Consider the following 139,791-nt stretch of genomic DNA (forward strand, 5'->3'; position numbering starts at 1 on the left):
CCTTTTGGTAATAGTCTGGGTCCCTTGGGACAGGGCTGTCCCCTGTGAGGTGAAGAGGCCCCTCAGGAGAGTCATCCCAGGGTCTGCTGGAGGTCGAATGTCCCCTTTATTGATCTGAGTTGCTTTAGGCTTCAGAAGCTGTAACAGTCAACAGCCGCTTTATTGCAGAGACAGTGAGCAGACAAATGAGGGAAGACGGGACCAGAGACAGCAGGAACCAGGAGAGACTGTGGCTCAGTCATCGCTTTGCAGACGAACGGGGAGGGGTACAGGGTGTGCAAAGGAGCGTGACCATCACTGCAGTGTGTGACGGCCCAAGATGTCTCCATAAGGTGCCGGCTGATGTAGCTCAGCCGTGCAGTACTCAACTAGCATGTGCAACACTCTGTGAGTTCGATCCCCAGCACCACAAAAACCAACCGAGTGCTACCTGAGCAGAGACCCGAAGGAAGCCAGCCAGGCAGCCAGATGCCAGAGGAGAAGAGCATCCCAGCCCGGGGGAGCAGAGTACAAATGTAGAAGTGTGCCTGGCATGTTCAGAGAGGACCCAGGAGGCCCAAGTGCGTGGATAAGGGGAAAGGATGGGAGGAGTACGCCATTCCCCCTGCGCTGTGAGAGGTCAGGTGGCACGGGGCTGTCTGGCCCACAGACAGGGGCTCGGCTTCCGCACTGAGACAGAAACCAGTTTTGAGCAGAGCAGTAATGTGATCTGTCGAAGGGCTTAGCAGATCCCTCTGGCTTCTGTGTTGAGAACAGTTGGCAGTGAGGCAGGACGAAAGTAGGGGGCAGCTGGGCGGCCATTGGGGTGGCCTAGGTAAAGTACGGTGCACTCTGACCCAGTGGGAGTGTGAGCAGTGATCTCTTCAGGCGTATGCTGAAGGGTAAGAGAACAGTGGAGTCAAAGAGGACGCGGATCTTTTGGCCCAGTGTCTGAAGAGTGAAGTCCTCTGGGCTTAGAATAACAGGAACCTGGGAGGAACCTGCTCGAGGGTTTGGATTACAAACACATTCGCTCCTAAGTGAAGACATCAGACTGGTTCTGTAAATAAGATTGGAGGGAGTTGCAGGCAGAAGAAGGGGCTAGAAACGGTATTTGACAGACCTGATGACCCTGTGAAATGGGAGGGAGAGGAAAGACCTGACGAAAACAGAGTCTGGCAGGAGCCCCTGAGTTCTGACCAGAAAACACAGTCACTTCTTATCTCCAGAGTAGGTTGGCTCTTCCACCCACTCTTCCCCTTTAGGGGAACCAAAAGAACTTGGGGATGAACAAGCATGCTGTGGATTCTAGGGGCTCTGGATCATAAAGTGAGGTACCACCAAGGAACTCTGGGACAGCCTTCCGCTTTGGGTCTTCAGCCCTCGTCCACTCAGCCACTCAGCGCTCCCCTGTTCTCCTGTTCTGTAGCCCCAACCAGGAAGCTGACCATGTGTTTTCTCCCTTTAGTTACACAGATATCATTGACGTTGTCCAGGCCCTGCAGACTCACCCAGACCCAAATGTCAAGTCCTACTTCAGCATCGGTGCCGTCACAGTGTGTGTGGAGCCCCTGAGCTGCTACATGGAGCACAGGTAGACACTTAGGGCCACCTCCAGCCCACGATGTGGTGTTGAAGAGAACTAGCCATTTTCCCTCCCCACCAGAATGAGACAGGCTTTCACACATGTTTGATTTGTGGAACACATCAGCCCGCAGTGTATGCAGTAAGTACCCCATGACTCTGATTTGTATGAAGTCCTAAAAAGGCGCAGAGCAGAATAAAGCAGATTAGAGAAGATAGGCTTCACTTGGACTCTGTGAGAACAGGAGCCATGTCTTTCCAGTGCTTGGTGCGTAGGAAGTGCTCATGAAAGACTACTGTGGGCAGGTCCGGGGGTGGGGTTAGGGGTTGGGGACTTGCTAAGGGTCTGTAATGGACCCCTGTTCAATCCCAAGTACTTCAAAGAAGAAAAGAGGAGGAAAAGAGGTGTGGGAGGAAGGCAACTGTGAAGAGCCTCAGATCCAGGCAAGCTCCTGAAGGCTTCTTCCTTTCACTGCCCTTAGAGAGCCAAGTGCCCTGATGCCCCCAACCCAGGAGCCTGCGTTTCCAGACAATAAACTCAAAGTAGAGAAGACAGCTTTGTCTCACTTCCTCGTATCAAGGTCTAATGTTCTCTCAGATGCTTCTTATCCAGGAAAATCCTTGGGACTTTTAAACACTTCAGCCTAAAGTAATAGAAAATGTAATGGAGCCAGGCATGTGGTACATGCCTTGAATCGCAGCACTCAGTAGGCAGAGGCTAGCCTGGTCTACATAGTGAGTTCCAGGACAGCCAGGTCTACATAGAGAGAGACCATGTCTCAGAAAGGAAGAAAGAAAGAAAGAAAGAAAGAAAGAAAGAAAGAAAGAAAGAAAGAAAGAAAGAAGGGAAGAAAGAGAAAAGAGAAGAAAAGAAATGAAAAAAAAGAAAAGAAAAGAAAAGAGGCCGTCTCTGAGTCTAATTTGGTAAGGTCAGTGGACTTGGGGTTCATTAACGCTCACCACCACCCCACCCACCCCTTCTCCCACCTCCATCCTCACCCTTGCACTGTTTCACAAAGAACTAATTCTGACCCAGTGCAGTGGCACACGCCTTTAATCTCACCATTTGGGGGCAGAGAGAAGCAAAGCTCTGCGAGTCCAAGATTGGCCTGCTCTACATAGTGAGTTATGGCTACATAACTCCGCCAGGCAAGCCAGGGCTACGTAGTAAGACCCTGTCTCAAAAACACAACACAACAAGCCAACAAACCTAACTCGGCTCCTCTGAGCAGGATGAAGCCCTTCCTTCACACCAACCACTCTGTCCAGCTCTCTAACAAGCCCTTTGCCTGAAGGTTGATCTCTCTCTCTCTCTCTCTCTCTCTCTCTCTCTCTCTCTCTCTCTCTCTCTCTCACCCTATTCCTTCCAAAACACCTAATAGAAACACCCAATAAGTGCTGAGTCGGGTAGCAAAGGCCTGTAATCCCAGCACTCCCTGTCTAAAATAAACAAAATATGTAAAGACATGAGAGCAATGAGTAAGGGCAAAGGGCTGGAGACACTTCAGTGCTGAAGATTGTGTGTTGATTGCTCAAAGAGAACCTGCATTTGATTCCCTGAACCCATTTTATCAGGGTAACTCACAACCACCTGGAACTCCAGCTCCAGGGAAATGTGATGCCCTGGCCACCTTGGGCACCCACACTCGAGTGTATATACCCTCATGCAGACACATAAACCTGCACATAATTAAATAACAAAAGTTAAATCTTTAAATAATTTAAAAAACAATAAATGGGTGGGCCAACATGTGTACAACAGACATAATTTAATAAATAAGTTACTAAAAGACTGAAGAGAATATGTGGTGGTAATCTAATTGTACTGAAATATTATTTTGATTGTATGTTAATAAATAAAGTTGTCCGGGGGTCAGAGCTATTAGAGCATAGCAAGAGTGTGGCGGTGGTGGCACACGCCTTTAATCCCATAGATATCTGTGTGTTCAGGGATATAGCCAGCATTGGAGACATATGCCTTTAAGACCTAGGGGGCTGTACATTCAGACAGTGACGAGGCAGTCATGTGTTTGGGTTTACAACCAATGAGAAGGCAGAACAACATACTATAAAAAAAACGAACAGACAGGAAGTAGCTCTCTTTCGCGAAGCTGGGACAGCAGGAGGAAGGGTGAGATTTTAGCTCTGAGCTCTGACCTCTCGGCTTTCTCTTTTACATTGTTTCTGTGTTTCTTATTTAATAAGACGGTTGGTTACATCAATAAGAATATATAATCTACTTAATATAGAAATAAGGCTTAAACTGATTAACATAATCATGGAGTATAAAAAGATAAAGACAAAGAATTCTTGTCTAGAATGTACAAGTTTAACCACCAAAATACTTAAAAAAGAAAAAATAGTGTTATCAAATAAAATCAAACCATTCCATTATAAAAGAAAAGGTAGCGAGTGCCTTTAATCCCAGCACTTGGGAGGCAGAGGCAGGCAGATCTCTGTGAGTTCAAGGCCAGCCTGGTCTACAAAGTGAGTTCCAGGACAGCCAGGACTGTTACACAAAGAAAACCATCTGGAAAAACCAAATAAATAAACAAGGAAAGAAAGAAAGAAAGAAAGAAAGAAAGAAAGAAAGAAAGAAAGAAAGAAAGAAAGAAAGAAGGAAGGAAGGAAGGAAGGAAGGAAGGAAGGAAGGAAGGAAGGAAGGAAGGAAGGAAGAAAACAAAAAAGAAAGGAGAGAGACTGGAGACTCAGAGGGTTAAGGGCAGAGCTCCTGCACACACAAGGATAAGCTCGGCGTGCTGGCACACACCTGTTACCAGTGCTGGGGGGTGGAGCCAGGAATCGAGGGGCATTTGAAGGATGATGTGGAAACCTAGTGCAGTGGAAGCTTCCTAAAACATATGAGGCAATCCTAAGGAGGTCTCCTAACAATGGGGGACATGGGGTCCCAACTGGCCATCTCTTGTCACCAATCAAGACTTCAATAGTGAGACTGGGTTGCATTCAATTGAGTTGTTGGCTAAGGGTGTCCCACAGAAATCCCCAAACAGCCCGGGCTGTTGCTAAGACAATAGGTTGCTCTCCACAAATTGACAGCCAGGTCCCATTGCTGAGGATAACACCTACACAATTTGTTGAACATGGAGAAGATGAACTGGTGCCTGCATGGAATCTTCACCCCTACACTCTACTGTCTTTGGTGCAGGAAGGTACTCCAGAGGCTACCAAAAGAGAAACATATACACCAACCCATCTGCAAAAACCTTGACCTACAATCTGTCCTGCCTGCAAGATGTGGTAGGGCAGTGGTGGCACAGAACTTTCAGGCATAACCAACCAATGTCTGATTTGACTTATGGCCCACTCCATGAGATGGAACCCATATCCAAAACTACTCAGGTGACCAAGAACCAGAGACTAGACACTCCAGAGACCTAGGGTAAAATCAAACACTACTGGTCAAAAAAAAGTATCAATAAAATGATTCTTAATGATATTCTGCTACACTCATAGATCAGTGCCTTATCCAGTCATCATCAGAGAGGCTTCCCTTTGGCAGCAGATGGGAACAGATGCAGAGACCCACAGCCAGACATTATGCAGAGAGAGAATCTAAATGGGAGGTCTCCATCAAATCCCTCCCCTCAGAGCTCAGGAGAACCCCCAGAAGAGGAGGTGGAGAGAGAATTAGAACCAGAGGGAATGGAGGAAACCAGGAGGACAAGGGCCTCTGAATCAGCTGAGCAAGGACCATATGAACTCCCAGACTGAAGCAGCAAGGGCAGGGTCTCCTCGGTCTGCACCAGGTCCTCTGAGTGTGTATTATGGCTTTCAGTTTAGTATTTTTATGGACTCTTGAGTGTGAGAATGAGGGTCTCTCAATCTTGTGCCTTCTCTTGGGCTCTTTTCCTTCTGTTGGTTTGTCTGGTCCAGCCTTGATGTGATGCATTTTGTTTTATTTTATAGTATTTTATTTTGTTATATTTTGTTGTTATCGCTTAGAAACCTGTTCCTTTTTAATGAGAGACAGAAAGGGAGTGAATCCAGATGGGAGGTGAGCTGGAGAGGAACTGGGAGGGGAAACTGTAAGAAGAATTGCTAGATGGTCTTTTGTTTGTTTGTTTTTGTTTTTCGAGACAGGGTGCCTGTCCTGGATCTTGCTCTGTCAACCAGGCTGGCCTCGAACTCACAGAGATCCGCCTGGCTCTGCCTCCCGAGTGCTGGGATTAAAGGTGTGTGCCACCACCACCTGGTGCTAAACGGTCTTATTAATAAAAAACCCTGGAGCCAGATATTGGGGTGAAAGCTGAAAGATCAGAGAAGCAGAAAGAAGCCAGCCACATTCTTACCGCTAGGAAATCATCAGTCCAATCCTTTCTGTGCCCAGCCATCTCACTTCCTCTCTCCACGCAGCTACATCACTTCCTCTTTCTGCCCAACTCTGTCACTTCCTGTCTGTCTGTACAGACCTCCAAACCTCTATGGTTAACTAGTGTTGGGATTTTCTTTTAAATTTATTTATTTATTTTAAACAGTAAAATATTTTCTCTGCAGAAAATAGTAAAAATGATAACATTTCCCAATAAGCCCTTTTAAGTCAAATAATAGCTGAATTATACATATAAATATTGATCAGATTCTGTGATAGAGAAGAGACCTATCTTCATCTGTTCAGAGAGCTATGTTTTTATTTAAGTTGTGTAAGTGAGATTCCTATTCATCTTCCCCTTCACTGTTTGATTTACCGCAGACATTTTTCTATAGGCTAATCCATAATCTGAAAAGATTTTAGCCTCCCCTCCTGAAAGTATGGCCAGCATTTTCTTTCATCAGCTTGATACAGTACAAATTCTTATCCTAACAGTGAAATGTTTCACTAAAGCTTGCCCAGTCAGTGGGTAAAACCAAAACTTATTATAAGCCACAGTCATCCTAGGGTCCCCCCTGCTAGGTAGCCTCCCTGGATCTGTGGGTTGCAGTCTGATTATCCTTTGCTTATATCTAGTATCCACTTATGAGTGAATACATACCATGTTTGTCCTTCTGAATCTGGGTTACCTCACTCAGGATGATATTTTCTAGTTCCATCCATTTGCCTGCAAATTTCATGATGTCATTGTTTTTCTCTGCTGAGTAGTACTCCATTGTGTATATGTACCACATTTTCTTTTTCTTTTTCTTTTTTTTTTCTTTTCTTTTTTTCCGGACCTGAGAAACGAACCTAGGGCCTTGCGCTTGCTAGGCAAATGCTCTACCACTGAGCTAAATCCCCAACCCCATACCACATTTTCTTAATCCATTCTTCAGTTGAGGGGCATCTAGGTTGTTTCCAGGTTCTGGCTATTATGAATAATGTTGCTATGAACATAGTTGAGCATGTATCTTTGTGGTATGATTGAGCATTCCTTGGGTATATGCCTGGGTCTTGAGGTAGACTGATTCCCAATTTTCTGAGAAACCGCCATACTGATTTCCACAGTGGTTGTATAAGTTTGCACTCCCAAAATAGTGGAGGAGTGTTCCCTTTACTCCGCATTCTCTCCAACATAGACTGTCATTAGTGGTTCCCCCTCCCCCAGACACGGTTTCTCTTTGTAGTTTTGGTGCCTGTCCTGGATCTTTCTCTGTAGACCAGGCTAGCTTCAAACTCACAGAGAACCGCCTGCCTCTGCCTCCCAAGTGCTGGGATTAAAGGCGTGTGCCACTGCCGCCGCCGCCGCCGCCGCCGCCGCTGCCGCCACCACCACCACCGGGCATCATTAGTGTTTTTGATCTTAGCCATTCTGACAGGTGTAAGGTGGTATCTCAGAGTCGTTTTGATTTGCATTTCTCTGATGACTAAGGATGTTGAGCATTTCCTTAAATGTCTTTCAGCCATTTGAGAGGATATATTGTATGAGAAAAGAATCTACTTTCAATAAAATGAAAAAAATAAAAGAAAGAAAGAAAAGGAAAAGAAAGCTAGCTCAGCATGAACCTGTGAGCCAGCAAGCAGTGTCCTCTGTGGTTTCTGCTTCAAGATCCTGTTTGAGTTCCTGTCCAGAGAGATGGAATAAACCCTTTCCTCCTGAAGTTGCTCTTGGTTACAGTGGGTTTTAAAATGTATTATTGTTTTAAATGATGTGTCTGTGCCTGTGTATGTGAGTAAAGGTAACCTCAGAGACCAGAGGAGTCAGACCCCTTGGGGCTGGAGCTACAGGTGGTTGTGAACCACCTGATGTGAGTGCTGGGACTTGACCTCAGGTCCTCTGGAAGAGCACTATGTGTTCTTAAACACTGAGCCATCTCTCCAGCCCCCCTAGAATGTTTTACCATGGCAGCAGAAAGGATACTAGAACACACAGACATACACACACAAATGTGAGTATATCTTTGTGACAGAGTTCATGTTTTCCATGTACAAAGCCCTGAGTTTATTCCCAGCACTTAAAAATGAATGAATAAATAAGAAAGAAAGAAAGAAAGAAAGAAAGAAAGAAAGAAAGAAAGAAAGGAAGGAAGGAAGGAAGGAAGGAAGGAGAGAGAAGAGAGAGAGAGAGAGAGAGAGAAGAGAGAGAGAAAGAAAGAAAGAAAGAAAGAAAGAAGAAGTCCATCATGGTAGCATAGGCACTTGATAGAGGCAAGAAGTTCATTGCAAATTTTAGGCCAGCCAGGGCTACATAGCCAGACTGTGTTCCAACTACCCCATCCAAAGAAAAAAAAAATTAACTTGCTAAGTGCAGAAATTGAAGAAAAAAAAAAGAAAACCTTGTTATATAGCCCACTTTGTTAGGCTGAAAATATAGAGATTTAGCTCAGTGGTAGAGTACTTACCTAGTAATCACAAGGTCCTGGATTCCACCCTCAGTTCCAGAAAGCAAATAAAAAAACCTGTCTCGAAAAAAAAAAAAAAAAAAAAAAAAAAAAAAAAATATGGTCACAACAAAAGCATCAAGAACTAATGTTGAATCCACCATTAAATTTCACACAATTCGAATTCAGGCACGGCCATACAGTTGACTGCTCTGAGCAATGGGACACTTAGATTGCATGAGGGGTTGAGAAGGGTGGCTTGGTTGGTTTCCTTGCCAAGCACGTACAAAACCCTGTACTGCATTAAGTCAAATGTGGAGGTAGAGGCAGGAAGATCAGGACATCCTCAGCAACAGACTGAGTGGGAGGTTCGAGGCCAGCCTAGGAAATATAAGTGAGATCCTCTCTCAAAAAAAAGAAAAAGAAAAGAAAAATAATTCTGGAAGCAAGCAGCTGCACATTGGGGATTGTCCTCGATTGCTCCTGGAACCTGAGACCACCACAAGAACAAGCCTGAGCTCAGCTGTTGGTAGGGCACACAGACAGGGGATCCCAGGCCTTCTGGCCCTGCTGTCTGATTTGAGGAAAGCCTGGAAGTGAGACTGCCCCAGGCAGCCTCATGAGGACTTCCCCAGGCAAGAACAACTACCTAGCCAAGCAGTTCAGTTCTGCCCCATAAGGTCACGAGAAAGAAACAGTCATTATTTCAAGCGACGTGATTTGTTACATGCCAACACTGAGAAGATAATCTTTTTAGAGACAGATTTAGCCATTTCATTGTTCGAATTTTATCTTACACTCATTATTTGCATAAAATGCAAAGATCCACATGCTTGTTCTTACTTTAGGGAAATTCTTTTAATTCCAAACAAGAGGCCTCATTTCCTTCTCCTACCTCGCAAGCCACCATTCATAGTCTGTGGGCCTCCAGTCGGTGGAATTCATTTAGCATGTACCAGACTCTAGGCCAGTGGTTCTCAACCCTCCTAATACAGATCCTTGTGTTGTAGTGACCCCCAGCCACAAAATTATTTTCATTACTTCATAACTGTAATTTTGCTACTGTTAGGAATTGTAAGGTAAATATCTGTGTTTTCCAATGATCTTAGGCAACCTCTGTGAAAAGGTCCTTCAACCAGCAAGAGGTTGTGACCCACAGGTTGACAACCACTGCTCTGAAGAAAGCTGGGAAAACAGACTCTGCCCTTTATAAAGAAAGGTAGGCTTCCTATGCAAGCTGCAGTGGGTTGAACAATACCACCCCACAATAGGCTCATATATTTGAATACTAGGTCCCCAGATGTTGGAACTTTCAGTGAAGAATTAGGATGTGTGGCCTTGGAGGAGGTGTGTCTCTGGGGGTGGGCTTTGAACTTGCAAAAGCCCAAAACATTCCCAGTTAGCTCTCTGCCTCTTGCTTGCGGATCAAGATGTGAGCTCTCAGCTACTGCTCCAGCATCATGCCTGCCTGCCTGCTGCCATGCTTCCCACCATGATGATCATGGATTCTAACCCTCTGAAATTGTAAACCCCAATTAAATACTTTCTTTTATAAGTAGCCTTAGTCATGGTGTCTTATCATTGCAATAGAAAAATAACAGGCCTAAGGAGAGTGGTGAGAAGGAGCTAGTTCAGGAGTGTCAAAGCTATAAGATTGTCTCGACAAAAGAAAAATACAGCTAAGGGGTGGAAGGAGCTAGGTAGTTTCAAATGCTATAGAGGTGGTCCACAGTACCGACAGCAGTTTATGGGCAGGAAGTGAAAGTAATCCAAATGTGTGTGGTTAAGAAACAGGTGAGAGCCGAGAGCGGGTGGTGTGGTGGTGGTGGGGGGGGGGGGGGGGGGGGGGGGGGCACGCCTTTAATCCCCTCACTTGGGAAGCAGAGGCAGGTGGATCTCTATGAGTTCAAGGCCAGCCTGGTCTAGAGTGAGTTCCAGGACAGCCAAAGCTATACAGAGAAAACCTGTCTCAAAACAAAACAAAACAAAAACAAAGACTGGTGAAGTTAGCTGTAGTCAAAGCAAGCAGGATCTCTATGAGTTCAAGCAGCTTCTAGAGTGTTCCAGGACAGCAAACTATACAGAGAAACATGTTCAAAAAAACAAAACAAAAACAAAGACTGGTGAAAGTTTGGCTGTTAGTCACATGGCACACTACATAAGTTTTTAACATGTGGCTCGTGAGACAGCTCATCAAATAAAAGCACTTGCCATGCAAGCCTGGCAACCTGAGTTTGATCCCGTGTAAAAGTGGAAAGAGAGAACCAACCCCCCAAAGTTGTTCTTTGAGCTGCACATGCATGCTGTGGCACAAGAACTCCCTCACATACATCGTGTACACACACACACAACAACAAAAATGCTTAAAGGCCAGGCGGTGGTGGTGCACGCCTTTAATCCCAGCACTCAGGAGACAGAGGCAGGCAGATCTCTGAGTTCGAGGCCAGCCTGGTCCACATAGTGAGTTCCAGGACAGCCAGGGGCACACAGAGAAACCCTGTCTAAAAAGAAAAAAAAAGAAGAAAGCCTGAACATACATTTTTATTTCTGTGTGTGTGTGTGTGTGTGTGTGTGTGTGTGTGTGTGCGCGTGCGCGTCGCGCGCACGCGCACGCGCGCGCATATGCCTACAGAGGCCAGAAAGGGCACTGCTCCCCTGCAGGTGGAGATGCAGACAATTGTTAGCCACTGCTGCAGGTGCTAGGAACTGAACCCAGGTCCTCTAGAAGAACATCAAATGTCCTTAACTGATGAGGCACCATCTCTCCAGGCCCAATGATATTTTTTAAATTAAATATAAAAGGGCACACACACACACACACACACACACTTAATATAAAGTTAGAGATCCTCTTGCTTCTGCCTCAGCCTCCTGGGTATCAGGACTTAAGTCTTGTGCCACATGCCTGTTCTTTTATATCACACATGTTTTATTGTCCCCTCTTATTTATTATGTATTTGTACTTGGATTGCAAAATAATAGGTTCCCAGATAGTTTCTCCATGCACGCCTCTGGCCCCTCACTTCCCCGTCCCCATCACTCCACATCTTGCTTGGACCCATCTGCACCCAGAATTACTCTCTCTACTTTGATTTTGCCCATATTCTATCTCCCATCTCCCTCCCTAAATACATCCCTGCCCACCATAGCCCATTTCTAGTTTCCTATCTTCCCCTTGCACTCCAGATTAAACATACAAAACAAAAAAAAAATGTGAAGATATTACCCTCATCTGAAAAAACACTGGTCTTTCTGAGCCTGGGTGACCTCACACAGTATAAATTTTCCAGTTCCATCCATTTACCTCAAATTTCATTGTAACATTTTTCTTTACAACTGAATAATATTCCTTTATATGTATGTGAATCTGCCCCTGTGTGTGTCTGTCAGTTGTGTGGCCATGTGTCTGTCCCTAACAAGGGGCTTTTATCGAACAGCACAAAATTATCACATGGAGAGAGGATGAGGGATACTTCAGAAATCTTTAAAAGAATTTTACAAGTATTTACGTTTCTGATTCCAACTGATTCCGCCTGACCAGATAACTGTTTGTTATTACAACATCATTGTCTATTAACCAATATCCATAAGCATCACATTCAACATTTATGGTGGATATTTATTTTAGAGGATTGATTTCAATCTCTGTATTTGCTGTTTTCAGCAAAAGATACACATGCATTGTTGTGGTCAGGGACATGAAAGAACACATAATTTAACATTGCAGCTCTGCATTAGCCTAGGTTGTAAAAGCTGATTACATGGGAAATCCTAGGCAAGTGTACTGGCTGGTTTTGTGTGCATCTTGACACAAGCCGGAGTCATCAGAGAGGAAGGAGCCTCAGTTGAGGAAATGCCTCCATGAGATCCAGATGTAAGGCATTTTCTCATTCAGTGATCAGTGCAGGAGGGCTCAGCCCAGCCATCCCTGGGCTGGTGGTCCTGGAATCTACAAGAAAGCAGGCTGAGCAATCCAGGGGAAGCAAGCCAGTGAGCAGCACCCCTCCATGACCTCTGCGTCAGCTCCTGCCTCCAGGATCCTGCCTTGTTTGAGTTCCTGTCTTGACTTCCTTCAGTAGTGAACAGTGATGTGGAAGTGTAAGCCAAATAAACCCTTTCCTCCTTAACTTGCTTTTTGGTCATGGCGTTTCATTGCAGCAATTGAATGACTAACTAACTAAGACAAGTAAAGTTGGTTATCTCATTATTCTCTTAAACACAGGTAAACAGGCTGAGACACAGTCGGACAGCAGTCTTAAGTCCTAAGTGACCTCAAAGTGAATAACTCTGGCTGTGAGGTCCAGCAAAAGTTCCAGTTTCTTAGAATGTCAGATGTTTGTTTGTTTGTTTGTTTGTTTGTTTGTTTGAGACAGGGTTTCTCTGTGTCGTTTTGGTGCCTGTCTTGGATCTCATTCTGTAGACCAGGCTGGCCTTGAACTCACAGAAATCCGACTGCTCTGCCTCCCGAGTGCTGGGATTAAAGGTGTGCGCCACCACCGCCCGGTTGGAATGTCAGATATTTTTGCCATAATGCATTGCCACAGAATCTTTCTTCACATTTACGTATTTATTGAAGGGATTGCATGAACGCTACATTATGTATGTGGAGGTCAGAGGACAACTTGCAGGAGTTAGTTAATTCTCTCCTTTTCCTCTGTGGTTCTGGGGTCAGAACTCAAGTCACCGGGCTTGGTGCCAGGTGTCTTCCTCTTCCCTCTCAGCCACCTGGACAGCTCTTCAGATGTGATCTTAATGTCGTTTTTCTCAGCATTTCCCGGATGGCCAAGGATGGCCAATGCTTTTTGAAAAGTGTTTACTAGGCATTTGTATTTCTTCTTTTGAGAACTTTCTATTCAGTTCTATTGACCATTTTTTAACTGGGTAGGTGTTTTTCCCCCCTCAGTGTTTAGTTTTTTTTTGAGTTCTTTGCATATTCTAGACACTAATACTCTGTTTTATGTGTAGGTGGCAAAGATTCCCCCAGCCCCTGTTCTGTGGCCTGCCTCTCTGCTCAATTGACCATTTTCTTTAGTATATGAGATCCTCTTTATCAACTGTTTCTCTTACCTCCTGAGTGACCAGAATCTATTTACAAAGTTCTCACTTGTGCCTAGATTCAAAGTGTACCCCCTGCCTTTAGCAGTTTCAGGATAAGAGTCATAGGTTGAGGTCCTTCATTTAGAGCTGAGTTTTGTGCAAGTTGAGAGGTAAGGATCTAGTTTCATGCTATGGATATCTCTCTATATAAATAAAACACTGATGGCCAGTGACCAGACAGGAAGTATAGGCAGGACAAAGAGAGAGGAAAATTGGGGAAACAGGAAGAAGGAGGAGAGACACTGCAGCCACTGCCAGGACAAGCAGCATGTAAAGATGCCGGTAAGCCACCAGCCATGTGGCAAGGTATAGATTTATAGAAATGGGTTAATTTAAGATATAAGAACAGTTAGCAAGAAGCCTGCCACGGCCATACAGTTTATAAGTATTATAAGCGTCTGAGTGATTATTTTATTCGTGGATTGTGGGACTGTGGGGCTTGGTGGAACCTGGAGAGAAGCCCTCCAGCAACAGTTTCATTTTTTTTTCTGCATGTTGAAATCCAAGTTTTCCAGCACCATTTGTGAAGACGCTGTCTTTTCTCTGGTATATATTTTTGTCATCTTTGTCAAAGCAGCTGTAGGTATATGGATTGTAGCTGAGTCCTCCATCCTATCCCGCTGGTCTAAGCATCTGTGTGTGTCATGCTGTTTGTATTACCATGGCTCTGCAATATATGAGATCAGGTATGGTTACCTACAGCAGCGTCTTCTCGTGCAGGATTGCCTTGGCTATCCTCTGTCTTGTGTGCCTCCATACAAAATTCAAGGGTTTTTTTTTTCCTGTGTTTGTTAAGAAAAGACTGGTATTTTGGCTGGGACTGCACTGAACCTGAAGATTGCTTTTGGTAGAATGGCCATTTTCACCATATTAATCCTGCCAATTCACAAGCAGAGGAAGCCTTTCCATCTTGTGGCGTCTCCTTCAGTTCCTTCTTCACTGTCTTAAAGTTTTCATGGCACAGGCCTTTCACCTTCTCTGTTAGGTTTAGTCTCGGGGTTTGTGTGTGTGTTTGTCACTATTGTGAATGGGATTGTTTCCCTCCATTCTTCTTCAGTACATTTGTCATTGAATGGAAGGAGGCTACTGATTTTTGTGCGTTAGTTCTATATCCTGACAGTGTGTGTGGGGAAATATGATTAAAATAATTATATGGAATTATCAAAGAATTAATAAAATACTATTTTTAAAATGATAAATTGTGTCCCACCACTTTGCTGAAAATATTTGTCAGCTTTATAAGGTTTTTGGTGGGTTCTTGGGGATCTCCTATGTGTAAATGGTAGCATCTGCAAACGAGGATACTCTGCTTTTCCTGTGTGTAGCTCTTCTATTTACTTCTCTGTCATATTGCTCCAGCTAAGACTTCAGACACTACATTGAATAAGAGTGGAGAGAGTGGACATCCTTGTCTGGCTCTGATCTTAGTGGGAACACTTGAGGTTTTCTCCACTTAGCAGGAAGTCAGGTGTGTAGCATATGGTCTTTATTATGTTGAGTATGTCCTCCATCTCTAGCCTCTTCATGATTTTATCATGAAGGGATGTTGGACATTTTCAAGCACCCTTTCAAATATAATTAGATGATCATGTGATTTCTGTTTTTGAGGCTCTTTATGTGGTGGATAACATTTATTGGAATCACCCTTGCATTTAGAATGAAACCAGCTTGGTCACGAAGAATGATCTTGGATTTGGCTTTCTGGGATTTTACTGAGAAGTCAACATTTAATTTTCTTTCTTTTGTTGTGTCTTTATCTGGCTTAGGAAATAATGGCCTCAAGAAAAGAGTTTGGAAGCCTTTCTTCTTTTTGTATTTTAGAAAATAACTTAAGAAGTATTGGTGTTAGCTCTTCTTTGAAGTTCTGGTAGAATTCTGCAGTGACTCCATCTGGTCCTGTGTCAATTTTAGTTGGGAGACTTTGTATCCCTGCTTCAATTTCATGTCTGGTTATGGGTCTGTTTAGATTATTTCATCTTGCAGCATGCTGTCTGCATCTTAGGAATTTGTCTTTCTTTTAGATTTTCCACTTAAATATGTGCATATGATTTTCTGAATTTCATTGGTGTCTGTTGTAATGTCTCTCTTTTCCTGTCTTTTTTTTTTTTTTTTTTTCCAAGACAGGATTTTTCTCTGTGTTGTTTTGGAGCCTGTCCTGGATCTCGCTCTGTAGACCAGGCTGGCCTCGAACTCACAGAGATCCACTTGCCTCTGCTTCCCAGGTGCTGGGATTAAAAGAATGTGCCACCACCACCCAGCTCTCTTTTCACTTCTAATTGCATTAATTTGGATCTCTGTTTCTTTTGGTTCCTTGGCTAAGGGCTTGTCAGTCTTGTTTATCTTTTCAAAGAATGTGCTCTTTCTTTTGATTCTTTTTATCATTGTTTCCATTTCATTCATGTCAGCCCCGACTTTAATTATCTCTTCCCATCTATTATTTTCGAGTTTGGTTTTGGTTTGTCCATGTGTTTCCAAGGACTTCCGGTGCATCATTAAGTTATTGATTCTCCTTTATATTTTGAGACTTGCTTTACACCCTAAGACTTGATCAATTTTGGAGAAAACTCCACAGGCTTACAAGGAGAATTTGCATTCTCTAGTACTTAAGAAGAATGTTCTGTAGATGTCTGTTAGGTTCATTTGATTTACATCACTTAACTCTAATGATTCTCTTTGATGTTTATTTGGATGTCCTATTGGTGAGTGTGGGGTATTGAAGTCACTAACTATCACTGTACCCGGCTTAATCTGTGGTTTTAGATCTAGTAGCACTTGCATGGATTTGAGTATGCATGTGTTTGGGGCATACATGTTTAGGATTGTAATATCTTGTTGGTGTAATATCTTATTGGATTCCTTTAATGAGTGTTTTAGTTAGGGTTTTTATTACTGTGAAGAGACATCATGACCACGGCAACTCTTATAAGGAAAAAAACATTTAATTGGGGTGTCTTGCTTACAGTTCAGAGGTTCAACCCATTATCACGATGGCAGGGAGCATGCATGCAGGCAGGTGTGGTGCTGGAGGAGCACCTGAGAGTTCTACATCTTGCAGGCAATAGGAAGTCAACTGACTTACTAGGTGGTATCCTGAGTGTAGAAAACCTTAAAGTCCACTCCCACAGTGACACACTTCCTGCAACAAGGCCACACTCCAACAAAGCCACACCTCCTACTAGTGCCACTCCCTGTGAGATTATAAGGGACAGTGACATTCAAACCACCACCATGAATACAAAGTGCCCCCCCATACCTCTTCTGTTTCGGCTTGAAGTCGCTTTTGCTGGATATTAGAATAGCTACTCCTGCTTGTTCCCTGGTTCCATTGGCTTGGAATAGTTTTTTCCATCCTTTTTCTCTAAGATGGTTTCTATGGTTGATGAGGAGATATATTTCTTTAAGCCAGCCAAAAGATGGATCCTGTTTTCTAATCCAATCTACTAGTCTGTATCTTTTTACTGGGGAATTGAAATCATTAATATCCAGAATTATTATTGACAGATGTATATTACTTCTTGTCATTTTGATTTTTGTGGTGTGTTCTTAAATCCATTTTGATTAGCTACCCTAGTATTGGTATGTCTAAAAGTCTGGATGTCAAGTGTGATGGCATATGAATGCAATCCCAGCCAGCACTTGGGATATGAAGGCAAGAGGATCTGGAGTTTAAGATTATCCTCAGCTGCACACTGTCCTGTGTAAGAGCCTGTCTCAGAAGATTAAAAGAATATGAAACAAATATCTGGAGTTTTTCTAATATCCAGTCAAACAGACTTCAAGTCAAAACAGAAGTGGTTTTTTTGGGGACACACACACACACACACACACACACACACACACACAGAGAGACACACACAAATAAACAAAAACTTAAAAATAAATATAAAAATTGTTTTCAAACCTAGAAATACTCTGCCTAAAACTGGCTTAGGGATAGCATGGTGGTTTGAATAAAAATGGCCCCCCCACAGGCCCATAGGGTGTGGCACTGTTACAACATGTGGCCTTGTTGGAGAAAGTGAGCCACTGTGGGGGCAGGCTTTGTGGTCTCTTATGCTCAAGCTACACCCAGGGTAGAACACAGACTCCTTCTGCTGCCTTTGGATCAAGATGATCCAAAGAACTCTCAGCTCCTTCTCCAGCACCATGTCTGCCTGCACACCGCCATGTCCCAATACAATGATAATGGACTGAACCTCTGAAACTGTAAGCTAGTTTTCCTTTATAAGAGTTGCCATGGTCATGGTGTCTCTTTACAGCAATAAAAACCCTAAGACATCAACAGAACTGGAGAAGTCTTTGTGAACTTCATATGCAGATTAAACAGGCATAGCACAGTTAGCCCGAGATTGGATGTGCAGCTCAAAGACCTAGGAAAATGGCAGCATGGTGTGCTCCTGAAGAGGCCTAATTGAACATTAGTGCAGCCATGACAGGCTGCAGACTAACAACACTGGGACTAGGCCATTACAGTAACCAGGAAAAACCACAGACTGTACCCTGCGGAGGACCAATCAGAACTGAGACAAACAAGTGCCAGGTGCTCCAGAACACTAAGGATAGCTCACATCACTTGTATACAGGTTGCTGATTTCTTGCAGCAAGGTCAGTACCAATCCCCGTTTGACAAGACTTCTGTTACGTCACTCCTGCCCAATCAGAAGTTCAACCCCCATCTGAATCTGGAATTCCCCTACCCCCCACAACCACCATCCTTTACTCCTTAAAAACCCTGCCTCAACTGAGCTCGAGATGCTCCCTGATCCAACCGCTGTGTTGGGAATGGTGCAGACAGAGAGCCCAAGCTCGAGCTTGCAATAAAGGCTCATTGTTTTGCATAAGAACTCAGACTCCTGGTGGTCTCTGGGGGGGGGGGCTCATGACGTGGGCATAACACTCCCACCCTGTTTGGTTGCACTGTACTGACATCCTCAGCTGGTATCATGGACCATGAAGAAGCAAGATGAAAACACAATAGGGAAAAGTCCTGGGTTTCTTTTTCTAGAGATGTAAAACACGTGTATAAATAAAACGTCACAGCTGGGCAGTGGTGGCGCATGCCTTTAATCCCAGCACTCGGGAGGCAGAGGCAGGCAGATCTCTGTGAGTTTGAGGCCAGCCTGGGCTACAGAGTGAGTTCCAGGAAAAGCGCAAAGCTACACAGAGAAACCCTGTCTCGGGCTGGGGGGGGGGTGGGGGGTCAGTGGGGAGAGAGAGAGTCACAGTGGAAGAGAGAGAGAGAGAGAGAGAGAGAGACTCCAAACCAAACCAAAGACACCATGTATAATGCCTAAAGAGTAGGATAGTGGAGTGGTCAGCTGGCGGCATTACTGGCTGCCAAGTACGTTGATCCCATCCTGCTTCCAGTTGCCTCTGTTCTGCATACCCTATGTGTACAGCCTCCTCCACCTGAGGGACCTTCTGCTCCTCCCTGGGGTCCATTCTCGGTCATCCTTCAGAGTTTGAAAACCACCTCCCCCAGGCCTCTGTCATCTGTGGGGAGCCCAGATAGGGAAGGCTGCAAGTGGGAGGCCCCACTGAAGATTCCGGAAGTGAGGCCAATCTTCATGAGCTGGCTGCCATCTGGAACGGGGAGCAGGGAGTGCAGCTGGAAAGTGGAACCCTGTTTTTCTGTTTATGATGAAGGAGGTACCAGCTCACAGCAGAGTCACCAAGCTTAGCCTAAGCCCCTGATCGGCAGACTCCTATGCGGCTAGGAGGGCCAGGGTCTCACACACTCCCATTTCCAGCGAGGAAAATGATCCTGCCTGAGACCTGAGACCATAGGTCACAGAGAGGAAGTTCTTCTGGGCGGCCCAGCAGGCAGAGTAATTCCTGGAAGGAAGCTCACATCTTAGGAATCTGGTAGCGAGGAACACTGTTGAATCTCTGTCCCAGGAGTTGCTCACTGCCAGTATCCAGGGTCTGACCACAGGAGGAATGGGCCGCCATCTGGGCAGCCTAGCTTTTGAGCGAGGACACAGCCCAGTCACTAGTCCCCATCCTGTGGCTCAGCAAGGGTGGGGCTCAGAGGGAGGCAGCCTGCAGGGACTGCCCTCCTGTTTCTCAGCCGCAGTTTCCCTGACTATACTTTGAACTGAAAAGGCTTTATTGCCACACATGTGGGGCAGGGGGACTGGAGCACCCAAGTAAGGTTCCTAGCTAGGCATAGCACATTTTGAAGTCCAGAGGATAGGCTCCATAGGTGAAAAAAAAATAGCAACCCTTCCCTTCTCTTTCGTGTGTGTGTGTGTGTGTGTGTGTGTGTGTGTGTGTGTGTGTGTGTGTGTAATGTGCACCCACTCTCCAGTCTTTGGAACAGAGCCAGCAAGCAAGGCTTGAGTAGAAGGTTGGAGCATAATTATACAGTTCTCTCCACTGACCCTTAGCGTCGATGGGCTTAGACTGGAGAACAGCATGTCTTAAATATTAATGTTACCCTCTGCCCTACTGCTCTGCCATGTCGTGGGTACCAGGAACAAGGAGCTCTGCTCTGCCTTCCAAACTCAAAGATTCTTCTTCTTAAAGACCTATGCGGTGGTCCCCTGGGGCTGGGAGCTTTCTAAGCAGACACGGCACCCATAGTAAAGTGTAAGGGCCAGATTTCTCTCTCCCGAAGGCCTGGAGAAGGGAGGAATCCTGGGAAGCGGTCCTAACCAGGGCTGGCCCAGGTGGAGCAAATGTTGGGAAGCTCAGAAGGTCTGGGTCTGAGGGCCATGAGAGGTGCCAGAGGCTGGGACTGGGAAAGACAGGGACATTACCCAAGGGCAGTGCATGCTTTGAATCACGGGATCTCCTTTGGTTTTGGCTGAGTGAGCCATGGAGAGTGCTGGATGGACGGCATGGTGGGCAGGATTTCCGTGTTTGACAGTCCACCAGATACACATTAGAGACTGGAAGGGTAGGACTGGAAGAGAGGGCTGCCCCTGGAAGGAAAGAGGCCCAGAGAAGGGCCCGAGGGAAGCTTAGGGGAAGGCTTGACAAGGAGAAGACACACCCTGAGGCCCACCAGAGGAGAAGCTAGAAACCCGAGGTCAGTGGGTGGGCCCACGCAGCACTAGAGAAGAGCGGGAGAATGAAGGGCCGGGTGAGGGGAGGGTAGACGCTGAGCAGATCCTTTGTCGGCGCCCACAGGGGCCAAACCTTCCGTGGGGACGGAATCAAACTTCTCCTGCGCAGCATCTGCTCTCCTCTGTGTGGACTGGAGTTGTACAGGGGTGGGGCTGGGACGGATGAGGGCTGAAGCGGGACTCAAAGCAGAGGGGAAGCTGCAAGAGGGGAGAGCCCTCATCACTTCGGCGAGGGGCCTGCAGCTGTGGCCCTCAGCGACAAGGGAGCTAGCGGGGAATGGGTGGTGAGACAAAAGACGAAACAAGAAGCAGATGTGTATGGGAGGTTCTGGCCCTGAAGGAGATTCAAGCTGGCTGGAGGCCTCCGCAAAAAAAAAAAAAAAAAAAAAAAAAAAAAAAAAAAAAATCGTCACACAGACCCTCACAGACAAATACACGCAGACACAAGGCACAATGTCACCTGTTCATGCTGCACAGATGCATCCTCAGGCAAGCAGAGAAAACTGCTGACTGCACACACACACACACACACACACACACACACACACACACACACACACACGCCCCTAGCCCTGACCTCAGACGACACTCTGAGACAGTGGACCTGATAGGGCAGCAAGCCCTCAGGAAGGTAGCATTTTCTCTGGCAGTGAAGGAGGGAAAACGGCCTTGTGCAGGGTGAGATGGCAGACAAGGCAGTTCCTCTCCTTGTCCTCTGGGTTCAGGGGAGCAGTCACAGGGAGGTAAGATCTAGAAGCAGCTGGAGCCTTTGTGGGCTCCTGAGAACAGAGACCCTGATGCGTCCTGGGACAGGACAGGGTAAGTCAGCTCAGGACAGAGCCCCAGCAAGCACCTGACAACCACCCATGGCTTCCTCTACTGTCTCCTGACAGTGAAGCCAGGTCCTGGCATCACCGGGAGGTCCTGGGTCGATACAAGAAGACTATGAGCCCTGTTTGAAAAGCTGAGGACTTATCCCCACTGAGGCAGAATGGGTGACCTCTGGCCAAGCATGAGGTCCCCGTCTGGAGAGCTAGGTTCTGCCTTCACCCCCTATTCCATATGACCATTGAGGACACCCTCTAGGAAAAGTGTTGAGGAAAGAATGGAGAGACTTCAGAGATCTGGAATAGGGTCGCGCTCCGTGGGGACTAGACTCTGGGCAGCAGATGCCACGGCCCAAACCCAGGGTGGGCAGCTGGGGAAGTGGGAGCAGAGGGCCTAGAAGGGTCTGGAAATCTCCTCCCACCCTGCTCCTCCCCCTCTGCCTTCTCCCATCCCACCCCTTGGGCTGCCCTCCGAGCAGGGGAGGCGCCGCTGGCCCGCAGTGCTGCGAGAAGCTGGGAGGGGCCCGGGACGCGGGACCAGGCTGGGCCCCTGGGCTGAGCTCCGCGCAAGCAGGCCCCGCCCCGGCTCACACATCTGGGCGGTGAGCGCTGCCATCCGGCCTTGGGGGAGGGTGCAGAGACGGGCCTGGCGCACGTCGAGGGCCACAGCAGACTTTGCCGCTGGCTCTGAGCTAGCATCCAGGCGGCCAGACCCGGCGGAGCTGTCCGCAGGGCGGAGGTGAGCTGGGGAAGGACCTCTGGGCTCCCCTGGGAGACGCAGAGGCTCCTCTTTGGGGCTGTAAGCTCATGAAGTCGCGGGCTGGGTGGGAGCAAATCTGCAAGCTCCTCGAGGAGGCGGGCCCGGGCCGGGGGAGGCAACTGAGCTCTGGCTGTGGGACCCTCACCGGAGGCTTGGTCTGGAACGACCCAGTGCATGGGGAGGTGGGATGGCGGCTGGTGGGAGAGCCGCTGTGAACTGGGGCCTGCTCGCTTGCCCAGCTGTGGGGACCTGCTGCCTGGGCTAGAGGTGAGACTGGGTGTTGAATGTTTGTGTGTCGAGAGGTGCCTCACGAGGCTCCGGTCACTGAGGTCCGAGGATGTGGGAGAGCATCTGAGTAGCCAGTGTGTCAGTATGCAAGGGACTTTAGGTTTCTCTCAGCGAAGCCAGGGTGGGGATCCAAGTTGGGTGGGGTCTGGGCTTCTGCAGGGTCGGAGGAGCTGTCTGTGGAGTGAATCTGTCCGGTGAAGAAAGGGGAAGGCGGGAACTCTCACTCAGGCTGCCTCGAGCAGATGGAGCCCTGGAAAGTGAAAAACTTCACTGGAGACGGTGGGCGGGGAGAGAGAGCTTCAGGTTTCAGTGGGACAGAGACTGTGAACTCGTTATTCCCACGATGAGTACCCAAAGGGGTGGTACGTATGTGGAACGCAAAGCTGAGGTAAAGATTGGGGACATCGGTGGCCATTTCCATCACCCCTAGCCATTACAGGAGGGAGTAGCCTCCTTACTCCACAGCCTTTTCCTGGTCCCCTCTCCTTGAGGTCATCTCCCCAGAATAGGGTGGGGCAGCCCTTTGGGTGACGTAACTGATCCGACCCTGGTCCCCCGGTTGAGTGGTCCAAACTAGCTTGGAAGAAATGTCTGTAACCTCAGCTTGTTGACAGTCCTGTTGAAATAAAGGGCCAGCAGGCTGCTAAACGGGCAGCACCAGTCAAGAGAGGCAGGGTATTGCAGGTCCTGGAAGGCTGAGGCACAGTGCCACACTGTTCTTTCTCCTGGGCTGTCTCCAGCTTCCAAAACCACGAGGCAGCCAAGAGAGAGCCACATACGTGCATCCCAGGTCTTAAGGGTCCCCAGCGGCCACGCAAGGTCATAGGCAGGTGTGACAGTTACCTGCTACCTCACTGGGGGCGCTGCTTCAAGGTCATAGCTAGAACAGCTACCCACTACAGCAGGGTCCCCGGGAAGAGGGACCTGTTAAGATCTGGGTGGGTTCTTTGCTCTCATGGGCTTCACATAGAAACAGGAAATCCAGCAATACCACACACCTACAGGGTTCTGAAGAGCATAGGTACCCACCTAACCACCCCACTCAAGAAGAGACCCTTGAAGAATTGTGTCCATCAGGCAAAAAAATTCTAGGTTATTGTGAGACCTGGGGAAGTCTCTGAGTTCCCACTTGGCACACCCTGTCCTAGTCTGCCGTGATTGACAGACTGTGCCTATTAGAAGACAATCGGGGCTGTAAGTCAGGGTGAATCTGAAGAGTATGAGCCATGAGGCCAAGAGCTAGGAGTCAGCCATAGACAGGGTTAAGGGGCTGTCTACAGGTAAAGTAGTGATCAGGCTGGGATCTGGATTTGGCATGCAATTTCCATCCAGAAATGGAGTTGCTTTCTGTAAACCAAATAATTCTACCCGGTGACTCTCAAACTCAGATGTTACCACCCAGAAATTAGAAGTCCTTGGGATGGGAGTCTGCCTCCATCTGATTCTATCCCTGTACTCTAAGGAGACCTAGCTGTTGGGAGCTGAGTTATCCTAAGCTCCTTAGGCAGCATTCTCCTCAAATGTTTTTGGGTACACATGCCTGATATGGTGGGAAGGTCACATGTATGTCCCTGTACACCTGCTAGTTCCTTTACCTCCATCTCTTTGGAATCTGTGGAGACTCCTTTATCACAGCTTGTTTCAGTTCCTACCTCCTTCAAAAAGAACTCAGGATAGATACGATAAAATTCTCAGTAAGACCCAGTGCTAAAGCCAAATCCACATAGAGAAGTCAAGAGCACTGTCCACACACACCCAGCTCCCTGCCTTGCCCAGCACTCTCCATACCTGGACTTGGTCCTCACAAACCCAATGCCACCCATTGCGCTGAGGTACAGAGAGGTGACACACTCTTAGATGGTACCGTAATGGGCCCTGGTGGAGGTATAGGCATCTACTTGTGACATGGAATTAAGCCTCAGAGTGACAACTCAAGTCTTTTTCCCTTGGAAGTTCAAGGTTATTTTCCGCTATCCAATAAGCTTGGCCCAGAAAACATCCATCCATCCATCCATCCATCCATCCATCCATCCATCCATCCATCCATCAAAGTGGTTCTCAGCACCTAACTCAAGCCTATGACACGGAAGTTCTCAGTACATGTTGTGGAGGGCTTTGATACAGTGGCATGCCCGTAAATACAGTCAGTTCTCTAAGTTTTGCCAATTTCTGCAATGTAAATACTCCTAGCCATGGCTGCTTTCAAGCTGACATCACTATGTAAGTGGATGTAGACCTAAGAGACAGTGTCAGCTCTGGAGAGTTTGTGGTACCCAGCTCTAGTTTATCCCTCTCATCTGAGCTAGGCTTCTGCCCTGATCCCAGGGTTCCTACAGGCCCCCTATTTACTTTGCCTCTCTTCAACATTATCCCTTAGCTACAGCCAGCCCTCATCCTTTCCCTAATTTTGGCTCCTGGTACAGCCAACTGTGCCTCTCCAGTATCGTGGAAGCAAGATTGTATGTGTCTAGAAATCTCCATGGTGCTGGCTACACAGGGGTACCCTGGATGTACAAGAGTCTGGCTGCCCTTCCCTGATGCTGGGTGTGTTCGGATAGTGTGTGAGCAAGGGAGTATCCTTGTGTGTATGGGTGTGCCACTGCCCGGCTCTATGTCTGCTTGTGTTCTGTTAGCAAAACTTCCTGATCAGGCTACAGAGAGGTGCAGCCTCCACCTTTGCTTAAAGGGATAGCCAGGCTCACATGTAAGAGCAATAGCCCCCATGATTTGCAGACTATGGGGCAGCGAGAACACTTGAATATGGCTTGATCTATAATGAGAATCTAAATTACCTTGGGAATCTCATTAAAATACATGTTCTGGCCAGGCAGTAGTGGCACACACCTTTAATCCCAGCACTTGGGAGGCAGAGGCAGGAGGATCTCTGAGTTCAAGACCAGCCTGGTCTACAGAGCTCACGTTCCAGGACAGCCAAGGCTACACAGAGAAACCCAGGGGTGGCTGGGAGGGGGGCGGGGGTGGGGGACAGAAAAAGAAAGAGAAGCGGGGAGGGAGAAAATAAAGAAAAAGAAAAATACAAGGTCGGGGTGGAGGAGTCTGAATTTCCACAGCTCCTGTGGGGCAGGGTGATGCTGGGACTGCTGGACCGGAGGCCACACTTTGAGTAACAAAACTATTGATGGGTTGGAGGCATTTGCTTAGAGCTTGGACCCCATAACCTCACAAATTCAAGCTCAAACCCCTCCCATGTTAGGAACAAAAATACAAATAACCTTGGTTTATAACAAACGATCAACTTGAATGAGCAAGCGGGCTCATGGGTGAAAGCACTTGCCATAGAACCCTGGTGACTTGGGTTGATCCTGGAACCCACATCAAGGGGGAAAAGGGAAGTGATCCCAGAAGTTGTCCTCTGACAGCCACGTGAACACCCTAGATGCCTCCATGGTCAACTTCTCCCCTCTGGTAAAATGATAATTAAAAAATTAAAATGTGTTTAAAAATGAAAACACATGGACACATAACCTTCCTTGCCTCCCTCCAGGAACTTGTACCCACCCTCCTCAGCCAAGCTTCTTTTGCCCAGCTTTACCTGGGTTTATCTGTCTTGGGCTAGTAGGACAGATATTTGCGATCTAAAGGACTTCTTTAAATTATTTTCTTAATTTTGTTTGTATGAATGTTTTACCTGCATGTCTGTCTGTCCCACATGTGTGCCTAGTGCCCACAGAGGCCAGAAGAGGGCTTGGGTCCCCTGGAACTTGAGTTGAAGATGGTTGTGAGCCACGTGTGGGCGCTGGGAATAGAACCCAGGTCCTCCTCTGCAGGAACAACAAATGTTCTTAACTGTTGAGCCATCTCCCCATCCCCTTTGTTCAAGGACTTCTCAAAATCATCTGGCTTCACCCTCTTCTCTTGCTGGGGTTGTCATGGAGGGTCCCTGGTCAGCCTACTTCCACCTGCCAAGCCTTTAAATGTCCTCCTCCCTTCCCTCCCATTCCACTTCCTCCCAGACTCCCATGACAATGACTCTCTAATGTATACTCAGGGACTGCTCCCTATCTCCAGACGACACCCTCTGATGGCTAGTTTGGTTTGGTTTTGACCTCCGCGGGACACAGCCTCCACACTCTGCCCGCTCCTGCTGCCCGCCTTCCCTGTCCTGTCTTTCCTTCCATCCCCCAGCTTAAGTCAGAAGAGTTTCCTCCTAAGGCCCACTTCATGGGTCTGATCAGCTCTGCTGATTTACACTACCACCTCTGAAATGTCTGCACTTGTGTGTCTGAGGCGCACAGTTCGCGGTCACCTCGAGCCTGGAAACCGTTAGCGCCCAGCTGATTTCCACTTCCATATTATTCTCTAGTAGTTCACTCTCTCGGGCAGCCAGAGGCGCAGACACCGTCGGTCATGCTCCACCTGACTCTGCAACTTCCAAACCTCGAAGATTTCCTGTTGTCCTTCACATAAAATCCAGTCTCAAGGAGGGTCCAGCCCAGCTCTTTTCTCCCACACCGACGCCATCTTCACGTCCGTAGTATGCTTGGCGTTCTCAAAGTTACTTTTCATGCTTGTCTGATGGCGAACTGATCACCTAAGTCCCCAGAACAGGCACCGATCATTTCCTAAAACATGGCTGGTGATCGATCCCATGGTGAGGACACCTGACTAAGCAGGTAAAATGAAAATTTGGCAACAAGAAGTCTGCTGAATGTCCAGTGACCAAAAATGACTTCAAAAGCAAAGCTTGAATAAATCCAACTGTCTCTGGCAGGGCTAGCCTGGGTCGCACTTGTGTGGCCCACAGCAGCCTTGACTCTGAGCACTGTGCGTGCCCATCGACCACGAAATACCCACAGAAGCTGACCGAAACACCTTAGTTCAGATTTGAGACTGGTCTGTGTTAGGAATTGCAGTGTTTTACTGTACATACAAAATGATGGAACTCTTATCCGACTCCTTATAGGAACACACTGGCTTAACAACGGAGAACAAAGACTTTCAACATCCTCCTGCCAGCCCTCAACATGTAGGTATCATTGGGTTGTATCATGTTAGAATTTTTTTTTTGTATTATGTTAGTGGGTTTCTTGTTGTTGTTTTTTTTTTTTTTTTTTTTTTTTTTTTTTTTTTTTTTTAAGAATGTTTGATTTTTACACCTTCAGTCCCAGCATTCGGGAGGTAGAGGCAGGCAGATCTCTATGAGGTCGAGCTTGGTCTACAGAGTGAGTTCCAAGACAGCCAGAGTGGTTACACATGGAAACCCTTTCTCAGAAAACCAAAATCAAACAAAAACAAACAAACAAACAATAAGAATTTGACTTTTATGACTTCATTTTTATTTATTTTTATTTTATTTTATGTGAATGGATGTTGTGCCTGCATGTCTGTCTGTGCACCACTTCCATGCCTGGTACCTCTGGAGGCCAGAAGGGCATCGAATCCCTTGAATGGGAGTTTCAGATGGTTATGAACTGATGTGTGGGTTGATGGGAATTGAACCCAGCTCCTCCAGAAGAGTGCTCTTAACCACTGGGCCATCTCTCTAGCCATGAGGATGTTTGATTTTAAAGATTGTTTTTTTGAGTTGTTGAGTTGAATTTCATTGAAAAAAAATTAAATGAATTGTGACTTGAGATTAAACGAATTTCCTGAAATTTCTGAAAGGCCCTAGACATACTTCTGTTATTTTGAACTATGTGCTTATATGAAGCAGCATTCTCAGCTCGGCCATTATAAAAATCAAAATATCAGTCAACTCTGACAAATGTTGAAGAGATTTTACATTCTGTAATATCAGATATTCATCCAATATTTATTTATTGGTTTTCTTAAAACAGGGTCACATGTATCCCAGACTACCCTTCCTCATGATATGTAGCCAAGGTTAACCTTGAATTCCTGATCTTGCTGTCTCCACCTCCCAAGGGCTGAGAGTAGAGGCATGAGCCACCATGCCTGGCTAAGACTTCATTTTTGAATGTAAAAAAGAAGCAAGCACATCCATCTCACTACTATTCAAATTTTCATCTATCTTTTTTAAAATGTTTTTGTTGTTGTTGTTTTGGGGGTTTTGTTTGTTTGTTTGGGTATTTTTTTTTTTTTTTTTTTTTTTTTTTTTTTTGTTTTTCGAGACAGGGTTTCTCTGTGTGGCTTTGCACCGTTCCTGGATCTCACTCTGTAGACCAGGCTGGGCCTCAAACTCACAAAGATCCGTCTGCCTTTGCCTCCCGAGTGCTGGGATTAAAGGCGTGCGCCACCATCGCCCAACTCATCTATCTTTAATAAGTGGGGAAATTACATATATATGTGTGTGAATTGTTTTCAAAATAAAGTTTTATATGACTTATTATGAATATTTTATTTACATTCCTATTTTATATAATTATAATACCCTGGATTATATACCCTGGATTGAATGTAAAATAGGATCTCAAATGAAACAGGGTCTCAAGGGGAAAGTTTAAGGATCCCCACTGTGGGGCCGCAGAACTTGTTCAGCTGTGAGGGGCCCTGGCTGCTTCTCCAGAAGACCCAGGCTCCCAGCACCCACTTGGCGGCTCACAGCTATCTGTAACTCTAGATCCAAGGAATCTGTCACCCTTCATGGACACCAGACACACACACGTTATATAAGCATACTCATAAGGCAATAAAAAAATATTACCAGCACAAAGTGAGCACCAATCACTGAGGAGGGTTGTGGTTCCTACAGAGCAAAGACCATTTTTGAGCAAGCCAGGCCTGTGGAGACTGAGCTCCAGATGAGATGAAGGGATTTGGTTAGATATGCTAACAGAATTGTGATGGTGGTTTTCAAAATGTGACGACATCTTTATCTCCAAGAGAGAGACACTGAGGAGTTTGTAGGTGGAACAGTATGACGTCAAGGATTAGCATCAAATAACTCTGGATCAGACTAAAGGAATAGCACAAATAGCAGTCTGGGAAAGAGCCAAGAACGAGTAAGCCTCATTTTGCTTGTCTGTTCTTGTTGACAGCTACAGAGACTGCAAGGATGCTGACTGTCCCGGAAATGGGCCTGCAAGGGCTGTATATCAGTAAGACCTCTACTGCGCCCCCCACCCCCACCCCACTTGCCTTGGCATGCAGACTACTAGCCACTGCCCCCAATTGCCTCTCTCCGCACAAGTTCCTGAGAACCATTCTATACATTCTACACTCGCGTGTGTGTGTGTGTGTGTGTGTGTGTGTGTTGTGCACACCTGTGCATGTGTGTGCAGTGATGGTCTGTACACAGAAAGTATCTGTTCGGAGAGCCCTGTGTGTGTGTGTGTGCATATGCTTGTCTGTGTGCAAAGGACCTGCATATGCTTTGTGCAAGTACGCACATGGGACCCTTTGTGAGTGTCCGTAGGATCCCTATGCACAGGACCTTGAGTGGTCTGCAGGGGAGCCTGTGTGCACTGAATCAGCACATCTGCTTTCATCTGGGTGTAGGCTTTGTGCTCTCTGCAGGGTGGGAGACCAGCAGGCAGGCGGGACACTCCTCAGGAAGTCCATTCACAAAGACCTGGTGGGCTGGGCCCTTCCTTCCTGCCTCCCTTCCCAGGCTCCAGCCACAGCAACTGCCTTTCACATTAGAGCTGATAGCAGGGCCTAGTCCATACTGGATGCCCAAGGAAGGGGATCTTGAACTGTAGCTGCCCTGACCTTGTTCTTTTGGTATCCAGACGCACTGCAGCTGCGTCCAGGCACTTCCTATAGACCCTCGAATGCATCCCTAGGCTATCCCAGGGCCACTGTCAAGGATCACAGACAAGCTGAGGGAGCACACACAGATGGCCCTGGCCCAGAGTACAGTCAGTCAGACCTGCTGACATGGGCCTTCATGCCAGATCCCACTCTGCTTCTCCTGTCAGCCTCCCTAACCCCATCCATTGGTGTCAGGGTCTCAGTGCCATCCCCTCCCATGACCCTTAGCAAACCTTAGTGTGCTGGTGACTAGTGACTTCAATGCCACCTTCGGGTGTCCTGCCAGGCTGGCCTTCCTGTCCCACGGGTGTCTAATTCAAGCCATACCGGGGCCCTCCTGGAGGTTGCTCTGTTTCCTAGACCCGAAAGTCCAGCTCAGGCCTGGGCCCTTCAGGAAGATCTCAGTGGCCCTTCTGCCCCCAATGCTAACTTGAGTGTACGCATGTGTGCTGGGACAGGTGATCAAAACTCCTGGTGCTGAGGAGATCCCCCAGACACAGAGCTGGGCAGGGGGTAGGTGCTGCCTTCCCTTTCTGGTCCTGTCTGTGCCCTCTGGGAGTGGGGGACTCCCTCAAGTCCTGATTAGAACCACGTGACCTGACGTAATAGCAGAGAGGTGCCGCCTGCCTCTGGGCCGCATGTCCCACCTCACAGCCCCCTCCGGCCCTGCTACAGGAGACTATCTGCCCACTGTTCCTGCCTGCCCTCTCTAGACTGTCTTTCTACCACGAAATGCTTCTCCGCCTCCTTCTGTTCTCCTGTGTGTGCTTAAAGGGGACTTGGGAAACTGTGCCCAGGTGATACACACAAGCCACCGTGCAGGGGGACAAGTGCATCTACCTGGCTCAGGAAGGTGCTTAGACCTCAACCCTGCACCATGCATGTCCTTCCTACTCTCTCCTGTCTCCCTTCCCCTCACAAATGATCTCTTGCCTCAGCCAGGCTCAGAGAGAACAGATCGAGCCCTTGTGTGAGGCTGGGCCCCTGCTTCCCAGATCGTTCGAGGGTGACTTGGCCTCTCTTCTCTACAGGCTCTAGCCCAGACAGATCCCCAGTGCCCAGCCCACCCGGCTCCCCGAGGACCCAGGAAAGCTGTGGTATTGCCCCTCTCACACCTTCACACTCTCCAGTAAGCCCTGATTGGGGATTTGGGTGGTCGGTGGCCCGGGTGGTATGGGAGAGGGTGGCCCCTGGCAGAGCTGTGGTGGGGACTGGACTGAAGAAAGGTACAGAGGCGTGCCACCAGGCCTCCTACCCCTGGCACAGCAATCATGTGTCCCCATGGCCTTGGACTATAGACGTAACAATTCTACTGAAAACATCAGCTCCGGGTAACTCACTCCTACCGCTCTCTATAGAGGATGACTCCCAGGAGCCACTGTGGCTGACCTGCTTAGGCAGGCATACTTTTCTAGGTCCTCAAGCCCTGTTCCTGCCAACCAGAGCCCTAACACACCCTAAGTCCCATCTCAGGGAAAAGTATATTGTTTAAAAATATTTAGAAACTGCACAATTGAGGACCTAGCCTCTGTTCCCACAGCTTTCCTGGGTTCCCTACCCTATATGGCCTGGTCCTGACCATCCAGCTTGGGGTCCCCTGTTCTCAGGGAGGTCAAGTCGAGCTTGGGAGAAGTAGGGACAATTCCACACATGCATTGTGGCCCCTCCTCTCTTCTACAAAACCAGAGTCTGGTTTGTGTTACGCAAAGTGTGCACATCCATGTATTAGAAAAGCGCCCAGAAAAGCCAAATTGCTCCCAGCTGGGGCAAGGCTAGTGGCGGGCTGTGAAAATGGCGGGAGAGGGAGATGGGCTGAGGGGATCTGGGCGGCAGTCAGGTGAAGTGGGAGCTAGAGAGCAGTCATTTTAACCCCAAACTGCCGTGGCTTCCTGAGAGGCCTTGGACTGTCCAGGCAGGTGGCATGGCCAGGTCTCAGCCCCGAGGAGGTGCGGTGTAAAACCAGGAAGGTGGGCCAATGGGTCTGGACCAAAGCTGCTTTGGGCCACAGGCAGTGACGGGGAGGAGGTCCTCTTAGCCGGTGGCTGACGTTACGTCTTGAACTTGCAGAAGCCAGAGGCTCGTGCTCCTCAGCAGGCCTCCTTCTCCGTGGTGGTAGCCATCGACTTTGGGACCACATCCAGTGGTTATGCCTTCAGCTTTGCTAGTGACCCTGAAGCCATCCACATGATGAGGTGAGGCAGCTGGATGGGAAAGCTGGGCTGGGGAGGCACCTCACACTCTGTACCGGCCTGGCCTTAGAAATAATCACAGGGCATGGTCTTATCAGACTCCCTTACATCTCTAGGACTCCTCACTGGGACGGAAGGCTGGAGAATGGACTTCAGGTCTTGAGCTCCAGCCTTATTTGGAGTCCTCTTACCCACTACAGGAATGTTGGACTTCATTTATTTATTTGTTCATCCGTTTATTTATTTACAGTGCTGAACATCAAGCCCAGGGCCACAAGCATGCTACACAAGTGTTCTGGGGTTGTATCCCCAAAGGAGGGCTTTATTTTGGGGATGTATGTTTTGATTTTTTTAAGTGTGTGTGTGTGTGTGTGTGTGTGTGTGTGTGTGTGTATTTGTGCATATGTACATGCACATTAAGGCCAGAGGTTGACAAGATATTCCCCTGTCACTCTCCACCGTCTTATTGAGACAGAACCTCTCACTGAACCTAGAAGAGCTCACCGATTGGCTAGACTAGCTGGCCATGGAGCTCTGGAGATCCACTCATCCCTACTCCCCACCCCGACCCCCCAGTGACAGGGTTATAGGTGCCACCATACCCAGGCTCTAAAAAAAAAAAAAAAAAAAAAAAAAAAAAAAAAAAAAAAAAAAAAACACAACAGAAAGGAAGGGAGGAAGAGAGGGAGGGAGGGGGAAAACAAAGGAAGGAATCATCAAAGACCTTGCAGTAATTTGGCCCTGGAAAGCAACCTTGAGAAGTACAGTGCCTGGGCCAGAGATGGCTTCTGCTAGGGTCTCAGGGAAACCTATCAGGAGGCCAAACACAGACCATGGAATAATAGCTTGCTGTTGCTCATAATAATACAGAGAAGAGTTCAAATGGGATGCCCTACCCAAAGGTCTCTCAGGGCTCCTTGGACAGAGAGGATCCTGGGGGAACATTTATAGAGAGGGATGTAAACTGGCACCATTTCATCTCCATGAAACTGTAAGAGACATGTACAATTATTATTCTGGGGGGTGTTTGGGAGATGGTCTGACCATCATCCCACCTCAGCCTCCTGAATGCTGGGATTACAGTCACCACTCCCATATCCATTATTTTCATTTTACAGATGCGGGGGCGGGGGGAGGGTAGGGGGGGTAACGGAAGCTCAGGGAAGTTGTGTCATGCTCGTGGTCACACAACTGGTCCCTGAGCCAGCACCCAACTGTAGGAAGGTTGCCTCTGGCTCCTGACTGCCTTTGTCTTTGCAGGAAATGGGAGGGAGGGGACCCAGGCGTGGCCCACCAGAAGACCCCTACTTGTCTGCTGCTGACCCCAGAGGGCGTCTTTCACAGTTTTGGCTACACCGCCCGTGACTACTACCACGACCTAGACCCCGAGGAGGCTCGGGACTGGCTCTACTTTGAGAAGTTTAAGATGAAGATCCACAGCGCCACTGTGAGCCAATGTGGCCAGCCAGGCTCCTGCCGGGGAGGGGGAGCCCAGAAGGGAGCAGGCAGTGTTAGTGGAGAGCAGGGCCTGTCCAAAAGACCAGAGGAATTGGCCAAACTAGGGGCCTCGCGAGGGGTGGGGTAATGGGCCTAGCAGAAGGCGGGCAAGACTGACGGTGAGCTTGACGTCGAGGTGGGTTCGAGGGTCGTGTGCAGAGCTAGAGAATGGCTGTAGTTGGGGCAGAGCTATGGCCTCCCGCAGAGTGGCCCTGTGTCTCTGCCAGGATCTCACCCTGAAGACCCAGCTGGAGGCGGTGAACGGGAAGAAGATGCTGGCCCTGGAGGTGTTTGCCCATGCCCTCCGCTTCTTCAAGGAGCACGCCCTCCAGGTGTGCTGCTCGTCTCAACCCACTGACTGGGGCAGGGACGCCCCCTCCCTTCCTTCCCTTCCTCTGCCCTAATCCCACCCTGAGTCCAGATGAGTGGTCACAGGCCACCTCCAGTTCCTGTCCTGTCTGTTAGAACTTGTACGTGGGCCAGCCAGGTGAAAGTCAGACTTCTCACCCCGGCGACAGATCTTCCCAAGCGGGGCTCGATGAGTCCGTCCGGCACCCAGAGGGGTCTGAAAATGCTCCAGGCCAGCTGTTGCCTCACTGTCCTCCCCTCCTGCAGGAGCTGAGAGAGCAGAGCCCGTGTGTGCTAGAGAAGGATACCGTGCGCTGGGTGCTGACAGTGCCCGCCATCTGGAAACAGCCAGCTAAGCAGTTCATGAGAGAGGCTGCCTACCTGGTGAGGATGTGCGGGTGGAACTGTGCCCCACCCCAAGATGGCCCTGGGGAGAGCCCACACCTCATCCATCCTTCAACCCTGAGGACCAGAAAAAAAAAAAAATCATTGCGTGAAGATAGTCACCCTTGCTGGGATTTTGGGATGCTGCTGTCTCCAGGAGAGGGGGTGGGTCTGTAAGAACAAGGACAGCTGGACAGGGGCACAGGCCATTATAGAGAGATAATGTCCTGTCAAGCTCCTGAGAAGCAGAGCCTGAGATAGGGAGTACTGTGTATACAGTCTGTTGAAGGGAGGCTCGGGACAAAGAGGGTGGAGGACTCAGGACTGGAGAGGGATGACCAAGGATGCCGTCTTGCTGGAGTCGAGCTTCAACTCCGTTCTACAGGGAGCCCCGGAGGGAGGACTGTGGCAGAAGGACTTGGCCACAGGGAGGCGAGGGTCCATAACTGCCTGCCATTGCTTGCTGGCGGGGTGGGAGGGGCATTTGTCCATGAGAGGTGGGACAGATGTCTACAGCAGGAGCGACCCGCGGGGACCGGCAGGGACCGGTGGGGACCGGGGACAGCCACTTGGGCCTCGGCAGTACTTTTTCACACCTCCACTCCTGCCCCGGGCCTTGCTGGTTCTTCCCAGGGGAAAAGGACTATTTAGCTACAAAGGGAGATGATTCTGGCCAACGTGTGATGTCTCCCTACCACGGAGTATGTGGGGTTCAGACACTGCTCTCTCTCTAGTGGGGACAGGGAGACCTCACAGGTTGCTTGGCTCTGCTCCTGGGGCCTTGAGGAACAGAGCCTAGGACATCCAAAAGCTATCTCAAGCCTGCCTTCCGCCTCCTTGGAGATACCGATATGCCTCTACCTGTGGGTCAGATGGCAGTACTGTGGGTGCCTATGCCTGTCTCTAGAGGGGGTTGACTTGGAGCATAATGAGCTGCTCTGCAGGGGTCAGATGTCCTCAGACAGAACAGACATGCCTGCCCCGCTTTCTCCCACGTTGCTCCCACATGTCAGCTCAGAAAGGGCTGGCCCAGGGCAGGAACCCTTCATGCCTGCCGGTCTCCCTCTTCTTAACCGGGTCAGAATGCCTGGAATCCCATGAACTCCAAACTCCTGGGAGAGAGAGCCTTTGTCCTGCTGCAGGAAATGACAGATTCTGAGTGTTTCTCCTGTACCCCCACTGGCCTGTCGTGGTGCCTGGAATTTCACTATTTCCTTCCTGTTATAGCAGATTCTCTGGGAACAGAGTTCTCCTGGGAGGGGGGCAACCTATGGCCAATATCTGTCACCGGCCTGGTGAGCCGGGCAGTGCCCCCCACCATCCCCAGCAGTCACTGCACCCACCCGCACTGTGCCGGAACACAGGAACACCACAGCCAACACTTAGCTAGCCAGCTCTGCACCTGGGGAGGGAAACTCGCTGTAACCCTGCCGTTTCTTTCTGCTCCGTAAGCCGTTGGCTCCTGGGCCCTGGCCCTCCCCAGCCTGACCTCACGGTGGCTGTGAGGCATCTTCAGCCGTGTGTAGCGTGAAGGGGCCTGGCAGGCCCGGCATGGCTGGTGTGTGATGGGAGAAGAGGTGGGAGGGCCCCAGGCCCCAGAGTGCCATCTTACATGGCAGTCTATGGTGCCGCCTGGTGCTGGCCACCCCCTATCCCCAGGCTGGCCTGGTGTCTCGAGAGGATGCAGAAAAACTGCTCATCGCCCTGGAGCCCGAGGCTGCCTCTGTCTACTGTCGCAAACTTCGCCTGCACCAGCTCATGGACCTGAGCAGCCGGACTGCAGGTGGCGGGCGCCTGGGCGAGCGCCGTTCTATCGACTCCAGCTTCCGACATGGTAAGCTGTTCCGGGGTTGCTGGGTTCGATGGCGGGTGCCCTCGAAAGGGTGGGAGGTTAGCTATGGTTAGGATGGAAAAGGGGCAGTCACCACCCTGAGGGAAGCTAGGTAGAGTTCAGTGTGAGGAGGACACAGCCCTGGCTCCAGGACCCCAGGTGGAGGACAACCTCACCTTGACCAGGGAAGCAGAGTCTGAGGGTCAGGGAGACAGACTGCCTCGGGACAGGGGCTCGGTGGACACTAACAGGGGAGCAAGCTGGGTCCCAGCCCCCTCTTCAGAGGCTTTTCTTTAAACAGCCTCTATCAACTGTTACCCCACATCAACCCTGCCCCACCCTGCCCCTTGCAGCCAGACCCAGGCACTGAGGCCAAGGACAACTGTAGTTCGCTTTGGCCATCCTCCTAAATGTGATCTCCCTGGCAGGGAGAGGCCCCAAGTCCCGAGATTCCCTGGGACACTTGGAGACATCTCCCACCCAGATCCTTCAAGGCCTCTCAGGCCTGAATGTGCCAGGACCTGCTCCCTCTGGGTCAAGAAAAAAGTCCTGTATCCAGCAATGCCTCTGGTGCCTGGGGTTGGGATGAGTGTTGCCGCAGTGCCCGGCACAGCCTTGGTACGGAGAAGAGTTGAGAGTGGTAGCCAGCCCCTAACCTCACTTGGCTGCTCTGCCCCACCCCAGCCCGGGAGCAGCTGCGCAGGTCTCGCCACAGCCGAACGTTCCTGGTGGAGTCTGGCGTGGGAGAACTGTGGGCAGAGATGCAAGAAGGTGAGGCAAGAAGGGTATGAAGGAGCACCCAGGTCGTGCAGAGCATCTGCAGGGATTGGGGAAGGGTACATCTGTGAAGCCTACACCTTCCCTCAGTCATCCTGCTTCCAGCGGCACCCCCCTACTCATCCCGCCAGGGGATGCTGTTCCATGTTCAAGCCTCCAATCCGATCCCTTCCACACTCAGCATCCTTATCTGATAGCCTGAGACGAAGCCCTTCATCTCTCCCTCTGCTTCCGTACTGTCCCCCAAGGCTTAGGCTTGGTGTCTGGAGCAGGGTTGGGGGCTGGCGGTGTGTAAGACGGAAGGCGAGAGACAGGCCTTTAATGTTACCCGTGTTGACCGGTGCAGGAGACCGCTACATGGTGGCAGACTGTGGGGGCGGCACTGTGGACCTGACCGTACACCAGCTGGAGCAGCCTCATGGCACCCTCAAGGAGCTCTACAAGGCTTCCGGCGAGTAGACCCACAAGTACCCTTGGCACCCGGCTCCCACACGGCCTCCATCGTCCCCTGGTGGCCTGTCTGGCAATGACACCCTCTGTCTGTCTCCTACCCTTCCGCAGGCGGCCCTTACGGCGCAGTCGGGGTGGACCTGGCCTTTGAGCAGCTGCTCTGCCGCATATTCGGAGAGGACTTCATCGCCAAATTCAAAAGGCAACGGCCAGCGGCTTGGGTGGATCTAACCATTGCCTTCGAGGCCCGCAAACGCACGGCAGGCCCGCACCGCGCAGGGGCCTCAACATTTCGCTTCCCTTCTCTTTCATTGATTTCTACCGCAAACAACGAGGCCACAACGTGGAGACCGCCCTGCGCAGGAGCAGGTGTGCCCAGGGGCAGGGCTCAGGCAGCGTTTGCTAATGTGGCCCTGCCTTTGCAAGGGAGAGTCAGAGGCCTGGTCAGTTCCACACACACACATGCCAACTGAGCCAGTGACAGGTGGGGGGGGGGGTGAGTACGGGGTAGTGGGGCAGGTCCACCGGCAGTCAGGAATCAGCAGTCCAAACTGCACACCGAGAGTGTCCTAAGGGACAGAGGTTGCAAATGTTATCTTCCCCCTGCCCCGCCCTGTTACTCAATGCTCTTGGCTCCGCTGCGCTGGCTGCTCGTGACCTCCAGCACGAGCCGAGCAGACAGCAGAGTGGGATCGAGGATAAGGGCAGGTGTCCACCCTGGGACACGTGAGGACCCCTGACTAGAAGCCGCAGCAAACAGCTGGACTGACCCATGGACTTGTGTGTCCCCTTCACCACCCGCAGTGTGAACTTCGTGAAGTGGTCCTCACAGGGGATGCTCCGGATGTCCTGTGAGGCTATGAATGAGCTGTTTCAGCCCACAGTCAGTGGGATCATCCAACACATAGGTGAGTACCTGGATGCCCCATTCGTTCATCAAATCCAGGTTCAGAAATAATTCCTCTCATCTGTGCCTGTAAACCACCATACATCCTTACCTTGGGACGAAACCCAGAGTCCTCCATAATACCTGGAGCAAACAACACACGGTGGCTAAGGAATTGTTTATGGTCCTGCCAGGTTCAAGAAGGCCTGGTGCCTCCATGCCCCCATTGTAAATGGGACTAAATGAGCTGATAGTGTGTAGAGTGGACACAGTGTAAATGCATTCCTGATTCTTTACCCTTCACGGGATGGTAGCAAAGTAGTAGGGTGTTGGGGCTGGCAAGCCCAGTGAGGAGTGCCAGGAACCTTCAGTGAAAGAGCTCTTTTCTATTAATGTCCGGTTTTTAGATGCTTTTAATTAAGAGTACTGGTGGCACAGTGGCACATGCCTTTAATACCAGCCCTCGGGAGGCAGAGCCAGGCGAATCTCTATGGGTTCGAGGCCAGCCTGGGCTACCAAGTGAGTTCCAGGAAAGGGGCAAAGCTACAGAGAAACCCTGTCTCGAAAACAAAAAAAACAAACAAACAAAAAATACCAGCACTTGGGTGACAGAAAGAGGTAGATCTCTGAGTTTGAGGCCAGCCTGGTCTATAAAGCATGTTCCAGGACAGTCAGGGCTCTGTCATACAGAGAAACCCAGTCTCGAAAGACCAACTCCCCGCCCCCTCCGCACCCCCCCCAATACTGGTGTGGGCAGCAGAGCCACCGGTGGCCTTCAGTGACTGTCTCCCTCCCTCTCTCCCCGAACCCCATCCCACACCTGCCCCTGCCCTGCAGAGGTGTTGCTGGCTAGGCCTGAGGTGCAGGGCGTGAAGTTGCTGTTCCTGGTGGGCGGCTTCGCGGAGTCGGCCGTGCTGCAGCATGCGGTGCAGACGGCGCTGGGCACCCGCGGCCTGCGCGTTGTGGTCCCGCACGACGTGGGCCTCACCATCCTCAAGGGAGCCGTGCTCTTTGGCCAGGCACCCGGTGTGGTGCGGGTACGCCGCTCCCCTCTCACTTACGGCGTGGGTGTGCTCAACCGTTTCGTGCCTGGCCACCACCCACCCGAGAAATTGCTGGTTCGGGATGGGCGCCGCTGGTGCACTGATGTCTTCGAGCGCTTCGTGGCCGCCGAGCAGTCGGTGGCCCTGGGAGAGGAGGTGCGGCGCAGCTACTGTCCCGCGCGCCCGGGCCAGCGGCGTGTGCTCATCAATCTGTACTGCTGTGCTGCGGAGGATGCACGCTTCATCACTGACCCTGGTGTGCGCAAGTGTGGCGCACTCAGCCTGGAGCTGGAGCCTGACGGCGGCCCGGAAAACACAGGCACGCCCCCCAACCGCCGTGAGATCCGCGCTGCCATGCAGTTTGGCGATACCGAGATTAAGGTCACTGCTGTGGATGTCAGTACAAACCGTTCTGTACGGGCGGCCATCGACTTCCTTTCCAACTGAGGGCGCCCCTTCCGGCGGGGACACGAGAACATGCTAGTCTTCGCAGCAGCGCCCCTTTCTCCCTACCCGAGAGAAATGTGAAGGGCACACGGAGACCAGCTTTGGTATCGGGCCTTGGTCTGCTGACTGGAACACTAAAAGTCCCCTTGCTCCAACAGAGAACTCAAGAGGCGAGGTGGTGCAAGAGATTTCTAAGAGGTTTGTTCGAGGCTGAGCCCCGCTTGGCAAGTGTGTGACCACGAAGACAGACTGCAACAGAGGACTAAACACTGGCCTGAACTTGGGGGTGAGGGGAAGGGGGGAAACTGCTGGGGAGCCGGTGAGGTGCAGAACCTGAGCCTGAAGGTTAGAGTTCACCAACTGTTGCGCTTTAGCCACAGGAAGCCAGAGCAGTTTCATGCGGGTGGGGGGTTCAGCCCATGCTAAAGGGACAGGTGTAGTAGTACCTGGATGTGTGACTGTTAACTGCGGAGCGGTGGCTGACGGGAGGAGGGAGCGTTGCCACAGTGAAGGCGGTTTGGAGGGGATGTGGACACAGCACGCTCAGAGGACCCACGGGCAGCCTACAAATGACCCATTTGCCCCCAGCTCAGCCACAGGACAGAGTCACGGGGCGGCGAGGGGCAGGGGGTGTTCCAGCTCTGCCACCTAACCAGTATAGCGTACCATTAAGAAATCTGATCAACCACGGGCCTCAGTTTCTCCAGGTGTGAAATGCCAGGCACTTCCGGCCAACCATGGCCTAGGACAACTTTACCTGCCTGAGAACTTACCCTGGGTGAAAATAAAGCATCTGCGGTCAAGAAGAGTAGCCTTCTAGACCCACTCGAGTGGGGGCCCCCATAAGTGGGGGCAGTGTGTGAGGGACAAGTCCTGGAGAGAAGCGGGACCCGCTTCAGCTGCACGGACGAAAGGGACTTGGCAAGGGGCTGTTGCTCCCTCGCTGCCGAGCACCAGAGTCCCTGAAGACTGCGCTGCGGCCTAGGCAGGAGGCAGCTCCCCACCCACGTTAAGCAGCGAGTCCCAGGCCTAAAAGGCCTCCATCCCCTGGCAGTGCCTGTGCCACAGTATCATGCAGTACCTGCCCCTTCCTCCTGATGGAACCGGCTCATCTGGGAAGGATGGGATAGTCTGCCGAGCCCAGAGAACAGAGCCCCCACTGGTATCTACTGGAACTTTTATTTATTAAGGTCTCTATCCCAACCAGTCATTTAAAAACCAAGTACCACAGACCTGAGGGGTAGGAGCTGGAAACTGTACCTCCTCACCACATGAACCGCAGTGGGGAAGATGGAGGGCAGCAGAGGTGGTGAGGGAGACGACCGTAGCAGCAGCGTGGGGCATCAACGTCAGGAGACAGCGCCGCTCCGTCCTCTCCCAGTCCCCAGCTAGAGCCCCTATGGCTTGGGGTAGAAGAGGTAAATCCCACCCCAGGTCCCTCCTCCCAGACAGCCTCCTTGGGACTCAACCCATTTCTTCAGTCAGGAGACTCAGGCACATGGGAGAGGAGGAAGTGGGCGAGGAGACCACAGGAGAGGCAGGACGGTGGCGGGAATGAAGGCAGACGTGGGAGGCGTGAGCAAGGGCTAGCCCTGCCACGCCCACCCAGGGGAGAGGTGAGGAAGCCACACCATCACGCAGCATGTCGGGGAGCAGGTGGGATTTAAGGCTCGGGGGCTCAGGCAGGCAGGCAGGCAGGCCCCAGGCCTCAGTCGAAGCCGTGCCAGTCACTGTGTTCTGAGTCGTACTCCAGCTCGGCGCCCACGCACTTGACACCGTCCAGCAGCATGGGTGTACCGTGGTGCCGGTCTGCAAGGCAGGTGCCACAGTTAGTGTGCTGGCTGTGTCCTGGGACCACACCAGGTGGACTCCACAGGGACCTCTCCCTCACACTGGCTGGGGACTCGGGAGGACTCTGCCAAGGAGAAGACAGCCCCCGGCCAGCTTCAAGAACCTCTTGAAGCTGGTCTCGTGCCTCCTTCCTCCAGCCAGATCCACCCACTCTCACTCACCCATGACCCGTGCCTGCACCATCACACGCACACAGGTGCCTGGGTCACCTTCGCAGGCCAGGAGCATCTCCTCTTTGAGGACACCCTCTTTGTGCGCTGAGTACTCACACTTGATGCTGTAACCTGCTGGAGGACAGGGATGGACGTCAGTCAGCACCTCCCACTGCTCCTCCATATCGCCCCCAGTACTCACAGTGCCCCACCGGGTAAATCTTGCTCAGCCTCTTCCAAAAGAGGCGCAGATGATCCCTCCAGAGACACAGCCCCACAAAGCCGGCACAGAACTTCCAGAAACTTCCCATTACTTCAAGTAAGGCCAATGTGTCTCTGGCCTGAGAATTCAACATGGCTCTAAAGGTGGAGCCAGGGTCCAGTTTATGCTTCTAAGGAAAAGGTCCCATTGGTGCCACACGGGAAGGCAGGAAGAAGGGGGTGGAGAACACGGAGAGGCTGTCAGAGGGGCTCTGAGCAGATGGATGGCAAGAGGAAAGGACTTGCTCGGCTCAGTGTTAGGAGGCAGTAGGGGTGGGCTCGTGGAACGGAAGCTGACAGTCTAGTCTCTGCCAGGGTGGGGTCAGGAGTGGGGGAGGACCAGAAGCCAGCTGGAGAAGCAGCCTAGAGCCCGAGGCCTGGAACTAGTAGGTGCTAGGCATTAGTATTAGTTCCTACAGCTCCAGCCTTTGTATCCAGGAAGATGAGAGGGAGGGCCGGGGGCGCAGAGACGGCTCTCAGTGGCTCCCATCTCTGGGACCTCTCCCCTGAGGGGACCATCAGCCAGTGGGTAGGTGCAAGACTGCAGTGTGCGTTAATGGAATGGACTTCTCTGTCCAAAAATGGAGGCCCGGGGCTGACACTGGGGTCCCACACTGAAAACTCAAGGAGGAGCCATGCCCCTGACTTTTGCTGAGCTACCTATTCACCCTCCCTAAGGAAAGGGCAAAGAGCCTCACGTTCGCACTCCCACTCACAGCAGGCCCTCATGGGTGCCCAGGAGAGGACCTACCTTCAGGGGTGGGGGTGACACTGAGGAGCTTGAGGTGCAGGCTGTGGACCGGGGCCTCACGGATGTCTTTGCTCAGCCTGCGCACTGGAGGCAGAGTGAAGGTGATCTCATACCTGTGCAGGATCTTCAGGAAGCCAACCTGCAGCAACGAGGGGAGGGAGAGAGGCATCTCCACTGCGGCTTCTCCTGGGGCATCAGGGGACGTACGCCGCCTGCGCTCCTGGAGGGGCCCGGCAGCTGCTGCCCTGGGAGCCCAACTCTCGTTCCCCTCCAGCTGTTCTTCCCTCATGGCTCCAGGCCTCGTAACAGATTTCCTTCCCCTTCGGGACAGCACCATGCCCAGCTCCTGTCTCAGAGGCCCCACAGGCCTCAGTGGTCAGTTTTACAGATGAGAATATGGAAGTCAGGAAATGACCGCCTCGAGGTCACACTGTAAACTATAGGAAAGTCCTTCCCAGACCTCTTGGTCACTCCTGTCCTGTGTAGTACACAGGAAGAGACCAGCCAGTGCCAGGGAGAGGAAGCTTAACATCCACCCCTGTTCAGATCCAGCCGCCAGGGTCAGGGATGCTGGTGCTTCTGTTGCTTGACAGCATGGGATTGGGAAGAGAACGGGACTGGAGAAATAGACACTAGGGCTTGGGGTACAGCTCAGTGGTAGGCTATGTACTCAACACGTACTCAATAAAACCCTGGTTTTGATCCCAGAACCAAACTAAAAACCACAGTAAAGCAGCTATGGGAGTCCACAGCCGGCCACAAGGCACATATTAACCACTGAAGCTATGATCCTGCCTGCTGACACATGATAATGGATGCCTGCCTACCTGCCTACTCAAAGGTACCACGTGACCAGTGACCTCTGCTCATGGCCCAAGCAATTTCTGTTGTCCAGATACACTGCTTGGCCAACCAGTGCTGTCCCTCTGGGACAGATGCCTTGGGAAATTTTGGGTGTGAAGGGTCATAGGCTGAAACGGCTGCGGAGCAGCATGGCATTCTGAAAGCTTCGAGCCAGGCACGGTCGATCACATCTACTCCCAGCACTAAGGAGCTGAGGCAGAGGACTACCACAAGTCTGCGGCCAGTGTGAACTACCGAGTGAGTTTTAGGCCAGCCTGGCTACACTCTCAAAACAAAGAGCTGGGCGTATGTATATACAGCTCAGTTGGTAATGTGCCTGTCTAGCATGCATGACCCTGGGCTTGATCCCCAGCACCAAATCAAATCAGGCCTGATGGAGCATACCTACAACCCCAGCACTCTAGAGGTGGGGGCAGAAGGACCAGCAGTTCAAGGGCATCCTTGGCTACACAGCCAGTTCAAGGACAGCTTGGAGTACATGAGATCCCGTCTCAAACAAAACAACGCAGTTGTTGTTGTTTTTAATCTGGGTTTTTGTTTTTCATTTGTTTATTGAGGGTGATGGGGTAGGCTTAACATATATGCTATTGTGCTGTGGAGGTCAGAGGGCAATCTGCAGGAGTTGGCTCTAACCGTCCACTATGTAGGTGCCAGGGACCAAACTTAGGTAGTCAAGCTGGGCGAGTACGTTTACCTGCTAAGCCCTGTCAACGGCCCTCAAAGCATGTTCAGGTCCAGTGAGCTGGCACAGTGGGTCAGAGGGCGTTTGCCACGGCCCTGACAACCTGAGCCCGGCCCCCAGAGCCCACAGAGTAGAACTGACTCTTGCAAGTTGTCCTCTGGCTTCCACATAAATACTATGGTACACCTCCCCCCCAAAATAAATAAATGTAAAAAGTTAAAAAAGAAAAAAAGGCTTTCTGGGGGCTGGTGAGATGAATCAGTGGATAGAGGCACTTGGCACACAGGCCTTGGACCTGGGTTCAGTAGACTGTGGAGGTGGAGGGAAAACTGACTCTTTGAAGTTGTTCCCTGACCTCTACATGTACACTATGGCACATGTAGTATGATGTGCACACAGAGTAATCATTTTAAAGACATTTTAAAGACTTTCTGGCTATACTTAGCTGCTGTGACCTGGGGCCCAGCTGTGGCACTTACAGAATTTGCCAGGGAAATACTCAGAGATGCTAAGACGATGCTTATCAGCACCTAATTTATAAGAGGAACGGAAACAACAGGAACACCCAGGAACACAGAAGCTGCCATGACATATGCCAAATACCAGATGGGGGTGAAATCCCATTGAAAATTATTTCCTAGCAGGCAGGAAACAGTTTGCAAACAGAGGCACGCACAAAACACCCTGTCCACTGTGATACTAGCCCTTGGAAAGAAAGCTTTGAAAGCGACCAGGGTCATTTCTGGGTGCTGTGTCTGTGACTGCGGCTCCATTTAACTTCCCAGTTCATTTGTTTAGTGCCTTTATTTTGTTTATTTTGTTTATTTTCCTGGGAACATCAGCTGCAGAGGAGAGAACGAAGACTCTAGAGTTGGACAGAATTAAATACGAACCTGGGACCCCTCTGAGAAGGGCAGCGAGCCTGTTGGGCTAGTCTCCGTGGACCAGCCCTCTGACCTCTCACCACAGGGCACTCCTGCTCAACTCTGGGACCCTGTCTTACTGACCACGCCGACGGTCGTAAGCCTCATTTTCCCCGACCCAGCTCTTCCAACAATTCCTTCCTGTCCCTTCTAGTGAGTGTGGAACCTAACAGCATCCAGGCAGTCGAAGGGGCCACGCTGCTGGGTATGTGAAGTTTGGCTGTGAGTAAAAGTGCTCCGTTAAGTAGAAGATCCAGGGTAAGGCAGACCCAGCTCAGCAGTGGTGTGTTTAGCATGCGAAAGGCCCTAGGTTCATTTGAGATCATTAATACCACTACAAAGAGCCAAGCCTGGCAGAGAGTGAAACTAACACCTCATCATCACCATACTTAGCGACATCACAAACGCACATCCTTTCATTCTCACACTGACTTTGAGGGCCGTGAATACCCAGGGGGCCGTGAATACCCAGCTAGCCGTGAATACCCGGCTCAGCAAGTAAAGATGGGCAGCCAAGCATGAGGACCAGAGTTTGAGCCTTGAACCCACAAAGTGGAGGAGAGAGCAGACTCGTGCGAGTTGTCCTCTGACCCCCATATGCAACCGTGGCATGCATGCTCCCACAAAACAATGAAATGTAAGAAACGAAGACAGACAGAGGGAGGGAGGAGACAAATGGGGGCAAACTGCCCAAGGCCACGGGGCCAGGACAGCATGCCTAGGCCTGATCGAGGCCCATGATACCACAGCCTCTAACCAGCCTTCCGTGGCTCTTGTCTGGATGAGGCCACAGTAGCCTTGAGTCAAATGACATTTGTTTAAATCACTCACTGATTCCCTTACCTCCCATTGTACAGATGAAGAAACCAAGGCTCAAGAGAGGCAAAGCTGTGCCCGTGAACCCAGCTGTGGAAGGAGTTTCCAGAAGGCAGGAGAGAGGAAGGCAGAGTGAGGCTGACGAGAGGGAGGAGTTCACGTACCTTGACTAGAAAGCTGTTGTCACTCTCCTGAGTAACCATGACCACTGAGTCATGCAGCTTTTCATCAAAGTGGACATGGCTCTGGGAGCCTTCTGCATCATGGCCTGCTGCAAATCGGATACTTCGGACTCTGGGCTTATTGCCTAGGAAGAGGAGGAGAAGGTTCCAGGGGCTGCTGGATCCCCTACCACCAGGAAACCCTCCTCCTCATTCCCTCCCCGTGCCCAGACTGCTCTTGACATGACCCAGCATACACCGACGAGGGCCCTGCCAGGTGGATACTGTTAATCTTGAGGCTTGAGCACCCCCATCACACAGCTCCCCATGTAGTCCTCCCACAAATGTGTACACACACACACACACACACACACCCAGCATAAATATAAGAAAGGTTCAGGGGCTAGCTGATAGGACCTCTCACTTGGAGGCAAAGAGGCTGGCACCTTCCCTACCAGCATGCAGTGCAGAGATGGGCCCTCCACAGCACCACACTCTCCATCCCTGGCATTTTTTCATGTGTGTGTGTGTGCGCCCATCTGTCTGTCTGTCTGTCTGTATGTATCTGTCTGAGTTGATGTGCATAACGTGCAAAGCAAGAAGGCACTGGATTTGCCAGGTGTAGTGGCACAGACCTTTAATCCTCTGGGAGGCAGAGGCAGGTGAATCTCTGTGAGTTCAAGGCCAGCCAGCACTACATAGAGAGATCCTGTTTCAAAACAACAACAACAACAACAACAACAACAACAACAAAGGCAATGGATACCCAGGAACTAGATTCACAGGTGGCTCTGAGCTACCTGATGTGAGTCCTAGAAACTCAACCCAGGTCCTCTGCAAGAGGACTGCTGAGCCATCTCCCAGCCCCACTGACACTGTCCTTTTCAGGTTTGTTAGTGTATGAGACAGACCCAGCCTGAGGCTCCTGATAATCCCAACCAACCTGGGGTACAACAATAAGAACAAACTCTAGGGAATCCACTTGCAGTGGGAGAAAAAAGGTGCTAAAGGCACACTTTTGAAAAGCTGAAAAAACAAAACAGCTGGCCATTTACAGCTGCCACTCAGTATCAATGGCCACTAGCAACTAAGAAGCGGAGAAGCCTCCCAGGCCACCCCACACTGTTTCCTCCTCTGCTAGCATAGATGAGAGATATTAGCTATCACTGTGATGTGTTGGGAGTCCTAAGGCCAGAAAGGGCAGGGATTAAGAGATACTGAGTGGCTGAGAGATAGCCAAGATCCTGAACATTCAGCCTATGGGAAAGGAAGGGCATGACCCCAGTCCTCTGTGACCCTCCATCAAGGCCTTAGGCCTCCCAAGAGTCCGACCCAGAGTCATTTTGGCGGGAAGGCCTGGACTGGCATTGGCCTCGGTTCTTGACTACTCAGCAGAAGCCCTAGGAGCCAGTCAGACACAGCCACCATCCCTGTGGAGCCCCCATCAACCTGATGCTCATTCTGAGCAGGGTTCCTTTGCCTAAAGCCTTCCAGATTCATGCTGAGGTCCTCATCCAGGTCTATGACGTTCACCCCAGCACTACATGTCCTTGAAGACTGCCAGCAGTCTAACGGAGAGACTGACATAGTGGGACACAAAAGCATATACTTCCACAAGATGGAAAACCAAAGAGCAAGCAGGGGTCCCTGCTAGGGCTGGGGTGATCCACTGAACCCAGGACACGCACTGGCATATTCTGAATAACACTGACACATAACCATATTCAGGGATAAAACAAGCCCAATATTTGACAATACTTCACCTGCCAGGGGCTACTCCAAGAGCTCATGCAAACTTACAGATCCAGGAAAGCACTTACCTCTGTTGGCTGCAGCCATGGACACCTCCCCTGCCACTGGGCAAGACACACGGCTCCTGCTTGACACTGCCACTCAAGCTCAGTAGCCTGCCATGCTCCAGAGACAGTGGCAGGAACCTGAAGGATGAGGAATAAGGAAAACAAGGGTCAAGACTACCCATCAGCCCACGGCTGGTGAAGAATCAGAGGGCTCCCTTTGGGAAAGATTTAAACCCTTGCTGCTTTCAGAAAATACAGGGACATCTACCCGACCCCTGTAGTGTGCGCGCGCACGCGCGCACACACACACACACACACACACACACACAAGCAAGTGTAATAAAATATAAAAGAATAACCATGAGGCATTCTTTGCAAGCCTCTATGGTAGGGTGGAGCCCATTTAAACATCAAAAGAATAGTGAGGGCACCTGATAAAGCAGATGGACTACACTAAACCAGGACACACACAGAGATTACAAAAAAGGTAGAACGCAATCAAAACAAACCCAAACCCTCCTGGCACCACTAAGGGCAACAGTGCTCAACTCTCTGCTATGGAAACAGGTAATTAAAGAGAAATAATCCAGCCTATATCTTGTACGTGAACTGCCTTCTTTACAGGCAACTTCCTGCTAATAACAAAGGATCAAATGCTAAGTCATCTGCACTCCTAAAGAAACAAATGCCAGAGGCAAGGACACTCAAGATGCTCAACCATGAGACAGTACAGATGCCCAAGTGGCACTAACAGATGACCTGGGGGTCCTGAGGGAGAACGACACAAGATTGCATAGGGAGGTATAACATCGCCCCTCACTCACTGTGGGACAACATTCACGCCTCCTGGTGTGAGACAACCTGCATGGAGCACAGCATCTATGACCAAGGAGACTGATGAAGATGCTCAGACTAGACTAACTGAGCCTCTATGCCCAACTTCTTAACACGAAAAACATGGGATTGTGGGACAAATTGAGTAACTGTGAGCGCGCAATGAGACCATCCAGAAGGCAGGCTATGCCACAGGACAACTGACCTGTTTCTTTCAAACTGCAAGGGGGGGGGAAGGGCAGACTGCTCTAGATATGGAATTGGGCCACAGCCTTTTTTTGTTTGTTTGCAAATAAAGTTTCATTGGGTCACAATGCCTCTTGTTCACTTGCATGTCATTGGTGACAGCTTTGCACTAAAACAAACTACTTGGAATAGCTGCGACAGAGACCATATGGCCTACACAATCTAAAATGTTTATCTATCATCCTGTGTTAGATTAACACACATGTAAGGCACCAAGAAGGCACAAAAATCCTACAAGAAACCCACCCTTTTCACCTCATCAGCTACAAGAAATGCTGGAAGGAATTTCTAACTCCCTATTAAAAGAAGACATTTGGGGGGCTGGATGGCTCAGCAGCTAAATGTACTGCTTTTGCAGAGGACCTGAGTTCGAGTCCTAGAACCCATGTCAGGCAGCTCACAACTACCAGTAACTCCAACTCCGAGGGATCTGAAAACCTCTTCTGGCTTCCCCTGGCACCCGCATTCATGAACACATACCCCCCCCCCAGATACATACATACAATTAAAAATGAAATAAATCTAGGAGGGTGGACATCTGGAAGCTGAATGTGGTGGCATGGCTTTAATCTCAGTACTTAGAAGAGGCAGGTGGCTCTCTGTGAGTCTGTGGCCAGCCTGATCTACATAGCAAGATACTATTGAGAGAAAGAGAGAAAGAGACAAAGAGATGAATATTTGGAAACCTGAAGATGTAACTCAGTAGTAGAGTGCCTGCTTAACATCTGGCAAGGCCCCAGCACTGCATAAATCAATTTAATTAAAAGATATAAGAAGGGCTAGAACAATGGCTAAGAGCACTTGTTGCTCAGCGCCCAGCACACAGCAACTCAAAACCAGGGGACTGATACCCTTCTGACCTCCTCAGCCACATAGAAAGTTCGAAGCCAGTGTGAAATACTAATTTTATTTGGTGAGGTAGTGGAACTGTACTACAAATATATTACCATATTTTTCAGAGAAGCACAGTGAAGTGTTTAGAGATGGATGACCCAAGAATGACCTTGAATAGTCCAGAGAATGAAGAGAAACCACGGGGTAGCGTTATAGTCAGTGGCTGGGCCTGTCCAGAACATGAACTCAAGGTCCCCTGAGTACTGAGCAGTCCTGGGAACCCCTGGGAATGAAGTTGGACTTTCTTCCTTCCCTACCGTTGCCAGACAAGTCCACCCAGACCCCCGCCATGGTTAGAGTGTTCATAGACTGGGTCTCGGGACAGCCCTGGTAGAAAGGGGCCTGGAGAGATGAATGGACGTCCAAGATTCCCGACTCTGGAATGCAGAAGCAAGCCATCAACCCCCCTCACAGAAGCTAGTCCCCAGGCCCTGGAATGAAGAGAGGCAAGCTATGCCCTACTCACCTCTGGTGAGGGTGGCTTGTGGTCAGCTCGCCTCCAGGGAGCCTAGCCTTAGAAAAGAGTTGACTCCTATTAACATTCCAGCCACTTCCTAAAGTGGTAGGTAGATCCTAGGCTGTGACAAAGGACCAGGGTATGCGGCCTTCTTCCTCATGGCGGCTGCTCCAGACACACTTCTGCAGCCCTGGGGTAATCACAGTCCAGGGTCTACAAGGTTCTCCCATATCTCAAGATACTTCCTAGAGCTGTGGATGAAACCTGACCAGCAAAGGCTCCGATGAGCCCATTTAACAAAACAGTCTGACCTGGAGTAGTGCCCGTCAACCGTTGCTCAGGCCCTCAGTCAGAAATTCCCAACTCCCATCTACAGCTAGGCTCAGCCCCAGCCCAGCATCTTCTTTTTAGGAAAGCAACACACACCACTCCCAATGCCAGGGAAGGCCTAACGGCTTCCCCCTCACTCTCCGGTCACTTGTTTTCAATCTCTCTTACCATAAAGGGCAGTAATTGTAGATTTGGCAAACGTCCTCAGTATCCATCAGAGCACCAGAGAGGAAGGTAAATTCAGTCTACATTTGTCGACGGAATTAATATGTTGATGAATGGCATCCCTAGGGAAGCCCCACCAGGACAGATGATACGGCGTGAGCAGGGCCCCACCAGGGTAGATGATATGGTGTGAGCGGGGCCCCATCAGGACAGATATGGCGTGAGCAGGGCCCCACCAGGACAGATGATACGGAGTGAGCAGGGCCCCACTAGGGTAGATGATATGGTGTGAGCGGGGCCCCACCAGGACAGATGATATGGTGTGAGCAGGGCCCCACTAGGACAGATCATGTACTGTGAGCAGGGCCCCACTAGGGTAGATGATATGGTGTGAGCAGGGCCCCACTAGGGCAGATGATATGGAGTGAGCAGGGCCCCACTAGGGTAGATGATATGGTGTAAGTGGGGGCCCCACTAGAACAGATGATATGGTGTGAGCAGGGCCCCACTAGGACAGATCATGTACTGTGAGCAGGGCCCCACTAGGGCAGATGATATGGTGTGAGCAGGGCCCCCCACTAGGACAGATGATATGGTATGAGCAGGACCCCACTAGGGCAGATGATATGGTGTGAGCAGGGCCCACTAGGGCAGATGATATGGTGTGAGCAGGGCCCCCACTAGGGCAGATGATATGGTATGAGCAGGACCCCACTAGGGCAGATGATATGGTGTGAGCAGGGCCCCACTAGGGCAGATGATATGGTGTGAGCAGGGCCCCCCACTAGGGCAGATGATATGGTGTGAGCAGGGCCCCACTGGGACAGATATGGTGTGAACAGGGCCAGTGACTCTCAGGAACTTCTCACCCTCACCTCTTAGCCAACTCCTGCTCTGGACAGCCACCTCCTCCCCACTGAGGTTTCCTTCCACCTTCCTTCTGAAGGGTTACGACAGCCAGTTGGTTCCCTGCCCGTACCCACCCTGAGATGAGCAAGCTGCTGAAAGCAAGATCTCCATTTCCTGCAGTGGCCAGAACATGAAGGAGAGCCATCACCCAGGAGCTGTCTGTAACCCTAGGAACCATAAGGCAAGTAACTGCAGGGACCCACAAGAGCCTGGAAAAACCAAACCTCCTCTCACAACAGACAACCTGCCAGTGTCTGCCCCCTGGGAGCTACACTCATCCACACACATTCCTCATTAGAAGCAAGAAAAGAGGTCACTGGGCCTCCCCCACTGTCCACGGGGAACTGCTGGGCCACCTCACAACCCCTGGCCTTGCCCTGCCTCCGGGTACACCTGTGCTAGCCACATTTCCACTGTCACCCAAACCACCCAGACCCCCGGGGGCAGCAGGCAATCAGATTCAGATCCTGCCCTTGCTGGCTGCATAGATGAGCCATTTTATTTCTCAGAGAGTGTAAGCAGTGGCCCTGTTCCTCCCAGGGCTTGGTGCAGCCGTGCCTACGACACTGTGAAAGTGCCCCCCCCAACCTCCAATCGCTGCAAAAGCAAGGCTCTGGGGGCCTGGTTCCTAGAGCAAAGGCAATTTCACTGGAAGAAAGGCGCCAGAAAACAAGCACTTCCGGTCACTCTTGGAGGAGCCCACAGGGAGTTCAGCTTCTCCGAAACTAGCTAAAAGGTTAAAGGGGGGCATCTCTTCCCTTCCTTGTTTCTTTTCTTCCATTCCCTGGGCAGCCAAATTCTCTGAAGACTATGGAGAAGGCTGCTCAGCCTTTCCTCCGTTAGCCCCCTCATCTGGCAAAGCAGAGGATGTCGCTGTCCTTAGAGGACTGTCAACAAATCAGGAGTGAGAGGAGTGAAAACTGGGTATGGCAGCAGGAAAACTTGGGAAGTAGAGGCAGGAGGATCAGGAGCTCAAGGTTATTTTTTGGCTACATAGTAATTCTGAGGACAGCCTGAGCTATATGAGACAACATCTCTAAATAAATAGACAATTAAATAAATAAAACAAAAGCCATACAAATCTGGAGTGATATCCTGGACAGTTGCAGGATGAGGAAGATTGAAGAGCTGAGGCCTTGGGGGATGTTTTCAGATGCTCTTAGGGAAACTGGAGTAACAGAAAACCTAGACAGACGAAGGCTGCTTTGAGGTTGTATTTCCTGAGAACTAGCATGTGGATAAACAGCTGGGTGGTTACAGAAAAACCCAGGGTCCTTAGCACCCCAAGGCCTTGCCTGACCCAGTCCTGGCTGCAACTCCAGGCTGCCCTGTTCTAGCGCTCAAGCTCCAAGCTAAGAACCAAAGATGGTCTATCCATGGCAAAGTGGAGCTCTCCAATTGTGACTCTCTTCTTCCTGAATACATACGTCTTCATCCAGAAGCAGGCCCCAGACCCCAAGGTATCAACAAAGCCAGCTTCAGCTTGATCTGTGCTGTGTAGCTGGGAGCACATCCCCAAACCTTTGGGGGGCCTCCTTTCTCAATCATTCTTCGATCACCATCCTCAACCTACTAGGGGCCTTTCTCTATTCCAGACCAGAAAACAACCTTCTTTCTATTCTTCCTACTACTTCCTCCCTTACACCCATCCTGGGACACAGTCACAAGCTCAATCAGCCCAGCAGAAGCACCTACCTTTGCCTCCCCTTAAGAGCTCAAAAAACAACACCCACTGGAGTCTCAGATAGGGCCACGTGGAGGTCAAATGTGGAAGCAATCTTCCATCAACTCAGCCTTGACCTATCTTCAAATCCCCCTTCCCCAAAGCCAAAGATGCAAGGACAGTGTGGGAGTTTTGTTTTCTCTCGCAAACAGTGGAGGGAAAGGCTGACCTGTAAAAAGGGTGGTACCATGCCTATCTACCAACAAGTGCTGCCCTCCTCTGCCCAGCATCCTCTTCCCACATTCCCCCTGCCCTCAGCCAGAGGAGGGTATTTGGATTCCTCTGGCCTCGAGACTGACTGCTCCACCCAAGCAGCAGAGGCCAGTGGGTGACAGCTGCTCCAGATCCCCCTCCCACCCACCACCCACCCACACCTCCCCCACCCCACCCCGCACGCTCCAATGCCCCATCTCCGCATCCCACCGCCAAGATTAAAGAGGGAAAGACTCAAGCTGTCCAATGGAGCTCTGTACACTAACAAGAGCACTGGTCCAGATCCTAATTCAAAACCATTTCTGAGAGGTACTGGGGAGGCTCTGGATCTGGCCCTTGTGTCCTTTCTCGTACCGCCATCTCTGTGGGTGTGGCACTCCCCACCCCACTATGATTGTCTTCTCGGGGGGACAAGAGCAGCAGGACGGACGGGCCTCAGACGTACCCAGACCGAGCGCCAGGCCGGGGCTCTGTCTGTCTGAGATAATGCCCTGCGCTCTGAGCTCGCCGGGCTGACGCAGGAGTCTCCCGAGTCGACACTCCCAACATCAACACCCGCCTCAGGATCGTGCCCAGGCACCGGAGGCTCAGTGGCTACACTCCCAAGGTCACACAGAGACGAGGGGGACCAGGTGGGAAGGGGATGCCAGCCCCATTTACGCCCCTGCCCTCAGGTGCCACTTGTACCCCAACAGCTAACCGTCATCTGTGCCCAGGACCCCACATCCCCCACCCCATCCCGCTTCTGCAGAGTTCCCCAGGCCAGAAAGCAGAGCCTCCGGCTCCAGCACAGCGGGGGATCCCATACCCGAGAGCCGACTCTGGCGCACTACGTGGAGCCGGGAGGGCCCATCTCACCTTGCGGGCGAGCCCCGCGGCCAGGCGGGCAGGAACCACCGCGGAGACGGCGGCAGCAGCGGAGCAAGCTCTAGAGCGCGAGCAAGAGCCCCGCGCCGCAGCCGCCCCGCGCCACGCCTTCTCCTCCTTCATTGGCTGGAGGGGCGGGGAGGGGCGGGGCTGTGGCACTTCCGACCAATGAGCTGGTCCTGAAGAACCACCAATGAGCGACGAGCTTCCATGTCACGTGCGCGCGGAGGCTGCGCCCCACGAGTCGGCGTCACCCCAGCCGCACGGGCTCCGGCGGGGAAGCGGGCGGGCAGCTGGAAACCGCTGGGGCAAGCCGACCGGAGCGGCCTTCCCCCCTCGAGGCTTCCGAGCTGCGGCAGTTTCGGTCTAAACAATCATCTTTCCCACACGGCTGAATCTGGATTCCGGTGTCTTCCTTTCCCACCCCATTCCAGATAAACATGAGAACAAAGAAGGCATGCGGCGTGGGAGTGGGGGAGGGAGGCTCTGCGGGCGCCCCCGGGGACAGGAGCTTCTGCTCTGGATCTCCAAGGAGGCGGTCGCCATGGCAGCGGGATGCGCCTCGACCCGCCCTACCGGGTGTGGGCGTCTACACGAGGCACGTGGGCAAGAGGCACAGCCAAGGGGTTTGGATTTTTGCCACAGGCCCACCTTTCGGTGCGTGACTGTCTCTACTCTTAAGTGCATTGACGAGGACAGGTGACTTACAGTGCCGAAGGAGCAGGCCGGAACACACAGCTTCTCTCCGTCCTACTTAACGAGTGGGGACAGGGCTTGGACCAGTGAGAGCTTGCTTGCTTTTCCGAGACTGTGGTCCCTGCCTTTGAAGAGTCTCCAAGGTCCTGACTCTCCCCGCGTCTTTATGTCCCTTAACCTGCCGTCTGCTGTTGTTTTCAGAGTCCTTGTTGCTTCCGAGGGCCTAGTGCTTCCCCGCTGTCTCCAGCAGAGCTTTTCAAACTTTATGGGTGGTACGTGCGCTCCCTACTGTTGAGAAAATTCTGTCCTCTGCCGCGGACACTGAGAACTTTTCATTCCCATCCCAGCCTACTCAACCCCCGCTCCCACCCTTCTATAAGCCCTGTCGTGTATTCCATATGTGCTCTTTCCAGGTCAGCAGACAGTGGGTCCAAAGTGGTGTGGCGCGCCACTGCGCCAGGCAAAAGTAGCCCGCAGATGTATAACCTTCAGAGACTTTTATAAATGATTATTCCTCCCGTCTGATTGCCCCTCGTGCTACTTTTTCACGAAGGATTCCGATTTCCAGTCTTCTTTTGAAATATCAGATCTAACAATAGATACTCACATTCACATTCCAGATAGGGCCCAAAGGCTTTGAGGTAGTGCTCTCTGCCTCTCGGGAAGACATCAGTTTACCATAGTTCCCTCTGATCTCTGTTTCTCGTGTTTATTTTACTGCCGAGGTTTGTGTTGACTTTCAGCTTCATGATTCCTTTTCCCTCCTGCTGCCTTTCACTTGAAATCCGTCCCCTGGTGAGAAACACAGGCTAGTTGATAACAGTTCACTGTCTGGGGTCATTTTTCTAATTGCCAACTCCTTTTAACATATTTCCTGCATATATAAAATGAGCAAGTTACTGTGCTAGGCTGCTCCCAGTGCAAGGCACCCACAGCTTACTGTGGGACCACCACACGAAAAGATCTGTGGTTTCCTGTTTTTGCCAGCACGCCTCACAGTCCCAGACTCTGAGCATCTTGGCTACCTGGGAAAACCTGTGATATGGAGCTGCCTGTTATTAGGGCATGCTACATGCTTCTAGAAAAGGCTACAGATGGTTCTGGAAAGCTTCCTAGAGAAAGGAAGACTTTGGGTGCCACTCGAACACCAAGTTAGAAGTTAATATGGCTGCTTTATTGCTTCTCAATGGGCCTGCGCAACCAAGAAGAAGGTATGCCAACATCAGAAGTGCCCTGGCCTATAAGATTCCTGCGCCCAGGGCCTTATCCAAAGAACACCAGGCTCTATGGAGTTGGGGCAGTATATGAGAAGGAATGAACAACTCTGGGTTAGGAAAACATATAGGGCACATGGAAAACTCCACTTCTGCTCCAGAATACTCTGAACTTCATTAAATAAAAAATTAGACTATAATCACTCTCCTTGGAAAACAGATAATATCTAACAAAGTTGATAGATGCTTGGGAGCTAGAGAAATGGCTCAGTAGTCATGAGCACTTGCTGCTCTGAGAACCAGGATTTGAGCCAGGTGAGCTGTGGTGGCACACACCTTTTAGTCCCAGCACTAGGGAGGCAGAAACAAGCAGATCTCTCTGTGAATTTGAGGCCAGCCTGATCTACAAAGAATAGCAGGGCTGTTACACAGAGAAATCCTGTCTCAGAGCACAAACAAACAAACCTAACTGGGATTTGGTTCCCAGCACCCACAGTCACAACTGCCTTTAACTCCAGCTCCAGGAGATCTGATGCCCTCTTCTGGTATCTGTGGACTCTGTGCACATGTGGTACACAAACAGATAAGCCCATGCACACACACATACATATAAAAATAAATTTTTGATAGATGCTAACAATATATTATTTCTCTCATATATATATATATATATATATATATATATATATATATATATATATATATGACAGCATTTGTAAGGTCCCAAATGGAAATAATTCAATATATTGACAATATAGTAAGCAAATTAATTACACTATATTTATACAATTATATCAGTGTCAACATGCTGAATACATGCAACAATATGGATGATTCTATAAGACAATATTGAGCAAAATACACACAAAAAATGTATACTCTTGCATTTTAGTATGTTTCTTTTAGTGACTACATGTATGTATTTCACTTGAGTATGTAGCTAGGATTTGCTGGTTCATAGCTTGTAGTAGCTTTGTAAAGTGCTACTTAGCATGAATTTTTCAAATTTCCTTTTTCAAATTCTCTTTCCCATATGTTTTGAATAAGGGTGGGCCACAGCAGACATTTTTGCATGAGATTTAAAGACTGGAAGAAAAATAGCAGCAACATAGAATTCGACATTTACAAGCTCCGAGGAAGAGATTTGTCACCCACACACTTTGTTGATCTGCTGACTTACCTCGCTGACACCGAGTAGCAGCTATGCCTACAAGGACTCTGTGTTTTCCTTATCTCCCTTCAACGCCTGGGTGAGATGACAAAGTGGACCTGCTGATTCTGTAGTTCACCCACAAGAAGACTGAAGGCAAAGAGAGCTGACATGAGTTCCACTTTGTTCAAGAGCTTTTGCTCTTGGATTCCACTGTACCCCACTTTATGTCCATCCTCCCTTCCCAGCTCCTAGTCTGTAGGCTTGACACTCCAGCATTAGATACAAAAGCATTGACTTTACTGGGACTGGGTGCCATTTGGCCTATAATCCCCACTGCTTGGAAGACGGAGGCATGAGGATCAATAGGTCTGACAGTGCTGCAGAGTGAGTTTAAGCCAGTGCACAAATTGGTGGGATCTTATCTCAAATTTTTAAAAACTAGTGGAGTGTGGGAATATAGATCAGTGCTTGCCTAGCATGGGTAAGGCCTTGTGCTCATTCCCTAGTATCACAAAAGAGGTAGAGAAGTCTTACAGAGACTGTTTAACCATCTCCAAAATTATCTGTATTTGAATCCCTGTAAGAAATTCCCTATGATGGTTGGAGACATGGCTCAGTGGCTAAGGGTATGTGCTAGCCTTACAGAGAACCCAAGTTTGTTTACTAACACCTGCTTCAGGCAGCTCACAATAATCTGTAACTCCAGCTCCAAAAGCTGGAGCATTCATGTACACACACCCACACACACATACCCCAGACATGGTGGTGCACGCTGTTAGTCCCAGCACTTGGGAAGCAAAAGTATACAGATCTCTGTGAGTTCAAATCCAGCTGGGTCTACATAGTGAGTTCCAGGGTAGCCAGAGCTAAATAGTGAAACCCCGTCTCGAAAATAATAAATATATAATTTGTTTTGGGAGGGGTGAAGTGCAAAGAAATAAAATATAAAAAATAGAAACAAAATTCTTCTTCCCGATTAAGATACATCAGGTTTGACCAGCCAAGACCCCCTGAAAGGTCTCCGATGACACCATGGCCCAGATGACCCAACATCCAGAATGGTTTAAAGGCAACTGGCTCAGACAATACAGCCTCATAGACTATTCCATAATCCTAAAATTTTCTTTGTGTCCCCATAAGATACAGCGCCCCCCTCCAGCAGGAAGTAGTAAGAGAAGCTATGCCCAAATTCCCAAATTATATGTAATTTTACTTTGTTAAGGTTAAAACCTTCCTCCTTTTTTTTAAAAAAAAGGGGGGAGTGTTGTGGGATGTTCTGTATGTCCTGTGGGAGCCCGTTCTCGGGTTCCTCGTGGCTTTACCCAGCAGGTCGGCATAGAGGATGATTAGGACCACGGGCCTGAGTGCAGGTGTCTGAGATGGTCTGCACTTGGCTGTGCTCCATACAGTTTGTAAGCAATATAATTTCTGTGTTTACTTGGTTGAGTCTGAGTGGCTGTGGGACTGGCGGGTGACAAAGATTGTCCTGACTGTGGGCAAGGCAGGAAAACTCTAGCTACAGTTTTTCTGATGAGACCCTAACATAAAATATAGCCATCTGTTTGTAGGAAATCCCCGAACTGTTATCTGAAGTGTTTGTACTTACTGAGACTCCAGTTAGCATGGCAAAAGAGCCAGTAGTTTCACATCCTCACCAATAGACAAATTGACAATTTATTTCTTGAAAACACTGCACAGTACAAGCAAAGTAAGGCCGTAGGTTGTCAATATTTGCCTCTGCTATGAGTCAGCCATGCCCTTTTAGGAACAATGTCGCCGGGCAGTGGTGGTGCAAGCCTTTAATCCCAGCACTCAGGAGGCAGAGCCAGGCGGATCTCTGTGAGTTCGAGGCCAGCCTGGTCTACAGAGTGAGATCCAGGACAGGCACCAGAACAACACAGAGAAACTCTGTCTCAAAAAAATCAAAATCAAACAAACAAAAAAAAGGAACAATGTCGTAATATCAGGACTACAGATACACTCATTTATTTTGTTTGAGGCACAGTCTCTCTCCAGCTAGCCTGGGGCTTGCTATATAGACCAGGCTCAACTTTGTGGAGATCATTATGCCTCTGTCTCCAGAGTGCTAGGATTATAGGCGTATGCCTCCACACCCAGCATATAACACTCTTTAACCTAGCAACCCCAGTTATAACATTTATCATCCAGATAACCCCTTACACAATAGGTATGAGCCTATTCATTGTTGCATTACCACTGTTAATAACAAAAATAGGAAATAAGTATCCAAGTGTAGGATGGATTCAACAAAAGAATCTTATGTAGCTAAAAGAAGAAATTTTCAACATAGCAGTATGGAAGAATCTTGTGTCAGAAAAGCAGAACCATTTGAAGACAGCCCAAAAGGAGAACCGAAAGAAAGAGACTGAGCGATCGCTTTGTTATAAGGAGTTGGCTCACACAATTATGGTGGCTGGTGAGTCCCCTGGTCAGCAGGGTGACTTGATAGAGGTATGGGGGAGATAAATGATTCATTCGGTTCCTGTGCAGCTTCCAAGGCTTGAAAACTAGGAGAGCTGGTGAGGTGGTTCTGGTATAAAGGCCATTAGGGCTTAGGCTCAAGACTCAGCGAGAGCCAGTGTTTCTGAGTCTGAAGAGAAGGGTGGGTGGGGCTGAGGTGCCAGTTCAAAAGCCGTCCGGCTCTGAGAATTCTCTCATTCCTAAGGGATGATTGGCCTTTGTGTTCTGCTCAGCCCTTCAGCTGATTGCATGAGGCCAACCTACCCACAGAAGAGAGGGCAGTCTGCTTTACTCCTCTACTAATATCCCAGAACACTCTCACACAGCGCTTAGAACAAGGCTGGTGCCCTGTGGCTCAGTTAAATTTGTTCATAAAATCAATTCCCACAGATCTACAAGAGGTGGAGAACACAGAATGCATCACACTTCTCTGTGTGTAAAGAAGAAGAAACATAGGCAACCACAAATGCACGGAGTCCACAGACCTGCTACAGTCCCACCTAGTGCTGGGGTTATAGGTGTGGTGGGTGGATGCCTGTAATCCCAGCACTCAGGAAACTGACACACAGGACCTTGGGTTGGAGACTACTCAAAAAGACCCCATCACAAAAAAATAAAAATATTCTAGAAGGATGTCCAAGCATCCTTTTCAGTTTTAAGTCCAAGTAGACCTTTCATTTTTCATTTTTATTTTTACTTGTGTGTGCTTTTTAAATCATGGGTATGCTTAATCTATTCAGAACATTAAGTAACCATTTTTAGATGTCATTTACATGCTTTTTCTTCCTGTCAGCCTGTTTTTGTTTTTGTTGTTGTTTTGGTTTGGTTTTTGGTTTTTTGAGACAGGGTTTCTCTGTGTAGCTTTGGTGCCTGTCCTGGATCTCGCTCTGTAGACCAGGCTAGCCTGGAACTCACAGAGATCTGCCTGGCTCTGCCTCCTGAGTGCTGGGATTAAAGGCATGCACCACCACTGCCTGCCTGGCTTGTCAGCTTGTTTTTAACTCATTTTTAAACATTTGGGGAGTTACGGAATGAATAAACCAGAGGAAATCAGAATTCGTGAATGCAGAGGACAACCTGTGGGAGTTAATTCCCCCTTCTATCTTGTGGGTCCTAGGGATTGAACTCAAGGTGCCTTCACCTGATGGGTCACTTCACCAGCCTGATTATTTTAATTTGTTATTAAATTTTTATTTAGCTCCCACAGGGACTGTTTGGGAAGGATTGGGGGGGGGTGGCCTTGCTGAAGTGGATGTGACCCTGTTGGAAGGCCTGTCATTGAGAGGGCTTTGAGGTTTCAAAGATCATTGCCAAGGCCAGTCTTGGTCTCTCTCTTCCTGAAACTTGCATATTACATGAGCTCTCAGCTACTGCTCCAGTGCCATGCCTTTCTGCCACCAAGATCCCCACCAAGGTGATCATGGACTCACCCCCTGAAACTGTAAGGAAGCCCCAATTAAATGCTTTCTTTTAAAAGTTGCCTTGGCCATGGTGTCTCCTCACAGCGACTAAGAGAACCCCTAACTCCAACATATTTCTTTTTTGTGATAGGGTCTCATGTAGCCCAGGCTGGCTACGGATTTACCCTGTGGCCAAGGATAATACTGACTTTTCAATTCTCTTGCCTCTATCTCTCAAGTGAGGGGTTACACATATTGGCAACCACACCTTGTTTATGTGGGACTACAGATCGAACACAGGGCTTTGTGTGTGCTAGGTAAGCATTCTACCAACTGAGATACAGTCCCGAGGACATTCTTAATATTATTTAGCCATTGGCTCCATAAATAATTCACTAGATAAACCCACCACCTGCCCCGAGAACCAAACCGTTACAAATAACGTAAACCAAGTGAGTTTCTTTCATCTTTCTTCAGCCTCCTCTCAACGGGAACTACTACTGTCCTTGATTTTGTTCTTTCATTACCTGCAGAGGCAGGAGGATCACAAAAGGAGAAATGGCTCCGACAGGTCCTCCTGATGTTGATGCCAGCGCACAACCCTTCCCCAAATGTGGACCGGACCCAATGACGTGCTTCTAATAAGCAGAATATAGAAATCTGCTGGGATGTCACTTCTATGATTACATTAGATGATTGTAATTCCCATCTTGCTACCCATTCTTTTAAAAAGTATCTCTGATGATATGTATGTGTGTGAGTATGAACACATGTGCGGGTGCCTTCAGTGGTCAGAGGTATCTGATCCCCTGGAACAGGCAATTGTGAGTTCTGGTCCTCTTAACCACTGAACCTTAGCTCTGGCCCTTTAATTCGTTAATTAATTAGTTGAGACAGCGTTCAAAATACAGCCCTGACTGGCCTTGAACTTGCCATGTAGACCGGACTGGCTTTGACCTCACAGAGATCCGCCTGCCTCTGCCTCCCGAGTGCTGGGATTAAAGGCACGCGCCACCATGACTGGCTTGCTAGCCCACTATTTACTTTCTCACTTGCTAGCTTCGGTAAAATAAGCTTCCTGGGGCCAGTGAGAGAGCTCAGTGGATAAAGGCATTTGCCACATCCCAAGCTGTAATGTGTGGGTCCAAGAACAACGCGTGAAAGTCAGTTTTCTCCTTCCACTGTGTGGTCTCGGGTTCTCTGACCTACACAACACACACACACACACACACATGCACGCACGCGCACGCATGCATGCATTGTGGCATACATATGCACACTTACATAAATGTAAAATGCAAATTTTTAAAATTTTAAAGTAAGCTACTATACTGGAAATGGTCAAGGAAATGAGAGCAGTCATAAGCCAACAGTCATCAACACTGAAGCCCAACCACCCACAAGGGACTGATCTGTTAACAGAATGTGCCTCCTTCCCCAGTTGAGCTGAAGCCTGAGGATGAGGTCACAGTTCTCGCTGATACCTCGGGCCTTAACCTTGTAAGCATCCTGGAAGCTGAAGATCCATTGACTCATGCTCATATTTGACCCTTAAAAACTGCTGTGGGATGTCTTTCTGGATGCTGTGAATATGTGTTCCTCTGATTGGTTGATAAAGCTGCATTGGCCTACGGCAGGACAGATAATTCAGGCTGAAGACGAGATGATGAAAGGTGGAGTTGGCTAGCCCTCCACCCAAGGAGCTACAAGATGCCAGCAGACAAGTAATGCCACGGCCACATGGCAACATATAGACTGATAGAAATGGGTTGGTTTAAGTTGGTGAAAGGGATAAAGGACAAGGCAGGAACTCGCTGCCTTTGGGACCCATACAGGCAGAAAATAAAAAGACAGGCACAAGGAAGAACACACAACACTACCTTTAATAGAGACAACTCTGCCCTGACTTCCCCAGGCACTCCTTACATCGCCCTGTGAGAGAGGAGGGCTATTGCGCAGCTGCATGCCTCTCTTACTCCTGGCTTCTTCCTTCAGCCCCTTATCCCTTCCTCTCCAGCTGCTGTGGTCTCCAGCCCTGAGATGGGTCCCATGTAAACACCCAGGAGGGGCAAGAGAATCCCTTAGCTTCCGGGGATAGCTTCTCGCGTGTCCGAGGCCGTGGAGAACTAGCACGGATGGAGATGAGGCTATCCGCCGAGCTGAGAAGGAGCGAACCAGAGGACCGCCTCTCCAGGCCCAGCGCCGGGAGCTTCAAAGTGGACACCGTTTGGGAGGTCATGCTGTGTGTCCGTACAGGTTTTCTGGGCTGTGGAAAGTGGTCTTTTCTCCTAGCCCGGATGGAGTGTAAGGAGGAGGATCAATCCCAGGCCTCGGCTTCGAGCACCCCCACATTCGCCCGAACCCTCCGCAGCTGGGCGCCGCAGCTGCAGGGGGCGCCAGTGAGCAGCTCGCTCTGCCCTCCCAGTCCTGCGTCCGCAGGCAGCTGAGTGGGGAGGTCGCGGCGTCTGGGCTCCGGCGGGTACTGGGAAGCCCCGCGCAGCCCAGGCACCGCTCACCGCTGCTTGCGCTCGGCCTGCTGGAGCCTCCGGGAGAGGTCATCGATGCGCACGTTCTTGAGTTGGAGCAGGTGTTCCAGACGCTTCACCTTCATCTGCAGGACCTGGATGGGGGTGCAGAGCCATCGTGCCTCAAGGCCTGATGCCCTGCCCGTGTTTTGCCCCCTGCAGACCTCAAGCTGCCCCCTAGGCCTCAGGGCCCCCTCCTCACCTGCACTGTCTCTTGAGAGGCCAACAGCTCCTGCTCCTTTTCAGCGATCTGAACGACGAAGCTCGGATCGCCCTGCAGCGCCTGGTTATACCCAGGGGGTCGAGGCGCCAGCGGCCGGCCCCCTCTGCAGTAAGTGGTAGCTTAGCAGAGGCCTGGATGTCAGACCCCCGCAATTCTCTTCTAGCATCTGCGACCAGGCCTTCCCTTTCCGCCTCCTCACCGCCTCCCCAACGACCAAGGCACTGCCACACTAGCTGTGTGGGTAAGCCACCCAGCCTGGTGAGGTCAGAACCCTCAACTTTACCTGGACTGCTCTCCTCCTCCCAGGGCTGGGGCACCGTCTCCTCGAGTCTTCTGGGACAAACCTAAGACAACGCAAGTGGAGGAGTGACCTTGCTGGAGTCCCATTCGTCTGTCTCCCCCTGACTCTAAAATCAATTGAAGGGACATGGGGGGAAGCCTTCCTGAGATAAGGGAAAGCCTTACCCATATCCATGTAGCCACTGCCATCCTGAGGAGCCAGCTCCTGAAAGAACAGATGTGGTCTCCTGTGAGCCTGGGCTCATCTGTCTCCAAAAAGCCCTCTTTCCCTCCCACAATCCCGCGGGCCAGGTTCTCTTAGTTAGGCAGGGCTCTCCACTGTCTGGGGAGCACCCCTTGCGCCCCAACCAGCAGGCTCAAGCAGCAGCACCTGTAAGGAGCCAGCAGCCAGCTTCTGGCGCCTCTGCCGCTCCTCCAGGCGCTGCCTCAGCGGAATGAGCACCAGCTCCACGACACCGGGGGAACACTGCGCAATCTTCCGCATCACGTCGTCGGGCACCGAGAAGTTCAGCTTGTTCAGCACCTTTCTGTGGAGTGAATGCGAGAAGGGTGCAGTGGGTCCTGGGGAAACGAACGGAGGGCAATGGGAAGGAAGTGGACATAGCCCCCAGGGGACTTGATGGGCAGGCAACTGAACCTCCTCTGCTTGAGGGTGCCAATTTCCTTGTTTCCATCCCAATAAAGATAATTCTTTGATTTTATTACTAAATGGATTCTGTTGTGTCTCCCTCTCCCCCCAGCAGTCTCAGCCTGCCTATCAAGACCATAGGAGGTTTCTTGTTGTCTTGCTTTTTATTTGTTTGTTTGTTTGTTTGTTTGTTTATTTATTTTTGGGTCTTGTTTTGCATTGCTAGGGACCAACCCAGGGATTCTACTACTGAGTCACATCCCCAGTCAAGGTCATAGGAAGTTGAGGCTGGAGCAGCCCCTCCTGGGAAGTGGGCAGGGACTGCAGAGTTTACTTCCACATTCAGGGGTTCTACTACCTGTTCAGGGTACCCCAGTTGCTGAGCTTCTGCTGGAGAGAGTTGGCAGGGACATAATTGTGCATCTCCACCATCTTGGGGAAGTAAAACTTGATCAGCTCTGCAACCAGGACTGAGAGAGTAGGGTTGGGAACAGACAAGAAAGGCAGGGACGTGGGGCAGGGAGAAGGGGTGGGGATAGGGAAGAAGGGAAGGTTGATAGAAAAGAGACAAAGAAAGCAGGATCAATGATCAGATCAAGATCCTCCATTCCTCAAAGAAATAGCATCTTTCTTATTATTAGCTCAGGGCACAGAAACACTGAGAGTCTCCAAGAGGGCCCTACAGGAGTCTGCAGCCTTATCTTAGGAATTCGCAAGGACTGACAGGGACACACACACACACACACACACACACACACAGAGAGAGAGAGAGAAAGAGAGAGAGAGAGAGAGAGAGAGAGCGCGCGAGCGAGAGCGCCTCAGGAGAACCACAGATTTACATAAGCAGAAAGACAAGCTCCTTCTACTGCATTGGTAGTATAGCACAGTTGGTAGCATGCATGTATAACATGTATGAAGCACTGCTCTCAATCCCCAGCACCATATAAACAGGCTGTGGTAGCACACGCCTGTAATCCCATCACACAGAAGGCAGGAAAATAGTGAGTTCTGGGCTACATAGCAACCATGTGTCTCAAAAAAATGTTCCTCTTCAGATATATAGAGGCAGAATGTATAGACACACAGAATAAATAAATACCAGACACATATGGTGCACACATAGAACACACACAAACATAGAAATCACATATACACATAGCCTCCTCAATTATACATATAGAAATGAAGACATTCTGCCTACAGAACTATGCATTTCTTAAATACGGGAGCCTTTCCTGAAAAACAAACAAACAAAACAAGCACACAGTCACACACACACACACACAAAAAAAAAAAAAAAAAACACATACACATTCAGGATAGCACATGTCAACACAAAAGAACACAAGGTAGCGATGTAACTCAGTTGGTGGTGTGCTTGCATAGCATTCTTAATGCCCTGGCTTTGACTCCCTAGCACCACATTAAAAACAAACACCAGGAGTGGTGATGGTGCATGCTTATAATTTCAGAATTGGGGAGATAGACACAGGAATGTAGTAGAGGCAGAAATTCAAGATTCTCTCTCTCTCTCTCTCTCTCTCTCTCTCTCTCTCTCTCTCTCTCTCTCTCACACACACACACACACACACACACACACACACACACACACACACACGACAGACTACAGAACACGGAAATATGAGCAAGCATAGGTTCACAAATACATACCCAGATACCAGACACACCACTTAGTCCTTAAAGCCCCTGAAGTGAGACACACAGACACACTCTATGCACACAAGGTATAATGGACATACATTGTTCACACAGGAATAGAAGAAACATGCAAGTGCACTCTTCCACAATCAAATCCCAAAACACAGATCCCACCCCTTCTACATACACACATAACAAAAACGATTGCATACACACAAGTCCATTACACATACATAAAGACAGAACATTTTAAAATACACAACAACGCACACCTCCGTCACTGAAGTCCCGGGAGAGGTTTCTCTTGGGTCGGGACAGAGGGATGTTGTCTACCCACAGGTACAGCTGGTGCAGAGCCTCCTCATCCACGCCGCTTGCCATTGGCTCCTGCGCAAGGCCTCACCGTTCCCCACAGAGCCCAACGCCAGCCCCAGGACCCTTCAAGTGCCTCCTTTCGCCACTCAGATCAACGTTTACTTCCCTACTCGGCAGACTCAAATCCCATCTGGGAGCAGCCATATTGTTTTCCGAAACCATAGCAACTGTCGCTACTTGCCTGGAAACAGAGACTTCTGGGAGTTGTAGTTTTTCCATATTACCTTCTCCGGGGCCCCAGCTTTGAAAGGGCAGTTATCGGTACTTAACTTCCTTTCTCCCCAAGAAGGCATCACCTGTTTGCCCACATCACTTGCTGACCAACCACTGACCCATTCTGGGTTTTGTCGAAACCAACTACGTCCCCAGAAGCCATTCCCCTTCTTTGCCATTTAATGGTCAGTCCTAAAGGAAGCATCTCCACACGTCAGCGCCAGGGGAGGGGGAGGGGCGCTCTGCTAATCGGATACCTACGGACTCTGCGTGACAAGTTGTCTATTTTTGAATAATTGCTTTATTTTTATTTGTGTTTGAATGTTTCACCTGTATGTGTATCTATGTACCACGTGTGTTCTTGAGTCCTGCCGGACAGGTGTTGTATCCCCTGGAACTGGAGTTACAGATGTTGTGAGCCACCATAGAGGTGCTGGGGACCAAACCCGGGTCCTCTGGAAGCACAGTCGGTGATCTTAACCACTAAATCATCTCTCCTGCCCCGAAGCTGTTTAATAGTCCTTCCTCACTAGCCCCCTCCCCAAAGCTCTGTAGACCTAGGGTCACTGCCATTTCCTCACCCCAGCAATGTATCCTACCGGGACATTTAATATGTAACCCGGATTCCCAGGGAGAGCAGTTCAAGGCCACTTTCTTGGGCAAGGTCATTTAATCCCTTTACCCTATTTCCTCCTTTGTAAAACAGAAACTGTTTTCATCTACTTGTCCCAACGGTGTACTTGGGAAGAAATTTACAAAATGGGAAAAAAGTATAAGCAGCCTGTAATTGTATGGGGATTGGAAATAAGAAGTCAGCTGTATATATGAAAGCAGGAGCTTCAACAGACACCATCAATCCCATCATCTTCCTCTGAAGAGCTACTCTATAATGAACTGAAAACTGATTTCTGCAACCAGGAGGGTTAGGAACATAGGTCCCTCCTTAATGAAGGAATACAAAGTACTAATACTGCCTGGAGAGAAAGTTTGCTTCCAACAGGCTAATGATGTGGCTTTGGGCACATTACTGAACTTCTCTGCCTATTTGTCGTGGGTTTTGTTACCTCATAAGGGCATCTGAGTGTTTGACACCTAGCACAAAAAAAAAAGGGGCCCTATTAGCATCAGCTTGTGTTAAATACTGGGACCAGTAAAAGAGCTTCTTAGTGGCAGGAGACAGATCAAAGTGATTTATTTGCCTTGGTACTTGAGATGAAGGACCTGGACTGTCCAGGGGCATCTAGAGAAAGGTCACTGCACACTCCAACATACTCCACAGCAGGCCCAGACCTTCTGGTCTCCTCCTCCTCCAAAGTTCCAATTAGAGAAAGGGATGGATGCCAAATGGAATCCCAAGTCCTTTGCTTGACTTTGTTTCAAAACTTTCAAGGGGGAAGTATTATGGCTCAGCGTGAGGCTCTTGCCTAGGTTGCTATTGGCTGTGAGTGCATCCCTACCTCAGTACCAATATAAACAAAACTTGCATTAAAAAAAAAAAAAAACCATGAACAACTAATTTTCAAGGCTTGGAGATAATCTCCTAGTGTCAGAAACACAAAAGGCCCAAACATTTATGGCCAGTCTTTTTGGAAAGAACCACACCCAGGTCAAACAAGGCACAATGGATGACTTGGACATCCCCCACCCCCTTACATTCCAGTGTAGGGAGAACTTGGTGGCTGGGGTATGTTAGGGGTTGGGAAATTACCAGAGGTAATATGCCAGCCCTAAGAAAGGTAGGAAAACCGGTTTGGGACTCAGAGTTACCTACCCTGCACAGGTCTTTCCTTGGCTGGAACCTGCGGGCCCCAGTAAGGGAGAGCCATGAGGGGAGGGGCTGAGCTCTGAAAGAAGGACATGTCCTCACCTTTGGACTGGAGTGGGGGAGTGGCCCTGCACAATGAGCTACCAATTCATGGGGGTGCAATGTTTCCTAGTAACTTCCCCTTCCTGTCACTGTCCTCAAAGGTGACTAACAGACTTGAAAATGTCAATCACTTGAACAGCTTGAAGAACTCCCTATTGAGATAAAACAAGGGTGCCTGGTATGCACCTCCAACTCCAACCTGGCCCACGCAGTCCCAAAGCTTTCTCATTCTCACTCTGCTCCTGCAAAGACTTTCTTTAACTGGCTTTGGTGAACCCGGTCATCAGGTGCACATTGCCTGATCTGCCCTACCAGACTCCTGGCTCCCTCTCTACTGGTCCCTCTCTACTCACTAACATCAAAGGAGTTTAAGGATTCCTGGAGACTATCAAAAAGATATAAGAATCCCTCCTCAGAATTCTCTAACATTTATGTGGGTGTCACCACCTGCCACTCACCCCAGTCATGGCCATTTGCTCAAAACTTTGCTTCCATGTCCCACTACAGCAAGAACCAAGGGGAACCTGGAAAGGATGTGTCCCCCAAGACAGACGCAAGCCCAGACCATGAAGGATGCATCCTTGGCTGTTAAAACATTCACTCCCACAAAAGGGGAGTGGACAGATTTATTGAATTCAAACTGGGAAGGGAGCACCTGGACGGCTGGACTCTGGGCCCAGCCCCAGGCCCCTCTGCCCAGGATGGGAGCCTGCAGAGGATGATGCACGAGGCCTGCAGCTGCCCAGATTGGAGGTGCCTGCTGTCACTCCCCAAGAGGGCCTCTTGAGGACCTCCAATCTGGAAAGAAAACCAAGGGCCAAAGACTGGGCCAGAGAAAGGGATTTAGGGAGGTGGAAAGCAGGCAGAGGCAGGCTAAGTTACACTGTGCTTCTTCAGGCAGCCTAGAGGTGCGGGAGGGGGGGCAGCTAGTTTCGTGGGCGCCTAGGCTGGACCTTCCTCTGGAGCCCTTTCCAGAATGGCTTTGGGATCCCCCCCACCAAAGACCTGGTTGGGTGGCAAAGGGAGAGGCACTCTCTGGCCAAGAGCTTCCAGGACCTGTCCCTGGCTGCTGCTGTGGTCTAGCCCACTGATGGCATGGTGTGGTAGCACCGGACAGCTCCCCACCTACCCAGTGCCCTGAGCCCAGGGACTAATAGGGAGGAAACAGGATTCTGAGAAAGAGGCAATAGCAGTGAAGCAGACCTCAGCCCCTGGGTCTGTCTCGGGGCCAGGCGAAGCATTACTGAAGGCCCGGGGACGACTCCTCCAGCCATCTCCAGCAGCTGCCAGAGCTCTCTGCCTTGGGCAGGTGCTGCCCATCTGGGCGGGAGCTGCCCATCTGGGCGGGAGCACAGCTAGGTCCAGCAGCTCAGCTTTGATGTCCAAGACCCCGGACTCCCGCCTGCCTGGCATGGTTCTTCCTAGTCACATGGACCAGATCATGTTCCAAGTGCAGGATGTGACTCTGCACGCGGTCATCAATGGGAAAGGAGGTCAGGTACCTCTTGACCATGGCAAAGTAGGCCATGGCCTCCCCAAAGCTGGGTACAGGGACCTCGTCACCATCCTCATCATCATCCTCATCTTCTTCATCTTCCTCATCCTCCTCTTCATCTTCCTCCTCTTCATCACTGTCTGAGTCAGAGTCCTCCCCACCTTCCAGAAAATGAAGGGTGGGACACTGGGCCTCTTCCTGGACACTGTAACCCCCAAAACCACCACTGGCCTCACTACTCCCTGGGCCCAGTCTTCAGCCTCCAAACCCTCAGAGGAGCTTTCTTCCTCCTCCTCCTCCTCTTCATCACTGTCATCGACCTCACCCTCCTCTTCTACCTCCTCTTCCTCTCCCACCTCCTCTCCTTCCCCTCCTTCTTCCTCCTCCCCTTCTTCTTCCTCTTCTTCCTCCTCCTCTTCCCCTTCACCCTCCTCCTCTTCTTCTTCTTCTTCCTCCTCCTCCTCTTCTTCCTCCTCCTCTTCCTCTCCCTCACTCTTGAAGGAAGTGGTAATAGTGGCATTAAGGCCACCTCCAAAACCGGCCTCGCGAAAACAAGTTGCTATGTCCGAGGGCTGCACTGCTTGCCAGGCCGCAGCCACAAAGTGTAGGGCCTCCACTAGGCCCAGCTGCAGGCCTGAGGGATCCTGACCCTCGAGGGCGGCCATGGCCTTGAGCAACATGGCCTGGCGGTAGTGGCCCTTCACCTGTTGGACCACTCCTCGCTCCAATGGATGCACAGTGCCGGGAGGGAAGAAGGCCAGCTGCACGTGCCGCAGGCCCGAGGTGTCCAAGGACTGGGCAGCCAGACGGCCGGCCAGCAGGAGGACCCGACGAGATTCTGCAGCCATTCGGGTGTCCAGCGCTTTCAAGTACTTAGCCAGGGCCTGGGTGGTGACTCCACCCTTAGAGTTGGCAGTGTAGTCGCAGGGCAGACCACCTTGGCCTGCACGGGGCTTGGCGGACTTGCCTGCCACCAGCGGGGGAAGCTTCTCGCTGCCATCGGCGTTGGCGCACAGCAAAACGCTAAGGCGCTGGGTGGCCTGGCGAGCCGGTCCGTCACCTCCCCACAGCCCCGAGGCCTGGTCGGACAGAAAGTCGTACCACAGGCTGGTCTCGGTGGCGCTGAACACGTCCTGCGAGGCGTAGCCCTCTGCCACCGACGGCGGCTGCTCCTCCCGCGTGCGCCAGCCTGGTGTACTCCCACCGCTGCCCTCCGAGGGCACCGCGGCTGGGCCGGCAGGTGCCGCTGGGGCCCGGGGGGTAGAGCTTCGCGCCCGGGAGCGGGTCACGCCGCTGCAGGCCACTACACCGTGGCGCCGGCGGAAGCGATCCAGCCAGCCGTTGGAAGCCGTGAAGTCGTCCATGCCCAGCTCCTCCGCTATCCGTAGCGCCTTCTCTTTCAGGATGATGCCCTTGACCGGCAGGCCCGCAGCGCGGATCTGCTGGAACCAAGCGATGAGAAGCCCCTCCAGCTTGTCGTACGGGGACAGCTTGTTGGTCTTGCGGCAGGTGGAGGCCACTCCGTACTTGCGCTCCGACGCCAGGATGGCGCGCTTGTTCTTCAGGATGGTGCTCAGCGTGGACGGCGGGATGTTGAAGCGCCGCGCGATCTCGCCCTTGCGTAGGTCCGGGTTCTCCTCCACCTCCTGGATGATCCGCGACTTCTCCCGGAACGTCAGCTGCCGCCGCTTGGGGCCCATCCCGGCGCGCCCTCCGCCCCGGGGCCCGGCACCGCCGTCGCCGCCCCGGGGCGGGGGGCCCGGGCCCGCGGCGGGGGCACCTGGCGGCCTCTCCGCGCGCCCCGCCCGAGACAAAGCGGCTCGCGGGGCGGCGGCGGGCGGTGGCAAGCGGCGCGGGCGGCGCGGGCGGCAGGACGTGCCCAGCGGGGAGCGCAGCGCGGCGCGGGGCGGAGCGCGCGCGGGATCTCGCGGGAAGCGCGGGGACGCTGGGCGCCGCCTCCCCTACCCCGCGACGCTGCCCCGACCCGCCGCCGGGGGCGCTGAGGTCCGGACCGTGCGCCTCGGCCACGCGCGGGAAAGGTCATCTGCGGAGACAAAACGCACAGACACCTGGACAGATGCACAAAGGACGTTTTGATGCTCTCGCTTCTGCTCTTTGCTCCAGACGCGGCCAGCTGGCATCAGGCTGCTTAGACTGCGTTTTAACTGGCTGGCGTCAAGCGATTAGGATTGTCACGATGTGTAAATACCACTGCCAATATGCTTCTTTTTAAATAATTGTCTTTATGCATGTGTGTGTGTGTGTGTGTCTGCCTGTGTGTATGCGCACCTGCATGCAGATGCCGGAGCGGACCAGAAGAGGGTGTCGGACTTGAGTAGGATTACAAGTGGTTGTGAGTTGCTATGTGGGTGCTGGGAACCAGACTCGGGTTCTCTTCCAGAGCAGCCAGTACTCTTTAAGTGCTGGGTCTTTCCCCCTAATATGTAAGTTAATGGTGTGAATTGTTCCAAATGTGAGAAGGCCAATCTATGGTTACACATTTAGGTTATTGTAAAGACAACATGGCATTTAAATCCATTTGATGGTGCTAAAGACGTTTTTAAATTTCTAGTAATCCACAATCCAAAAACACTAATAACATCTGGGTATCAGTGGATTTTTTTTCCTGCACGTAGTCATAAATTCAACTACAAAAATATGTATGTACATATACATATGTTCAAATAATTTTTTTCTCTTGGTTTTTTGAGACAGGGTTTCTCTGTTTAACAGTTCTGGCTGTTTAGGAACTTACTCTGTAGACCCAGCTGGCCTCAAACTCATTGAGATCCGCCTGCCTCTGCCTCCCAAATACTGAGATTAAAGGCATGCGCCAACCACCGCCGGGCTTGTACAAATAAATCTTAAGACTTCTTCCTGCATCACCAAACACGTGAAAGTGATGAGCCCTTAAGACTGTGTGTGCGTTGTAGTGTTTTGCTTGCCAGTTTGTTTATGAGCAATGTCTCACTATGTAGCCTTGGCTGGCCTGGCACTCTGTGCAGACTAGGTTGGTCTCATACTCGTGGAGATTCACCTGTCTTTGCCTTCTCAATGATGGGACTGAAAGCATGTGCCACCACGCCAGACAACCCAAGAAACGCACATACACACACAGCCCTACAATAACAAAAATAAACATGCAAAGGACCAGTAAGGCAAAAAATGCCCAAACATTTTTCAAGCAAAATGAGATGAAAAAGCCTACAAAAATACTGTTGAGTTCATTTTGTGTTGCCCAACTACTCCTGGGCATGGGGTCTGCCCTGGAATGTGATTGATATACCCAGTGACAATCTATTGAAGAAAACTGCTTTCCCTTTGCCAGTGGGTATCAATTGCAGATAGCTTCTTGGTTTGGGGTGAGACCTATGCCCATCTCCTCCCTCTCAGCGCTGAGATCTGGTCTGGCTTGAATCTGTATAGGCCTTGTGCGTATTATTGCTATAGTCTCTGTGAGTTCATATGTGCATTAGTCCTGTTGTGTCTGGAGAACACTGTTTCCTTGGAATCATCTGTCGCCTCTGGCTCTTAAAATCTTTTCACCTCCTCTTCTGCATAGATCCCTGAGCCCTTGCGGGAAGGGGGGGGGCGGGGTTCTGATGAAGACATGATGAGCTGGGGCTTCAAGTCAAGAGACAAAGAGAACCAAGGACAGTGTCCTGAGAGCTTCCAGGTTAAGGGCTCTAGAAATTACCAACAACACACTCATGAGGAACTGATAAAGACAAAATCGGAAATCAAGTCCGTGTGGTGTTCAGTGTGGTGTTCTGCAAGGCCAGGGAAGACAGTGTGACTTTCTGCTTTTTTTTTTTTAATAAGATTTGTTTATTATGTATACAGTATTTTGCCTGCATGTGTCCCTGCAGGCCAGAAGAGGGCAACAGATCTCATTACAAGTGGTTGTGAGTCACCATGTGGTTGCTGGGAATTGAACTCAGGACCTCTGGAAGAGTGGTCGGTGTTCTTAACCACTGAGCCATCCCTCCAGCCCGACTTTCTGCTCTTTTGATATACATTTCTCTTTCCATGTGTGTGTTGGATCCTGAGAGTCTCAGCCTTTGTCCACATTTCTCACTCAGGTCTTTTCTCTTGTGTGTGCCATAAAGATCAAACTTAGGGCCTCATGCATGCCAATCACATGTTCCACCTCAATCCTATTTCCCTGATGTCTAAGAACTCTACAAGTAGCCGGGCAGTAGTGGCACACACCATTAATACCAGCATTGGGACGTGGAGACAGGCTGATTTCTGTGAGTTTGAGGCCAGCCTGGTCTACAGAGAGTTCCAGGACAGCCAGGGCTACACAGTGCAACCTTCTCTGCAAAAAATCAAATCAAAACCAAACAAAACCCTCTCCATGTGCTCCGAACATAAATCTTTGATAAATACCGCACCCTTTCCCTTCAGTTGCTACTTGTCTTAGCTCAGAACATCTTTTAGATAGGAGACTACTTGTAATCTCCAAGTAGGCAGCTCTGGCTCTATTTTGCTTTATTGCTTCTGATTTTGTGTCTTATTTTGAGGCCTTTATTAAGCAAAATATAAAAACCCTTCTTCTAAGCTAAGTATAGTGGCACACACCTTTAATCCCAGCACTTGGGAGACAGAAGCAGGTGGATCTCTGAGTTAAAGGCCAGCCTGGTCTACAGAGTGAGTTCCAAGACAGCCAGGACTACACAGAGAAATCTTGTCTGGGAAAAACAAACAAATGAAAGCATTCTTCTAATCTCAAGGTTCAGAATAAAATATGAGAAACTTTCTCCCATAGGATCAATGCTTAGTTGTGGTGTAAAGGTAAATGTGGAGCCATATGCCAAGGACACCATCCTATGCATCTTCAGGGAGCTTTGCCTACATTTTGGAGTTTTCATTTGTACTTATGGCTCCCTGCCTCCTCATATATGTTGACTTATAATCAGTGGATGTTTGGTGACTGGTCTATGGATGGACATTTTCCCCTATATTGTTGAATTTTTCAAGTCCCTTTGCCTGCCTGCCTTCCTTCTTCCTTTACTTTTCCTTTCTTTATTTTCTTTTGCAGTACTAAGGACTGAAACCAAGGGCTTACACATGCTAGGCAAGCATTCTACCTCTAAACACCAACCCCCTTTATTCTTAACTATTTGAGATAGAATCTTTCTAAGTTGCACAGGCTGGCTTTGAACTTATGATCCTCCTGCCTTAGTGTTCAGAGTACTTAAGACTACAGATATGTACCACTATGCCTAGCCAAAGTTTTCTTTTACAAGAAATACTACTCTTGGGCTGAAGCAGTGGCTCAGTAGCTAAGACCACTTGTTCTTCCCAAAGACCCAGGTTCAATTCCCATCACCTACATGTCAGCTAAACAGCCTTTAACTAGTTCCAGGGGGTCCAAAGCCCTTCCCTGTCTCTGTGGGCACTGCATGTGGTGCACAGACATACATACAGTCAAAACATCCATATACATAAAATAAAATTAAATATAAAATACTGCTCTTTAAAATGAAAAAAGAGAGCCAAGCATGGTGGTGGAGGCCTGTAATCTGAGTTGGGAGGCAGAAGCAGCTGGATCAGGAATGTGGGGCAGCTTCAGCTACACAGCAAGTCTGAGTCCCACCTAGGCTACACAAATCCCATTTCAAAAAATAAAATCATTCCAGATGTAGTGATGCACACTTTTCATTCCAGCATTTGGGAGGTAGAGGCAAGTGCATCTCCATGAGTTCAAGGCCAGCCTGATCTACATAGTAAGCTCCAGGATAGCCAGGGCTCCATAATGAAACTTGTCTCAAACAAATCAAATACACACAAAGAAACATTTAAATGTAAAATAAAATAAAACACACATATATATTTGCATATTTACTTGCACACATACATACTAAAAGGAAAGGAGAATGGAAAGCTCACTGATGGGCATGAAGGATGGGTTAGATAAGAATAATGGGTATGAAACTTATTCTGCAGCTCCAGGTAGCCTGGACCAACAGAAGAGCAGGTGGACTGTGAGTTCCCTAATAATCTGACAGGGGAAAGATGAAGCTTACAGAAGGAGGTGGGGATCCCAGAGTGCCACATAGATGACAGAAGAAAAGTCATTTTGGAGAAGGTAAAAAAACACCTGTATACTCTTATAGGATCAGGTAGACCAGATGTCTGGAAATGGCTATGCCAGAAGCATATGTATGTGGTTGTGTAAGTACCATTCTGTGTGGCACCAAGGAGGCCCTGAAAGGGAGTAGAGCAGATGATATTAGTGGGATGGAAGATATCTAGCCGTGGAGGTATTACTAGACTTCCACCTAGACCTGAGAGTCCTGAAAGGAATGTTCAGTTTGCCTGTGGTCTCTCAGATAACAAAACTTCAGTTCATATACTGTAACTGTACAACTCACCCAGGGGATACAGCTTACAGATATGTATAGTCACCAGTGCAAGTCAGGTTTAGAATGTTTTCCTCACCTTAAAAGAAGGTGAGGGGGCTGGAGAGATGGCTCAGTGGTTAAGAGCACAGACTGTTCTTCCAAAGGTCCTGAGTTCAATTCCCAGCAACCACATGGTGGCTCACAACCATCTGTAATGATATCTGGTGCCCCCTTCTGGCCTGCAGGGACACATGCAGACAGAACACGGTATACATAATAAATATTTTTTTAAAAAAAAAAAAAAAAAAAAAAAAAGGTGAGGAAGCCAGGTACGGGGCACATGCCTTAATCCCAGCACTCGGGAGGCAGAGCCAGGTGGATCTCTGTGAGTTCGAAGCCAGCCTGGTCTACAGGCACCAAAACTACACAGAGAAACCCTGTCTCAAAAAACAAAACAAAAAAAAAAAAAAAAAAAAAAGGAAAAAGAAAAAAATGTCTAATGCTACCACTGGAAAAAATCTTTTTGTATTTTTTGTTGTTGTTGAGACAGGATGCTGGCCTTGAAATAGGTATGTAGTTGAGGTTGATTTTAAACTCTGAGTCCTTCTGCCTCTACTTTCCAAGTGTCGGATTATATGTATGATCCACCTATAATCAAAGAAAATTTTTCTTTTTTTTGTTTTTTTATTTTAATTTATTTATTTTTAAAATTACACTCATATTCATTAATTACACTCATGATATTAATTATATTTGTGATATTCATTGATACATTCGCAGTATTCATTCAATAATTATATTTATGATATTCATTAATTACATTAATTGTAATCATTTATTACATTCATGATATTATATCCTAATACTACTGTTCATTTGTGGGGTTTTTCCATCACACAAAACAGAGATTCTGTACTTAGAAAATCATTGCTCTATATTCCTTTCTTCTCTATCTTGAGATAACATCTAATCTTTCTGTCTCTATGAATTCATATATCAAAGAAAATTTTTCTAGGTATTTTCCCATGCATATTTTGTTAGTGCTGGTTGGGTTTTGATGTTGTTTTTGTGATTTGTTTTGTTTTGTTTGAGGCAAGGTCTCACTGTGTAGGTCTGATTAGCCTAGAACTCTGTGTAGACCAGGCTTGCCTTGAACTCACAGAGATCTGAGTGCTGTGACTAAAATCATGTCCCCCATCCCTGGCTTTGTTTTTTTTTTTTTTTTTTAAGTTAGAGACTCAGTATGTAGTCTAAGATACCCTCACTCTTATAATTCCCAGTCTTAGCCTCCCAAACAACTAATACTGCTTTTGTTTGTTTGCTTAGATTTACTTATTTTATGTGTATTGTCTTAGCCACTGTTCTCTTGCTATGAAGAGACACCATGACCATGGCAACTCTTATAAAGGAAAGCATTTAATTGGGACTTGCCTGCAGTTTCAGAGGTTCAGTCCTCTACCATCATGGTGAGGAGCATTGTGACAGAGGCAGACATGGTGCAGAAGCAGCTGAGAGTTCTCCAGTCAGCAGGAAGAGAGAGCCACTGGGCCCAGCTTGGGCTTTTGAAACCTCAAAGCCTGTGCCCAGTGGCACACTTCCTCCAACAAGGCCACACCTACTCCAGCAAATAGTGCCATTGTTAAGCATTCAGATATATGAGCCTAGTGGGGCCATATTATTCAAACCACTGCATGAATGAATGCTTTGATCACGTGTATGTCTGCATCATGCCTAGTCGTCTGCGGAGGTCAGTAGAGAGCAGTGGATCCTCTGGAATGGGAGTTACAGACAGTTGTGAACTGCCATGTAGATAATGGGAATCAAACCTGGGTCTTCTGGAAGAGCAGCCAGTGTTCTTTAACTACTGAGATGTCTCTCCAGCCCCTACACTGACAACCCACATCATCCACAGTGGGCTGGGCCCTCCCACATCAATCATTAATCAACAAAATGCCCCACAGACTTGCCTATAGGCCAATCTGATGGAAGCATTCTCTTAATTGAATTTCCTCTTCCCAGATGACTCTAGCTTGTGTCAAAAAAAAATTAACCAGCACAATAATATTTTAATGTATTACACTAAAAACAATACTAAAGTTAAAATATAAAAATAAAAATTACGTATTTTTACTGTATTTATTTGTGTTTTTACTGTGTTATGAACTGATTCTAGGCCTTTGCACATGCTAGGCAAATGGCCTACCACTGAGACACACCTCAAGCACATTTTCTACTTTTTCTTGTTGGTAGTTTCAGTTTTTTTTGAGACAGGGTCTCACTCTACAGCCCAGGCTGGCCTCAAACTCTCAGTGATCCTCATTCCTCCCCCCTCCCCCACCATGAGTCCACAACCAAGGCCAGCTTCCCTTTTGCTTCTGACTGTGGCTTCTGGGAAATGTTTAATTCTGTTTGTGGCTGTCGTCCATGTCTGCCATCATGTTTCCTTTGGATAAGTATGAATCATCTTCAGGGGACGATGCAAGAAAAGAGCATATTCTCACAATGCTGTTTCTGAAGATTTGGGGCAGGGGGGGAGGGAGTGTACCTCCTTTTGTATCATTTAATAGTCTCCTTTTTCTGAATTTTTGGTAGAACATAAATTTAACATGTCATAAGCCATGAAAACACAAGCCATGAAAAAAGGTGTGGGGGGGGGGGGGGGACAACTAGGGGAAATAAAAAAGGGCCCTAGAGAGATGGCTCAGAGGTTAAGAACACTGGCTTCTCTTCCAGAGGACCCGGGTTTGAGTCCCAGCACCCACATGGCAGCTCACAGCCATCTGTCTCAGGGGATCTGATTCCCTTTTCCGCCCTTCACAGGCACCAAGCAGACAACTGGTGCACAGACAGGCAAAACACCCACACACATAAAACAATAAAATAGAATTTTTTAAAAAAAAAATGGATTTTAAAAAAAAAGTCTCTAAAAGGTGATGCTGTGTGGGAAGTCCTCTTACCCTGCAGGTTGCAAATATTTTAACATGCCAGTTCGTGGTGACTCATGCCTGTAATCCAGCACTCAGGAGGCAAAATCTGAAGCCAGCTTGCTCTACGCACAGAACCCCAGGCCAGCCAGGTCTACACAATGAGACACTCCCCTCCTTAATTTCAAAAAGAGCAAATCTTTTAACTGGTCTTTAGGGACTAGTTGTGTTGTTGTTTCGGTTGAGTGCATAGTCTATGATCTAAGTGGTGAATTAAGTTCAGAAGCATGAGAGTTGATATGTGAGGTGCTCTGGGAGGACTCCACTGGGGACAAGGAGCACCTCCAGCTGTGGGATTTCATTTCAAGTGATTTTTAAAATCAACACAGCAGAACCCCTTCTCACCCTAAGAGTGTGTGCTGGGGTAGGGGGTGGGGGAAGCCTGCTGTGTTGGTTTTGAGAACATTATCCTCGGAGCATTTTCATTCCAGTCTTTGGAATGGAAGGCCGTGCAGGGGCACATTTCTCTCCTGGTCCTAGCACTAAGGGCAGCACAGGAGGCTGGAGGTCTGGAGCTTGACCTGTGACCGGAACAGGAAATAGGTCCCTAACTACCTAGTAGTATTTAGTTCCTGGTAGAGCACAGGAGCTGGACAAAATGCTGAGAGAAAGAAGGCGGTCGTTGGTCACTCCACTCAGGTGTGGCTAGTGTCCTCTTCCTTCACACACAGCTGAATCTCCTAGGCTACCTGGTGGTGGGTCTGGGGTGGTGGTTCAGACAGCAAAGGCAGGCTACTCTTGGCTCCTAGATCGTGTACTGCACCCCAACAATCAATCAGCCCAGAAGCCACGCCTTCCCTTAGGAGAACGAATTTGAAAAAGCTCTCAACTGCCTGTTTGGTCCTTCCCAGCTCATTCCAGGAAAACAGACCTGGCTGGAAGGTGATTAGATCATTAGAAGACGCTCATTGTAAACTAATAGCAAACTCAGCCTCTTCCACCTTCGAAGAAACACTAAATACGGTGCTATTAACACCAAATTAGCCAAGCCATAAGTGGGTGTGAGATTTTTCCCTAGCTGGGTTCTCCGGTGACAGGTCACAATTGCCTGCAGCAGAAACCCGTGCCTAAATGCAAACGTGGATTCTCAGGGATTGCGGGAGACTATTGGGTCCAGTGGGATCACGTCTAAACTGGGAGCCCCGGAAGCCCGCCGATCCGCTCTGCCGCGCAACGAGGCGCGTGCCCAAAGCGCCGCCTGAGAAGGACTGCAGCGACTCTGCGCGGCCCAGTGGGGCGGACAGGGAGGCTTGGAAGATCAGAGGAGCCCGGGAAGGAGCATCTCTGTCTCCACCACTCAACCAAACCCACGGCCTTAAACGAGTTAAGGAACTTCTCAACGTCCCGGTCTGTAAACGGGACAGGGAACGCCGCAGACCTCCCAGCACCCTTGGAGCTCAACTCAGGCAGAGCGTCGCACTCTTCCTTACTGGTGACCGTGCGTGATGGTAAACGTCGTCGAGGGATCCTTACGAGGCCACCCTAGGGGGTGGCTACTCCTTCTCGGGGGGTGTGTACCTCCAAAATGTGTCCCAGGAGGCAGAATCCCGGAGACCAGGATCCTCGAGTCAGAGGGAGCGGAGGGTATGTGTGGGGCATGGGGTTAAGCCAACTCCCTGAGTCACCCTAAGAAGTCGGGCTGGCAGAGCTAGCTGGTCCAGCCTTAGCCCCAATCACAAGCGCCCCGCCCTCGGTCCCGCCCTCCCGGAACCGGCGCCCCCATTGGTGGCGTCCGGCGGCGCTGCCGCTGTTATTTTTCGAATATATAAGGAGGTGGCGGTGGCAGCTGCCCAGCTTTGCGTCCTCCCCTGCTTTCCTCCCCGCACCCCTTCTCCTCATTCCCAGGCCCACTGCTCTTCCTCCCTTCTTTCCCTCCCTCCTCCCCCTCACCCCAAGCTCGCTCTCGGAGCCGAGCCAGCTGGGTCGGCGTCTGCTCGCCCTCGTGCTTGTGGCCCTGTAGCTAGCTAGTTTTTGCCCACCCCGCCACGATGGAGGTGCCCCCGCCGAGGTCTGCGCCGAGCTCGGCTCTCAGTCCTGCCCGCGTGCTCGGTGGCGTTCAGCGGCCGCACCACCTCCCAGGCTTCGGGTTGGAGCCTGATGGCTTTCTGGGGTCTCCGGAGCGTGCGGCTTCCTCCTCTCCGGTTACCACCCTTACTCAGACCATGCACGACCTCGCTGGTCTCGGCAGGTAGGATGCCCCACGGGTACTGGGTGTGTTGGGATGGAGTTGGAGGAACTAGGCACCGAAACCTAGAAGTGCTGAGCACAAACGGCTTTACCCCTGCTTCAGGGACCTGGCACGGGGGTGCTGAGTCAGAAGTTGTGCGGCTTACACCATCCGAATGGCCAGCTAAGGATCATTTACCGCCACCACCACCGCCCCGCTCCCTCACTGTGCCCATGTCACACTGCCTCCCTAATTTCTGCCTTAGGCAGAGGATCCTTGAGGTCGGCTTAGGAGTGGGTCGTACAAGCCCCTGCTCTTTGCACCCTGCATCTCTCACACTCTCCTAAGGCTAAAACTGACTAAAGACTGACTGACCTCCCTAAACATTCTTGTGGGGTCCCAGCTGGGTGGTCCAGCCACAATAGAGACCCAGGTCTTGGCCTTTGCCTCCAGGAAAATGCATGGATAAGGTGGTGCTGTGAAGAGCAGGGAAAAGTTCCACAGAACTTCCCTGCTGCCTCCTGCCCACCCTCCTCACTCTTCTCCAGTCAATCCAGAGAAGACCCTCTAGGGCCTCCGTGGAATGAAGAGCTTTGACCTGAGATATAGGATAGTCCTAGAATGTGATCATCTCTCAGTAATGGATGGCTCTTCGTAGCTAGGGGATACATGGAAACATGGACCAACCAGCTTCTCAACTCAGCATTCATTTTTCCCCCTCCTTTCCTGTGCCTATTCTCTCTTCCTAGTGAGACCCCAAAGACTCAGGTAGGAAGCCTGTCATTCCAGAACAGGCTGGTGGGCCTCTCTCTGTCCAGGCGTACCTCCCTGTCATCCGTGTCCTCAGAATCTTCTGATGCAGGTAAGGCCCAGGGTCCTGGGTGAGGTCCCCAGGGTCAGAAGAGATCAGGGAACTGCCTGGGTCTCCTAACTTCTCAGCCCATCAGATGAACGTCCTTTCCACGGCTGGGTGGGCCCAGGATCTTCTCTCTTGCCTTCAAAGGTGAAAAGAAAACACACCTCTGGTGGGTCTTCCCACACCCAGCGTTGACTGGGGAGCCTGGGGAAGTCTGGCCCTTGGTAGGAGATGTTATCATACCTATTCGAAACCTAGTGATGTGGCGCCACTGACTGCCCCACCCAGAAGGCACTCACTACCAAAAGGTGGTCCTTGTGAAACATTCTCTCAGTCTGTAATTTTTCTCCTTGGGAAACCATTATCTTTTCCAAGTCGTTTTAAACCAGCCTAAGAAAAATGCTTAGGAAGCATTGTGCCTTTAAAAAACTGTGTTGAGGACAGGCAGTGGTGACGCACGTCTTTAATCCCAGCACTCTTAGGAGGCAGAAGCAGGCGGATCTCTGTGATTTCAAGGCCAGCCTGGTCTATAAAGTGAGTTTCAGGACAGCCATTCAGTTACACAGAGAAACCCAGTCTCGAAAAAAACAAACAAACAAAACAAAAAAACTGTGTAGAGACATTTCCATAGTAAACAAATAATGTAGCCCTGGCTCCTTTGAGGGGCAGTGTCCCAGGCTCAGGGTCCGTAAGTAGGTTTTGTTTCTTTTCTTAAAGTGTGTCTTGATCTCAAATAGGAAGGGTTTTTTTTTTTTTTTTCCTTTCTTGGGGAAAAGTAAGCAGGAGAGACTGCCACTTGCAAGCCACGGTGCTCTGTCCCACCAGGTCTCTGCATGGACTCCCCCAGCCCTATGGACCCGCAGAAAGCAGAGCACGCGTGAGTAGAGAAGACAGGGATCCCATCGCTGAGGAGCTGGCACCTGCCCTTGGGAATCGATTTTCCTTTCTTTTATAAGATTTTTTTTTTTATTGTGTGTTTGTTATGTGTTTCTCTACATGGGGATATGTGCATGTGAGCAGTCAGGCCTGTAGAGGCCAGAAGAGGCTTTGGAACCCTTTGGAGCTAGGGTTCCAGGTTGTTGTGAATTGCCCTATGTGGGTGCTGGGTACTGAACTCAGGTCCTTTGCAAAAGTGACGTGTGTCCGTAGTCACTGAGCCATCTCTCCCGCCCCTCCAGAATCCTGCATTCTTACAGAGAAATCAGAAAGTAGGCAGACCCCTCAGGGCTGCATCCCCAAGCCTTGAGAACTGGCTTCCTGTTTGGAGAAGGGTCTGCTATCATGGAAGCCAGGTGAGAGTAGGTTTCAAGACCAGAGGTCATAGGGACAGTGGCTAGCATTGTCATTCAGAAATAAAAATCTAATGTTCCATTTTCCTGTACACATTTTTGTGCCCGTGAAATGTTTTCCCAACTTGAAAAATATGGTCCCGCTGGGTGTGGTAGCTCATATCTGTAATCTCAACACTCAGGAAGCCAAGGCGGGAAGATAGAGTTCAAGGCCAATTTGGGCAACATGGTGAGACCATATCTCAAAAACCTAGACCAAACAAAAGCTGTGTCTGCCTCTGGCTTGAACACTTGCCTGTCCCAGCCAACCCAGGCCCTTGGCAACAGGGAGTGGAGAGAGAAAGCTGGCCTTTGCTCTGGGCAGATACCTCTTCCTTGCCTATGGGCACAAATTATGCCTTCTAGAGCGCACCTGTTCCCATCCAGCTGCCGGAGTAGCTGTCGGGCATTAGGAGGGACAGCTGAGCACTGCCCACCAGAGCTTTTGGTTTAGAGTGGCGGTTACTGTTTCCTCCTGGTGCCTTTGATCGGACTGTGCTGAGCTCAGGGTTTATTCACAAACAGGAAACAAGAATTGGGTGGGGATGGGGAGGAGTGTAGGTTGATCTTTAGTGACAACAACACAGATCCCTCACCCCTAAGGCCCAGCTAACAAATGATGCCAGGCTGATCGCACACAGGCCCCCAGGGGCCTGTGTTAGCTTTTGACAATTTTCAGTTTCTCAGAAAGAAGCTGGTGTGTGTGTGTGTGTGTGTGTGTGTGTGTGTGTGTGTGTGTGAGTGTGTGCAGGCTCCACTTGACAGGTGGTCGCCAGCAGCGTAGTTGTATGCATAGCATAAGGCAGAGCTGTATTCAGAAGTTGTTGCCTCGGCCTCCAAAGGAACATCTGTTGGAATTCCTTGCCGGCTGGCCTCTTCTGAGACAGCAGGAGGGGGTGGAACAGAGGTTGGGTCTTAGAAAATTCCACAGGAGGGAGGAGAGGATGTAACCCCTATACTTGTCACTAGGAGTTTCTGCTGGGCTGGTCCAGAAAAAAACACTAAAGTGGGGGGGGGGGCTGTCCTGGAGAGAGCCGGGCCAGTTTCTCCTAGTGGAAAGGACAACCCGGCCTTCCTGGGATCCAGCCCAGAGTCACCCACATTGCAGGGTGCCTCTAGCCTATTGTCATGGGATGGATCAATGCCTTTCATGGCGGCCATATGGCCCCACTGTTGTGATTTGCATACAGGTGGAAGGCCTGTGCTCGCTGGTGCAGGCTGGCGAGACTGTTGCCTTGGTGATGTCTTAATGACCCTGTGACCTGCCCCAGCTGGCTCCATCACTGCCTTTCTCGGGCCTGCTTCCATTCAAGGCAGCCTTTAAAATCCCAGACTGCCTCAACCCTTCATCCTTGGTACCTGGTCCCACCAGTAGTGGGCTTTTTTTTCTACTCTCCCTTTCCCCTAGCCTGACCACAGGCCCTTGCTCTCATGGCTGCCCTTTGGGGATGGGCCTGGCTGGGGCCTGGGGCCTGAGGCAGAGGTTGGGCTCCAGAGAAAATGGGTCACTTCTCTCTCCTAGGTTTGAACAGGCCATTCAGGCAGCCAGCCTGGTCATTCAAAAGTGAGTGCTCTCCACCCCTCCCCCTGCTCACCTCCCGCTGTCTCCTGCAATGTTTGGGAGCAAGGAGAGCCTGCCTGCTTTAAGTCACTGACCCCCATTTTCCCAGCTCTGAATTGTCCCCCTTTCTTTTACAGTGAGCAGTTTACCATAAAACGCTTCCGGTCCTTACCAGTGAGTGTCCTCCGAGGCCTGACAGGGAGTTGTTCAGGCATGAACATCTTGGGGGCACCTCTCAGAGGGTGTGCTTGAAGTAGTCAGGCATCGCTGGGCCGGTTGGGGGAGATGGGGTTTTATCTGGTGGCTGAGTGGCCTGGGAGTTGGAGCAGGGTAGCAGGAGGTAGGGCCTGGGTGATAACAGGAGTGTGCAGCCTTCAGTGGTCACTACCCTGTCTGATTTCCTAGGTGAGGCTGCTGGACCACAGCCCTGTGCTACAGAACATTACCAACTCCCAAGCACTGGACAGCCGTGAGAAAAATGAGGCAGGCTACAGAGCAGCCAGCAGCCCTGGCGAGGACAAAGAGAATGTGCGCTTCCGGACACAAGGGTGGAAGAGGCTGGGGAGAGAAGGGTGCCCTGGGGTTAGCCTGACGTCTCCTCTCCAATCTTGCCCACAGGATGGCTATCTCTTCAAGATGCCATGGAAGCCCACTCATCCCAGCCCTGCCCAAGCTCTGGCAGAGTGGACCAGCCGCAGAGAAGCCTTTGCTCAGAGGCCAAGCTCAGCCCCTGACTTGATGGTACATGAGGAGAACTGACCTCCTGTAGGGCGCGCCCTCAAGAAACAGCTCAGGGGAGAGGTGGGGGCTGGAGAGATGATGGTTCAGTGGTTAAGAGCACTGGTTGCTCTTTCAGAGGACCCAGGTTCAATTCCCAACACCCATGCGGCAGCTCACAGTCCTCTATAGTTCCAGTCCCAGAGGACCTGATACCCTCTTCCGGCTCTGTGGACACTGCTGGTACATGGTGCACAAATATATGTGCAGGCAAAACAGTCGTATACATAAAATAAAGGTTAGAAATTAAAAATAAATAAAAGCTAAAAAAAAATTTATAGAGACAGTAAGAGAAGAGTGATCTAGACTCCCCACCCCCACCCCCAAGTCCTGGAGACAAGTATCCTCAGAAGGGCTGGCAAAGCCCCACCTCTTGAGTATTCTGTTCTTGTGATTTGGACAGTGTCGTACCCCTGAACGGAAGATGGAAGTAGAGCTGAGCCCTGTGGCCCAGTCTTCCTCTTCCTTGACTCCCATTGAGAGGGCTTCCGAAGAAGATGATGGATTTGTGGACATCCTGGAGGGTGATTTAAAGGTAAACAGCCTTGGTCCACAAGGCCCCTACTTGCTCCCCATTCCGCTAGCCCAAGAAAAGGAGAGCCCTGGCTTCAGCAAGACTCCGGCCATAGCCCAGTGTCAGAGGCATTTGAGGGAACTGAGTACCAGCCTGCTACTGGCCGATCAGAGAAGACCAGGTGGGCTGGTGCTCCAGAGGAATGGAGGCTGGGCATGATGAAGGTACTTCTCCTTGCTCGGGGCATGCCCCTGCAGCAGGTGGGTCCCTACAGCTCTTCAGGTCTCTGGGACTGCCATAGATGGAGGAGTCAGCAGGGCTGGGGATAGCCCAGCATTTCTGGGAGAGTAGGTAAGGGAAGGCTCTAAGGTTAATGCCCTGCTCGTGTTTATGATTGTGTCCTTGCTGATTTGACCTCAGGATGATGATGTGGTCCCCCCAGGCATGGAGAACCTCATTAGTGCCCCACTGGTCAAAAAGTTGGATAAGGAAGAGGAACAGGTGAGCCTCGGTAGTGCCCCCTCAGAGCTCGGAGATGTGGGGTTGAGGGACTGGGTTTTCTAACGGCCATGTTACCCTTGCCAGGATCTCATCATGTTCAGCAAGTGCCAGCGGCTCTTCCGCTCTCCATCCATGCCGTGCACCGTGATCCGGCCCATCCTCAAGAGGCTAGAGCGGCCCCAGGACAAGGACGTGCCTGTCCAGAGCAAGCGCAGGAAAAGTGTGACACCCCTGGAGGAGCAGCAGCCTGAAGAACCTGTTAGTTTCTTCCTCCTGGGGCTGGGCTGTCACTGCTCACCTGGGGCTGTGTTTGGGCTGAAGATGGTCTGGGATGTACTCTCTTGGCCACATGTGTAGGAGGTGGGGGGGTAGTGTACCAGTAGTTGTTTATGTGGCAGGGAAAGAGGGTCTCAGACAAATGGCACCGAGAGCCAGGCTCACCCCTGACCTGGCCGCCATCTGCCTTGCCTTCCAGAAAGCTCGTGTCTTCCGCTCAAAGTCCCTGTGCCATGAGATTGAAAGCATCCTGGACAGTGACCACCATGGACTGATCGGAGATTACTCCAAGGTAGCATTCTAGGACCTCAGGAGGCTTCTTCCGTTATCCGCTCTGGATCCCTAGTGCAGGAGCACTGTCCCCAGAGACCCTCTTTTCTCTCTTGTATCTTTTCAGTCTTGTTCTCACGCAGACTCTTCCCTCTGGTTCCCCTTCTCCTGATGCCACCTCAAATCTGTCCAGGCATCTGACATATCTCAGCCTTGAAAACCATTTCCAAATGAGTCTCTGGTATGCAATCTCCTGCCTAGCCCCTCAGCTTTCAAACCCCAAGAGCAGGAGGCAAGACAGTCCAGGGCTTCTCCATTCTGTTTTCACCCTTTGAAGGCTATTCCCTGGGTATGGGCCTCCCGAGGTTCCACTCAGAGCTGAATCTGCCCGGTCCAGCCTTCTTGTCTGCCGCCTTTTCCTTCCCTGACTGACTCATCCTTCCCTTCAGGCTTTCCTCCTGCAGACTGTGGATGGCAAACACCAAGACCTCAAGTACATCTCACCAGAAACTGTAAGCAGGGTTGAGCCACTCTCCAGGTGCATTGGGGACCACCTTTTTTTTTTTTTTTTTTTTTTTTGTGGCTCTTGTCCTCCCCTGGGGATGGGCTGCATGTACAGACCATCACAAGAGTGAGGGAAAACCTTGGCTACCCGCCTCACCTGCCGGCACCAACCCTGATGGCCTCCTGCAGATGGTGGCCCTGCTGACAGGCAAGTTCAGCAACATTGTGGAGAAATTTGTAATTGTGGACTGCAGATACCCCTATGAGTATGAAGGCGGGCATATCAAGGTGAGACAGCTGCTGGTAAGGCCAGGCCCGCCATTCAGATTCCTCGCCGAGAGGATGACTAACCTTCCGTGGAGTATTTCTCATGGGGAGGGTTCCTCCCAGCAAGAGGTGGGGTTACTTACCTGGGAACTGAAAGAGAAGGGGCCAGGTGCAGGCTACGGCTTGACCCCCAGATGCTCTGACAGAATGCTGTGAACTTGCCCCTGGAACGGGATGCCGAGACCTTCCTGCTGCAGCGCCCCATCACGCCTTGTAGCCTGGACAAGAGAGTCATCCTCATTTTCCACTGTGAATTCTCGTCTGAGCGTGGGCCCCGCATGTGAGTCCTGGCTCTGTCCTGCTGGTCAGCTAGTGCTCACCTTTGGCCTTCTTTGCCCAGAACTGAGTGCTGGAGCCTCTTGCTGCATCTGATAGTTTAGAATTGACCTTACTCTTGCTATGGACAGCACATCTTCCCATCACCTTCTTCCCGTCTACCTCATCAGACCATCCTTCATCCATTGCGGCACCCCCACAAAAATTCATGCCAAGTCTAGCAGCATCCTTAAAATCTGAGGACCCTGTTCTAAGCCACAATCTCAGTGACAACTCAGGCATTTGGTACCCTGTTCCCATGCTGGCTACCACTGGGGCCCTCAGCCTTCCTTCACCCACTACCACCGGGGCCCTCACTCAGTCTGCATTCATGATCTTTTCTGGTTATTCCCCTGCCTCCTGGTCCAGGGTGGCCACTAGCTCCATCAAGTAGCTGTTAGCTTCTTAGTGCGCTGGAATCTGTGTTTCCCATTCTCTGTGTAGGGGCCTCACCCCGGCTGCTCCCCTTTCCTCTGGGGTTCCAGCACGTGGCCCCTGCTGGGCAGTGGACCAGTCAGTGAGCGTCCCTCTTGATCCTTCGCTTCCTTCTTTGTCTTCTCTGGAGTCCTTACCGCATCCGGTCCAGAGACTCTGGGCATGTGTGTATTTTCCCTGTGTGTCTGCACTAGTGACCGAGCCAGGCCATCACATACGATAGGGAAGCACTCTACCAGGGAGGGGCGCTCCCAACCCTCTCTTTACTTTTTTTATTTTGTTTTTAAAATTACCGTGTGTATGCATGTTGTATGAAGGCATATGTACATGGGTATGACATATCCCATATGTATATGTGGATGTCAGAGGGTGACCTTATGGAATCAGTTCTCTCCTTCCGTGTTTACATGAGTTTCGGGAATCGAGCCCAGGTTGCCAGGGTTGTGCGGCCTTTACCCACTGAACCGTCTCACTGCCCCCCTCCTCCTCAAAGAAGTTTATTTTTATCCTTTAAAATTTGTAATTAGAGTGATATCTTATTTTATATGAAGGTATTTTGCCTGCACTGTGTGTACCGTTGTATGCATGCTTGGTGCCTACAGACATCGGAAGAGGGCATTGGATCCCCTCGATTGGAGGCTGTGATAAATGGCTGTGAGCTACTATGTGGGTGCTGGGAACTGAGCCTAGAATCTTTGCCAGAGCAACAAGTGTTCTTCACTGCTGAGCTTTCTCTCCAGCCATTGGTCCTTTAAATTATATGTATATTGTGAGTGCCTTTGTGTGGTATACATGCATGCGGTATATACATGCATATAAGTACATATAAGTACATGCATGCAGAAAGGCCAGAGGAGGCCATTACACATCCTGCTGTATACTCTCTACCTTATTCCCTTGAGACAGGGTTCTCACTGAACTTGGGCTTGGTGGCCTTCAGTCTAACTCCAAGTGATCCTCCTGTTTTTACACAAACACACCCAATGCTGGGGTTGCTGGCTTTTTGTTGTTGGGGGGATTTGAACTCACCTCCTCATGTTTACTCAGCAGATGCTCTTAACCATTGAGCCACCGCCCAGCCCTACCTTTTATTTTGAGACAGGGTCTTCCTAAATTGTCCAGGCCGGCCTTAAGCTCTTTGTGTAGTTCAGGCAGGTTTTGAACCTGCCATTCCTCTGCTTCAGAACCCTATGTAGCTAAGATTACAGGCTTGTGCCCCCAGGCCAGGCTCTGAGTGGACCCTGCACTCACTGGTCCCCTTTCTTGCTTCCTCTTTCCTGGTACATGTCATGAGGGCTCTAACCAAGGTTACGCAACTGCCTTCCAGAAACAGTGGCCGCTCCTGCCTTACCTCTGCCTTCACCCCAGGGCCTCCTTCCCACTCGCCCATCTTACCTAATGGATGCCATTCCTATGCTCTGAAGCCTGTGCTCTCGGAGACCCTCAAAGCAGCGCGTAGAGTGTATGAGTCTCTTTCTGACGTGTCTCCTGCCCTGAACCCCCTCGCATGCTGCTCCAGGTGCCGGTTCGTCAGGGAACGGGATCGTGCGGCTAACGACTACCCCAGCCTGTACTACCCTGAGATGTATATCCTCAAAGGCGGCTACAAGGAATTCTTCCCACAGCACCCGGTACCGTGGGTGGGGTGGCCACAGCTCTCCTCACTGAAGGGACAGAGCTCAGTTAGGCCGTAGGCCAAAAAGAGAGAAAGAAAGGCTTTTCTGGCTCCCCACGGCTGACTCTGTTTCCCATACTGATGAACTCCTTACATCTTCTCATCCTCCTGTAGAACTTTTGTGAGCCCCAGAACTACCGGCCCATGAACCACGAGGCCTTCAGGGATGAGCTGAGGACCTTTCGCCTCAAGACGCGCAGCTGGGCTGGGGAGCGGAGCCGGCGGGAACTCTGTAGCAGGCTGCAGGACCAGTGATGAGCCAGCGCCAGTCCGGCTGCCATCTTTACCTCCTGGGGCCTGGGAGCCAGTGGGTCCCAAGGGCCTATGAGGCCGCCTACCTGCTAGAGGCCTCAGGTGCTGTTGGGGGTTGGGCGATGGTGTGGTGTCACATCTGTCTGTCCCTGTCCTCCGTTCTCCGGTCTCACTCCACTAATTTTCCGTAGCCTGGTGCCAGCCCTGTCTTGAAGAGCCCAGCCTGAAGGGTGGATACCAGCTAGGAGGAAGTGCTTTGTGTCCGTGGACGCCTTTTATCGTCTTTTTTCCTTGTTTGTGTTAACTCTTTGTCTTCCCGTGTTCAGAAAGCCCCCTTTGTGGGCGAGCCTCAGCCCTTTGGGATGAGCCGAGTCGCTCCTTGGGTGGTCTGGAAGCAGCGTGCTCTGCCTGCTTCTGCGCCGCCGCCGGGCTGTGTCTGCTCTCCTCTCCTGGCCTTTGCACAGACACCTCCGTGGTGGAAAACAGAAGCGCTTACTTGTTCCTGTCGTTTGTTGTCTTACCTGCAGCTCTTATTTGTGTTTGTCTGACTTAGCCTGTTTCCGGGCACACTGGCAGCTGGGTAGGCTCCTTCATACGCCTGGGGGTTAGAGATTCAAATATCACTTGCTCGGTGGGCCTGGCTTTTTGTGAGCCCAGAAAGGGAATCTTCTCCTTCAGTGCCCCCAAGGCAAGGGCAAAGGCCTGATTCAGGAGCCTCCGGGCGCCCCATGGGGCTGCTGGGAACCGCAGTCTCTCTGGTCAGAATTTGCTGCTGGGCAGGACCAGTCATTGAACTATAACTTTTTGATCCTGTCTTCTTCCTCCCTCTCCTCCCTTGAGTCCTTACCACTCTGGTCCAGAAGACCTCTTGAGTATTCGTGTTTGTTTGTTTGTATGTTTTCTGTGTTGCTGTACTAGTGACTGAGCCTAGGCCTGTTGCAGGTGGACAGGAGGCTGGGTGGTCATGGATGTGCAGTGCCTTGCACACATGTATGCACACAAATGGGGTGGAAGGATTTTGGTGAGCATGGTGGCCTATGGCAGGAGTGTGTGTGTGTGTGTGTGTGTGTGTGTGTACAAAGTCTTTACACTTAGCATTTGGAAATATTAAAGGAACATTGTCATGGAAGCAGCTAAATAAAAAAAAACCAAGCAACCTCTGGGTTCAGATCTACATCTGGGAAGGCCATGCTGGAAGGCCCTTGTGAGTCCTCTGTTAGGGCCTTGGTTCAATAAAGCACTGAGCAAGTTAAATAATCTGTTTGTTATGCGGAGCCTCTGACCATAGCAGACCCGGGGTAAGGACAGACCAGGACAGATTGGGGTAAGGACGGACCCGCAGAGGAGGGGAGGCTTTCTGGAGAAGGGACTATACCTCAGTTCTCCTCTGAAGTTTCTCATGCTTTTGAAATGGAGGACAGGGGCCCTCTTACTATGTAGCTCAGGCTGGCATCAAACTCATGGCTGCCCTGTCTCGACCTCCTTAGGGCTGGGGTCGTGAGCATACACCATCACTCCTAGCTGGAGAGTCCCGTGCTGAGAGTCCTGCTAGGGCTCTGGGTTCATCTCTCTCACTTGGCTACCCAAGCTCTCCTGAGCTCACCCTTCTCCAGGCCTGCGGTATGGTAAGAGTGGCCCATCACACCACAAAGAACTGTCAGTACCCATTGTCCTCAGGCTAAACTGCAAGGATTCCTGCCACAGTCCTTCGGATTTAGGCTCCCCAGCTTCGTCCCCTCAGAAGAGAAAAAAAAAAAAAAAACCAAACAAACAAAACCCAATCTGGGTGAACCAAGTCTCTCAAGGGAAAAAAAAATATGAAACATGGTCTCGTTATGTAGTCCTGGCTAGCCTGGAACTTATGATGTAGATCAGGCTGGCCTCAGACTCAGAGATCTGCCTGCCTTTGCCTCCTGAGTGCGGGAATTAAAGGTGTGTGCTAGCATGCCCTTCACTAGAAATCCTTTTTTGAATACCGGTGCAGATGACCCATAAATATGAGCTATGTGATTGTAGGCTCTTTTGATTGAGAGTGCACACACACACAGGCATGGCTCAGTAGTAGAGCATTGCTTGGCATGCCTGAGGCCTTGAGGTTGGTTCCCAGTAGTCTGGGGAGGGTGGGAGGTAGTATTTCAGAGTGCGCACACATCAGGTATGGGTCTCATTTTCTATGGGGTTTGTTGTGAAGTAGGCAGAGCAATGATTATCTTTCCCATTTTGCAGTTACCCTTGGTCCAGAGTGCCCTGAAGGGCACAGGAAATGGGCTCTGCTGGGTTGTGACTTGGATAGTCTAGGCGCTGGGCTTTGTGGATGGAGGGGGGAGGGTCATGAAAGCATCCCCACTAAACAGACAACTGCTATCAAAACAAGCACCTATCTGGGTCAGGAAGACACCCCAGGAGAAGGCACATAATGGCATACTGACCAGAAAGTAGGTAAGGGACGGGAAGCCCCCGCCCACTCTGAGCCCGCCCGGGTGGTCCGGTGTCACAGGAAAACGACTGGATGGTCAGAAAAGGCATTCACTAGCCCTGGAGACAGCAGACAAAAGCAGACATTCCATCCTACCCAAGACACATCTTTCACCTTCACCTTGATCTGAGAGACGTCAGAGTGGCAGCTAGGGCCAGGCTGCCTTGATTGTACCGCTGTCTGTCCATGTTGTCCCTGGACAGGAGGGAACCTATAATGACCAGGTCTCATGCAACCTGGTGATGTCCCTGTGTTGTGTGACAAGACTTTTCCTGGGGAGATGAAACACACCTGTCCTACTTAGGGTTTCTATTGCTGCATTGAAATACCATGACCAAAGGACCTCGGGGAGGAAAGGGTTTATTTGACTTACACTTCCACAGCACTGTTCATCATCAAAGGAAGTCAGGACAGGAACTCAAACAGGGCAGGAACCTGAAGGCAGGAGCTGACGTAGAAGCCATGCAGGGGTGCTACTTACTGGCTTACCCCTGGCTTGCTCACCCTGCTTTCTTATAGAATTCAGGACCACCAGCCCAGGGATGGCACCACCACAATGAGCTGGACGCTCATCACTAAGAAAATGCCCTACAACTGGATCTCATGGAAGCATTTTCTCAATTGAGGTTCTCTCCTTTCAGATTAATCCAGCTTGTGTCAAGTTGACATAAATTAGCCAGGACACTCATCTATTCACCCCAGAGAGAAAACAAAAGTACATACACCACCAAAGTCCAACTTGGTGAAACAATGAGTTTTATTGAGGGGTTACTTACAGGAGCAGAAATGACTCAAAGACAATTGCATCACCAAGGCCCACCCCAGCATGGGCGACAGTCTACAAAGCTAGGAAACTTGGAGCATGCTGCGCAGTCTGCATGCAGTTCAACAGGTTGGAGAGTGTCCTTTCAGTTTCCTCATTGGTCTAGATCTCTTCCAGGCAGCTCTTCTTGCCTGAGAGGCTTCTTTGCAGCTTTAATCCTCTCAGAATCTTCCTTTCAACTCAGCATCACTTCCTCTGAGAGGGACACTCAGCTTTTATTTTTTTAACTCTGGCAGGGTTCTGTGACTCTGCTCAGTTTCAGGGACTTCCTGAAGCTCTTTTGAGTTGTTCACCTTCCTGCTTAGGGAGTTTCCCTGCAGGATGGAATGTTTCAATCTCAGAGGACACCGTTCCACACACCCTGGTCCTATTGGTCCCCACTTAAGCCATAGTTACAGCTGCATTCATGGGGCACTTAGTGAGTTAGACACCTTTAGACATGCTGGCTGTCTTCTCAGCCTCCAGCAGGGACATTCAGCTCATTCTGTCTAAGAGCTGAGAGGTGGTGGGGGGGGGTAGAGGACACTGATAAAGACTGGAGATAGAGACTCTGCCCAAGAGAAGTCTTGTCATCATCCCAAGGAAGACAGGCCCTACGCAATCATGGGGTTGCCTCTTGTCTTACCTCAGGGTACACCTTGCCATAGAAAGCTGAGGTCGGGGCAGAGGTGCTTACCTTCCCCTCCCCAATGGGGCTACTTTTTTTCCCCCCCTCAAGACAGGGTTTCTCTGTGTCGTTTTGGTGCCTGTCCTGGACCTCACTCTGTAGACCAGGCTGGCCTCGAACTCACAGAGATCCGCCTGGCTCTGCCTCCCGAGTGCTGGGATTAAAGTCATGCACCACCACTGACCAGCCGGAAAGCAACTTCTTAAAGCGAAGCCATGGGGCAGGAGATGAGGTGTTTAAACTCCTGGATGCCAACCGACCCCGGTGGTTTTGCTGGAATCAGGGCAGTCTGGAGTGCCAGCTTGTGTGGAGCCTGGGAGCAGCATCCCTGTGCTGTCTGTAGTGGCCTGGCTGAGGCAGGACATAGGATTTGGAGGCAACGGGGAGAACCTTCACGTGCTGCGTGGACTCCATGAACGGCTTCCTCAGTGACTCAATAACAATTTTGTTTTGTTTTGTTGTTGTTTTGGTTTGGTTTTGGCAGGGCCACGTTGTGCAGCCCTGACTGATCCAGTCCTCATTATGCAGGTCAGGCTGGTCTCCTGACGTCCAGAGATCCTCCTGAGCATTGGGAATAAGGGTGTTTATCACCATACCTGACTCAACGACAGTGTGGTGTTTGTTTGGTTGTTGATTGGTTTGTTTTTCAAGACAGGGTTTCTCTCTGTAGCCCAGGCTATCTTGGAACTCACTCAGTAGACCAGGCTGGCCACAAACTCACAGAGATCTGCCTGCCTCTGCCTCCCGAGTGTAAGGACAAAGGGAACTTGACTTTTGTGTCCTTGTTCTAGAGTGGACTTGGCCAGGCTGGTCTAGGGCTGGAGCCAACGCCTCTTCAGGAATCAAGGTTGCAGTTTCTGGGGACCCAGCTCCTCCCCCTGGGCTGTTATCAGTCCTAAGGCAGCTGTATCTGAGGAATCCCTTGTTCTCTTTGTCAACATAGTCTGACTTAGCTCTCTGCTGACCTTTCCCATGGCCACCTCCACCCCTGCAAATAGTTTATAAGATGCAGTACTTCTTCTAGGTGATTCTAATCCCATTAAGCTAATAACTGAGGTCAATCACTAGAGGCAGCCAAATCAAATCAATGCACTCCTGGTCCAGGGAGAGTTTTTCAATGGACTTTTTTAAAAAGTAAGGTCGAACTAGGCAGTGGTAGCACACACCTTTGATCCTAGCACCCGGGAGGCAGAAGCAGTCAGATCTCTGAGTTCCAGACCAGCCTAGGTTACAGAGTGAATTCCAGGACAGCCAGGACTACACAGAAAAACCCTGTATCAAAAGCAAAAAAAAAAAAAAAAAAAAAAAAAAAAAAAAGTTGTACAAATTATAATTTTCATCTGAATTGCAATGTTGTTCCTGTATAGCAATGAGGACAGGTAGCTGTCAGAATTGAGCCCACAGACTGCCATGTGGCCTAGAGAGGTGTTTAAGCACCTGAGACCCCACCTAGTTTCCGGCTCTTCCACACTGAGAGTGAGGTAATGTTAATCTAAATCCCACATTTCCCCACATGAGGTCTGTCCATCTAAGACTCTTTTGGATTAGCTGCTAGCTCTAGGTTGAACTCTTCAGTGGACAATGGCCCACATATATCTAGAAAACATTTCTCAGGAGTACTTCATCCCATGGACACCCATCTTTTGACAGGCAATGGACCTGTTGGGAAACTGTGTGGCACACCTATGATCCTAGTACTTGGCAACTGAGGCAGGAGGATAGCTGCAAGTTTGAGGCCAGTCTGTTCTACAATAGTGAGTCTCAGGCTCCATAGCTCCATAGCAAGAGAGACCCTGAGAACAAACAAAACAATCCAGTCCCTTTCCCCAAAGCCAACCGACCTAAAATCAAACCTGCTGGTTCTAAAAGAGGTTTGGACAGGGAAGTCCAAAGGCACGTGAAATCTGGAAACAATCAGAAGGCAGCTGAGTAATGATAGAGAAGTTGCTGCTGGGGGGAGGGGGGAGGTGCTGGGGGGAAGGAGGGGGAGCAGGGCGAGGGAACCTGATATGGTATGAGATTCCGCACAATCAAAAGAGACGGGCAGCCACGGTACCTGTATGGAGTAAGGAGCATGCCTCCCCTCTGCACACAGAAGTTCGTGCAGCTGCCAAGGAGCCCCACCCTGCGCCCACACTGCCGAGCACACCCAGGGGTGGGGGTGGGGTGAGAGGGTGGCTGGAGCTGCTGGGCTTGGAGTCAGCAGGTCTGTGCAGAACGTGGGAAAGGAGCTCACGCGGCTGAACTCAGACTGCCTCGTGGAGCCTCCTGGCTTGCCGCCCTACAGGAAGCAAGGCTGTTTGAAAGGACAAATCATATACATCTTTGTCATCTTGGGGCTGTGCCATGGCCGCTTCCTTCCCTGGAGGGAGGGCTTGGGGAAGGCTCCCGGCATAGGATTGGGAGGTTTGGTGAAGAAAAAAAACAATCCTGGGCGAGATGGCAGTTGCCATGGCTGGGTAGGAACTAGTGGAGGTGTTAGGCCTTCCACAGATCTAAGGAAAGGGGGCTGAACCATCTCATGGGGTAGCTCATGGGGTGGGGAGTAAGGAGAGACCCACGGAGTGTAAAGAGATAAGCTGAAGTCTACTGACACATGTGATCAGTGACACATAAAACATCAGGATAATTCCTTCATGTCATTGGGCCTCTATTTCCTCATCTGTAAAATGGGGCTAAGGAAGTCCCTGGGGATAGAGAGATGGCTCAGTTTAAAAGCACTGACTGTTCTTCCAAAGGACCTGGGTTTGATTTCCTGCACCCACATGGTGGTTCACAGTCTTCTGTAGCTCCAGTTCCAGGGGATCTGACACCCTCTTCTGGCCTCTGTGGGCACCAAGCACACCAGAGGAGTACATACATGCATGTACATAAAATACTCATATATAGAGAATAAAAAATAAATAAATAAAGCCCTTTCGAGGGCTGAGGATTGGCTTGGCTGACTAGGTGAGATGCACACAGCAGGTACCATTGACCGTTTCCTCTGGTTGTTGCTACTCAGGATCAGTGTGGGAACAAAGACAAGATGGGTGTGTGTGTGTGTAAAAAGGATGACCCCTAGCCAGGCGGCGGTGGCACACACCTTTAATCCCAGCACTTGGGAAGGCAGAGCCAGGCAGATCTCTGTGAGTTCGAGGCCAGCCTGGTCTACAGAGTGAGATCCAGGACAGGCACCAAAACTACATGGAGAAACCCTGTCTTGAAAAACCAAAAAAAAAAAAAAGGGGGGGGGAATGATCCTAAAACAGTTAACTGATGGAGCCAGCCTAAGGGTTTCCTCGCTTTTGTTCACCTGGACAAGCCCTGGGTTGATGGTATCAGGGAAGAGCTCAGCTTTGGTGTGCAAGTGATGGATATTCTGCTCCAACCTGAGCAGCACATAGGAGCAGAGTTTCAGAGAGAAAGAGTATGAAAAAAAGCAGCCTCGGTGGTCCAGGGGGAGCTCCCGGTACAAGGGCATGCGCAGGCAGGTGGCGCAGGGAGGTGGAGCCCAGAGATGCACAGACCAAGGCTGAGTCTTGTCTTCTTTTATTAGGATAACTGTAATCAGCTCAAATTCAGCCCACACCAATTCAAAAAAAAAAAAAAAAAAAAAAAAAGCACAATCCACCTATCTCTTAGTTCCTGCTAGCCCTTATCAGGAAGCCAGTAAAGAAAAATCCCCTGCCTGAGGCTGGTAGATTCCACTAAATAACCCTTCCTACATCCAGATGCAGGCAATGATAGATAGCCTGAGGTCTCAAGAGCTTCTAGCTCTCAAAAACAAATGGGACTGTCACTATGCCCAGCAGGTGTAAAGCCTGAACCTGGAGACTGGATAGATGTCTGGGAGAAGCAACATGGCTTACCAAGCCTGACGGCAATTCTAGATCCAGCTGAGCAGCTGGAGAATGGGATCCACTTTCCCGTCTGAGTCTGCAGTGGCCGATTCACGTGAGAGGACCGAGCAGACGCCATAGCAGCCTGCTCAGTCTTCACTCAGAGATCAGGCCTCAGTTTCAGTTTCCTGAGACTTGAACGAACAAGCAGTTGCTGGGAGGGCCATGAACAAAAGACAATTAATCACTGATGCCCCTGCCCACAGGGACAGGGAGATAGGACACACCAAGCCTGGGCCACTGAGCCAGCCCCCACAGTCAGTACATGCTAAGCCAGCCAGCCAGCCTCCACAGAAGCTCAAGGACAAAGCCTAAGACTTGTTGAGGCCTGGCCCCCCAAAAAGTAACCTCCAGCTAACCCTAGCCAATTAAAAGTTACTAACATGATTGCCACTCACATAAACCAATCCTGAGTCTGTTCCTACGTAGTCTGAAGATCCCAATACACCCACCCCCCATTTTACCCCCTATAAATACCCTGCCCCAGGTATTGCTACTCAGGGTTTCTCCTGCTCCGCTGATGCATCAGATGGATGAAGAGGCCTAGGCTAGCTCACAACAGTATAAAGACTCTTTGCTTTTGCGCCAGATTTGGTCTCTCGGTGGTCTTGGGGGGACTGAGAGTGGTGGCAGGGTGGCAGTGGGAAGAAGTGTTGGGGATGTGCACCAGCTGCAGGCAACCCTTAACTTGGAGGACCACCGCAGAGAGCAAGGTGGGAGTGTGTGGAGTGATGGAGGCCTCTACAATCCAAGAGAAAGAACATGGGGTGTGGCTCTCTGCCCCGTCTAGGCTGATAGGCTGGGTCAGGGATCCAGCCATCTGTTGCCTTCAAGCTCCTCCGTTTTTTGTAGTAGTAACTTATTTATTCTGTTCCTTTTCACCTCCTCTGCCTGTTACACTCACATGGAATGCCACACCTGAATCTATAGTGTACCCATCCCTGCCTTAAGTGCTGGGCTAATATAGAGCCTCATACAACCAACATGCAACTCATCGCCCCAGCATACTCAGACGCTAGTGCTCTGTCCTCGGGAGAGGGCCGGCCATAACCCAGCGTGTCTGGCCTGTCCCACCCCATCCCACCGCTAGTCTCGGAGCTGCCACCAATCCCTGTCTTCCCAGGGTTAAGAAATGCCTTCCCCGTCTGCCTCGGGGCCACTGAGTCCCTGCTAGGTGCTAGGCTCCCCTCTGCCCATGTCCCATGCTGCATCGGCTAGGCGTGCTTTGGGCTCCATGTGCAGGAACCCACGAAGTGGTTTTATCACATATGTGTCTGCAATCTTCAGGTGGCATGACTCCAGCACATCCAGGCCCCAGCTGCTTTCCACTGCTATCTGCAGCTAGGTCTCTCTGCTTTAGGGGTCACAGATGGCTGAGGGCTGCAAAAGGTCAGATAATGACACCGTAAGTCCCACTACCTGAACAAAACTACAGCTTAAAAGTTATTTATTTATTTATTTATTTATTTATTTATTTATTTATTTATTCTGGAGCTGAGGACCGAACCCAGGGCCTTGCACTTGCTAGGCAAGTGCTCTACTACTGAGCTAAATGCCCAACCCCAAAAGTTATTTATTTTTATGTGTATGAGTGTTTTGCCTGCATGCATGTCTGTGCACTTCATCCATGCAAAATTACAGTTTGTTTGAACCCTACCTCAGGTGGTGCTTTCAGTGCCTCAGTACTTGGGAGAAATTTTTCATGGGACTCTGGTCCTTGGGATAACACAGGAAGGTTATGGGAGTCTGAATCTAGGAAGCCTGGCTTCTTAGGCCAGTATCTGTGGACTATTTGCTACAACTTAGTCCATAGATATTGCCTCCTCTTGTACGTAGTCTACACAGATTGCTCCTGCAGGGTCAATGCTTGGATTCTTCCCATCTGTGAATCTGCTGCTCCTCTTTCTTTACTTTGTGTGTGTGTGTGTGTGTGTGTGTGTGTGTGTGTGTGTGTGTGTTTTGAGACAAAGTTTCTCTGTGTAACAGCTCTGGCTGTCCTGGAACTCACTCTGTAGACCAGGCTGTCCTTAAACTCACAGAGATCTGCCTACCCCTACCTCCTGAGTGCTGGAATTAAAGGCGTGCACCACCACCGCCCAGCCAGGCTTGTTGCTCCTCTTTCTTAACTCCTACCTGCTGTGGCTACTGCACTTGTCTGCATAAAACCTGCTAGAAATACCCAGAGGACTGTCCTCAGCTCATGAATGGATAGATAGCAGGTTTTACTCTTCCTCCTTCTGACCCCCAGTTTTAGACAGTGTCTTCAGTAGCTCCGGTTGGCCTCAGATTCATTATGTAGCAGAGGCTAGTCTTGAACTCATGATCTTCTTGCCTTTCCCTCCGAGTGCTGTAATTACAGGCATTCGAACCTGTTGTAGAACTCTCTCCTCCAAGTATAACAGCCACCATCTTCATTAGACTTGCAAGAGACTCCCAAGATCAGGCTTGTTGATTGTTGGCGTTCCCACAGGGAGTGGAGGAAGTCCTGAGTGAATGTGTGCTTTGACCAGAGCATGGCCTGTCAAGGACTCCAATTGACTCATGGGAAATTTGCAAAGCCCATATGGGCCAGGCCCAAGACTTTCTGAGGAGTCAGTGTCGACGTGTTTATGAATGATTGACCAGTGTGTGCAAAGACTGGCAACTCCGGCATCCTCCTCCTGGCTGTGTGCAGCCTGAGACTGTTCACCTACCGAGACTAGCCAGCCTCTCCCCCTGGGCTGTACCTAATAAATAGGCTGGAGGAACTCATTCTTTCCCCTAAGTTGGGCTCTGGCAGAATCTTTCTTTGTTTTGACGTCATGCTCTGTACAGAAATGGTACAGGTTTATTTGTGTCTCCTCAGGGAAGGCATTCCTGTGATGGCACCATATCAGACTCTCTGTCTCTTTTAGATCATGTCCGTCCTTCACCATCTTGGTCAAGTTCTCCTCTCTTCCTCTCTTCCCTCCATGCTGGCTGCTGTGGGAAGCAGAGCTCACGCTCCAAATACTTTCCATTCAGCACAGTGATGTGTGACTTAGTCATCTGCCAGAGGAGAGACTATGCCCAAATTCCTTTTTATATTATAAATCTGAACCAGGCTTAACTCAAATCTTGTATCTTCCTACTGCAGGGAAAGGATTCTATTACATTCTTAGCTTATTTATTTTTGAGAAAGATCTCCCTATGCACCCTTAACTGGTGACCTCTGCCTCTCCAGTGCTGGGATTCACTTTCTGGCTCTTTGTTCATTTTAAAACCAGAATTCAAGCTGAGCAGTGGTGGTGCACGCCTTTAATCCCAGCACTTGGGAGGCAGAAGCATGCAGATCTCTAAGTTTAGGCCAGCCAGGGCTACACACACACACACACACACACACACACACACACACACACACACACACGAGAAAGAGAGAGAGAGAGAGGACGACAACAAAGTAATTCAAAGTAAATGATTATTTTAGTGGATTTTCTAGATGGTAAAGTGCATGGCTAACATGAAGTAGACATTACTGGCTGCTTTTGACCATGCCAGTCGGCATGCGTGAATGTTTCCAGGGGGCCCAACAGGCCAAAATCAGAAGAGGTCAGCAGCCACAGGAAGAGGATCTCCCAGGGCACACCCACAACAGCCCTTAAGCAAAACTCTCAGGCGAGACCTCCACTGTTGCCTCCCCCCAGTGCTCACCAGGGAAGCCTGTGCTACCACATTCATCCGGGTCCTCCACTGTCCTCCAGGGTAATGGCTCAGTGCACTCTTCTCCACACACCCCTCACAAGGTCAATTCTCCAGTGCTTTTGAACTTGACATGGACTGCCTGAGTGGTGAACAGAGGCCAGGATATCAGGTTCCCAATGCCCCCAGCAGCCGCAGACCTCTGCCAATTCTTTGTTACAATCTGCTGGCAGACACGAGGCCTGGCCCAGAGTGATAGGGACTGGGCACCCAGAACTATTGCCAAGAATGAAGCCAATATCATTCCCTAGCTCTCTGATTGAGGCCCCACACTGCCTCTGGGCCCATCCTTTCATCTGCCCCTGTCATCAAGCCCCCACACCCTGGGCACTCACTACCTGTTCCCCTGCAAACTGTCTATTCTTGCGGCCTAACGGATTCAGAATGCAGTCCTTCATGGAGGTCTTTCTTCAGAACTCCTGCTTGGGCCACTCTGTTCCTTCATTCTGTCCTCAGACAGTATTCAAGTAACTACAATCCTGACCTTGGGGAGCGAAGATGGGAACCATGGCAGAGATGTACCCTGAGAGAGACAAGAGTTTTGGTCAGATTCATTTAGAAAGGGAAAGGGGATTCTACTCTGAGGGAACAGCCCTGGTGGGGTCTTTGAGGCACAGAACACTGGGGTATACTTAAGGAAGCCTAAGGAATGCCTTGCAAGAGGTAAAAGAATGTGGTATGCATCTTTGCCGCAAGCACCTCTTGGCCATGTTTCCAGACTGGATCTTCACCCTAATGCTGGAGCCTGGCACCACCTGGTTCAAATGTAAGTTTCAGGTCTCTTAAGTTTTAAGTACCTCTGATGGCCTCCCTGTGAGGAGTTAAGCAGCGACTACAAAAGGGAAAAATAGCCTTAAACAACTTGCCCCAGCTGTCACTATATGGGGTTTCACTGGGGCCTAACAAAGCTGATAGACCTGCCAGGGATACACGACTACGACCAAGTTAGGACTGGAATTGGAATCCTACGTCAAATCCAGGACCAGCCTTTAACCCACTGAAGGAACCAACGATAAAGAATCTTCACAACTGCCTACATATTCCAATCTCCTTTCAAAGTCATCCCATTCTGGGGTAAAGTCACATTCCTCACAGTCTGATGTGAGTTTCAGCAGGCAGGTCTCTGCTCCTGCCACCCGGTCATGACACCCCACGCAGCGTAGCTTGCGGGTAGCGGTGCCCGGGGAGCCTCCGTGGAAAGTTCCGCTCATGTCGCGGCGGCCTCAGCGCCCCCTGGCGGCCACCCTCGCGGTGGCCAGGCCGCAGCTAGTCAAGGGCTTTCCAGCGCCTCCAGAGAAGCTCGCCGGAGCCCCGAACCCTCCGGGCTGCTTTCGCAACCAAGGGGATCGGCGGGTCAGACGCCTGCGCGCCCTCGGGGAGGAGGGCGTCCCGCCGAGACCACAGACTCAGGGCTACGCCCGCACTACAACCCCCAGAGTGCAGCGCGCCGATGCCCGCGCGAGGCAGTGACGCAATGGAGCCGCCGGGGAAGGGGGGGGCATGTTGGCCGGGGATGATGACGCGCCCTCCCGGCGGCGGAAAGGTGACCAGGGGTCAAGGCCTACAAATCTAGGTTCCCTTCCTGAAGCGGGTTTGCGAACCTTCCTGTTGAGTAACTTTGAATTCTTGATCTGTTTAGCCTTAACCGGGGCTAACCACTGTGTCCCCTCAGCCTTGCGACCATTGTCTCTTGTTGTCCAGAGCAGCCAGGGACTCCCCCCATGTATCTGTAGCTGACTTGAATTTCTGATCCTCTTGCCTCCGCCTCCCGAGTGCTGGGATTTCAGGTATGTGCCACCATCTCTTACTTTTGAAATAGTTTTGGTTAACTAGATAGATCCCTTTGGATCTATCTCCCACTTGCTCTGTACTTTCTCTCCCAACTGATCAGTTGTAGATGCGGCATTTAGAGGTATTTGTTTTCTAAAGCAAAGACATGTTCCTGCATTCAAAACCAAGTGGCGTTGATCAAGACTTCCGTCTCATGGAGTCTGGGTTATTTTTGTTCCAGGAGCAGACATTGCATTCAGCTGTGGTCCCTTGATTTCCTCCAGTTCGTCATTTTTTTTTTTTTTTTTTTTTTTTTCCTGAACTCTCATGACCTTGATGCTTTGGGAGATTCCCGGATAGTTTTGCAGAAGTAGGTTTAATGTTGTATGAGATTTCTCCAGTCATGGTCCTTGTTCTGTGATGCAGACCAGACATTACATTATTCAGAGGCTAGGTGTATCTAAGTAGATAGGTGATCAGTGAGTGTCCAACCACAACACTCTGTGGACACACTCCCAGGCCACACCCTTCTTGAGGATGCCTCCTTAGTAGGGGTTTCACTTTCTCCTCATAGGTTTCTGGCTTCTCTGGGACATCCACCCTGGAGCCATGGTCCACGCCTTCCTCATCCATACCTTGAGGGCCCCGAATTTGGAAGATACAGGCCTTTGCCGAGTGCTCTACTCCTGTGTCTTTGGTGCTGAGAAGTCACCCGATGATCCACGGCCACATGGTGCAGAAAGGGACAGGCTCTTCCGCAAGGAACAGATTTTGGCCGTGGCCAGGTAAAGTCACAGCCCAGCCCAAGCTTCATCAAACAGAGCTGATTATGAGGGACGCTGGGGTAGGACAGTGTAGGAAGACTGAGAATCATGTTTTCCCTGGTCTCCCACCACTGTTTGTAACTATTACTATGAAAAAGAGTTAAAGAATGCGATTGTCATGATGGTTCTGGGAAGTTCATGTATATTATTTAATCCTCACAGTCTTCTGAGGTGGCCATAGTTATTATCTTCACTTTACAGAAGAGTAAACTAAAATATGGAGTGTTTGAGGCACTTAGCCTGACTGAGGTTATGCATCTAAAAAGTGGCTAGAAATGGAGTTTTGAGTATAGGCAGGCAGACTCAGGCAAATGAAACATGCTTTACAGTGGAGATCTTCAGAAGACAGAGAACATGATATATTAGGACTCTACTCTGCTGAATGCCAGAGACTCAGAGCAGTTTTGGAAACACTGTATAAGAGAAGTGGATAGACTGGGACCTTCCCACCCCAGACCCACATGAAGTATGCAGCTCTTTGCCAGCTCCTGCCACCCCCTTATTGTCAACCTGGTTCCCTTCTTGCAGCACAGACAGAGAACTAAACGATGGCCTTTTAGAGATAGTTGTTTTGTTTTGAGACAGAGCCTAATTATCTAGTTCAGGCTGGCCTCCACCTCTCTGTTTCTAGGCTGACCATAAACCGATCCTCCTGCTTCAGTCTCCTGATGCTGGGATTATAGGTATGCATCACCATACCTGGCTAGACAATTGGCTTGAAAGCCAGTCTGTGAGTGACCTAATGTAGAACGTGATTCAGAAAGCAGCGGAGGCAGCCTTGGCAGTTACATGGGAGGTGCTCATGACTTGGCAAAGGGTGAATGGTTGAGAGGTCAGATGGCCCCGTTGGATGTCTTCGTTCTTCTCATCACTTATGTGCCTCTCTGTGGAGGAGGCTTCCATGAGGCAAGTGATACAAGAACTCAGCTCCTCGTCCTTTTCCAGCCTGAGAAGCGGTGTTGAGATCCTGTCTTCTCTTGGCCATTTAGAGTAAAGTGGTTCAGAGCCTACAGGCTGGAGCCTGGATTTCTGTATCATCACATTTCCCTGGCTCTGTGTCTCTGGGCAGATCACTTAAGCTTTCTTTCTTTCTTTCTTTTTTTTTTTTTTAAGATTTATTTATTTATTATGTATACAGCATGTATGACTGCAGGCCAGAAGAGGGCACCAGATCTCGTTATAGATGGTTTTGAGCCACCATGTCGTTGCTGGGAATTGAACTCAGGACCTCTGGAAGAGCAGTCAGTGCTATTAACCTCAGAGCCATCTCTCCAGCCCCACTTAAGCTTTCTAAGCCTAAGTTTCCTCACCTAAGATGTGAGATATTAACAGCTCTCAGCTACAATGGAAGTTGTGAAGTTGACAGAAGTGTCCGTGTCCGTGTGTGTTCGTGTGTGTGTGTCAGTGTGTGTGTGTGTCCGTGTGTGTGTCCGTGTCCATGTCCGTGTCTGTGTGTGTGGCCTTGGTGGTCTTCCCAGGCCTCTCAGCTGGCCAGTCTGACCTGACGCCTCTTCCAGACAGGTGGAGTCACTGTGCAGACTGCAGCAGCAAGCATCTGGATGTCCCTCCACAGACCTGCAGCCTCAGTTCTCAGATGAGCCTGTGTCCTTGCATGAGGCCCCTCATGGAGCCTTCTACCTGGGAGCTGGGGACCCTTTCCAGGAGCCACAGACAGTGGTGTGGCTGGGTGTGCTCTCCCTAGGCTTTGCCCTGGTGCTGGACACCCAGGAGAACTTGCTGCTGGCTGAGAGCACCCTCCGGCTGTTGGTCCGTCTCCTGCTTGACCACCTCCGGCTGCTGACACCGGGTAGCAACTTCCTGCTGCGGGCTGACCGCATTGAGGGAATCCTCACCCGCTTCCTGCCGCATGGGCAGCTGCTTTTCCTCAATGACCAGTTTGTCCAGGAGCTGGAGAAGGAATTCAGTGCGGCTTGGCCCCGCTGACCCTCCACTAGAATGAGGCTTCTTGAAAGGACGAAGAGGGAGGGTAAAGATTACATACTTCAAGGAGAAGTTTGGCATCTGCCTCTTGCCCAGGCTGCGTCCTAGTCTGGTGTATGATGGCATTGAGGACAGATTGATTGGCCAAGCTGGCAGGAGAGGCCTGGGTAGAAGACAGGTGGCTGGCTGTGCCTAGTCTCAGTTCAGTGGAATTGCAGAGCATCCTGAACCTGGAACTGCCGTGTGCGCTCTTAGACTCTGGAATGTTCGCCACAGTAGTTCTCGACTCCACTTCCTTCCTGCCCTCCTAGATGCCTGCACTGGAGCAGTTAATGCCTGCCAAGACTTTAGCTCACCTTCTCTGTAACCCCAGCACAAAAGGAGTCTTTGAGACTCCCTTCAAGGGGAGGGAGCTGGGCCGGTACCCTGACAAGCCCTGGGGCCCTGCCTTTGTCCATCATCAAGGATTTTGCCAGCAAGGCCTGTTCTGCCTCCAGCTCCACCACAGTTCAGAGCAGGGCGATTCTAAAGCTCCTTATGTGCCAGACCTATATATATCTGCCAGGCAAGCTGAGAGCTAACAGCTTGTCTCGTCTGCTGGCTGGCAAATGCCCAGGTGATGTCTTACTTTGAATTAAAAATAAATGGCTGTCTGACTTTGTCTTCTCTTTTTGTGCACCTGGTGGACGCAGTGCCCTCCTGTGAGGGAGCCTCTGCCTGAGTGACCCCTGATCTCCTCGACCCTGCTACTTGCTCGAGCACCCTCCTACGAGGCTCCCTTTTGGGCCTCCGTGGCTCCTCAGTTGTTTCTCTGTGCTCCTTTGGGTTGGTGGTGCTTGCTTTTCGCTGTAGTGTGTGTCACAGGTGGTTGGTCAGTGCGGATATGGGAGAAGCAGAGGCGGAGGCCTTTCTGGAGGGCAGTTCTGACCTTCCGCTGTGGGACCTGAGGACCAAGCTCAGGCCACCCAGCTTCCTGGCAGGCACTTTTATCAGCTGTGCCATCTCACCAGGGCATGAGGTGTTTTTTCCAAAGTAAAGTGAAGCCCTTTTTTTTATTTCAGAAATGTTTCCCCAACTTAGGTCGTTAAGTGGCTATTGTGGTTCGTTGTTCCATCCAGTGGCGCAGTCGGTAGATCTGTTGCTAATCTTTCCCTACCCTAAGTGTGGCAGATATCAGAAAGCTCCAAGTTACTTTTGGAAGATGGCTTTTTTGTTTACAGTGAGGAAGGAGTCGCAGAGCAGTTCTGCAAGGGAGGCACAGTTTACCTTTTAACCACGGAGGGAACCTGCAGGCTGCAGAATGAGGCTCAACTGTGTCCCACACCTCTGCCTTCTCGATAGTTCCAGATCATCCATCCAAGGGGGTTGGATCTCACAGTATTCAAATGCAGTTTCTTCAGCCCCCTCCTCTCTGCAGTGAGATGCCCGGTCCTCAGTACCACCCCAGCATCGCAAGATCTCATGGAACATTTGGGTATCCACAACATCATTTGCTCTACATTTCTGATTCTGTTGTGTTGTCAGTTTCACTTGGGTCTCAGAACATGTTATTCTTTCTGCTTTGCTCTCTAAGCATTTAATACATGCTGTTTCCACTGATGCTCACTCACAAAAAAACAAAAAAAAAACAACCAAACAAGCATTTGCATTTGGTTATAGCTGAATATTATGAACATTTAGGGAGATAGAGTTATACAGAATTAAGAGAGAAAAAAATCTCGGAATTGATTATAGCATCCTGGTATTTGCCAGTTATCAAACACTATAATGAAATACCTAAGGCTAGATACATTTATAAAGAAAAGAGGTTTATTTAATGTAGGCATAATTTTCTGTCCTGCCAGCCAGCTCCCAAGTAACCACACAGAGACTTAATTATAAATGCTCAGACGATAGCTTAGGCTTGTTACTAATTAGCTCTTGCAACTTAAATTAACCCAATTGTTTACCTACTTTCTACCATGTTGCTTCGTACCTTTCTTCAGCACGGCATGTTCATCTTGCTTCTCGTCGAGTCTCCTTGAGACTCCATCCTCTTTCATCCCAGTGCTCTCCCCCGTCTTTAAGTTTGCCTAACCTCTTCCTGCCTAGCTAATGGCCATTTAGCTCTTTATTTTATTTATTTATTTATTTATTTTTTATTTTTTGTTTTTTGTTTTTTTTTCGAGACAGGGTTTCTCTGTGTAGCTTTGCACCTTTTCCTGGAACTCACTTGATAGTCCAGGCTGGCCTCAAACTCACAGAGATCCGCCTTCCTCTGCCTCCTGAGTGCTGGGATTAAAGGCGCGCGCCACCACCGCCCGGCCCATTTAGCTCTTTATTAAACCAATGAGAGCAGCACATCTTCACAGTGTAAAAAAAAAAAAAAAACTATTCCACAACAATTTAATTCCCAGTTTTGAGTTTAAGCACTTGGCATCAGCTTGGCTCTGGTGATATCCTCATGTTGGGTGGCAATTCAGTTGTAGGGTAGAACATGGGTAGGGAGAGGAAGAGAGAGAAGGGAGCTGGCCACACAGGAAGCTAAGAAACAGGCAGGAACCAGTTATGACCTTACAGCTCTACTGTAGGTGAGAGCTGGGGGTGCCTTATTCCGTATTCTCAATTGTAAGAGCACATTTGTATGTCTTTGGAAGGAAAGTGCGTCCATCTACTGGTTTGTTCTCAGTTAACCTGCAATCTTGATGTCTCAGGATGAATGCAAGGCTCTGTGGCCTTGGGTGTCAGTGAACACCCCCTGTATTCCACACACAGAGAGGGAAGGAAAAGCAGAACTCAGATTCAAGCCCAACCACTTGAGTGAGACCAGAACAGACTTTGGAGTGACTGGTTGTTTTTATTTCCCCTTCCCATGTAATCAGCCTGCTAACCATGAGGGGAAGACAGACTTGAGGAATGATAATCCTGTCTTCTCAGACTGACCTCTCTGAATGGAGTGAGGTTTAAAGATTCATTCTTTTTTAAAGGTTTTTATTTTATGTGTATAAATGTTCCGTGTGTGTGTGTGTGTGTGTGTGTGTGTGAGACCATGTATATGTATCCAGTTCCCTGGAGGTCAGAAGAGGGCATCTGAACTTCTGGAACTGGAGTTACAGATGGTTGGGAGCCTTGTGGGCGCTGGGAACCAAACCCAGGTCCTCTGTAAGAGCAGAATGTGCTCTTTACTGCTGATCCATCTTTCCAGCCCCAAGATTCAGTTTTTGTCTCTGTTCACTGGCATCTGTAAGTGTCCAGCAATGAGGTCTGAATTCAGATATTTGGATTACCTTAACTACCTCTGAAAGGTCTGCCGTATACCAGACTCACACTTATGACCCAGATCCTAGAAGTGAATCTGAGAGACAAACCCCAGCACTTTGATTCCCCAAAGTTCCTAGCCATTCTCCAAGGGGGTTTTAATCATTCCTGGTCTCTGCTTGGGGCCTTTGCCTCCCAACAATTCTCAGGTTGACACTTTTTTTTTAAAGTTTAGGGCTGGGGAAAGGGTTCACTGGGTCAAAACACTTGGAGTACAAGCATGAGTACCAGAGTTTGAGTCCCGGAACCATGAAAGCCAGGCTCAGTAGCCCACATCTGTAACTCCAGTGCTTCTGGGGTCAAACGGGAGGCAGAGACAGGGCAGCGCTGTGGGCCAGCTCATGTGGTGTATACACACAATGGCAAACACCAGAAAAGAGCCGTTTTCAAACAAGGTGGAAGGCAAGGATGGACCCCCAAGATTGCCCTCTGACCTTCAGGGTGCCTCGTGCCACACATATACACACACAGCACACACACAAATAATATCTTAATTAAAAAATGGTTTTTTTTTTTTTTTTTTTTTTTTTTTTTTTTTTTTTTTTGAGGGCTGTAGTGGAAGGTCAGGCCTTGAAATCAACCCATAGTCCTTCAGAAAACTGTGGTTGTGGGTGTTGGGAGTGTGTTGCTAAGTAGCGTGGTTACATAGCAAAACCTGATCTCAGCATGGTAAGGAACCATTAAATATATGCACAGTGTTGTTTCTTTTATGTAGCTAGATAAATATCTATGAGCTTAGTGGACATTGAGGATGGACCTCTCTCCTTGTACCCTAGACACTTTAAGAACCAGTATAAAGTCTGTCTTGTCATGTCAGTTCAAGCAGTGGCCCCTCTGGTCATTGCCCACTTTTTACCTTGAGAGTGCTTCTGTTTATTAAATTCTTTTTATTGTAATCCTCCATCCACGCTATGCACTGCATGTCTCTTTCAAATTAATTTAATAGAGGGTATAAGAAGCCAGACAGAGAGCAGAGCAAGACAAGCCTGGTGTCAGTTTCTATTTCTAGAATGTTATCATTTGAGAGAGAAATCCTGCTTCGTGGCCGGTGGTTTCTAGGGAATTCTTGGGGCTAGGAACTCTGCCGCTGAGTGCTCCAGATGAGGCTAGAGCTAGAACTGGACATTAGTACACACCCATGATTTCTGTCCTGAGGGAAAGCAGGTGAAAAAGTGGCCAGAAGGCCTCTCAGGAACAGTCACCTGATTTATGGTGGCAAGGTCAAAGCAGTGTCAACCAGGCCTTGCCAGCTTAAAGGGCCATGAGCATTTGGAGCAGCAAAGATTTCACCTGAGGCTGGAGAGAGGTGGCATCTGGGCATTGCTTGGGAATCAACACTTGAAGGACCAAAAATGATATTAAAAGCCTTTGGCAGTCCTCCATTTCATATGGTCTTGGGATGTCCACAGGATAAGAACAAAGTGCTGGCAGGCAGAGCAAACTTCAGCCTCAGGGAGGCCCAGGCAAGGGCTGACAGTAAGAGGTAAACACACAGCAGCAGTTTCCTGGGTCCACAGATTGTAAGTCAATAAATAGAAGGAAAGATCCTAACCACTTTAAAGAGCAGAAACATAAAAGCCTCACGGTCGGGCATAATTAAAAATAAACAAAGTCTGCAGAGACCTCCAAACAGCCTGGGGATGTAAAACTAGAGAATGAAAGGGCAATGGGGAGCAGGCTCACGGTACCTTCCCGGAACACTTGGGCGTCAGTTCTCCTAAAGGTGGGAGTGTTGGGACACAGCCTGGCCAAGGGATCCAGGTGAAGTTCCTTAGTAACAGGACTGACATGCCTGTGCTGCAGCACAGGTTTCAAGTGTCAGGAGTGCCACACCTGAGCAGGCTTGGTGGCACATGCCTGTAGTCCCATAGGGAGGCAGAGAGGCAGGAAGAGTGAGCGAGTGCTTCAAGCCCAGCTAAGATTGTCTCAAAAAGCAATCAATCAATCAATCAATCAATCCATATTTAACTATTTAAAAACTACACCTGAGGCAGGTGAAGTGGCTCAGGAGACCACTTAGGGGGAGACCCTGGATTGAATCTAGCCACAAAACAGAAAGAGACAGACAGACAGACAGATACTCTGCATCTGAATCTGATCAGGAAACCTCAGACAAACCCAAACAGAAGGAAATGTCTTGAAGACTTTTTTGACCTGTTCTTAGCAGAAAGAGCAGGGCAGTGAAAGCCAAGGAGCTGCCACTGTTTAGGAGACCAAAGACTGTTAATTCAAAGCATTGTGGGATGGGGTCAAGGATGCAACCTGGAACCCACAGGCTTTCCAGGGTGCACAAAAAAATTTAGGAGGCTCTGCGAAGTTAGGTGGGGAAATGCATCATACTTTCCACAAATCACTAATGGAAACGATACTTCCTTTTTTTTTTTTTTTTTTTTTCTTTTCCTGAGACAGGGTTTCTCTGTGTTGTTTTGGTGCCTGTCCTGAATCTCACTCTGTAGACCAGGCTGGCCTCAAACTCACAGAGATCCGCCTGCCTCTGCCTCCTGAGTGCTGGGATTAAAGGCATGCGCCTCCACCGCCCGGCTAGGCACATTAATATTAAGTAAATGTAACATACCTTAGCTAGTAAATTCTGTTACAGCATGTGGAGGTTTTTGGTATCTTCCTAGAAATTTAAAGACATTATTCTGCTTATACACTTTACCAGACAGCCCCAGAAAATACTGATTCAAACAAGGGATCATGTCTACAGAGTGAGTTTCCAGGATAGGCTCCAAAGCTACACAGAGAAACCCTGTCTCAAAAACAAACAAACAAACAAACAAACAAACAAACAAAAACCAAAACAAGGGATCACATCGGTGAGGCAAAAAGAACAACAGAGGATAAGAATCAGACCCGGAGCCGGGTGTGATGGTACATGCTTTTAATGCCAGCATTCAGAAGGCAGAGGCATGAGGGTCTCTGTGAGTTCAAGGCAAGTCTGGTCTTCATAGTGAGTTCTGGGACAGCCAGAGATGCCTAATGAGACTTGAAGAGGCCTAATTTAACATTAGTGCAGCCATGACAGGCTGCAGACTAACAACACTGGGACTAGGCCTCACCATTACAGTAACCAGGAAAAACCACAGACTGTACCCTGCGGAGGACCAATCAGAACTGAGACAAATAAGTGCCAGGTGCTCCAGAACACTAAGGAGAGCTCACATCACTTGTATACAGGCTGCTGATTTTCTTGCAGCAAGGTCAGTACCAATCCCCGTTTGACAAGACTTCTGTTGCCTCATTCCTGCCCAATCAGGAGCTCAACCCCCATCTGAATCAGGAATTCCCCTACCCCCATCTTTTACGCCTTAAAAACCCTGCCTCAACTGAGCTCAGTGTTCTCCCTGACCTGACGGCTGTTTCAGAATGGACAGGAAGCCCAAGATTAAGCTTGCAATAAAGGCTCTTTGCTTTTGCATATGAACTTGGACTCCTGGTGATTTCTGGGGGCTCATGACATGGGCATAAGACTCTGTCTCAAAATAAATAAAAATATAATATAATATATCATATAATAGAAAAAGACAATAAAGCCCTGGAAACACATTCTTCCTTCTCCAGGTTGGTCTCAAACTCCCTGGGTAGTGGAGGCTGACCTTGAACTCCTGATCCTCCATCCACCTCCCAAGTGTGGGATTACAGGCTTACATCACCACATTGTATAAACTGATGACATGACCACTCCATGGTATGTTAAGGGGAAAGTTTTTTTTTGTTTGTTTGTTTTTGTTTTTTTTTTTTTTTTTGGTTTTTTCGAGACAGGGTTTCTCTGTGTAGCTTTGCGCCTTTCCTGGAGCTCACTTGGTAGCCCAGGCTGGCCTCGAACTCACAGAGATCCGCCTGGCTCTGCCTCCCGAGTGCTGGGATTAAAGGCGTGCGCCACCAACGCCCGGCCAAGGGGAAAGTTTTTATTGTAGATATGAGAACGAGAACAACCAGAGGCAGCTAGAGGAGTCCAGATCAGAGAGAAAAAGAAGCAGACTGGACATGGCCAGGGCAGGAGACAGAGAATAGAGAAAACACAGTGAGAGAAGCAGGAACACACCTCCCACAATAATAAATAACAATTAAAAATAAAGAGAGTCATCCCAGCTCAGTCCATCTGAGACGATCAGCTCCTACCAGAGACAACTTACTGCAGAGTATTGAGGGGACCAATATCAGCATCAGGCCCGAGACACGCCAAGACAGAGATGAGAGATAAAGGATGAGGGAGAAGGGGAAGGGAACAAGGAGGGGATATATTTGCCCCCAGAGGGATGAAGGACTGCCTCTGGATAGAGAGGAGACAGATGTGCCCTGTAGGCAAATGGCGGTTTATAAAGGTAAAAGGGGAGCCCTGTGTTAGGATGAGGTGTTTCATTTTGGTTGGGCATGTTAATTAGGTGAGCCGAAGGGGCTTTTGATCGCTGGACTTCAATACTTCTATAGTTGGACCTTGTTGGTCAGCCTCGGGAGGAGGAAGTAACCAAATAAGGGAATAGACCTTGGTGGCTAGCTTTAGGAATGTCATCTAATGGTTTTTAGCAAGGCAGAGGGAACTGGGAGAAGGGCAAGGCCTGCCAGAGTTACGTTTGCCGCGCTTGAGCCTACTAGGGCCCTTCAGGTAGGAGTGAGCCCAAGTGTTGTGTAGCGGTCTCCTCTGAGATAAAACGTTCAGTTAGACAGAAGCTTATTAAGACAGAGGATGTCGGGTCTGAAAAGGTGGCTCAGACGTTAGGAGCACTGGCTGTCCTTTAGAGGACCCAGGTTCAATTCCCAGACCCCACATGGTGGCTCACAACCAGCTGTAATTCCAGTTCCAGAAGATCCGACACCGCTTCCTGGCCTCCTCAGGCACCAGGCACGCATATAGTTCATAGACATACATGTAGGCAAGACACTCATACTCATAAAAAAAAAAAAATTAAAAGACACAGGATATCCTAAGACAAGATGAAACTGACCAGGCTCGCTGGGTCCGTTCCTTCCCAGGCATATATAAGCAGTAAGGACTGCTTATAAGCAGCTGCAGAGAAGAGGTTCAGACTCCATGAGCTGCCTGGAAGATACCCTCCCCAGCCTGCTCTGCTGCCTACAGCTGTGCAGTGTGCTCCAGTCACAGCTTTCCTGAGCTGTCTGTCACTCATGGTGGGAGCACTTTGGTGATGCAGCTGTCTGTGAGTTCCTTCTCGTAAGTCACCCCAATAAAACCCACTGGTTCACCAAGCTGGACTTAAGTGGGATCCTTACTTCAGAGTCTGAAGTTCAGACTGTCATAGACTCCCTATCTGGGGTGTGTAGACGAATTTCTAAAATGGTCTTATTAAATAAAAAACATGGAGCCAAACATAGGGGTGAAAACCTTAGATCAGGGAAATAGGAAAAGCCACCAGCCAACCTCACCTCACCAACTCTGCAGCTTCCAAAAGCAAGTTACTTCCTGTCTACCCATGCCTTTATTGCCTTGCTGTTCTGCCCTCTCATTGGCTCTCTTAGCCCAGCCACCTCACTTCCTCTTCCTACACAGCTCCATCACTTTCTGTCTGTCTGTACAGACCTCCAGGCCTCTATGGTTGGTACTGGGATTAAAGGCGTGTGTCACCACACTTGGCTCTGTTCCCTAGTGTGACCTTGAACACACAGAGGTCCTGCCTGCTAAGTGATAGGATTAACGGCATGTGCTACAGCTGCCTGACTTCTTGTTTACTTAAAATGGCTTGCTGTTTCCTCCGATCTCCAGGCAAACTTTATCGAAGCACAAATAAAATATCACCACGGGGGTTGTGTGTGAGTAGATAGGAACTAAAGTCCGTGTCTCCCCAGGAATAGCATCACAGCACCAGGTAAGACCAGAGCTGCTGCAGGCAGGCCAGCCCCACATCACCAAACAAACAACTGTGAGTGGAGTAAGAGGTGTGACTACCACAGCCGCCTCCCTCTACCTTCTTCCAGGGTGAATGGCCTGGAAGCAAAAAAACCTACCACCTCCCAGACTTGGCGGCTGAAGCTGTAGATATGATGTGAGTCGACAATTAGATGCCACATGAGCTATTTGAGGGACAGAGGGCATCTTCCTGCTGTCACTTGACAACAGGACTCAATGATGCTAGGGTCTAAAGCCAGCCCCGAGCATTCTTGCCTCTTCAGTATTGAAGAGACTTCTCAGAGCCCTGTGGATGGGGGTGGTAACAGCCATCTCCACTTTTGACCAAGGTTTCGATGAGTTTTTGTTGTTGTTTGTAGCATGAATCTTAAAAGTTCTTGTTAATAAAATCAAACCTGAGCCAGGTATTGGGGTGAACTGGAAGATCAGAGAACCAGAACAAGCCACAGCTACCTCATCTCGCCGGATCCTCACCTGGTCTTGTTTCCTCAGACTGGAAGCCTCTGAGTCCTTGTCCAGAATGGGTCTCAGCTGAACTGCTGCTCAAAAGCCTGAATGCTTAACCAGCCAAGAGCTTAACCAGCCAAATGCTTCTAGTTCCTGGTCCTCACGCCTTATATACCTTTCTGCTTTCTACCACCACTCCCTGGGATTAAAGGCTTGCTTTCTGAGATTAAAGGCATGAGTCACCTTGCTTGGCTGTATCCTTGAACACATGGATTTCCGCCTCTGGAATGCTAGGATTAAAGGTGTGTGCTACCACTGCCTATCCTCTATGTTTAATATTGTGGCTGTTCTGTCTCTGACCCCAGATAAGTTTATTGGGGTGCACAGTATTTTGGGGAACACAATACCACCTCAGTTGTTGTTTTGTTTTTTACCATTAACTTTAAAAAAAAATTTAATTTATTTTTATTTCATGGGCATTGGTGTCTTGCCTGCACATATATCTGTGAGAAGGTGTTAGATCCTCTGGAACTGAAATTACAGACAGTTGTGAGCTGCCATGTGGGTGCTCGGAATTGAACCCTGATCCTCTGGAAGAGCAGCCAGTGCTCTTAACCACTGACCGTCTCTCCAGCCCCCAAGGTTTCGTTTTTATTTTATTTTATTTTATTTTATTTTATTTTATTTATTTATTTTTATTTTTATTTTTATTTTTTTTTGTGTGTGTGTGTTCTTTTATTTCAAGACAGGGTTTCTCTGTGTAGTTTTGGAGCCTGTCCTGGATCTTGCTCTGTAGACCAGGCTGGCCTCAAACTTACAGAGATCTGCCTGGCTCTGCTTCCCAAGTGCTGGGATTAAAGGTGTGAGCCACCCTGCCGGGCTTGTTATATTATTTTTTGAGACAAGGTCATACTATGTAATTCAGATACCCTTAAGCCTGTCCTTTCCCTGCCTCAGCTTTTCGAGTGTTGGGGTTACAGGTGAATACCGCTGCAATAATGTGTGTTTGAATCAGTTCAAGTGGCCGGGCCCTTGCCCTCACAATTCTGTAGTCACAGTATTTGTGCATTAAACTCCTTGACCAGAAAAACATGACTGTGCCAAGTGCTGGTGAGGAAGTGGACCAGACTGAAATGACTGAAGCTCCCACTGTCCTGCTGTTTCCAGCTGTGATGCAGCCTCTTTGGAGAACTCTGGAAACTGCTGATAAAGCTAAATATAGCTCTGTCTCCTGTCAGGCAATTTACTCACGGGAAATGAGCACATAACCCCACAGAAAGACTCCCTTATGGATGTTCATAGCAGCTTTATTCCTACCCATCCACACCCTAGAAAGCCCAAATGTAAGAACAGGAGTATGAGCAGGAGAGATGGCCCAGCGGTTAGGCGTACTCGCTGTGAAACAGTGAGGACCTGAGTTTGGATTCCAGCACCCTCATAGCAGGCTGGGTGTGATCCTCTGCCTCCTCTTTCTTGAACCAGACCATCTCTCATCTCCATCCTCAGTTGAAATCAACCCAAAAGGACCGGGTATAACCTTCAGAAGCATACTTTCCAGTGACCTACTTCCACCAGCTGGGCTCCACATCTAAAGTTTCCAGAACTTCCCAAAATAACAGCATTCACTGGCTGGGGTCCAAGAGTTCAAAATGTAAGCCTGAGGGGGAATTTCACATTCAAATCCTTAACAGTGGCAGACTGGGAAAAGCGACTGGGTGGTAGAGAGTGATGGAAGTGTGATGGCGGACACTGGTAATCTCAGCATATGGAAGGTGAAAGCAGGAAGATCCGAAACGCAAGGTGGGGGCCACAGGTGGCTCGGGCGGGAAAGGCACGCACTGTTAAGCCTGATAACCTGAGTTTGGTCCCTTGGACCCAACATGGTGGAGGAACAGAACTCTCCTAGGTTGTCCAAAAGGGAACTCCCCAAGCACTCTGAAAAAGGGCAGGCCCCTGACTTGGTCCAAAAGGACAGTATAGGCTCAGCTCAAGCTGGACTGTAGGATTTGGGGCAGACAGATCAGAGCCTACAGCCAGCATTCCTCAGGAACCTGTAAAATGGGTTTCTGCCTGTGAGAAAGGGCCAGTTCCCTTGGCCTATACCTGTGGTTACATACCAAAGCCCAAGCTAACCTCCAGGCTCCCTTAGTCTCTAGAGACTACTTGTTAGGAATATCAATCCCCCCACACCAGCCTTCTGGTTCTTCTTCTCTCCCCTGCCCCTCCCCCACTCTGCTAGCTCCCAGGCTGCTCCAGATTACAGCTCACTCCCCTCCACAGAGGCTCTGCCCTCTTATCACGGCAAGGTCACCCCCCCATATTCTCTTACTTCACCCTGCTATTTTCTATGCTCCCAAGAGATAACCCAGCCATGATGGACAGTCTGTTTCTTTTTCTCTCTGCTTTGGACTCTTCCAGATGCTTCTGGCTTCTCTCTTTCATATTTACAATAAAAACCTCCCACACCATGGAGGAGTGGTCATTTCTATGGTTTCTTTACTGTGTGTGTCCTAGCTTACAATCTCCACGGATACACTGTGAATCACGAGCAAGCACACACACACACACACACACACACACACACTAAATGTAATGAAAACTTGCAAGAGAAAAGAAGTTCAAGGTCATCCTTTGTTACATAGCAAGTTTGTAAGAATCAAGTTTGAGGCCCCCTGGACTATATGAGACCTTCTCTCCTCCTTTTTAAGTGTGGGGGAGGAATTTTTGGACTATGGAACATTCCAGATTTTATTATTTTTTGAGACAGCGTTTCTTTGTACAGCCTTGGCTATCCTGGAACTCGATCTATAGACCAGGCTGGCCTTGAATTCACAGAGATCCACCTGCCTCTGCCTCTGGAGTGCTGGGATCCAAGGTATATGCTACTACTGCCCTGCTCATTCTAGAAAGCCTGGAGCTTACAGCTGCAAACAAGAAAGGAGAAAGAGAGAGACCCTGCCACCAGACAAGGTCGAAGGTGAAGATGACACCTGAGGTCATTCTCTGAGTCCCACGTGTGTGCTGTGGCATGCTTTTGTGGCACACACACACACACACACACACACACACACACTCATATACATCATGACTGATGTGGTTCACTGAAGGTAAATTATGCTTCAAGCAGCCAAGCCTTTCCATACACCAACTGTCCAGAGTGACTTCTATTTCCTGAACTGAACACCTGACACTGAGAGGACTGTAGACCAACAGGTAGCAAGGGGGCTGAGGGCATGCATGTATGGCCATGATGGGAAGCTGGATCCCTGGAGAGGCATGACCAGGGAAAGGTTTCTTTGGGTAATATGATTGGCATCTTGGAGTAGAGCTTGCCTTCACCCGCTTAACCCTGCAGCTAACTGAGCAGAACAAAACAGAAGTTGCCAGGTCTGTGTTAATGATAATGGAGTTAGTTAGAGGATGGGCAGGGGGTGGGAGGTTGGGGGGGGCTGCCCTCCCCCAGCCACCAGTGATCCTGGGATATACTAGAGTTACAAGGAGTGGAAAGTTGACTGAAAGGGGGCTCCACAATGCAGCTTCCATGAGGTCATCATGCTGGGGTGGCTCTTTGTAGTGATGCAGGTGTTTTGAGGTCACCTATAAGTTACCCCTCACCTGTGCTCATTCTGCACAGGTTCATTTCTGCACTTAGGAAGAAGGAAAGGCTACCAGAGGGGGAAGTTTTGGTTTTTAAAGGCCGTCATTTAACATTTTAAAGTTTAAAATCCTCTAATAATCTCTGTGCTATAAGATCTGATTGTATTTAGTTTCATTCCTCCACAGAGTATAAGAAAAGATGCTTATTTTTATGAGTATAGGTACATACCTAAATGTATATCTGTACACTACTGTGTGCCTGGTGCCCACAGAGACCAGAAGAGGGTATGGGATTCTCTGAAAGTGGAGTCATAGACGGTTCTGATCCACCATGTAGATGCTGGGCATTGAATTTAGGTCTTCTAGAAGAGCAGTCAGTACTCGGAACCACGGAGCCATTGCTCCAGCTCCCCCACATGAATTTTGAATTGATGTCAAGTATATAAGGGCTACAGTAGACTTTCCCAGAGGAATAAACATTCCGAAATGGGATCCAGTTGGTAGCCTTTATAGAAGTTGGTGTTGTCCCTTAAGGAGAAGGAAATCTGGGCATAAGGAATATCCTCCTCATTTGCCTTTTAACTGTAGAATAGATCTAGCTGTTGTGAGGCATTAGAATTTAAGTTACCATCCAAGAGCCATGCTTTTCCACCACAGCTCATACCTGGGCCACACTGTGTTTAAAAAAAATAATAATATACGGCCAGGTGGTTGTGGTGCATGCCTTTAATCTCAGCCCTTGAGAGGCAGAGGCAGGGAGATCTCTGTGAGTTTGAGTTCAGCCTGGTCTACAGAACAAGTTCCAGGACAGCCAGGGCTACACAGAAAAACCCTGACTCAAAAAACCAAAATAAACAAACAAGGAAAGAAAGAAAGAGAGAGAGAAAGAAAGAAAGGAAAAGAAAGAAAAAAGGCATCATTTAAATGAAAACATTATTTGGTATGAAGTTGTAAAGTCACAGATAATTTTATTTTTCGGTCTAGGAGAGTTCCCTGAAGGACTGAGGCATGTGGGTATTGCCCTTTTTGAGGCCCTTGGTCACTGTCTCTGGGCCTAACCACTGCTCTCTCTGGAAAACATAAGCTGATTACTGTTGAGCCATCATAGTGGGCTCAGTTTTCATGGAGTCCTGACCTGGACAATAGTGAATTGTGGCCATGAAATAGGTGAATAGAACAAGCAATAAAACGAAGTAATTCAAATAACCAAAGTCCATAAACTGTTCGTTTTATCTTACTTTGTTTTTTTTTTTTTTTTTTTTTTTTTTTTTTTTTTTTTTTTTTTTTTTTTTGAGACAGGGTTTCTCTGTGTAGCTTTGTGCCTTTCCTGGAACTCACTTGGTAGCTCAGGCTGGCCTCGAACTCACAGAGATCCGCCTGGCTCTGTCTCCCGAGTGCTGGGATTAAAGGCGTGTGCCACCACCGCCCGGCTTTACTTTGTTGTTTTGAAAGAATTTCAGACTTACAGTTTCCAAGGAACACAAGTGCCCCTTGTACAGCTGCAGTGCATCAGTCAGAACAGAACAGTAACACGATGGAGCCGTTAACTGTCCAAAAGCTCAGTTCAGATCTCACCTTTGTCCCACTAGTGTCCTTTCCTGTGTCTTTGGGGACCTGGCCTAGGATGGCACTTTGCATTCAGGTATCATACCACTCTGGTCTCCTTTAGTCTGGAATAGTTCTCTGATCTTCCCTAACTTTCATGACCTTGATGTTCTTCTCCACCCCCCCCCCACCTCTTTTTTGAGACAAGGTCTTACTCTGCAGTCAGGCTGACTTCCAACTTCTGATGTTCTCACCTCTACCTCAACCTCCTAAGTGCTGGGGTCATAGGCTGTATCACATCACCTTAACATTTTTGAAGTTATTCTGCAGACCAGTGCTATCTAGTATAATTTTCTAAGATAGAAATGTTCTGTACCTCAATGGGCAATACCCAGATGGATTTCACCTTTGAAATGTGGTCAGTGGGGCTCAGAATGCCAGAGGCATGACATTGTCCCTTTTCTAGATTTTTAAGAGCTGTTGACAGGTGATTGGGAATGAGGCAGGCCAGGAAGCTGGATTGTTTTGGTGCCCTTTGAAGTCCAGCAAGGACAGGGCTATCTATAACCACTTTATTTTTTTTTTTTTTTTTTTTTTTTTTTTTTTTTGGTTTTTCGAGACAGGGTTTCTCTGTGTAGCTTTGCGCCTTTCCTGGAGCTCACTTGGTAGCCCAGGCTGGCCTCGAACTCACAGAGATCCGCCTGGCTCTGCCTCCCGAGTGCTGGGATTAAAGGCGTGCGCCACCAACGCCCGGCTTATAACCACTTTAGAAGAGAGTCTTTATAGGCCTCAGGCTCCTTTTTACAAGAATTAAGTAAGAAGTCATAGTTGTTTGCAGCAAGACTAAATCACCAATACTCACCTTTTAAAAATCTGTAGCCTATCCTGGAACTCGCTCTGTAGACCAGGCTGGCCTCGAACTCACAGAGATCTGCCTGCCTCTACCTCCCGATTAGAGGCGTGCAGTTGATTTTTATATTTTCAAATTTGTTTTGTAGTCAAGGGGACAGATGTGGAGACCAGAAGACAGCTATCGGGAGTTCTTCCACCATGTTGGTCCCAGGGACCAGCCTTAGGTGTGATTTGCACATGCTGGAAGTTGTGAACTATCTACACAGCTACCAAGAACAGTGTGGTTTCTGAATGAAAATGGTCCCCACAGGCTCAGAGGGAGGGGCACTATTAGGAGGTGTGGCCTTGTTGGAGGAAGTGTGTCACCAGGGGTGGACTTGGGTTTCAGAAGCTCAACCTAGGCCCAGTGGCTCTCTTTTCCTTCCTGCTGCCTGAGGATCCAGATGTAGAAAGAATTCTCAGCTTCTCTCCAGCACCATGTCTGACAGCACACCACCATGCTTCCTGCCATAAGGATAACGGACTAAACCTCTGAACCGTAAGCCAGTCCTCAATTAACACTGCCGTGTTGCAGTGTCTTGTGATGGCAATAGGAACCTTAACTAAGATAAACAGTAATAAATCTCAGAGTTCCAGAATTTTTGTCACATAACTAATTCTGTTTGGCAGCGGCTCTAACCTCAGTGATCTCCACAGAATCCCTTAGGCTTCTCTTTAAAGATTGTGCTAGATAGGAAAGTGTAACATTAAGAACGTCATTGAGGAGCCGGGTGGTGGTGGTGGCGGCGGGGGCGGAGCGGAGGCGCACGCCTCTAATCCCAGCAGTTGGGGAGGCAGAGCCAGGTGGATCTCTGTGAGTTGGAGGCCAGCCTGGTCTATAGAGCAAGATCCAGAACAGGCACCAAAACTACACAAAGAAACCCTGTCTCAAAAAACCAAAAAAAAAAAAAAAAAAATGATGCATTTTTCAAATTTTTTTTGTGTTTCCCATTTATTGGGGGGGGGGCGGGGGCGGGGATAGCTGCCAATGCTTTTGGGAATCGGTCCTCCTTCCCTCATGCAGATTACAGGGATCACACTCAGGTCATCAAGCTTGGCAGCAAGTGCCTTTGCCTGCTGAGCCAGCTCTCCAGCTCCTGTTGACACACTCTTATAGATGTTCAAGCTTGTACTCACCACCTGCAACCAGCTGTAGGGTATTTCTACCCTCTAGGCATGCCGAGGTAACTACTGTGATTTCTTCTTCAGTACATTTAAGAGGTCACATACAATGGCAAGAAGCGCCACCTCCTTCGAGCCCTATAGCCCAAACTCATGGACAGAGCAAACACCACTACATTTCCCCTTTTTGTCTAAATAAGAAGGTTCTAAACTTAGTGCAAACTATATACAAAAGAATGATTATCAAGTACTGTCCAGGAAAAACAAAGGGTAATAACATAAACAAAAATGGAAATACAACCAACAAGAATAACATCAAATAAGAAAGACATGCTAAATGTCCAGATCATAGGTAAATGGCAAATTACTGAGATTATTCCAATAGATGTCCTATCCTGAAGATTCTAATTCTAGTACTTAATATGTTCTAGTTAAGATACGAGAAGACTGTAACTATCTAGTCTTCAACTCCACCAAAGACCTGAGAAGGAACATAAGAATATCTGAAAAAATGGAAAGTGCAAGCAAGCAATTTCCGAAAATCTTTCGAGAACAGACAAAGAAAGCTGGCAGCCTGGAGAGTCATCCAAAGTTTCTCAGCATCACTGGGGCATCCAATTTGGCTACAGGCCTAGAATATATGACAGACGATTTTCAGAAGCAGGAATCTTGAAAGACCATCTTATCCTGTCTTGGCAGAGTTCAACAGTCACTTTTCCTTGTGTCCTGCTCGTTCAGAAAGGACAGCATTGGTACTGTCAGCAGTCGAGACAAGGGCAGTTCTTTGCCCAGCAGGCCATTTTGTGCCAAGAAGAAGACAAACTTCCAAATGGAAATGTCTTAGAAGTCCAACATTCTCTCAGGATCAGATTGGTGCTGCCAGGAGCAATCATGTCTCATGTCAACAGAATTCTAAGTTATCAAAACATTTAAATGTTATATTCTCTAGGTCTGTGAAGTGTTTGAAGATTACCTGTCCATCTGAATAAGTTTCTGTAAATCTGGAGAACCTAACTAATATAACTATAGAAATGACAAGCATGAGTGACTATAGCTCAGTAAGTTTTCTCTACTAAAATAACAAGGAATAAGGCTTCACATTAACAAAATAAACAGTCTGTAAGGAGATGTACTGTATAAGGACAATGACCTCAAAACTGTGACAATACACAAAATATCTTAAACAGAGGTAGGAATGTATAATGCAATATGCAATATGACAACAATATCCTCAATATGTATCAATATACCAAATATTCTAAATAAAGGTAGAACATACATATAGTATGACAATATAAGTTTACATTTGTATCAATATACAAAATATTTCAACAGGAGTAGAACTGTATGTACAATACAACAAATATAGTTTTGTATTTGTATCAATATACAAATTATCTTAAATAAGAAATATAAGAATAATTTATATTTGTATCAAATATACAAGAATCCATATCAGTGCAAATTATCCAAGGCTGACCACTGAGTAATGTTCTTAGGTACAATGGCATCTTTCTGGACCAAGTAGAGTTGTTATTGTGGGGCCCCATCTTCCTTCTGGAGACTTCAGAGATTGCTATTGGAAAGACTTATTTTTCACTGTGGAAAACTTGAACATTATTAATATCAAAATGGAAAGTTTGGATTTTAGGATGACATGACATTCGAGGAAGGATTCCCAGAAATCAAGGATAAGCATGGAAAGAAATAGAATCTTGACAACAATGGTCCCTAGATTATTGGTTTTCTTCTGTCTCATACCAGTCGGCTCTTCTGATATGAGACAGAATTTCCTAATTTTTCTTTTAGCAACATGCTTGGGTTTAGAGGAGAGAGGTGGCTCAGCGGTTAAGAGCGCTGACTGATGTTCCAGAGGAACCAGGTTCAATTCCCAGGTCATCTGGAGTTCAATCATGCCAGGATAAAAAAATAAATAAATGAAAGGAAGAAGAGACCACGTGACCCCACTCTAGTTCCCTGTAAGAGGTTATGTACAAGGGCCAGAAGCACCTGCTCCTTCAGAGCAAATACCACTACAGTACATTAGATTTTACTTCTTGTTGGAACATGACTGAAAGCACAAAGCATGCATTATTTTGTCTCTGTTAGCTGAGCACCATTTAGCCATGCCACCTATCCCACTGTGGTGAGATCTTATCCCTGCTACGTGCATCAAGAAGTTGTGACCTTTGACGGCTGTGCACTAGTCACAGTCCGCCCACTCATTTTATTGATGGACATTTGAATTGGTTTCATAATTTGCTTATTATGAATAAAGTCACTATAACCTTTTCTAGTGGATGTAGTTTTAAAAAATATTTTAACCTTGGTTTTAATTACCTGGGTATGTGTACAATGAGTACAGGTGCCAGTAGAGGTCAAAGGTACTGGGTCACCCTGGTGCTGGAGTTACAAGCGGTTGTAAGCCGCCAGGCACGGGTGCATATCTCAAAGTCCTGCTGCATCATATTCCCATGGTCCTCACTCAGGTCGCCTGGCTAGGCACTCACACCCCTGTGACATCTGCGTGACACCCCACCTTTATGGAGTACTGCGTGCCAAGTACTGGATGGAGACTCTCCTCCAGTACTACAAGAGCTTAGAAGAACTGCTTTGCTTGAGGAGCGTGGGACAGAATCCAAGAACGCCAGTTTTCTGGGCTTCTGGACTTCCCCTGGAAACTGCTCTAGACCAAGCAGGGAGAGAATGATCTGCTCCCTTCACGCCTCTACAGGGATCCTGAACGGTCCCCCAGGCAAGGCCTACGAAGCACATGCAGCTAGACCAGAGGCTCGGGGAAACTCGGGGCTCATCCAAGGTCCCCACGACCGGCTTGGCCCTGCTTGGCCCAGCCCCTTCCTGCCCAGCCAACAGCAACGCTTCCTACCCATCCCGTCCAGGCCCTGCCCAGCCAAAGGCCGAGCTTCCGGCCCCACCCCTCCCTCGCTCCTCCCTAGGCCCTGGCCAATGGCCGCGCGGCTCGCCCCGCCCCGCCCCGCCCTCTTCATCTGGGAGGGTTCTGCAGGGTTGCATGCGGGTCAACCTGTTGCCTAGTCCGGTTTCCTCTCGGTAAGTTTGCAGCCGGGGAGTGGGTTCTCAGGGCTCAGTGCTCAGCAACGCCCTTCAAGGAGGGGGGGTCTTGGCTCGGAGCCCGCAGGAGCGCCCCGGGCTTGGGCACGCGGGGTCCGGGAGGCTCCGGAACGGGATTATGGGAGAGCGCGGCCCGCCCCACAGGGATTCGGGACCCTGGGAGTTCCTTGAGCCGCATCCAGCACCCTTAGTGAGCAGGTAGGTGGTGCAGAGCGTTTGCCCAGGCTGGACAGGAAGAACCTTGGAGTGCCTCCTGCCTCTCCCTGGCCCTGGTGACTCGAGCGAGGCACGGCCGCGCTCAACGACCTGTGGCAGTTGTGCCAGGGAGTAGGCCTGCCAGTGCGGACTTACGGCCTGATCCCGGGTCTGGAAAGTTGTGGACAGTGACACCTGTTCAAAACAGCCTCCCTGCACTTGGAGATCTGGGTCCCGCCAGGAATCTAGTTTGAGGCCAGGAGACCTGTCCCTCGGGAGTGTGGGTATTTCTTTCCGTGACTCGGTCAGAAGCTCCATGGGGGCCAGGTCGGAAGCTTTGCTGTGTCCAGGACACCCCTGCCATCTCCTTTTCTCTGAGATGGTAACGAAGTTTTAGGAAAAGGATGAAAACAAAGGAAAGCAAAAAAAAAAAAAAAAAAAACAAAACAAAACCCAAAACAAACCTTCTTTGGAGACTGCGAAGCTTCAGAAACTTGAAGGGCATTTGGCCTTGATCTCAGAACTCAAGGGAATGTCAGTGAGAGCAGCATTAACGCCAGCTGTGTCTGGGAGAATTTTACGTTGCAAAGAGCCTAACTGCCAAATCTTCTCATCCTCAAGTCCCGTCCCCAGGCAGTGACCTTGGCATAAAGACGGACTTTGTGGCTCTCCTGCTGCTGGGGTTTCTGTGCTCTGTTAGTCCACGGCAAAAAGTCTGGGTTCAAGTCCCACACGGTCAGCTGTGCAGCACAGTATCACTTCCTTCTCACTTGTGATTGTCTCAAAGGACCATGGGCTGCCCCTGGTAGCAGTGACCCTTCAAGAAATGAACAAATGCGAGCTTCCTCTGCTTTTGGTGGGGCTCCATGCCGCCCTTCTGTGCGTTCAGTGTTGTGGCTGGACTGCAGAAATTGCTGATTTGATTGCCTTATCGTGTCTTTCTAGGTGACCTGGGGAAGGAGGGGAAGGGTTTCATCAGCCTGTCTGTCCTCCACAGAGCTATTCGTTTTCATCTCCTGAAGGCCCTAATCTTGCCTCCCTGATCTCCTGACCTTCCAACTACAGCTCTTTGTAGGAATGTAGCTTTTGGTAGTTAGCCTGAAGGTGGTAACATGGGGCTGAGGTCACTAGGCAGAACGGGTACTTCATCTCCCATGTGGCAGGGGCCTGCACCTGCAGCAGCTCTGCTGTCTCCCAGAGGCCTCATGTTCAATAAAGAGTCCTTGCTTCCCGCTTCCCCTCCTTCCTTCTTCTCTTTTGAGCAGTCCTCTTGGACTCCAACAGCATGTTAAAGCTGTCAAAATGGAGGTCTGAGGTGCCGTCTTTCCATGGCTATTCTCTGACTTCCCCAGAGTAGTAAATGGCACCTTCCTTGTCCCAGCTCCCAAGAAACAGTGTTTGATTCTTTCCCCAACCTCTGTGGTGGCCATTCTGGCCACACCCATCATCACCCCTCACTTGGTCTCCTGACTTGTCCCCCTCCTTCCATCCTGGGCTTCCCAAAGGCCTTGGAACCTCCAGAGAGTTCTGCAGTGCCAAGTCAGAGCGTCCGCTTTCCAGTGATCTCATTTCACACCAAATAAAACCCAGAGTCTTTCCCACAACACCTTACATGTTAGCCCCCTCTTTGACCTTGACCTCTACCCCCTTAGCTTTCCAAACCTTTTCACTCACCTCCTTTCTCTTCACACACTCCAAGCTCTGAGGACTTGGAGTGTGTGAAGAGAAACACACATCTTAGAACTTACGTCTGCTTTGCCTTCTGCCAAGGCTCCAGTCTTTTCGCAGTGAAGAGCCATCATCAGCTCAGATGTTCCCTGTCAGAGGGCCTTCTTTGATCACCTCAGTTCAAGCAGGGTATTTCCTCCTGGAGTTCTGTCCCATCGTCTTGTTTCCTTTCTTCATACTCAGAATTACTTTCTGGACTTGTCATCTAGCTATGTGCCCACTGATCCGTGAGCAGTTCCACTCCAATAGAACACAGGTTGGATGTGGAGGGCACAGACCTTGTCTTTCTTAGCCCTGCTGGGGAGGGCAGGTAAGAGACAAGTAAACAAACACATGTGGAATTGTGGGGTATGGTGCTGCATAATTCATGCTGGCTTGCATTTAAGGCACTTTAAATGTTTAAATTTAGGGCCGGTGAAATGGCTCAGCAGGTAAAAGAGCTTGCTGTGTAAGCCCCATGACCCGAGTTCAAGCCTGACCCAATGAAAAGGATCACTCACAAATTTTCTCTATTTTCTACGTTGTTTGACATGTGTGTATACACATTCACATACCCATCATATACATACATAAAAAGAATAAAACTTAAAGTCTTATTTAAAAAATTTAAGCTTAACTGAGAAAGTCAGTTAAGAACATGCTGCTTTCCAGAAATCCAGGTTGAGTCCATACCCACAACCATTTGTAACTCATCCAGGGATTGATGCATCTGTGTCTCTGTAGGCACATGTTGCATAGATATACATTCAGGCAAAACACCCATGAACATAAAATATAAATAAATCTTGGTTGGAGAGATGTCTCAGTGGTAAGGGCACTGACTGCTTTTCCACAGGACCTGGGTTTGATTCCCAGCATCCACATGACCATTCACAACTATAACTCCAGTTCCAGGGAATATAATGTCACCTTCTGGCCTCCATGGGCACCAAGCTCAAAAGTGATGTGTATATATACAAGCAGGCAAAATACTCATATGCATAAATAATTTGAAAAATAAATATTTAAAAAAAATGTATGCCTGAGCTACTGTGTTGCAAAGCTCTTTGAACCATTTTTAAAAAGATTTTTAAAAAATTTATGTGTACGTCTGTCTGGGTGTATACCAAGTGTGTACAGACTAGAAGAGAGAGTCAAATTCTCCTGGAACTAGAATTACGGGCAGTTTTGAGTTACCAGATGTGGGTGCTGGGACTTGAACTCAGGTCCTCTGGAAAAGCAGCAATTGCTCTTTTCCACTAACCCATCTAAACCAGTGGTTCCCCAAAAGACCATTTCACGGGGGTTGCCTAAGACCGTCAGAAAACACAGATATTCATTACGATTCATAAAAGTAGCAAAATTGCAGTTATGAAGTAGCAACAAAAATAATATGTTGGGGGTCACCACAACACGAGGAGCTGTACGAAAGGGTTGTAGCGGTAGGAAGGTGGAGAAGCACTGTTCTAATCCATCTCTTCATCAGTGCTCTCAAGTAAGTTCTCTTTTCCACTAAACCATCTCTCCAGCCCCTCTCCAAACCATTTTATGGGAAAGGCTGGTAATTTGCCCTGAGCCATAAAGTGACGTCAGCGTAGTGAACTCAGTTTTCTCACTCATGTGTATATGGCAAACTGGTGGGCCTGCATCATGATCCAGAAACAATCGGATCTGAGAGCCATTCGTTGTTTGGTCTTCAGGTAGCTAGCGAGACCCCCCAATTTCTTGGTGCTGCATTTTCTCCATCTTTACAGTAAATTATCCTGTCATCATATTGGACAGCTCCTTTTGCTTGTTTTCAGTATGCCCAAAAAGAAGCAGCATTTATAGGTGACTCTTGTACTGTCCCTCCTTAGAGACAGAGGGGATCCAGTACCTCCCACAGTCTTAGCAGCTAATGGCACAAGTGATACCCTTAGACAGTGATTCAACCCAAAAGGCAGAAGCGGGGCCTAGATGAATGGCTCTCTGCTCATCAATTCACTTTTAAGGAAATCTTTTGAGAGCCTCTGGATCCAGTCAGTAATAACCCAGGCTGTTTGAAGAAATGAAAGATTAGGCCTGGAGAGGTGGCTCGGCAGTTAGGACAGTGCACTGCTGTTCAGAGGACCAGAGTTCAAATCCCAGCTCCAGGGGTTCCAGTGCCCTCTGCTGGTCTCCCCAGGCACCTTCCCCAATGCACATACCCACACTCAGACCCACGCACATACACATAATTTTTAAAATTAACCAAAGAAATCTTTAAAAAAAAAAGAAAGAAGTGAAAGTTGAAAAGGCAAAGGTTCTAAAAGCTGAGAAAGAATTGCCCTGTGTGATCTTTCTTCTAGTCCATCTCTCTCAGCCCATCCCACCCTTCCTAGGCCCGGAGTCTACTCCAGAAGCTGAGCAGCCATGACATTTGCTGAGGACAAGACCTATAAGTATATCCGCGACAACCACAGCAAGTTTTGCTGTCTTGACGTTCTGGAGATCCTGCCTTACCTGCCCTGCCTCACAGCCAGTGACCAGGTGAGCCAGGGACGCCACAGCTGGGCCAGAGCATTGGGGGCAGGGCTGTGCCGTCCACGGTCAGCCTGTCCCAGCCCTTCTCCCAGGCCCGGGCCTCTGAGGCTGCTGCCTGCCCTCGTTTTCTGACTTTAAGATCAAGCGTATTCACAGTGGCTTTTCTAACCTCGTTCATCTCCCTTCGTTTTCTATGTTGCACTCAAGAACATGGCACCAGATCAGCAGTTTCCAGGCTCTGGCTCCCTGTGTTTCAGAACCTTCTCTTTGCTTGTCTTTGGATCTTGTTTTGATTCATTCTCTGATCGCACCTTATCTTGGGATAGAGTCCGGAGTGTCCGTTCTGAGGACTTCACCAGTGTCTTGCCACACCAGGACTTACTGTGGGCTCCCGCACTCACCAGCTAGAGCAGGGGTTTATATTTTGGTTCTTCTCAGATGGCATGGGCTTCTGTGCTCCCAGCAACTTGGCCTGTGTGCTGTTGGGGTCTCCCGTTTGTGGGTGTCTCGGGAGTACCGTTGTTTCCTGTGCAGATACTGTTAGAGTACAGGTCTGGACGGCTAGAGAGTGCACCGGCCTCACCTTGCATTGGGCATTCATCAGGACACCCTGCCATCTAGTTTGCAGTAAATATTTCCTATGGATTGCCCCTTGTTTTTCTTTTCTTCTCCTCTTCCTCCTAGTCCTCTACCAAGTTTTCCTCTTCCTTTTCTTCTTCCTTCTCCTCTCCCTCCCTTTCCTCTTTCCTCCTTCCTTTCTCTTTCTTCTTCAGACACGGTCTTATGTTATAGCCCAGTCCGGTTTCGAACCCGTAATCCTCCTCCCTCAGCCTCCCTAGTGTTGGGACTACAGGCTGATTGATCATTTTCAAGTGGGAATCCAGTGAATAGAAACCCTGCAGCTGCTGCCGTATTTCTGGAGTTCCCCAGTCCTCTCAGGGCCTGGCTTCCCACTCGGTCCCCTCCCTTTTCTTCTGTGCCCCTTTCATCCCATTGCGGATGGGCCTCTTCCTTTCCCACTCATTCACTCTTCTCTGCCTGATTCAAGGCTGGTCCCAGCCCTCCTGCTTTGCTTCCCCTAAACCTCAGCCACCCCATCTGTAAAGTGGGGATGATCTTAGCACTTATGGGACAACGACTGCAAACCTAGACATGGCCTAGCCTTTTCCTGTTCTTGATCGCTCCTCCTCACTCCATACTTGGGCTACCCCCCTGGCCTTGTTCTGCCTCTCACCCAGTTTCAAGTAGAGTTTCAAGAGAGCCCTTGGGGCTCTCTTTGTTTTTTGTTTGTTTGGTTGGTTGGTTTTTGGTTTTTCAAGACAGGTTTTTCTCTGTGAAGCAGTCCTGGCTGTCCTGGAACTTGCGCTGTAGACCAGGCTGGCCTGGAACTCACAGAGATCTGCCTGCCTCTGCCTCCCAAGTGCTGGGGTTAAAGGCGTGCGCCACCACCGCCTGGCCCCTGATGGCTTTCTTAGTGTCTCCTTTGCAGTAGCTCTCGTCTGAGTAGAGAAAAGGCTAGGCCACCTGGCCTGAGTAGGGTGGCTGTGCTGTCTTCCAGGATCGGCTGCGGGCTTCCTACAAGCAACTAGGGAACCAGGACACACTCTGGGAACTCTTCAATAAGCTCCAGCGTCGTGTTGGCTGGGTACAATGTTTCATCCATGCTCTGAAGATCTGTGAGCTGCCTGGGCTAGCTGAGCAAGTGACTCGAGTTTATCAGAGCTACCTGCCTCCTGGTGAGCAGCCTGCCCTAGTCTCCTGCCTGGGTCCCTGCCTGTTTCTCTGGCTTGCAATCTCCCTCTTCCTTTGCCTTGTGCTTCCTGCCTTTCTCCTTTTTTTTTTTTTTGTTTTTTCGAGACAGGGTTCTCTGTGTAGCTTTGTGCCTTTCCTGGAACTCACTTGGTAGCCCAGGTTGGCTTCGAACTCACAGAGATCCTCCTGACTCTGCCTCCCGAGTGCTGGGATTAAAGGCGTGCACCACCACCGCCCGGCTCTCCTTTTTTAATTACATGTTTTGTTTTGTTTTGTTTTTTAAATTACATGTAGTAACCTCCTGACTTTCTATCTCCATCACGCTGTGTCATAGGATATACCTGGGTTTAATCCAGCTGAGCCACTCACTACCTATGTCCCTTTGGCCATATCCCTTAATTTCTTAGTCTGTCACAGTGGGGTTAATGGCCACATCCCTCATGTGTGGCTGCAGTAGATAGACACCACCGGGTGATGCCTGTTGAGTGTGTAGCTGGGGTTCCATGCCTCCCCTATGCCCGGCACAAGGCACCTGCTGTCAGTTTTGTAGCTCTGGTGTTTGCCTCCCTTCTTGGTCCTCGCTTTCTCCCCTGCCTCCTTTCTCTACGGTGTAGAGTGTGGAGTCTACACCCAATCACTCACCCACTCGTCAGTTCTCTTTTCCTCCCCACAGTTTCTCCGAGAACATCCAGGTTTCCAAGCCCAACACCTAGCTGCCCAGTTGCTCCTTAATTCCTCTTAATGACCCTGCCGAGTCATGTGGCGGGGGTGGGGTGGGGTGGGGTGGGGCGGTAGTTGGGCCTGAAGAGAAGATCCAGGAAGAAAAACCAAGGCAGTCTTGAACACACCATGTTTGCTGTTCTTTCTCTTTTCCTCCCTTCTTTCCAAGTTGGTCTCTTCATTCATGGAGTCCACAGTGCTCTCTCAAATAGAAATGGCTGAGGCAGGGTCAGAGATGGGAACATGGCAAGGGTCAGTTGGGGATGACAGCAGTGAGGAGAAAGCCTTGGGACAGAGAGGAGTGACCACTGACAGTGTGCCTGGGCTCATGTCCTCCCTCCATGTCCCTTGCCTCCTTTCCTGTCTTCTCCAGCTCCTCTCCCTCCTGCCCCCTCCCCAGTGATGCTTATATCCTCTAAAGAACTCATCCCACATCAGGTCAGCTTCTGGAGTTCTTTGAGGGAGACTAGACATCCCAAAGCTTCCGGGCCTCTTCTAGTACCAGGACACTTCTGACTCTTTCTGGACATCGCCATATCTTTGTTCTCTAGGGACTTCACTCCGCTCCCTGGCCCCAGTGGAGTCCCCAGCAATTCCTCCTACAACTTCAGGACCTTCTGCGTGTGCTCCAGGCCACAGCATCTCTGACAGTGACTACCAAGGGCAAACAGGCTACCCCAGGCCTGTCCAGGACACCCAGCCACCCAAGTCCCCAGGAGAGGTAGGTTCTCACAGTCTACTTCAGGTCCCTGCTTTTGTGTGCTGCCCGCCTGCCCACTTCTGCCCACCCAGCCTTCCAGAAGCCCCTTCCTACCTCTTGAAAATCGTGCCTCTCTGCTAAGACTATTGGGGTTCCCTCACTAGCTACCTGACTGCTGGCCAGGCCTGTGGCCACCCCAGCACTCTGTCATCAGCTCCCTAGGAGGCCATGGTTTTGAGGTCTTTGTAATGGTCATGTGACATGTTGAGCTGGGTTAAAGACTGGAGGGTAACCAGATTGGAATATGAGGGAGGTGATGAAAGCTTAGAAAATCAGGGGTGGATGGTGACAGGGCTCTTAATTGTCAACAGTAAAGTCAGGTATGGGAGAAAGATAACGAGTTCTACTGAGATGAAGTGAGTCAGCCATGGGATAGAAGAGACTGTGGGTCTGAAGCCATGGAGTCTGTGCAGAAACTGCTGGAAAGAGCTATATGCAGTGGTTATAGAGCCAGACACAGGCACATGGATAGGGAACTTGGGCAGGGCATGGTTTTTTGTTTTTTTTTTTTAAAGCACTTGAGGTCATCCTGGAAGGCTGGGATGTAGCTCTCAGTTGGTAGAGTTCTTGTCTAACATAAATACAACCCTGAGTTCAATTTCTAATACCATATAAACTGGGCATGACGACACACGACTGTAAGCCTAACACTCAGGAAGTAGAGGCAGGCAGATCCTTACCTGCATAGTGAGTTCAAGGCTAGAGTGAGATACATAAGACTATCTCAAAACAAAACAAAAACAGTAACAACAACAACAAAACCAAATAGATTCTAGGGACTCACGACTTAAAATAGACAGGCATATTGTTGATGAGCTTCCCCCCCCCACCCCCCCACCCCCGTATGTGAACATTATCTATGGCCAGAAGCAAGGCAAGGTTCCCAGGATCCTGGAAATAGGAGCTGAGGCCGGAAGGAGATGCCCATAAATATCTGCTGCTCTTTGTCAGCTCTTGGGAGAAGCAAAGGCTTTATTACCATTTCCTCTATTGCAGAATTCAGAGCAAGCCCCACAGGCCAGCTTTGGGGCCATCCCGAGGACGCCTGGCGGCTCTTTGATGCCCTCACCTAACCTGCAGGCTGTCAGCTCTCAGCCCACCAGAGAGCATCATGGTCAAGAACCGGAACGGAGTGGCCCTCTACAGCAAGTATGCATGGAATGTGCTATGACAGGGTCTCTTAGGCCTTCCAAGTGAAGGTTAGGGTTACAGGTACCACTGGGCCTTCCTTGGACAGGATGCAGGATAGGAATAAAGGGTATTCACTTCAGTGTGTGTGTGTGTGATTGTGTCTGTGTGTGTAAGTGGAGTAGCAGCAGCTTAAATTGCCATCATTTATTAGCACATGCTCAGCTGGGTAGGTCTTCTGTCTTGATATCCTCTCGTGTATCCCCTGACATATACATTTATTCTGCTCCTATCCATTGGCTGGTGCCTCTTCATTCTCTCATCCTCTAGCACACAAACCCAACTCGTGGCATCTGGGCAAGGCTCTGGGTAAAAGAGAGGCAGGGCTGTGAGGCATAGGCTCAAAACTGGTCTTATTGCTCCTGCTTTAATCTGTGGTCAAAAGAAATTATAAGGCCGGCCCAGATTCTGAGAATGGAGAAACTGGGAAAATCACATTGGAAAGTGTGATTGCTGTGTAGGTGTGTGTTGCCTTACGTTCCTGCATAAGAGAGAGAGTGAGGGCTGTTTCTGCACTCAGGTAAAAGGACCTGGTAGCAATTGTCCAGGGCCTGAAGAAGGGAAGGATAGCATAGGACTAGCTGATGAAGGAGCTCTTTTTCTCTTTTTTCTTTTTGGAGACAGGGTTTCTCTGTGTAGTTTTGGTGCCTGTCCTGGATCTTGCTGGGTAGACCAGGCTGGCCTCGAACTCACAGAGATCCGCCTGCCTCTGCCTCCCGAGTGCTGGGACTAAAGGCGTGCGCCACCACGCCCGGCAAGGAAGCTCTTAAACACTACTCTGCACAAGATCTCTAGTTCCCAGCTGTGGTGGCTGAATGACTTCTGGAGGTTCAAACACATGTAAACTTAGTCCCTAGTTGGTGAACCGGTGGAAGGAACTAGGAGGTGTGGCCAAGAGGTGGGCTTGGAGGTTTCACAAGCCTGTGCCATCCCCACTAGTTAGCGCTTTCTCTCTCTCTCTCTCTCTCTCTCTCTCTCTCTCTCTCTCTCTCTCTCTCTCTCTCTCTCTCTCTCTCCTGCCTCCTGTTTGTGGATCAGATGTAACCTCTCAGCTACTGCTCCAATGCCACGCTTGCCTGCCTGCTGCCATGCTCCACACCGTGATGGTCATGGACTCTAACCTAACCCCTGGAACCGTGAGCCCCAAATTAAGTGATTTCTTTTATAAGTTGTCTTGGTCATGATGTTGTCACAGCAGTCGAAAAGTAACCAAGACATCAGTAAATCACTGAAGTGTTTCAACTCCAGATGAGTCAGTCAGGGGTCAGAACCCGGTGCTCCTCCTCAGTATATACTCTATCCACCCTGGCTTTCCAGACAGCAGTGGCTCACCTCTACTTTCCTAACTCTGTTCTGTTTGTCGCTGGTGCCTCGTCAGCCCTCAGGGCCCTAGAATTGCTGTGTGAACAGTTAAAGGTTCGGGGAAATCATCTTAGTGCTCCTGACTTCTTCCATCCCCAAACATCCCTCAGTCACTGTTTGTGCTCTGTCATGGCAGCTTGTCACAAGACATTTATCAGGAAATACTGCTGAGAACCATGAGGGTAAAGGACACTTCCTTTGTAGCATGTTGTGATCACAGGTACCAGGAGATTTTTCTATTAGGTTTAGGGGGAGACATCAGACATCACTTTTGATGTTTGTCAGCCTTGGCATGTGTATCCTGAGAGGTCTGTGAAGAGTCTGATGTCGTCACCCTTATGTACTGTTACCACCTATTTCTGGTTTTTCCAGATCAAGCTCCCTTTCTGGGACTACGAGGTCCTTATTCCTCGGGGCGTATGCCTGTGGTTCGATTGACTGTGTTAGTGGTTCTGTTGAGCCATCCTGCTTTTCGTGATTCAGGACTGCTCCTGCTAGAAGGTAGCAGGGAACAGCAGTGAGGGGAATGTCTCAGGGCGCTAATGCTTATGCCCAGGACAAGGTAGAAGAGGCAGAAGTCGGAGAAGAGGCAAGTGTTCAGGGTGTAAGGAAAAAAGAATAACTTATGAGCATCAAGCTTTTGGGTGTGAGTGAAGGTAGAGACCATTTTATTTTGGTGATAGGACAGACTAGGGCTCTGTGTCAAGGGCTGAGGGCAAGAGTCTTCTCCATGAATAGGAAATTGGGAAACCGGATGTGGTAGGGACAGTGTAACCAAGGGCATGGGGACCTTTCTCTAGTCTTCAATGTAAGGTGATCCTTTGGGTTTGTTTCTGGTTTTGTCTCCTCACCTGTAGGTGTTGACTCCAATCCCACACCACTCCATGGACCTGTGTCTCCAACTGTTTCCTTCAAGCCCCTACCACGTACTGCCCTGCGGATGAGCCACTTGACTGGGGCCATGGCATCGGTTCCATCTCCTGACACCTCCTTGTCTTCCTCTTCCACTGGATTGGCTTTTACAAAGGGAGCTGGTGACCAGGCCAAGGCTGCCACCGGTCTTAGCACTGACGGGGAAGTACCCACCAATTCTGTGACCACAAGCTCAGTGCCTTCTTCTGCCAAAGTGGTGCCGGTGACTACCATGTCTTCCAAAGTGTCCTCCAAGTTGCCCATCAGCACTAAGTCCACTGCTGCAATGCCCTCTACTGTGCCCACCAGTACAGCACCATCAAAATTACCCATCAACTCGGCATATGTTGGCACAATGCCATCCAAAGTGCCTGCTAGTGTGGCCAAAGCACCTGCCAACATAATGCCACCCGACAGGAGCAGCAACCGAGCCAAGGTGAGTTTTTGTTCCTCCTAACAGTGACTCTGTCCACTTTGCCAAGACAAGCTGGTCCTCTGCCCTGCCCTCAGACCCTTTTGGTCTCCTCTGTGCTGTCTCTGGTCTGGTTCTTCAAGGTCCTGGGACAGGGAATCAGCCTCATCCAGACCTTACCCCTTGTTTTCCAGGAGGAATGATAGGCATGGGAGCTTCTA

The 139,791-nt window shown here is 49.5% G+C and overlaps 7 protein-coding genes across 12 annotated transcripts in view; 4 read left to right on the forward strand and 3 right to left on the reverse strand.

Annotated features, from left to right (window-relative positions):
• Positions 1 to 21,856: 21,856 nt before the first annotated feature.
• Positions 21,857 to 40,692, forward strand: Hspa12b (heat shock protein family A (Hsp70) member 12B). The gene is given in 15 exon segments (XM_037205226.1): positions 21,857 to 22,049; positions 27,283 to 27,345; positions 29,318 to 29,377; positions 31,064 to 31,161; positions 32,100 to 32,224; positions 33,482 to 33,668; positions 33,946 to 34,050; positions 34,334 to 34,450; positions 36,110 to 36,284; positions 36,966 to 37,052; positions 37,405 to 37,509; positions 37,620 to 37,787; positions 37,790 to 37,877; positions 38,313 to 38,416; positions 39,232 to 40,692. Coding segments are annotated over 13 exon segments (2,055 nt in total). The 5' UTR covers positions 21,857 to 22,049; positions 27,283 to 27,345; positions 29,318 to 29,334; the 3' UTR covers positions 39,885 to 40,692.
• Positions 40,693 to 41,044: 352 nt separating this feature from the next.
• Positions 41,045 to 54,894, reverse strand: C4H20orf27 (chromosome 4 C20orf27 homolog). Of its 4 annotated transcripts, none has more exons than XM_028878594.2 (6): positions 54,774 to 54,894; positions 48,166 to 48,282; positions 46,349 to 46,491; positions 42,900 to 43,038; positions 41,897 to 42,019; positions 41,045 to 41,693 (listed from the first exon to the last, which is right to left on the reverse strand). In XM_028878594.2, the coding sequence occupies exons 2-6, from the start codon at positions 48,182 to 48,184 to the stop codon at positions 41,593 to 41,595; spliced, it is 525 nt and encodes a 174-aa protein (XP_028734427.1). In that variant the 5' UTR covers positions 48,185 to 48,282; positions 54,774 to 54,894; the 3' UTR covers positions 41,045 to 41,592. The 4 variants fall into 4 exon arrangements, with proteins under 4 accessions (XP_028734427.1, XP_028734425.1, XP_028734426.1 ...); XM_028878592.2 differs by having other exon boundaries at positions 41,897 to 42,022; positions 54,774 to 54,883; XM_028878593.2 differs by having other exon boundaries at positions 41,897 to 42,022; positions 54,724 to 54,883.
• An 8,696-nt stretch (positions 54,895 to 63,590) lies between these two features.
• Positions 63,591 to 69,829, reverse strand: Spef1 (sperm flagellar 1). 2 transcript variants are annotated; one of them, XM_037205228.1, is made up of 8 exons: positions 67,334 to 69,829; positions 65,761 to 65,872; positions 65,145 to 65,301; positions 64,940 to 64,979; positions 64,758 to 64,818; positions 64,454 to 64,577; positions 64,243 to 64,346; positions 63,591 to 64,014 (listed from the first exon to the last, which is right to left on the reverse strand). In XM_037205228.1, the coding sequence occupies exons 1-8, from the start codon at positions 67,440 to 67,442 to the stop codon at positions 63,726 to 63,728; spliced, it is 996 nt and encodes a 331-aa protein (XP_037061123.1). In that variant the 5' UTR covers positions 67,443 to 69,829; the 3' UTR covers positions 63,591 to 63,725. The 2 variants fall into 2 exon arrangements, with proteins under 2 accessions (XP_037061123.1, XP_028734429.1); XM_028878596.1 differs by having other exon boundaries at positions 63,591 to 64,346.
• Positions 69,830 to 70,097: 268 nt separating this feature from the next.
• Cenpb (centromere protein B) lies at positions 70,098 to 72,773 on the reverse strand. Its single transcript, XM_028878595.2, is given in 2 exon segments — positions 70,098 to 71,247; positions 71,250 to 72,773. Coding segments are annotated over 2 exon segments (1,824 nt in total). The 5' UTR covers positions 72,712 to 72,773; the 3' UTR covers positions 70,098 to 70,885.
• Positions 72,774 to 81,456: 8,683 nt separating this feature from the next.
• On the forward strand, positions 81,457 to 93,357 carry Cdc25b (cell division cycle 25B). The gene is made up of 16 exons (XM_028878598.2): positions 81,457 to 82,533; positions 83,262 to 83,374; positions 84,194 to 84,245; positions 86,219 to 86,260; positions 86,395 to 86,431; positions 86,663 to 86,785; positions 86,876 to 86,998; positions 87,438 to 87,569; positions 87,969 to 88,049; positions 88,134 to 88,307; positions 88,525 to 88,617; positions 89,045 to 89,107; positions 89,289 to 89,387; positions 89,573 to 89,706; positions 91,696 to 91,807; positions 91,966 to 93,357. Exons 1-16 carry the CDS (start codon positions 82,334 to 82,336, stop codon positions 92,104 to 92,106), a joined length of 1,719 nt encoding a protein of 572 aa, XP_028734431.1. The 5' UTR covers positions 81,457 to 82,333; the 3' UTR covers positions 92,107 to 93,357.
• An 11,779-nt stretch (positions 93,358 to 105,136) lies between these two features.
• On the forward strand, positions 105,137 to 108,859 carry Ap5s1 (adaptor related protein complex 5 subunit sigma 1). 2 transcript variants are annotated; one of them, XM_028878600.2, is made up of 3 exons: positions 105,137 to 105,454; positions 106,012 to 106,222; positions 107,783 to 108,064. In XM_028878600.2, the coding sequence occupies exons 2-3, from the start codon at positions 106,047 to 106,049 to the stop codon at positions 107,961 to 107,963; spliced, it is 357 nt and encodes a 118-aa protein (XP_028734433.1). In that variant the 5' UTR covers positions 105,137 to 105,454; positions 106,012 to 106,046; the 3' UTR covers positions 107,964 to 108,064. The 2 variants fall into 2 exon arrangements, with proteins under 2 accessions (XP_028734433.1, XP_028734432.1); XM_028878599.2 differs by having other exon boundaries at positions 105,145 to 105,454; positions 107,779 to 108,859.
• A 23,335-nt stretch (positions 108,860 to 132,194) lies between these two features.
• Positions 132,195 to 139,791, forward strand: part of Mavs (mitochondrial antiviral signaling protein) — an 8,851-nt gene continuing 1,254 nt past the window's right edge. The window contains 9 exon segments of the mRNA XM_028878601.2: positions 132,195 to 132,470; positions 134,023 to 134,200; positions 135,488 to 135,657; positions 136,693 to 136,831; positions 136,834 to 136,845; positions 139,104 to 139,275; positions 139,277 to 139,318; positions 139,320 to 139,410; positions 139,412 to 139,594. Of these exon segments, the coding sequence (XP_028734434.1) occupies positions 132,354 to 132,470; positions 134,023 to 134,200; positions 135,488 to 135,657; positions 136,693 to 136,831; positions 136,834 to 136,845; positions 139,104 to 139,275; positions 139,277 to 139,318; positions 139,320 to 139,410; positions 139,412 to 139,594 (1,104 nt within the window). The 5' untranslated portion in view covers positions 132,195 to 132,353.

Source organism: Peromyscus leucopus, chromosome 4 (genome assembly GCF_004664715.2).
Source record: "Peromyscus leucopus breed LL Stock chromosome 4, UCI_PerLeu_2.1, whole genome shotgun sequence".
Lineage (NCBI taxonomy): Eukaryota > Metazoa > Chordata > Mammalia > Rodentia > Cricetidae > Peromyscus > Peromyscus leucopus.

What these genes read in the sequence shown, in the direction of transcription:
- C4H20orf27 (XM_028878592.2), bottom strand. An exon ending in TGTCACCCCCACCCCTGAAG is followed by an intron (nt 42,023 to 42,899) that starts GTAGGTCCTCTC and finishes CCTGTCCTCCAG; the next exon opens with CAGGTTACAGCATCAAGTGT. An exon ending in GGTGCAGGCACGGGTCATGG is followed by an intron (nt 41,694 to 41,896) that starts GTGAGTGAGAGT and finishes CCTGCCTTGCAG; the next exon opens with ACCGGCACCACGGTACACCC.
- Ap5s1 (XM_028878599.2), top strand. Translation starts at nt 106,047, where the DNA reads ATGGTCCACGCCTTCCTCATCCATACCTTGAGGGCCCCGAATTTGGAA. An exon ending in CAGATTTTGGCCGTGGCCAG is followed by an intron (nt 106,223 to 107,778) that starts GTAAAGTCACAG and finishes CGCCTCTTCCAG; the next exon opens with ACAGGTGGAGTCACTGTGCA.
- Spef1 (XM_037205228.1), bottom strand. Translation starts at nt 67,442, where the DNA reads ATGGCAAGCGGCGTGGATGAGGAGGCTCTGCACCAGCTGTACCTGTGG. An exon ending in CCGGGACTTCAGTGACGGAG is followed by an intron (nt 65,873 to 67,333) that starts GTGTGCGTTGTT and finishes CTACTCTCTCAG; the next exon opens with TCCTGGTTGCAGAGCTGATC. An exon ending in GGAGGAGGAGAGCAGTCCAG is followed by an intron (nt 64,578 to 64,757) that starts GTAAAGTTGAGG and finishes CACTTACTGCAG; the next exon opens with AGGGGGCCGGCCGCTGGCGC.
- Cdc25b (XM_028878598.2), top strand. Translation starts at nt 82,334, where the DNA reads ATGGAGGTGCCCCCGCCGAGGTCTGCGCCGAGCTCGGCTCTCAGTCCT. An exon ending in AACGCTTCCGGTCCTTACCA is followed by an intron (nt 86,432 to 86,662) that starts GTGAGTGTCCTC and finishes CTGATTTCCTAG; the next exon opens with GTGAGGCTGCTGGACCACAG. An exon ending in TCTGAGCGTGGGCCCCGCAT is followed by an intron (nt 89,707 to 91,695) that starts GTGAGTCCTGGC and finishes ATGCTGCTCCAG; the next exon opens with GTGCCGGTTCGTCAGGGAAC.